The 144,179-nt window shown below is 37.9% G+C and overlaps 9 protein-coding genes across 18 annotated transcripts in view; 2 read left to right on the top strand and 7 right to left on the bottom strand.

Moving 5' to 3' along the window:
• Window positions 1-24,255: 24,255 nt before the first annotated feature.
• Window positions 24,256-26,591, bottom strand: LOC122401005 (cyclin-Y). Its single transcript, XM_043402856.1, has 4 exons — window positions 25,757-26,591; window positions 25,343-25,563; window positions 24,737-25,023; window positions 24,256-24,662 (listed from the first exon to the last, which is right to left on the bottom strand). Exons 1-4 carry the CDS (start codon window positions 25,986-25,988, stop codon window positions 24,374-24,376), a joined length of 1,029 nt encoding a protein of 342 aa, XP_043258791.1. The 5' UTR covers window positions 25,989-26,591; the 3' UTR covers window positions 24,256-24,373.
• Window positions 26,592-27,594: 1,003 nt separating this feature from the next.
• On the bottom strand, window positions 27,595-30,163 carry LOC122401007 (tigger transposable element-derived protein 7-like). The gene is made up of 2 exons (XM_043402858.1): window positions 28,356-30,163; window positions 27,595-28,008 (listed from the first exon to the last, which is right to left on the bottom strand). The coding sequence occupies exon 1, from the start codon at window positions 30,002-30,004 to the stop codon at window positions 28,556-28,558; it is 1,449 nt and encodes a 482-aa protein (XP_043258793.1). The 5' UTR covers window positions 30,005-30,163; the 3' UTR covers window positions 27,595-28,008; window positions 28,356-28,555.
• A 609-nt stretch (window positions 30,164-30,772) lies between these two features.
• LOC122401020 (zinc finger protein 567-like) lies at window positions 30,773-32,738 on the top strand. The gene is made up of 5 exons (XM_043402872.1): window positions 30,773-30,889; window positions 31,037-31,305; window positions 31,373-31,522; window positions 31,601-31,768; window positions 32,028-32,738. The coding sequence occupies exons 2-5, from the start codon at window positions 31,171-31,173 to the stop codon at window positions 32,736-32,738; spliced, it is 1,164 nt and encodes a 387-aa protein (XP_043258807.1). The 5' UTR covers window positions 30,773-30,889; window positions 31,037-31,170.
• Window positions 32,739-33,773: 1,035 nt separating this feature from the next.
• LOC122401089 (jerky protein homolog-like) lies at window positions 33,774-35,300 on the bottom strand. The gene has a single exon (XM_043403027.1). It carries the CDS (start codon window positions 35,298-35,300, stop codon window positions 33,774-33,776), a length of 1,527 nt encoding a protein of 508 aa, XP_043258962.1.
• Window positions 35,301-36,694: 1,394 nt separating this feature from the next.
• Window positions 36,695-43,402, bottom strand: LOC122401023. 3 transcript variants are annotated; one of them, XM_043402879.1, is made up of 16 exons: window positions 43,238-43,402; window positions 42,767-42,836; window positions 42,219-42,421; window positions 42,080-42,138; window positions 41,791-41,974; window positions 41,499-41,671; window positions 41,250-41,366; window positions 40,661-41,184; window positions 40,287-40,575; window positions 39,571-40,146; window positions 38,641-39,474; window positions 37,944-38,533; window positions 37,656-37,721; window positions 37,452-37,574; window positions 37,188-37,392; window positions 36,695-37,052 (listed from the first exon to the last, which is right to left on the bottom strand). In XM_043402879.1, exons 3-16 carry the CDS (start codon window positions 42,384-42,386, stop codon window positions 36,842-36,844), a joined length of 4,119 nt encoding a protein of 1,372 aa, XP_043258814.1. In that variant the 5' UTR covers window positions 42,387-42,421; window positions 42,767-42,836; window positions 43,238-43,402; the 3' UTR covers window positions 36,695-36,841. The 3 variants fall into 3 exon arrangements, with proteins under 3 accessions (XP_043258814.1, XP_043258812.1, XP_043258813.1); XM_043402877.1 differs by having other exon boundaries at window positions 36,695-37,392; window positions 43,193-43,402; XM_043402878.1 differs by having other exon boundaries at window positions 36,695-37,392; window positions 40,287-40,554.
• Window positions 43,403-45,172: 1,770 nt separating this feature from the next.
• Window positions 45,173-45,574, bottom strand: LOC122401088. The gene has a single exon (XM_043403026.1). The coding sequence runs from the start codon at window positions 45,572-45,574 to the stop codon at window positions 45,173-45,175; it is 402 nt and encodes a 133-aa protein (XP_043258961.1).
• A 2,132-nt stretch (window positions 45,575-47,706) lies between these two features.
• LOC122401064 (integrin alpha-PS2) lies at window positions 47,707-127,233 on the top strand. Of its 2 annotated transcripts, XM_043402991.1 has the most exons (13): window positions 47,707-48,234; window positions 71,092-71,213; window positions 75,187-75,305; window positions 89,126-89,297; window positions 99,256-99,317; window positions 114,651-114,699; window positions 116,137-116,217; window positions 118,310-118,485; window positions 120,257-120,495; window positions 121,273-121,888; window positions 122,061-122,963; window positions 123,195-124,949; window positions 125,826-127,233. In XM_043402991.1, the coding sequence occupies exons 1-13, from the start codon at window positions 48,059-48,061 to the stop codon at window positions 125,916-125,918; spliced, it is 4,563 nt and encodes a 1,520-aa protein (XP_043258926.1). In that variant the 5' UTR covers window positions 47,707-48,058; the 3' UTR covers window positions 125,919-127,233. The 2 variants fall into 2 exon arrangements, with proteins under 2 accessions (XP_043258926.1, XP_043258927.1); XM_043402992.1 differs by lacking the exon at window positions 116,137-116,217.
• Window positions 127,234-127,352: 119 nt separating this feature from the next.
• On the bottom strand, window positions 127,353-141,161 carry LOC122401065 (PAN2-PAN3 deadenylation complex catalytic subunit PAN2). 6 transcript variants are annotated; one of them, XM_043402997.1, is made up of 20 exons: window positions 140,756-141,161; window positions 139,512-139,699; window positions 139,127-139,296; window positions 138,820-138,940; window positions 138,545-138,741; window positions 138,233-138,446; window positions 138,016-138,152; window positions 137,556-137,702; window positions 137,228-137,324; window positions 135,180-135,413; window positions 134,861-135,106; window positions 133,856-134,102; window positions 132,739-132,918; window positions 132,485-132,651; window positions 131,153-131,931; window positions 130,191-130,408; window positions 129,979-130,108; window positions 129,314-129,535; window positions 128,969-129,230; window positions 127,353-128,883 (listed from the first exon to the last, which is right to left on the bottom strand). In XM_043402997.1, the coding sequence occupies exons 1-20, from the start codon at window positions 140,835-140,837 to the stop codon at window positions 128,869-128,871; spliced, it is 4,053 nt and encodes a 1,350-aa protein (XP_043258932.1). In that variant the 5' UTR covers window positions 140,838-141,161; the 3' UTR covers window positions 127,353-128,868. The 6 variants fall into 6 exon arrangements, with proteins under 6 accessions (XP_043258932.1, XP_043258931.1, XP_043258929.1 ...); XM_043402996.1 differs by having other exon boundaries at window positions 127,353-129,230; window positions 131,153-131,669; window positions 131,763-131,931; XM_043402994.1 differs by having other exon boundaries at window positions 127,353-129,230.
• Window positions 141,162-142,622: 1,461 nt separating this feature from the next.
• LOC122400994 overlaps window positions 142,623-144,179 on the bottom strand; it is a 4,111-nt gene continuing 2,554 nt past the window's right edge. The window contains exons 4-6 of one of the 2 annotated variants that reach the window (XM_043402824.1): window positions 143,829-143,902; window positions 143,513-143,749; window positions 142,623-142,787 (exon numbers count right to left, since the gene is read on the bottom strand). The gene's annotated coding sequence lies outside the window, so the exon portion shown is untranslated. The remainder of the gene's footprint in view (window positions 142,788-143,512; window positions 143,750-143,828; window positions 143,903-144,179) is intronic. The other variant, XM_043402825.1, reaches the window with a different exon arrangement.

Below are 144,179 nucleotides of genomic sequence, written 5' to 3'. Positions count from 1 at the left end.
TGCTCGGACGGACGCGCCGAGAAACCAATTGGTTACCAATTAAAAAAAAAAAAAATAAATAAATAAACCCTACAAAGCGAAAGACACACAAAAAAAAAGAGAAAAGATAATCGATCGGGGACGATCGTACCGCGAAAAAGTTTAGTCGAAGGCACAGCAATTCTTTTATACCGTGTTTATCTGATGTTGTTAAGCCTTAACGTTTAAATATCGGCCAAAGGAAATGCACACACGGTCAGCTTCGGGCGAGCGAACCTATTTTGTATACACAATGCAAATTCACATAAACACACGAAACACTCATAAACACACACACTAGAACCAGCAAGGAATCGATTAATCGATCGTCGATGATTAATCGTAAGTGAAAAGAGGAAACGATCGAGGAGCACACACACACACACACACACGTACACACAATACCATACATCGATATCTACACGAAACTATGTAAATTATTTACATAATATTTACGGTACCTATATACATATTATAATTATAAGAACACGTATACACGGATTCGTACAAGCACACCACGCATACACGACACACAACATACAACATGCGTATAAATATATATACGTACATATTACATATACATATAATATATATTTATTATTATAAAAACAAAAAAAAAAAATGAGATGCAGAAATAGAGCGTAAGTTGATTGTAAACTACTTCAAGGAATCAAATTTTGCATGTTACGACGATAAACGGGAATGAGATCAAGGATGGGCTTGGGGTTGGTTGTTCTTTTTTTTTAATGTTTTTTTTTTTCGTGGAATCGCGAACGGCAAGAACGGGGTACGTTAAACCGGGAATAATGGAAGGGAACGGAGAGAGACAAGCGAGAGGAACAAGGAGGTTAGGAGTAATAATAGCGAATTACAATACTGTAAAGGATTAAGCGGGCGTCAAGGGGGTGCGGGGTCGGTACGCGTGTAATGGGTACAATTAATCGCGTGTACGCGAACATAGAAGTCCGTGGGATTCGAGAGACGCTGCGACGAAGAACCGTGAATCGTCTAGATGTTCGACTAGAATCGAGACACCGTTGATCGAACGTGAGCCATCCGAAAAAAAAAAAATCTTTTTTTTTTTTTCATCCAACGCGACGTTTGCACAATCAGTACTCGTGCGCCAGCGACAACACAGAAACCCCCTTGATCGCGGATTCACGTTTGTTTGGTTTTTATTGTCAGAAGTTTCTATTTTTCCATAATACAATAAGGGACGATAATATTTACTATTAAATATGTGTGTGCGTATGCGTGTCTAAGAAGGAGAAAATGTATGAAAGGTCGGGAGAGAAAGCGAGAAAGAGGAAAGAGGAAAAACAAAAGGAGCGCGTAGACTCAATAAATGGGAAAACGTTGGAGAGTATTACCGAACCGTGACCGATCCGTTTAATACGTTAAGTGTGTTACGCGACGCCAAGCGATATCATCGATACTTATTAATTAATCGGTAACGTTTGATACAGTATGACAGGAAAACCAAAGGAAACGAAAATGCACATTGTCGCTGATATTACGAGACCGTGAAACAAATTGCAACGGTGCCCGGATACGAGGCAACGTGTTTGCCCGGTTATGTGACCGCGATCAAGTGCTATCACAAAACTCTTTCTTCATCGAACCTTAGCACCGCGCTGGATGAATCTTTTCTGATTAAAATGCAGTCCCTGTTTCAACTCCAATTACCAAAGTAACAATTAAATCGACCTATTGGCTCTAGTCTTTTCGATACAGGGACTAACAGAAGATTTTCAATACCGAAACAGAGGCATTTTATATCCGAAACATTGCAAAAAATGTCCCAAAAGTTCCTAAAAACATAAACACAATCTACGCTAATTAATAGGGTACGAAAAACTGAGTTTAAATTATAAATAATTTCTGATAGTATTCTACACGTTGAACTTTGGTCAAAATGTTGAACCGACTATTCTTACGTATTTTATATTTCAAACGTGTTATACATGTTCCCGCTAATTATACTGTACTTGTATGCATAAGAAATCCAGAAATAAAATGTTATACCTCGTGTAAAATGCTCCATTCCAAGTTCTTCGTACGTTGTTGTTTAGCGTAGAGCATATAGACGGTACCGATCGTCGGTCATATATCCGGGCACTACCGTTGCACACGAACGAAGATTCGTAGTACGAAGAAGAGGGTTAAAAGGATTTGTCCACGTGCATGCACTACGCAGAAAGAAAACGGAATGAGAGACCGGGGAAAAAGTGAAAGAGAGAAAGGGAAACAATTTTCTTCTTGTTATGAACTAAGTGTGCCTAGTCAATAGAATATATCTTGTCAATTTTAATATTATATATATATATTATATATTATATATTATTATACGATTATATTATTTAAACTTGACACCGTAATATAATGTGAAACCTATCGGACATGAAAACAAAAAAAAAAAAAATAATGATACGACAATGATTGTGCTGTGTTGTACTACGAAATGTTGGCCTGTGACTATATTTGTAGCTATTATACATGCGTACACGCATACAAGTAATAAAAACAAAAACAAAAAAAAACAAATCACACATACGTACATATATATACGTGTCTATATATGTAGGTTGTGCAACTATTTTGAACAAGCCGAAGAATCGAATCGTGAATCGACCGTTGACCGTGTACGAGACGCATATTTATTATATTTCGATGGTAAAATGCAGTTCCATGATTATTCGTCCGTGTAAAAATATCGTAGTTTTTCGTCTCGAACAGTTTGCGAAATTATTTCGAGGAAACGATTTCGGGCAACCGTAATTCTAGAAATGTGTATAATTATGCGTCGATGAGGAGAAGAACGTGTCGACGACTCGATCGTGTAGGTTCGCTCATGAAACGACCAATCTTCTTTGTATCGCGTTAAACAACGATCGAGTAGAGGAGCACGTTTACGGGAACGGTGACTTCACGATTCGCGTCTGTCGCGCTTTACCGCGAGTTTGTTTGCCAACGGAGGAGGATTTTCCGGGAGAGAAGCAAAAGAGAGGCCGAAAGGTAGAAATCGGTAACGGAACGAGGCGAGAACGAGATTCGAAAGCGGTCGCTTTTTTTTTTTATTGGTATATCTATCTCTTCGGTAAGCTTGGACTCGTTTCGAAATGATTGGGAAAACGATGGCAGGCGCGTGGGCGTACGCGGGAGAAGCATGTCGAATTTTCCGGAACGACGACAAGACGATTTAATGTCTCGCGGTGTCGCGAATGAGAAAACGTGACGGTGGATCGTTTTGCTCGTCGTTACCTTTTTCGAAAATCCGTTTCGACGACGCTCCTTTCCTAGTTTCGAAAGCGTCCCCGGGAACGTAAGTTAAACGAAGAAAAAAATTCCAGAACGACGGTGTGCTTTAAGAGTGGAAAGGGAAAGAAACAGGAAAGACAGAGCAAGAGCGAAAGAGAGAGAGAAAGAGAGAGAGAGAGAGAGAAAGAAAGAAAGATTCAGAAAAAAAAAAGAGAAAAAGACGCGCCGAGCGAAAATTATTTTTTCTAACGAAAACTCGTCCCATCAAAGCAGAACCACCCTCTTCCCCCTGCCTTGTTACACACAAAATTGATCACTGTTAACAGCTGGTTTTTCGAACAATTTTGAAGGAATAGGGGGACAGAGGGGGGAGAGAGAAAGGGTATTAAAGAGAGTGTGAAAGTGCGTGAGAGAGAAAGAGAAACGACGAAAGAGTGAGAGAGAGTGAGTAGGAATGGAAGGGTGCAAAAGGAAACGAGAGACAGAAAGATTAATTGGTCATATCATGGTTATGGAGTAAGAGGGCTATTTATTTAGGACGTAACTAAATGGTCTGTTTTAATGTGTCACGGGCTACACGTACTGTACTATAATATCTAATAATAAAGTATTTTGTTTGCTTCAAAAATTAAACGATTACTTACTTTTCCCTTTCATAATCTACGTCGAAGAAAACTAGTGCACCTGATCATTCCTTTAAAACGGTATCTTTTTACACAATTTCCATCGTAGAACGTTTTTGTCATTACTGCCTGTTAAAGGTACGAGTTAAATTATACAATTATTTGTTCCTTAATTTAATACGGAAGTAGCTGGCTTGTCCGTTAAACAATGCGCTCGAATTTATTGCAAGAGCCAACAAATATATTTGAAAATTTTTATGAGAAACTTTGAATGTAACTCACCCCTGTCTCTGCTCTCCGCCGGAACGCTGAGATCATTTATATAAGTCCTCGAAAGTGTGTTGGAAATGTTGCAACGAAACTCCTTTCAGTTGCTCAATAATGCCGCATTGGATGTCGTTAATGCCGTTGAAACGCTCTCTTTTCAAATCCAGTTTCACCTTTAAGAAGAGAAAAAAGTCTGCTGATGACAGGTCTAACGAGTGGGTGAAGCAGAGAAATTATTTCGTCGGTATTGTGTAACTTGATTAATAAAATAAAGGGAAATTTAATTGTATGCGTTCCTTGAATTTAATATTATTAATTATTATTTATTCTCCTTGCCTAGTCTCGTATAAAACGCAACTGGCTGCGAAGGGGTGAAAAGTAAGTGGGAAAAAAAATAGTGGAAATACAACTATTCACTATGATCCGCTATAAATGGAAAAAAAAGCTTGTTTCTCGTGTGTAAGTCCATTGTTTCCGTGAGACATTTAAGGGTTTATATTTGAATAAACTAAAAACAAAATATACCAACCATCGTGGCACGTTGAAAACGACTTCTCGTTCGATCGTCGAAGTTATGCAACATTGGGCGCGACCAGACACGAGTTTGGCATTTATTATTGTTATACTGTTTATATCATACCTTTCTATCGATTTTATAACTAAGCATTGCCCGTTAATATTAAAAAAAATACTTCGTAAATAAATATATACATAGACTGTTCGGCCATCCCTGGGAAAAATTTTAATGAAAGATTCTAGAGGCCAAAATAGGACGAAAATGAAGAATACCAATTTGTTGATGGAGGCTTCGTTAAAAAGTTATTAACGTTTAAAGTTCCGCCCGTGCTGAATTTTTTTCTCGAAAGTGGGTAGGATTTCGGAGGTATATCTATTTACCAGAAATGATTGTAATTGACCCCCGCAAACGAAAATAATTTTTCCAGAATGATTTGAAATTTTTTTTTCGTCGAAAAATTTAGGCACCTACTGTCGATTTTTCTTAAAAGTTCGTTTTTGATTTTTAGTAATTTTATTTGACGTCCTATAGAAAAGTTGTCTAATACTTTTTTGTAGGTACCCATGAGCTCTACTTCAGAAAAAAATTTCATTGAAATATATTCACTATTGCAGGAGTTATTGCTGTTTGAAAATTGGACCATTTTTAAGGGGTTTTTCTCATTTTGTGGGGTCAAGGATCAACTTTTCGAATATTTTTGCGATTTCTGCACATTCTTCGCCTAAATACGCGTTGTTTGCCGTTTGAAACATTAAAATCGTCCAAACCTTTCAGGAGTTATGATGTTTTAAAGATACGCATAAAATTTCGGGGAACCTTTCAGACCTCACAATTAGATTTTCAGTAAGGAATTTTTTTTCTCGAAAATGCGTAGGATTTCGGGGGTATGTGTAATGACCAAAAATGATTATAGCCGACCCTTGCAAACTAAAATAATTTTTTTAGAACGAATTGAAAAATTTTTTTTTCGCCGAAAAATTTCAACACCTACCCGAATTTTTTTCTCGAAAGTGGGTAGGAATTCGGGGGCATGTGTAATGACCAAAAATGACTTTAACCGACCCCTGCAATCTAAAACAATTTTTTTAGAACGATTTGAAATTTTTTAATTTAATTTTTAATAACTTCTTAACGAAGCCTCAGTCAAGAAATTGATATTCTTGATTTTCGTTTTATTTTGGCCTCTAGAATCTCCCATTAAAATGTCTCCCTGAAGTGGCCGAACACCCTGTATAACAATGTAATAAACGTTTGGTAAAAATATATGGAAAGAATTCATAAAAAACAAGTTTCTTTTCATTTACAGCGAATCGCCATTGTAATGTACGAATACGAGTGTGAATAACTGGTAATATTAAAATGATTAGGAAGAAGTTTCTTGCTGCAAGTTCGAGATTTGAGCCGTTTATTTTGAAAGTGGCCTAACTCCATTTTTCAATTTTTTCCGGTTACCATGGTTACATGTACAACTTCATGATATTTATCAGTAAAGCATTTCAGGTTGCTTATATTCCGAGCAAATACGATAATTTTTGACACATAAGTTTTCAGAGTTAGTTCAATAATTGAACCGTGTAGTTTGACAGTGGCCTAACTCCATTTATACTTAAATCAAGATGTTTAATGTTTACATGTACGTTTGGGATGAAACTATTGCATCCAGAGGTGCTCAAGAAATTGTTTCATGCATCCTAAAAACATGTTAAAAATTTAAGAAGTGAAAGACACATTATAGCTTACAGTGGCATGTGCGCCGGGCAAAATAGAAACATTAAAGTAGCTTTAATGTGGTTAAAAATTGTCCAAACTTTGGAAAATAATGTGGAAATCATAGATCACAAATTTTTAATATCAGGACATTCGTTTTTACCAAATGATAGAGATTTTGGCGTGGTAGAAGTGTCATTAAAAAAAAATAATTTACTGTTCGTTCCCCGAAATTATTACAAGATTATTAAAAAGTGTCGGAAAGGTAATAATTTTATTGTAAATGAAATGAGACAAGATTTTGTATCAACAAAATTATTCGAAGACGCAATTTTTAAAAGGGTAAAGAATTCTGACGGAGAATCAATAAACTGGTTAAAAATATGTTGGATGCGTTTTGTCAGAAATGAACCGTATAAAATTTTCTATAAGACATCAATGAATGAGAATGAAAATTTTAAAGTCCTGAATTTATTACCACGTCGGGGTAGACCAAGAAAGTTCGAAAATATTGTATTGGCACCACTGTATAAAAATATCAAACAAATTACAACAGCAAAATTCAAGGACATAACTGACCTATTACGATATATACCACCGGAACATCATGATTTCTTCAAATCCCTTTCACACGCACAAAATGTAGATGAGTAGTAAATTGTTTTGTAATAAATTTATGTTTGTAATTTTGTACGTTATGTAGTTAAAAAATGTTTTGAATGGCATAAATTATGTTTCCAAAGTGTTTTAAAGATATGTAAAATAAATTCAGTATTGTTTTTTTCAATTTGAAGCATCTTAAATTATGTTGAATGGACTTGGGCACCTTCAAATTTTATAATGAATCCGGTTGTTAATTTTGAAAGTGGCCTAACTCCATTCTTGATAGGAAAACGCATATTATTCACTTAATAATTGCCACTATTTTAATATTATAAATTTAACACCCTTAGATACACTTAAGCAGTATGACTCATTAGTATCCTATACGTATATTTTTAAATTCATTGAAACGCAAACCTATAGAAGACAAATGGAACTTAGGCCACTTTCAAAATAAACGGCTCATTTAGTTGTTTCGAAATTTGTAGGCGACGAAAAGGACGAGAATTTTCGGGTTATCTAACGTCCCTCGCAAAGTACCGTTGACATCGCTATTGTTACAAGTGTGGCGATATAGCCTCGTAATCGCATGTGGGTATATCTGTAGCTCTTCTCTCGGAGTGTCTGTGCCTATAATTCCAGCCCTCGCAAGCGAGTGGATCGATGGAGCGTCGGCCGCGGTGACTAACCCGTCGACGGGTGCCCTTGCTCGTCAGGTAATTCACAGGCGCATTCAAGTACAGCCAAGCCAAGACGAAAGCATCCCATACGAGAGACCCTACACGACCTGGAATGAACGAAAGAGGAACAAGAATGAAGTTCCACTGGAGGAAATGTGTGAAATATCCGTACAATTTATTCACTTTCTAATAAGTGCTTCGAAACGTTGATTCCCGGAGAAGGAACAAAGCGTGTTCGAGCAGTCGAAGGTGTCACAGAGATGTCTCGAGTATTAGTAATTCGTTGGAGAATAAAAATCGAATTCATTTATAATTCTAGCACTTCGATCAAATAAATTTTAACTGGAATCATATTTATAAGCCCAAACATTTTCCACCTTTTCCCACTGTTTCGATCAGAAGTAGAGATCGTGACGAAAGAAATCGTAATTTATCTCAATTTACTTGAATACACGATAAGCAAATTGTACTAAATTGTTTGTAAATTTGAGCAAACTTTAAAGTCGATTTTCTCGAGAGCCCTTACGTTTGCATGGCAGGATAAACAATATCGAGACAGTGATCAGATCACTATTGTAATCGCCTATGTTTATTGAATACCGATCATTGTATAATATTATTTTATCATATCGCGTTAAAATTCTAAACATTAATTTTCATATCCACTTTCAAGTCAGATCTCTTTGCTCCTCAACAAAACAGTGAGTCGGATTTCAAATAAAATATAACTTGAAATATATCATCCTAAAAATTTTATACGGATACATTTCGAACATCTGTCTTCGTTGTTTTCAGTTGGAAAAACAAGAAAATCCATACCATCATACGTAAAAGATCGCACGACTATAACTAACCCGACACGTATAGTGTTGTATTTTCCGCCTTTTTTCAATAACAATAGAGATCATCGATCAATGCATGAGATTCGAAATTAACGCACCAGATGTCGCGAAAGAAACTGTACAGGTTCTTACTCGTTAAAAAAGATGGCATGGGCGGCGGGACGTACCGACGACAAAGTAGACCATCCGTAAGTAAAGAAGATAATTCTGCACTTTATTGATAAAGCAGAGAACAACGGTTGATTCTGATAATTTCGGATCACGTCTTTAGGTGAGTGGCCTATGTAACATAGACTCCAATCAGGAAGAAAGTTACAAAAAACAAACAAATTCGGCGAAATTAAAAAATTTCATTATATAATAAAATATAATTATTAATTACATAGCAAATAATATGAGCTAATGGCTGCGTTCTTCTTATAGTTTCACATACGTTCTTCGCCCCGGTTTGCGGTTTGGTAACACCAAGTTCAAGTCACAAATACGTTATTGCCGAGTTATTTTTTAAATAAATGATGTATTACCACAGACGAGATATATGAATAGACCTTTCACCTAATGTAATTTTACGGCCCGAGTTTCTGGGGTCCCGGGACCCCATTACCATTTTCGTGTCACTCGCAACGTTACCAACAGATTCAGAAATGAATTTTAATCCCTTTCATAGTCAACTCACATGAATTTACGCAAAACTACAGCTGTTTGCCTATCAATACTAATTCAGTGAATAATTTCTCAACTGACCGCCATCCATGAGAAGAGGACGCTGAAATCACCTCCGAATTTTTCGCTCAGTATGTCAATTGTTCGAACTGACGTACAAAAAGACAACAATTAACGAGATACACTCTTCCAAAGTGGAACAAAATGTTAAAAAGATCATGCATCAAATTGTACGGGAATCCTCGTAAGAAGGCTTTAATCTTCGTAATGGTTTTAATGGGTCGATGATCAACAATGCGTAGCTTATGGTCGCTGGTGGTCAACAGTGAGGTGGACATAAAGGTCAGCGGTCCAGTGAAGATCCAGAAATGGTCAAGAGGTGGGACCAATCGAAATTGTTTCTTTGTAGACGAGACAGTCTTATCTGTTATCTTCAACTTTGGCTCTGACTGGTCTCCCCACCCTTTCATCACCTTAGACATATAAGCAGGATCACTGCGAAGATTTCTTCAGTCGCGTCGCGAATTCGGGAGTGTACAAATAGCCAGAGGAGAACCGGGGACCGCTATTGACCTCTGCTGGCCGCTGCTGACCACAGCTGACCATGGCTGACCAATACTGACCACTACTGACCAGTGCTGATTCGCGTTCCTGCCACTACTGACCACTACTGACCAATGCCGGACGGTGATGACCAACGGTAAGAACTGTTTAAAAATTCTCTCCCTTCTTCTATTCTATCATTTGATGCCAATTCTGCTTCAATGAACTGATTTTGCCTTGTTTATCTAACCGATGTTGCTATAATATGAATATTTTCTTACTTTACAGCTGGTCCTTATGGTAACTACCCTATGTACTGACAACAAGTAGTAAGTCCACTTATTTATATTTTATTATTTTTATTTGTTTGTTTGATGTGAATTCAACTTTATTTATCTATCTGATTTTATTTGGTTATTATGAATGTTCCTTTTCTCTGTTTCTACTTTTACATTGTTTTGCGAATTTACGTGACTGCTTCGATATGTATAATATTGCAGGATATAATAATATAATATTGTTTTCAATCATACACTATATTTGTTTCTATACAAATTCATGAATTCATATTTTTACGTTCTTGCTCGAATTCTCGTAATATTCTACGGAGGTACTTTGTTTGATTCTTCCATTTCGTTTGATTGTTTGGTGTTGATTCAACTTGGTGTCTCGATCCAAGTTTCTTTCATTATTAGGAGTGTTCGTTTTGATATGAATAACATTGTGTCGATGCATATACCGTATTTGTTTCCATGTCTCTGACTCGTTTTTTCGTTCGTGTTCGTTGTTCGACACTGATTAATATAAGATTTTTATTTTTACTTCTCAGCTAAAATTCTTGTAACATTTTGCTAATATACTCTGTTCAATTCCCTTTAGCTAGGTGATAGATCATTTTAAAGTGTTTATTAAATTTCCTACCATATCTCACTAATATACATATGAGTTTTGATTTCAGTTTAAAGGATTAATCGCAAGGACATCGAGGGTGAACGCCACAACCGCCGAGAGACCTTTAATTGCAAGTTGATTAGTCTTAAGCTTCGTCGCGAGTATTAAAATTAACGTCGAAGCCTTCTTTATTATACGTATCTCCGCGTCCTACCAAGCAATTATTGAATAAGTAGCTTGTCTCTCGCTCGTTCCCTCGTTCCTAGCTTCGGTCACCGCTGTTTCATCGATTGAAACATGTGATCGGCCGTGTAGCTGATCCGAAAGATCTAATCGCCTTCCCTTTGGTAGCTCGATCGAGGGAAAATGGTACTTTGCTGGAAGGTGTGGAGTTTCCGTATTCTGCGGAAACGCACACCTTCCAGCGAAAGTCGACACTGTTTCAGGTACTCTCTCTATGTCAGACAACTTGAGTCGGGTCCTTCGGGCTCCCGGCGGGTTGCATTGGAGCAATGGAGACCTTCGATTCGGAGTCGCAGCCGTCCGTTATCCTATACAGATCTAGTTAGCAAGGGCAGTAGGTTCGATCCTCGGATCCGCTGCACGGTTCAGCGTCGCGTCGCGTCGCTTCGCGTGCCCCTCAAATTAACTTCGTCCCTCTTTTTAACCAAATATATTGCTTGGTACAACTAAACCAGAACATCCAAGGAACTTTGTTTCCTTCTATCGTTCGAATTTTAGTTTTAACTTGACCAGACTTGAGCTTCGACGTTAATTTTAAGTTCCTATTGTATGCGTCTCCCAATATTGCCAAGTAATTATTTAACAAGTAGCTTCTCTCGACTCGTTCTCTGGTTCCTAGCTTCGATCACCGCTGTTTCATCGATTGAAACATGTGATCGGCCGTCCAGTTTGTCCGAAAGATCTAGTCGCCTACCCATGATGGATCGATTTCTAGAAATAGAAATCAATCTACCAAGGGCAGTGTTGATTCGATCCGAAGATCTGCCGCACGGTTCAGCATCGCGTCGCGTCGCGTATCCCACAATATAGCTTCACCCCTTTTCAAACGAAATAATTACTTGGTACAACTAAACTAGAAGATCGAAGGAACATTGCTTTCTTCTATCTCTCTAGTTTAGTAATCCAGCTAAGCTTAGCTAAAAGGGAGATCGATGGAACTTTGATTCCATCTATCTCCCTTCGGGTCTCCACTCGCAGCAACCTCCACGTGGTGAGACCTGGGGATTATTATTTAGTATGTAATTAATACAATTATTAATTACATAACAAATAATATGATCTAATGGCTGCGTTCTTCAGAAACCATTCCATTTCTAGTAACAATCGCGAAAGTATTTCATTGTGTATTAATTTCTCACAAAAATTCAGATACACTCGTCAACTACAGATCGATTTAGGATTAGATCACAGACGAGGTATATGAATAGACCTTTCACCTTATGGACTTTCGCGGCCGAATCTGACTGCCATACCGACCTGAAAATTCGGAGGTGATTTTAGCGGCCTCTTCTCATGGATAGCGGTCAGTTGAGAAACTCACTGAATTAGTGTGATAGGCAACAGCTAGTTGCGTGTAAATGCATACGAGTTGAAAAGTACGAATTATTCGCGTTTCCTTGACTAGTTAAAGTTGTAAATAATTTGCTAAAATCAGTCTATCCGCGGTTTCTATTTGAGGCATCCCTCGGGTTCGTAATACAAGCTTCGCGAGACATCGGAGCTTCCCCCACCCCGCCACCTAATTCGCGAGCATTGCCGAGCACAGAGGACGGCCCATCATTCATACTTTGAAAATAAACATAGCAAGACGTGTCGAGACGTATCGGCGTTTCGCGACCGAGGTGCGTATTTCTAACCTGTTTATCCTTCCATTATTACTACTCGCGTATTACTACTTACGATCTCTTGCAATACGGTTTCGATTTAATCATTACTTAATTGTAATAATCGTTTGCATACTTTAATGCATCGTTATTTCGTTTCTGTTACAGTCTCTTATTGGAACTCGAAATTAAGAAATAATAAGACTTGTTGGAACCTGCCAAGACGTGTCGGCGTTTCGCGACCAACGAGGTACATACGTGTTTCTAACCTTTTAATATTTCTTCATTATTATCAATTATTGTTTAATTATGATTTAATTTGTATTTCATTTCTGTTGCAGTCTCGGATTGAAATTCGACGCCATGGAAAGTTTCATTGGCGCGTAAACGACACCATAACAGATGGCAGACGAGTCGACAAATTTTGGAGGGAATATTGGTAACTTGTAAACAATTATAACAAAAATTAATATCCATATCAATATTTATATATTTTTATCTGATTATTACGTTATTCGATGCAAGCATGATCATAATTTTATAATCGGCCATTGTTAAGATAAATTATGAAAATCTTTGACAAACTTTTTATCCACTTCGGTATATCGAAGTATACAGAAATGGCGTCGGTAGATATCGACGATAAATTGGAATAGTTTATATTTAACTGTATTCTGATCGCGATTGAATATTTCCGAGTGTTACTTATTTAATTGATTGTTTATATTTCTTTATGAATTGTTGTAATTGCAATTTGCATATATATTTCGATGCAAGTTTAAGAAAACGTAGAAACCACGTAGTTGGAATATGCTATTGAAGCATAAATAATTAACGAACTTTAATTTTTGCAAATTTCGGAATATTTATAAAAATTATCGGATATTCTCACATTCGCTGAAGTAAACATAATCATGCTTACAACTCTAACTATGAAATTTAGTGATATAATATTTATAAATTGAATAATTACTTGTACGTAATTATTTTCGTAGATAATATTTTATCGTTGAAATTCTCATTGATTGAGAATATTTCGCCTTCGTGGCATTGAACTTTTACGTGGCAAATTATGTATTATGCAGTAGTATTAAGTAAAGCAGTATTTCTGTTGACGAACTCTTATAAGAAGATGAAAAAAGAAAACCAGTAGGCTAAGCACAGGTGTGCTTGTTGTGTTTCTTGTCTCCTGTCCCTTTCTTTTCAGCTCTTTTCTTTCCAGGAAATTTGTTGGCCGCGCGCAATGCGGCCGGTAGATTCAGTGATTGTACGTAGCAACAAGTTTGTTTCTCGGGGCAAAGTGACCCCGAGTACGTTGTCGTTGACGATGTTAGGCAAACGCGAGAATAGAAGCAGTGTTTCTTACGTGGTATTAAATTATTTCCAGAGCATCGTGGGCTCTTTCTGTTTTCTGAATCGCGATAATAGAATCATTTGTTCGCCGATTTCAATCTTCGGTCGCGGTGATCTAATTTAATACTTTTCAATCAAATTAATTATTTTTTCAATTTGAAATTTAAACTCCTCGTTACCGGAATTAGAGTCAGTGCATCACCGAAGAGGACTATTGGGCGATGCTCCACGAGCAAACAATGTAAGTATAAATTTATACTTTGAAATTTTTAATTAAAAATCTCTACAGTTTTGACAATAGATTCTAATTGTTTTCTTACAGTTTTCTTACAGTTTCTGAACATGATCCTGAGAACCAGCAGCAGTACCCGGGGGGTATCGGGCGGTGGACCACGAGCAAACAACGTAAGTATAAATTTATACTTTGAAATTTGTTAATTAAAAATCTCTATAATTTTAACAATAGATTATAATTGCTTTCTTATTTTTTATAGCAGGAGCATGCAAGGGGCTTTGATGACTTCCACCGGGCAGCAGCAGCATCATTATGCAGTCATCCCAGAGGCACAAGTTCATCACTCGTGAGTCGCATGCTATTTGTGTTCCTCTGGTCCCCAACCATGTTGTAGGATGAAAGATCCGAATCAACACGGGTGACCAGTTGTATACTTGGTATTTTTGACGAGTTAAGTGACCGTGGGTATGAAAAATACCCATGAGTTATATTTTTTTAGTGCAGGCTAGGGTCTTCTTGCACTCGCGTTTTTTAATGTTATCAATAAATATTACACAATATGATTATTACACAATTTTGATAAAATATATGAAATATGTTTATTAACTTTATATGAATTATATAATTGAGTAGAATATGAATTAATATAATGTGAATACATTATATTGATCATACGATTCAGTAAAATATCTTACATTATTAATATAATTATCAAATATTCGTGTTATCAATTAATACATCATATGATGTATTTTATGTGCAAGAAGGCGTTTCGCGACTGGTCGATTTTCACATCAAAGGAACATGCATGTTAATTTTATTTTTTTTTAAATTTACTTTGACGACAGAATCGACCATGGTTAATTGAATATTTTGAATAGTAATTTAACAAATTTATTTCAATTTGCAAAGTAAATTATTTTATCATGAAATCTTTATTAAAGTCTTATATTTTGTACAATTAAATTTCAATCACAAATTTTTCTTGAATAATAATATCTTTCGATATTAACGTACTCTGTTGTCGATATATTACATATAACAAGTCGAGTCATTTTAATTGAGAATAGGTACCGTTTAGTTAATTATTAATTACCAGTTGTTCTAGTCAGGATTTTCAGGATACTTTTCCGTGTTCGTTGCCTAAGTTCATGCACATGCCCAAGTGTTATTTGCACGAGCGAAGGCAACGGGGCACGATGACTTAGTTTGTAACATTTACAATAATAATTTATCCGTGCGACTGACAATGCTAGTGTATCGTGCACGATGTACTGTCCACATATGTGTGTTTGTGGTTAGGTTGTGGAAGTGCATCGTATCAAAAGTTCATTACAATTCAGATACAGAATTTTTTACCATTAGATTTATAACAATCGTAATAATAATATTAAACTTATAGTTATTATTTACTTGGCAATTGTTCGTATTGCATATACGTCAATAATATTGTAAAATGCATAATGAATTAGCTTTTCAATCTTATATAATCATATATAGAGTATATTTTAATAAAGACTATATCAGATATATTAAAATGTTTTACATAAATAATAAAAGTACGCAATGGGCACTAGCTTTGTCAGTCCACTGCAAAAACTGGTCCTCTCTAGTTTAGGTCGCGCCCGGACATTCAGAATGAGAACCGTGGAGTGTTTGTTTGAGAGACTGAGTTTTGCAATTTTTTAAATATAGGGTTAGGTAGGTAGGTAACTTATTCTCTGGTGTGTGTGTTTAAACCTAAGTAGGTAGGGTCAGGGCAGGACTGTCCACATTAGTAATTCGGGTAGGCGCGTTTTCGCGTGGCAGTTCTGTTCCTGTAGTTACGATTTCGAGAGTAGAAATCTTGCTGATTTAAACGGTGCACTTGTGCTGTTTGTTTCGGCTTTATTTTCGACTCCTCGAATCGCGCGACTCTTAAAGTCGCTCTCTCGCGATCGCGGTCGTGATTAGGTCCCTTTCGAAACGCTCGTCCCCCTCGAGATGACCACGTTGCTCTTTCAACAATTCGTATATTGTTGGAAGATTACGTATTGCACGAAATCTCGAGCCCAGTCTTAAGTAAGTTTCAGGCATCGGCAGGACCGCCGAAGAAAGAAAAGGCTCTCGATGAGCCGAAGAGGCCCTGACAAACTGTCTCAAGAGCGGGCTACAACAAATGGCTTTTCATCTTCATCCTCGGATGAGAATGGAAAGTCATTCCTATTACTACTTTGTCACTTAACTCGTCTGTAGTTGTAGTTGGTTTATTTTTCTGGCTGGCTCACGTATGCATGTACCTGATGGTACATGATTGCACCATACATGCCAACCATCCCTCCCCATAACTCGCGGTTATGATATACATAGAGTTGCGAATATCCAATAATCGCGTTTGCTTGTAGAGTTGCGAATCACTGTTTTTCGCGTTTCGTTTTCAGGGTAGTGTTACGCCTTGACACGATACGCGATTGATTTTTTTGCAAACTTAGGTACTGTTTGCTTAAAAATAGCGTTGCGAATTATTGATAAACGTGATTGCTTGTAGAGTTGCGAAATACTATTTTTCGCGTTTGCTTTTCAGGGTAGTGTTACGAACAATCACGATTCGCGTTGCTTTTTTACTCTTTTAGATATATAATAATGGACATCAACCGCGTTTGCCATTTTCATACTATAAATTAGCGTTGCGATCTTGATTAATCGTGCGATTTTTTATTTAGCGTTGCGATATTTTCAATGCCCAAATTCTACCCCAATTGTAGTACTAGTAGTAGTTAGTTTATTTTGTGGCCAGTACATGTCTATGTACATGTACCAATAGCCCCTGATTAAAGTTAGAGTTGCGAATAATATACAATGTTCGCGTTTGCTCGTAGAGTTGCGAACAAATATTTATCGCGTTGATATATTAGTGTTGCGAATAAATACGATTCGCGATTGTCTTTATGCAAACCTAGGAACAGGGCGTTTGCTTTAAAAATAGCGTTTCGTATTATTAGTAAACGCGATTGCTGTTAGAGTAGCGAATTACTATTTTTCGCGTTTGCTTTTCAGGGTAGTGTTGCGAATAATTACCATTCGCGGTTGCTTTTATTCTTATAAATCGCGTTTGTAATTTTTCTATTATAAATTAGCGTTGCGATTGTTGATTTCTCGCGTTGTTGCCCCGTAGTGTTGCGATATTTAAAACGTCTAACTTCATCCCCATATGTGCCACTCTATTGTAGTTTGAAGTAGCTTGATGTAGTTAGATTATTTTGTGCATGTATGTTTCTAGCTACAACCGAAGACGCCAGCACCTGATCCAGCGTTTTTGGGCAACGCGATTTGCATTAGCGTTGCGAAACATAAATGTATTTCCATTAAAGATAGAGTCGCGAATATACAATAATCGCGTTTTACTTGTAAAGTTGCGAATTCCTATTTTTCGCGTTTCTTTTTCAGGGTAGCGTGGCGAATTCCATACGCGATTGCTTTTATTGTTATTTAAGAATAACGTTGCGAACATACTGATCGGTTTGTTCTTAGCGTTGCGAATTACTATTTTTCGCGTTTACTTTTCAGAGTAGCGTTGCGAATAATCATAATTCGCGGTTGCTTTTATTGTTAGAAATCGCGTTTGGAATTTTTCTATTATAAATTAGCGTTGCGATCTTGACTTGTCGCCTTTTTTATTAATTAGAGTTGCGATTCAATGCCCAAAAGCTGGTCAAAACGCTGCTCACTGCACCAGGATCATCGAGAAGCAACCTGGGATTCTGCAAAGCCTCGAATGGCTCAACATCATTATTAAAATTAGTGTTGCGCATGATTGAATATGGGTGCACGCGATTTAATTAATAAAGGAACCCTGTATGGTTCATTTTACGAATAACAAGCACCATTCGCGTATAGTTTTTTATTTTATAAATTAGAGTTGCGAAAGAAAGAATGGTCCACTCACGGGTTGTTTGAATTTAAGACGAGTGGACGTTTATTCCAATTATGAGTTTATTCTCAAAAGAAATACTGCTTGAAAGTACTGTTGTGAATAGACCAATTGTTTTATTCTTCATAACGTGTTAAAATCTGTAATATATGGGAATGTATTTTAATCACAGATTTCTGATGCATTTAAAAATTCTATATTATGATTAATTTTATTGTAGATTGAATTTATGATTGCTATATAGATATCTATATCACTAATTATTTATTCTTAGAGTTGGTCATTTTTACGGGATATAATAACGTTTGCAATCCAATTGTTATTTATAAATAGCGAAATTTTTATAAATATTCTGTATTCTTTGCATAAATCAAAGTTTGTTCGCGATCATTGTTTTAATTGATGGAAAATAGAATGCTTGCATCAAAAGGGTATGCATATTTCAATTCGATATTTCATATTGAGAGTTAATTGCCGCGTAGAATCGACATTTTCGTTAGCTATTGCTTTTTCTGTACGAACCTAATTTAGTTTTGAATACAGTAAAATATAATTATTGCAATGTATACGTCTTGAAAAATTGTTTATTTCATAAAGGAAACGAAAAATAAAATCTACGGGTAACAAATGAATAAAATTTTCAATCTATTTCGTATTTATCTTAACACCGAGACGAATTTTCATTCAATTTCACGTAATATTTATGTTTTTAAACTTTCTAATATCAATTTTTACTCGTAGAAGCTCAAATATTAATTTCATAATATCACTTTTTCTATGATCGATTACCATTAGTCTATCTTGACGGTATATAATTATTTTTTTCTGTGTTCATTAATACACTTTCGTTTCAGCTTTTAATCCTTTGAACAAGTTCTTGTTACAGAATATATAATCATCGAAGAATGGAATTGGAAATGGTACACGGATTCCATCTTGATCACTCTTAGAGAAATATTTCATACAATTTTATTTATTGTCTGATTTATGTTTCAGGGAAACATCGTGGGATTAATCAAGACACCAAGAAGAAATATTTTTTCATATTTATTTGTTTTATATGAATTATATTTATTGTATATGAGTGTATGTTTTAGAAAAACATCGTGATATTGATGAAGACACCAAGAAGAAAATATTTCCTCATATTTCTTCATGTTTCTACAGATTGCGTTAGAATATAAGTACAAATGTATATAGATTATAAGATAAAAAAGCGTTCTCCTGCCGTTTATTAAATATTACCGAAACGTGTGCGTAAATTTAAGTGGGAATGATTAATATTAAGATACATATTAGTATTCTAATATGCAAGGTCCATACGTGCAGTAGCACATTTCTGGTTGGATCTTCAGGATCCTTTCTTCGTTTTGTACGAGTGTCTTGTTAGGCACTGTCGTAATGCAAGTATTTATTTAAGAAGGAACAATTAATAATAAAGTACATATTGATAATTTAGTAATCAGGATTCATACGTGCAGTTGCACATTCCAATTTCGTTTCTAGAAAACACGTGATGGATTATTTCACATGTATCAACATTTTGTTAGGTTTTTGTTCTCTTCATCAGTCAGAGTTCGTGCGTGCAGTTGCACATTTCAATTTCGTTTTTAGAAAACATGTGTATCATCTCACATGTATTGACATTTTGTTAGGTTCTTCATCTCTTGATTGGGCAGTTCTTTTAAGAACTCTCCTTTTCTAGCTCGTTTCTAACTTTTCGATAGCTTCTCCCTTGGATAGGTATTCGAATTCCTCGCCAAAGGAAGGGTGGTTGGGGCGAGGATAGGGTGGGTCTCCAGTCGCAGCAACCTCCACGCGGTGAGACCCGGGTTATATTATTTACTATGTAATTAATATAATTATTAATTACATAGGAAATAATATGAGCTAATGGCTGCGTTCTTCTTATAGTTCCACATACCTTGTTCGTCCTGGTGTGCGGTCTAATAACACTGATTTCGAGTCGCAAATACGTTTTTGCCGAGTTAGTTTTTAAATAAATAATATATTACAATTTAAAATAAAAAATAGAGCATTTGCGGTGTATTTATCAATGAGATCCTTACGTATTTTAATAATTTTAAAATCTTTAAATAATCTCAATCAATTGGTTATTCCAATGAAATTAATCGATTAATGTCCAATGATGGACCGTACAGCTTTCATTCCGTTAAAAAATAATAAAATTTATGTAATTTTATATTCTGTCTCACTTCCACTTGTGTTAAATTCTGAATCTGTTGATAACGTTGCGAGTGACACAAAAATGGTAATGGGGCTCTAGAGCCCCATAAAAATGGGCCGAAAAAATACATTGGGTGAAAGGTCCACTCGTATAGTACCTCGTCTGTGGTGGTACCAATCCAGGAAGAAATAAGATCGGTATATAAATTCATCACGTTGGTATATCAATATTTCAGCTTTTTTGAGATCAAGAAGGAAAGATTCACATTCGCTAGCAATGCTAGATTAGCATCATTAATTACAACGTTATTCACGAATAACGAATAAAATTTTTAAATTCATTCGTAAACTAGTTATTGCTCGCAGCATCCCTCTCCTGGAAATCGATTTACAAAATCTGTTAACGGATTATAATTTACGAATAAATTTACAAATGAATCTAAAAATTTTATTTGTTAGTCGTGAATAGCCCAACTCTGCATGAGGTCAATATGTTGAATACTGTACCTTTGGCTATTCGATCACAGAAGCATTTACTATATTATCCGTTCAGGCGCGAAACGATTTAGTTCGAACAAAAACATTTAATATTTACACTATCAGTTTATGTTCGTTAGTTGAAAAATTAAATAATATCTGGTTCATCTTTATTATACGAGAAGTACATTTGCATAAAAACCAACATACTACAAGGAACGATTGAAACGATATTTTTTTGCATAGAAAATTTATATTATTAAATTAATTTTTTTACGTAAATTAAAAAAATCTTAAATTATATACAATTTAATAATAACATTATTGGAACTTATTACAGAACTGTAATCAACCAGTTATTAATAAAAAACTTTATTTATAATACAACCTTACGAGACACATAAACAGGGTGTAGTAATTTAAGTATAAGATGCAACCAGATTTCAAGATTATCGTTACAATGCAATTCTACTTATAAAAGTGGTATGCATAAAAAACTATAATACCTAATTCTTTGGAAAATCAGAATAGTAAAATGAAAATAACTTATATTGCATACTTTTTGGCAACTTTTAATAATCTTTTGGCATTTCTTCGTGCATTCATTATTTACATTTTATAGTTTTTATCTTCTTTTCTGTCACCTTACATAATTGTCTTGGAGTACATAAAACTGATCCACTCTATAGTACAAACTGTATCCTCATGATCTAGATCAAGGAACTAAAAAGTCTTATTTGGGTAAAAATCATTGATATGTTAATACTATATCTATATTTTGCTACACTATGGATTCTATTTAAAATTATTTATACGCGATATTACATTCTGATATTATTTAATTTTACATTATGATCTAATTATTACATTTAAAGTTTCCCTATTACATTATTCATAGTTGTTTTTTTGTAGTAAAGTATAAAAATAAGAATGAATTGTAATTACTCTGTAATAGTATTCAAAAGGTTCGATAGAAATTTAGATTATATTAATTTTTAAGGAAACAGTCAGTTATAATGTAAGTGTTAGCTTATTTCTATATTTCAATGTTTATGTGTAAGGTCATAACCTGTGAGTACAAAATGTTAAATAATTATTGTAAATAAGTTCATTAACTCTTATTATACATCTTAATCGCATACATTAAGTTACTAATAAACGTGTGTGCAAAATGGTTGTAATTTTACAAATCTCCTTCATACGAGCATGTTGCATAATGATAAGCAGAATAGTTTTTTAAAAAATTTGTATCCTTACGCGATATATATTTATAACTATCCGATTTGATCAATCTTATTGCAACGTTAATGATACACAACATACGTACGTTTAATGTACAATAAGTCTTTTATATCTTGAATGACCGATTCAAGAAGCTTTCGTTATAGTACACTACGTTCGTTTTATAAAATAGTAGCTGTCGTTAAAATAGTATTTCTGTTTATTTTAAATGCTTCAATATCATTTTTACAGATCTATTGAATCATAAAAAATCGTGTATAATGAAAAGTCTTAAAACGTTGATAAACTGAATTTAATTTAGTTATTATTTAAAACAATTAAAATATATTAAAAATGCAAATAGTATTGCTCTACTACATTGCACTTAAATACGAATAACTTTCCATTTAAAGAATCGCATTATATCGCCGCAGACGGGGTTGTAGGAGAGGGAAAATTCTCCGAAATGGCAATATAATACTAAACGTCGCTGCCTCATCGAGCTCACACTAATGTGGTAGGGAAGCGGCATTTGTGTAAAAATGCACGTGACGAAGAAGTCGACCAGGCAGCGATACACCAAGAAACGATATAACGCGACTCTACTATATAATAAACAGCATCATTTACTAACATTTTATTAGAATACAGTAACTATTATAAATTGACGTTTTTTCTAAGCGCAAATTAATACAAGAATATTAATATGTATGAATATTTAATTAGCAAAGTTCGTATGCTGAATGATCAAAATCCCACATATAGTATACATATATGTATATACCTATGTATTACTATGCTTGACATTAATTTACATTCACTAAACGGAAAAAAATGATAAAAATAATAATAATAATGATTTTTTTTGATTCATAAAGAATATCTTGATGTATTTTAGAAATTGTTATTTTTTTATTTTCATAGCTACATTCTGTAATTAACATATCAAGAAATAACTACATAGGAATAGAATGAATGTTTTAATTTTGTATTTCTACTTGTTTTCTTCAAATAAACCAATACAAATTTACGAGCAAAATTATGACGAGAAAGAGGAATTTTAATATTTTGCAAGATACATGTAAGCTCATTTGTTAGTTCTAATTATATTCCATAAGCGACATTCTAATGAACTCGAAAATATGATACATTAAATACATAAAATATTACAAATAGTACAAAATTTAGTATACAATTTCTTTACAATTAAGATTGACGATAGTTCTGTTTAATTATTTTTAATAATTCTGGAAGTATTTAAGACTTTGATCATACAGAATAATTAGTTATACTTACAAGTAATACTTTTAAACTTATTTCAGGCGCATATACAGTTTGTCACGAAAGCGGACACTAGTACGATTTTAACGTTATGTTCTGTTTTTTAAATAAATGTGCAATAAACCAAAAAAAATATATTCAGTTATATCACGATATATTTTCTAGTTAATAAAAATTTACAAACTTTTAATCCATTATATATCGGCGTTTAAATAATAAAAGAGAAATGCAAAAATAGAAAAAAGAAAAATTAAATCCAAAATTACATATTTTTTCGTTTACTGTATATTCATTTAAGATACAAAGCATAATGTTGAAATTAAACTGGTGTCCAAATATTTTCGTGACAAACGGCACGTATAAAAATGACAACTGGATGCATGCTAAGGGAAATTATGTCAGTGGCATATGACAAAATTATAATTGTAATATCTACTTTAAAAATGTCAAACGATATACAATAACAATAATTTTCTAAAGGATACACTGTTTCATGTATTCATTATACTTAGTTTAAATTAAATATGAACACAATTTTGAAAAAATATTTAGATACAAAAAGGTATTCCAAATACCTTAACACGATTAATTAGACTTTGACTAAGTGCTTTAGATGTATTTATTTAAATTATATATAATAAATTCTATGCAGATGCACCAAATTTGTAAAAACTGTTGATTTGTAACTAAACTTGTTAATATAACATATTTTTATATTTTCAAAATCAATTAATAAATAAACTACTTTGAAGAGAAGACAACTGACATGTATCACAACTGAAGCACTGATAATGTTAAGAGTAAAAATAGTTATCATTTGCTTCATTCATATATGTTTTAATATTTTCTTTTAACATATTAAAAGATTCTTAGTTAGCAAAAGCAATCTCTGAGGAATAGTAGAATGCTCATTAATAAATTATTGAAATAAATGAAAATTTGAGGAAATTTAAATAATTTTGTTTAAAAAAAAATAGTAACAATTTATTCTAAAAAAACAAAATTATGTGAGTCAAATCATATGGAATTAGTTAATTTGAAATTGAATTTTCTTTATCAAATATATGCACTACAATAAAATATTTTTAAATAGGATACATAAAATAATTGAATAATAAAAATGATATGCTTGCAAAACATTTGAAATTGATTGATACTATACTATTATAGGTCTGCAAAACTTTTCTTGTTCACATACCTTAATTGTGAAGGTATGCAGTACAAATAACGTATCCGCTAATATCCGATGTTTAAGATAGAATAGCAATACTACGTCTAGGTCCACCTATGCATATATTATCTAAACTTGACCATTTTTTATTACCAGTACGCAAAGCTTCAGCAGTGACTTTGTCTTCGTAAACTCTGGACATTGCTTCCAATTTCTGAGCTTTTTCTTTGCTGAGTGGTTCACTAGGGAATGTTAATTCATTTGCTTCTGCAAGTGTGCGAAGGTCAAAATAATATTTAGCGTATACGCTCGAAGGAACATTTATATTAAACTGTAGCATTTCCAAAAATTGTTTTTCTAATTCATTCCTAAAAAAAATATTTTATAATTAATATTTATTTTATATACACTTATTTTTTCCAAGACTTGTATATAAACTCACATATCTTCTACTGTAATATCTTTGAGGATTTGACAATAATCTATATTCCATACTGCTTGATCGTCCCAAACTTTTGACGCTAATAAAATAGCTCCAAGTACTATTCGTTTCCAATTGGCTGGTGTTATATCTATTTCTGCATATGTAAGTAAACGTTCCAAATAAACTAATGTTATAATGGCACATTCAGCTGTAAGTTGAGCAGCATTAAATAACGTCCTCACAAATTTATAAATTTGTTTGTGTTCTGGATTATATTTATCATAATCTTCTGTAACACCTTCCCTCTATAAATAAGTAATCATTACACTTCCATATTTGATAAGAAATCTATATTTAATATAAGTTTAAAGTGACCGGTATTTTGTGATTTTTATTTTCAAAAATACAGATAAATTTTGTTTTTTATTTAAAAGTGGCATAGGATATACGGTTAGTAAAATAAAAAAAACTACTATGCTATTATTTAACATATCTATCTTTCTATCATCAGAAGTTTTTATATTTTCAAGCAAAGTATGCACATTATAAATACCAGCTTTAAGCGATTTGCCCTGTATATTCTTTCATTTTAAAATCCAGTAAATGTACATATAATTCAATTACCGTTAATGGATGAAGCTTTTCATCAAATATATCAATTTGTCGTTGTGAAGTTCTGTTTTTAATGTGATAATAAACAGCTAAGGCAACACATTTCACAGTATTTTTAAGATTAGGTTGCGAAACAGTACTGTCATCTAAATATATTGTACTGCAACTACTACTTTTTTTTAAAGGCCTTATATCTGCAATTTGATGCTGACTCTTTTTTCTTACCATACCATCTATAAAAGAAATTCAGTTCATAAATATGTTAATGCGATATACTTTTTGTATCACTAAAAACACTAACTACTAATAATTACCAATGATATAATTATTACAACCTTAAGGATTTCATTTTTATACTATAATGTGATCAAAATATAATCCTCTAATGATAATCACATTTAAAAAATTGAAAGTAAAGATACATACTTTCAATAGCTTGTTTAGATCGTTCCATAAAAATAGTACCAGCACATGGATGTAATGACGGATCTGAATCCCAGTCTTCTGGTTCACGTTCACTAATATGTTGTAAATTATTAACACTAATTCCACCTTCCGGCAGATGTTCCTCAAGACCACGGGTAACACCTTCAGATCCCAGATCCTTACGTCCGACTTGCGGACTAGAATAGACACAGCAACTACTTTTATTTCCCATTCTTTTACAAGATTCTCTGATATCTCTGTTTTTCTTCCCCAACAAAATTTTATAAAATATAAATCAAACTGTAATACTCAGTACCACAGTGATTATATAAATGATTTAATTTGGAGTTTATCACAGTGTACCCTTTACATGTTGTTGATGGATGACGATCAGCTGACAGAACTAAAGGTGATATTGTTATACATTCCTTTTTCAATTTTATCCACATTGATGGTCAAATGTACCACATATAGTCAGAAATCATTTGTATAGATCTGAACGCAGAAATTATAGTTAAAGATTGTAAGAACCACTTTATAAATGTATCGTAATTAATAATGTAATAAATGTCTATTATATTGACGTCTTTAAGCACAATCTGTGCCGGCTGATTGTTTAAATGATCATTCAATCAAATTTCATTTCTGCTCGTGTGCACGAGCTCTAATACGCTGTCTTCATTGCACGCCATTCTCATCGTTACTGCACATTTTAACGCAATTATTCTAATATTTTTATATGTTTCTGCGAACGCCGCCCTTAGAGTGCTGTTTTGATATTGCATATTCATGCATAAACTATAATGTATATCTATAACAGAAAAAGATCTTCGAGTTTTACGTTCTGTGCAAAGAACATATATTGCTGTTTTCTTTGGCTTAATAATAAAATAGTTTTTTTCTCTCTTAAGACTGAGCTTTCTTGTTCTAGACTATCATTGGTTAGCAACTAGGGAGTTTGACATTTTTTTTATTATTGTGTTGCATATCGTACATGCTACAGTACAAGTTCGTTGGGAATACTTTTCGACTATACGTTAAGTGTGCGTTTCTCTTTTTACCACTCTTTTTTACTCCTGTATTCCAGAGGAGAAAAACGATCTTACGAAATCGTGTTAGGTCAGACCTGCACGTTCCTAACGAACTATTATTATGTATTAGATGTAGAATTAACCACGATCCACAGAATAGAAAGGTTGCCCTGTAATTTTCGACCAATCAGACGCCAGCATGAAAACGCGGATATGACGTCACTCAGCGTGTCTATTTATATCGATAGAAATTGTATGAAATATGAAACACGAAGCGAAGAAAATTTGGTAAGACAATTCTTAAATATTTATTATATATACATGTATATATATATATACACACACACTCACGCGCGCACACATACACACACACACATAACAAAAATAATTAAAGCACAATTTTTTTTATTTTTGTAACTATGTTACTGTTTCTATTAAAAAGTTTTCGTTTTCCTAATTTTAACAAAAAATAGTTATAATCGTTTTTGTCTGCCTTTTATCACATTTATTTTAAAAGTACTTACAACGGGATCAGTTCAGGAACGTATTCTATAAAACATAAAAAGTTTCATCGAAATTGGCGTATCCGTAAAAAACTTATGCGCGAATATACATACATGTGTGAAATCAATTAAAAATGCTACTACCATTTACATCACGCTATTTTGGTGACGATAGTTCAATTTATACGATCAACACTGAGGAAATAAATTTTTAAGAAGTTATTTCTCGTCAACGGAACGGAGACGGTCTTTACTACTAAAACAAAAAACAATAAAAAAAGAAACTCTGACTACAATTCGCGGCTTTCCCTTATTAGTACCAGAGTTAAAAAATTCTTACTCGATAATCTAAGAAACATATCGATTCTGGCGAAATTACCAACATATTCATTTGTTTTACTAACCCTAGGAGTTTCTGAAATGGAAATTTACCACACTTCGTAAGTCTTCCATTAAAAAGTCCATCAATTTTATTATCTTCTTGAAAATATATTTTGCATATTTGATGCTTGCATCTTTCTTTCAAATACACCATTTTATTTTAAGCTGAAACAAGATTTTTTGTTAATTCATTATAACTAAAATTATTAGCCATTATTATCGGATACGATCTTACTTCCCTATGTTTTGGTAAAACAAGAAATTTATGTTTTAGACGAATTTTTGCATTTCGATATATAACAGCATGGGTATTTTTTCGTAGATCTCTGTAGAATACCTAAATAAAATTAAAAGAACATTAAACATTCCGTGTGAGATACTGAAGACGCTCGTCACATACCCGCCAAAGCAATTACTAAACAATTAAATTACAAATTATACATTTTGTTGTATTATTACCAATAATACAGCAACAACGTTGGCGTAGAGCGCAAATTTATACTATGATAACAGAGTAACATTGAAAATTAAAAAATATACTTATTGTTAAAATATCACAAATTTTCAAACGACACGCGCATAATCTCGGTAGTGTTGAAGCACATATATGTATAGAAAAATCTCTGTATAATTAGAACTGACATGAAAACGTATTTATACAGTATTACAATGAAAAATAATTACATTAAATCACAGTCTTGTACAATGGGCCAACTAAATTTTTGCCCTTTAAGGAGAATATTACAGACTCTTGCCTGTTTAAAAACAGACAGAGTTTTAATAAGTAACAGAGCTTGCTACCTCCTACAAATGACACAAATCTATTTGACCTATTGTACTAATATAAATGTATATTTACATTCTTAATCATATACATAAATATATTATTTTTGGTTGTAATAATCTATTAAAATATTTGCATGTAATTTTATGAACTCGGGTTGAGTTTTTGTCCATGTTGTCAAGCCATTAAAAATATAATCAATTTCCTGTTCTATTTCATTATCTTGCGAATCTGTATTTTCTTCTTTCACGATTATGGACTCTTCTTTTTCACATTTGGTAATCCATTCAATTATATCATCAACATGAATTATTTCTTCAAATTGCTGCCATTCTTTTAGCATATAGGCATTTGAATCGTGTCTTTTGAAAGTATTGTCTGCAGATGGTTGATACAGAATTTTTCTCCATGAATTTTGAATGGTAACTGGTGTTATTGCATCCCATGCTTCGGCGATCAAGTCAATACAATCTTTTATGTCATAATCAACATAAAACTGTTTCACTTTACTATCATGTTGTAGAACTAAACTAAGTAGTTTATGCCGAAATAATTTTTTACATTTGGAGATTACTCCTTGATTCATTGGTTGAATTATTGTGGTCGTATTGGATGGAAAAAACATTAGTTTGAATTGAGGTTCTTCCTGTGCTTCTTTGGAAAATACTTGTCCTATGTAATTGTCCATCAATAATAACACCTTTCCCACATGCTGATGCTGTAGCTGGTATTGCTTTACACTAGGCTTAAAGTGATTGATGTACCAATCATTAAAAAGGTCTTTGTTGATCCAAGCATTTTGTTCATTTTTATATATCACTGGTAAAATATGTTTACAGTGTTTTAAAGCTCTTGGATTTGCATACTTGTGAATAAAAAGGGGTGGCAGCTTGTGTGTTCCAGTGGCATTTGCACAAAATGCCACAGTAACACGATCTTTTCTTATTTTTGTGCTTTTTACCCATTGTTCTTCAGTGTGAACCAATGTTCTTTGCGGAAGGGCTTTCCACATTAAGCTTGTCTCATACATATTGTACACGTTTCTTTCATCAATATTTTCTTGGATCAATATGTGCCTCAATTCATCTGAAAATTTTTCCGAAGGCATTGTATTCATGTCAGATTTTTCTCTGTAGACGCTTGTGAAACGTATGTTGTGCCTTTTTTTGAAACATTCTAGCCAACCGTTGCTTGCCACAAATTTCGTCGAACTACCAAATTCTGCATGCAATTTCATCGCTTTTTCCTGCAAAAGATTGTCCGTTAGGTTCTCTCCTAACGCTCGTCTTTCCAAAACCCATCTGTATAGCCGAGCATCGACAACCCCGTGCAATGGTGGCCGTATTCTTTTTGAATGTAAACAGCTAGAACTCTCCGAAAACTGTCGAATCGATGTCGCATTTTTTCGATATTTTTGTATGGTCCTTTTATGGAGATTATATTCAGCAGCGAGCTGATCCGCAGTAGCACCTTCTTCTAATTTCTGGAGGATTTCTAGACGTTTTTCGTAAGTAATCTGATGTATTCTCCCTGCAGGGGTGGATGCCATCTTGACGATTACCAATGATTACTTCTGCACATATCACATACACGCTAATAAAACAAACGGGTGTTACCATAGCCACCTTTATTGTTAAAGGTGCTGAAGGTAAATTTGGCAACAACGCGAAAGTCCGGTATTAACGTAAACATAACCAATATAGCTCATTGTCAGTTAACTTGAGCCACAGTGTAAGAAGGACAGGTGAACGGTTCACCGACTCCATCCTTACTTCTGTGATTTTAACTGAGAACTTCTGATTCAGTCCACTAGGTGCTCTAGTGAGGTGCAGATCCATGGGTGAGAGTTTCTAATCTGTATTTTTGTAATAGGGATAAGCTAGACGAATCATTTCTCTTCTTACATCGTGGCTTAGGCCAAGTATTCACTTGTCCCTCCGTCACACGCCATTTACTGTGAATGCACGTTGCGGATAAAGTCAGAGGGAGCGAGAAACAGTGAGTACGAGTGAGATACAGTTAACATAGCTAAACAATACAATGTAAACAGGAGACTTACTTGTAAAATTCTACGTGTACTAGAAATCTCACTGTTATTGTGCAAGAGAAATTATTAGTACTCGCAATTTATTACTTGTAAAATTTCCCTAACAATATTATACGTAAAGTAAAAGTGGGGTCAGGGCCGTAGCATAAGTGTAATGTAGAGGAGACACGACTCTATGCAATCGTTTCTTCCTTGTTTCTCTTTTCTGGCATGCAGGAATGAGAAAGAGTAGTGGGGATAGAAACGCATACCTAACGTGTAGTCGAAAATGCGTTTCTAACGAATTTATACTGTATTGTGCAAAAGGGTCATCATAGGGTGAGAATATCCCAGTTCTTGAGAACCACTGTCAAAACAATCTAGTAACATAACTAACAAACAAATAGAGTATGTTAAATTTGTAAAAAATCTATTCTTTATAGATATTTGCAGTTGATTAACTCATAGGCATTTGTTCAAAGAACACTAATTTAAACGATATCTAAAAAAGAAATGTATGAAAATAAAAATGTTTTATTGCTTTTGTTGTTTCAGTAATTAAAAGAACGTGTCATAATGTATATGTGTAACACGTGTTCTTATTTGTACAGTTAAATATAATACTTTGGTCGAAGAATCGTATCGAGATTATCATTTTTTTTCATTGATTTTGTAAAGAACTTGAAATAATGATGTTGCATAAAATGAATTTGAAGTTATGTCGTCTGTGCGGTAAGGAGAAACAACACGGCACAGATTTATTTACGGATAAAGTCAAAGGAAGCGTACTAATATCAATTATAAACAAATATTTCTCTAAGGAGGTATATTTTATGGTATTTTGAGAATTATTTCCTTCTGTGGATAAGTTTAATAGTTCTCTTGTTATAGGTGATAAGTATATCAAATTCTGATTCATATTCTAAATATGTTTGTATCGATTGTGAACAAAAAATTTGTATATTTGATGAGTTTTATTTAATGGTTGCAAATGTACAAAAACAACTTGCAAGTCCTTCTTTGGAAATTGATTTTGCAGAAGTATAGAATAATTTTTAAAAACAACTGTTATTTGTTATTCGATGCATTGATCAAATCTAAGAAATATGTTATTTTCAGAGTATGTTATGCGAATTGAAAGAAAATGATACAATTCCAAAAAATTCCTTAGGAAAACAAGGAATAAAAAAAAGCATATGTCCAATATGTTCTAAGAGCTTTCGGTGTCAGGCACATTTAAATAGACATAAGCGTATTCATACTGGACAACGGCCATTTGTTTGTAATGTTCGTAAGATAATAGAATTATTTGATATGCTTTAGCAGAAGTTATAATTCTATTGTTAATAGTTTGGGAGAGAAGGAATTGTTATGATATGTATATCATAATTGGTCAAAATAGTTGCCTGGCAACCAAAAAATTTAGGTTCAAATGCTAGAAAAATTCTTTCTCTCCTATAATTTCATCAAAATTGTTTTAAAACAATTGAATTAACGCTACATTTGGCATTCTTTATTCCTAATGTTCATTTCACAATACTTTCAGATTTGTCAAATGTCATTCAATCAACAAGAAATATTAGTAAAACATTTAGAAAGACATGAAGGGAAAAAGAAATTTCAGTGTGCTAATTGTCACCAATCATTTCGTTATAAAGTATCGCTAAAATCACATTTGATAAATTTCCATTTGGATATGGAGAAATCTGTCTGTAACCAAAATTTGCAAACGGAAAATAGTTCGTTTACTTGTACAGACTGTGGAAAACAATTTGTAACAAAGTACAAATTACAAAGACATTCAAGATGTCATACTGGAGAAAAACCTTATCATTGTACTTACTGTTTGAAAACGTTTTCACAGACTAGTAACTTAAAAGTGCACCAGGTAAAGTATCATCAAATACCTACTTCTTTGACAGAATTGAGAGGGCAGATTCAATACAATAATCAAATAATTGACTGTGTTGTACCTGTACCATTAAATAATTTCAGTACAGTTAACATGTTAGAAACTGAGTTACAAAATACAATAAATGAAACTATAAATTCCACAGAGCAAAGTTGTTCATATGTCACAAAGATTTATGAAAATCCTCTATACATTGATGATGAAATTGAAACAATTTTAGACCGTGATCTTGATCAATTAGAACGAAATAAATATTCTACAAATTTACAAAATAAAGAGTCTCTTTGTTTGAAACAACCAGAAATTCCAGAATTATTACATAGTTTGTTATATGATGATGGATAGCTTTAACTGTTTTCTTAAATTTCGTTAATTATTCTAGCAATGTTCATGTCATTTACTCAAAATTTATAAATCAGAAGTCAATAGTAACATATTAATAGTTACAGTAGTAATTACATTAGAAAATAATTGTACAAGATTTAATTAATACTTATAAATAATTAAACATGATAAATAAATCATATAAATTAATTGCTCTTCATTCAATAAATGTATTACATACGGAAAAGGTAATCACTTTTTCGTTGTTGATATTTAAAGCTTCAAGAATTATAATGTTAAATAGTAATTAGTACAAAGTTTCAACTCTTTGTAGAGCTCTTTTTGGGTACAATAGAGGATTCTTTTATGAAGAAATAAAAATTTGTTCCAAATAGGATTTTCATCAATTTTATCAGTCTATGAATATATTACTTTGTTAGGTGTCATTTTCGTTAATAAAACATTTATATTACAATGTTTTATATATTTAAAAGTACTATATGATACAAACTCTAAAGTTTTGCATATCGTTTTCAAATTTTTGTAAATAATTATATATTTTATATTTTTGTTTATTGTAAATAAATAATTATATGTATAAATTACATCGACTTTTAGCAACACATACATCGTCGCTTTGCTTTCCTTCACTTTAATATATTAAAGTTTATTTATTAATATATTAGTTGAAAACGATAAGGCACACGCCATAATAAATGAAGCTATCATATATTTTTCATTATTTATCTGTATATATTCTAAATACGACGCTCTTCGGACGATTTTGAATTTTTGTTTGTTTAATGATTCTGGATTAAAAAAATCGTGCCATTTTATATAGCAATTAAATTGTTTTTTAGTTACAACTATATTTTTTTACAAATCGATAAGAATTTTCCTAAGAACAAATGCAACTTATTTTGAGTCGGGAAGAACAGTATACAAAATGCAAGTTACTGTTATAATTAGTATAAAATGTTCATAATTTATTTTAAAATTAAATTCTAATTTTTCTGTATGACTTTATTTTTATATTGCTTAAATATATTATTTACATCATTTTTGTTCGTAATAATCTTTCAGATATTTTACGTGCAATTTAATAAAATCTGGTTCTCCTTCGGACCACGTGATTAGATTCTCAAATATCCTTTTCATTTCATCATCCTCTATCAGTGTATCCGACGATAGGGATGACACTCCATTACCAGCATTAGAGGCATTTTCGTCTTCGTCTTCGTCTTCTTCCAGTCCCTCGTCCTCGGAGAAATTATTCTCCGCTTCTGTACATTTTATTAAGAAATCATTTACGCTTTCTTCCGACGCTTGTTCTCCCGTGATCACGCCAATAATGTCCTGTAAATTAGGTTCCAACGGATCTCCCGGTTCTTCTTTTATTAGAACCTCTTCAGGGATTTGTTTGATGATACTTTTCCATGTGTTTTGAATATTCGTGGCGCTAATTTCTGTCCAGGCCTCGTGCAACAAATCAATACAATCCTTGAGATCGTAATCGGAATAAAATTGTTGCACGCCGCCGGGAAAGTTCATTATTCGATGCAACATTTTACGGCGGTAGGATCGTTTCGTTTCTTCGATCACCCCTTGGTTCATAGGCTGGAGGAGGGGGGCAATATTTGCAGGCAAGAATATAATTTCAAAATCATCGTCTTGCAGAAACTCTTTAGGCAAATTGTATTCTCGATAGTTGTCTAGGAGAAGGATGATTTTACCATAGGAGCCGGTCATCGTCTGATGTTCCCTTACTGCCGGTTTAAAATGGTTTTGGTACCAGTCACCGAATATTTCTTGATCCATCCATACGCGTGGTTGTGATTTGAAGATCACAGGCAGACGATCTTTGCAATGTTTAAACGCCCTTGGATTCTTGAATTTATGAATAAACAAAGGTGCGAGCTTGTGGCTTCCTGTCGCGTTGACGCAAAAGCCCACGGTTACGCGATCTTTCGTTAATTTTGTTCCTTCCACTTCCTTCTCGCCTTGTATCGCAGTCCTCGTAGGAAGAGCCTTCCATACAAGTCCGGTCTCCTCCATGTTGTAAATATTTTTATACTCTATTCTTTCTTGTACCAGTCGTCGGGTGAATTCCTCAACAAACGATTGTTGTGCGACTGTTGTGCTCGCTTCTCCTCTTTCGCTGGAGAAGTTCGATAAGCGAATGCCATGTCTGTTCTTGAAATTCCACAACCAGCCTCTACTTGCTTTGAAAGTTGACGGTCCTCCGAATTCCTTGTTAAGCTCTATTGCCTTTTCCAATAATATTAGATCCGTGATCGGGTCGCCGAGCGCTCTTTGCTCTAAAAACCACGCATACAAACGGATATCCAATTCTTCGTTCGCCGGTTTTCGTAGGTTCTTCCGTTTTCTCATTTCAGCCCCTTGTTCCACAAGCTGACATACTGTCGCTGCGTTCCGTCGTATTCGGCGAACGGTGGCGGGGTGAACGTCGTATTTAGCAGCTACTCTGGTGATAGGTGCTCCGCCATCCAGTTGTTGTACAATTTCGAATCTTTGTTCTACCGAGAGAGCAGACTTTCTATAATTTTCATTGCTATTTGCCATTTTCGTAGGGAAACTCTTCGTACGGACTGCATAGATTGCACTTGATATGCCTAAACCTTGTTGACGACTGCTTTATTTCCTTTTTTGTAAGTTTTCTAATACGGCGGTGCATCGGAAGATGTCGCCTTCGAAACCTTAAAACTGGTACAGCAGTATCCCCACCATTTGGCAGTATTGTTGAAAATGACCTGCGCTCGGTAGCCGATTCCTGAAAGTGATAAAGCACTCGCTACGATGAATCATTTGATAATGAAAAATAACGTTTTCATATCGTTTCCTTGTATTTTTATAAAAACATTTATAATGTATTGGAGATATTGAAAAAGAATCCAAATATGTACAACGTTGTTGGGATGATTTCGTATCGATTGTATATCGAACATACACATAACGATTCTAGTATCGAAGCGAATCGTATCTTATCCTAATGTAGTGTTCAATTAAAACTTTTTTGTAAATTTGTTACAAATTTACATATTAATTCTTATCATAAGCTTACAAACGTTATAAATTTGTTATAACTTTATAAAAATACGATCTTGTATGAGAAATTTTAACGCGTGTGGGCCTTATTAAACACCATCAATCGCATCTCTGAGATAATGCTGAGACTCATTTCGAGCTAGAAGTTTTAAGAAATGGTAAGGTTAACTTTTGCTTCTTTTTGTATTTCTAAGCTTTGACAGTTGAAAGGATCGCAACGTTTTCTAAGGATGACCTTCCGCCGAGGATTTTTTTTATTCACGCGTGGTTCCATTTTCTTCATCCCTGACGATTAGAGTTCTTTGTAATAGCGTGTTATCCGACTATCTGAGTTCCATTTGGATACTGTGCGGAGAAAAGTTAGGCATGTTGTTAACATTAGGTGGTTCGAAAAAAAAAATATTACAAGTTCACCCGTTATGTACGTTGGGTTGCCGATCGTCTTTGGAGTATTTGCATAGTAGATAAGTAGCGGGCAGGGGCTCATGTTTATATAATAGCATCAGTTTTTTGCAAATATATAAACATATTCAAAAGTCATCGAAATCGGCAAAAAGTAGCACTTTGCTCAACATGTTAAGATTAATGGTAACATTAGTGTAACAGATTTATCTTACCTGAAAGAGCATTGTCCCCCTTCCCAAATTTAGGAGAAAATTGACGATTATCACGTAGACATACGAATGTTCAAAATTTGAAGTAAATCTATGGGAGGAGGAGATTGGGTATTAAATTTAATACTGATAATGATTTCTATTTTAAATACTGCCATAAGAAAAGAAATTGATGATGTAAATGATTAGAATCAATATCACTTTGGTTGTGTAAGTACAGTGTGCTGTAACTCCAACACAAAGTTTTATTATACAAATGAATAATTGTTTTCTAATAGAAGTTTCATGGAATTAATCTTTTCTTATGATGTTTGTATTATTAAAAATTGTTCTGGAAATTATACTCTAACAAAGATTTGCTTTCACGTGTAATTTATATTAATTAGACAAGTACATTGAAACTGTATTGAATTTATATTTTTATGTTACAATTCTACGAGTACATTAATGAAGAATATTTAGCTGTCCAGTGTTAGTGGCATAAACCAATCCCTGTCCGGGTTGTGGCGCCCATCTAATGCAATTTAAACTCACGTATCCAGTAGATTCTCGATTATTTTGTAGTAATTCTCGTATAAGTATCATATTGTTTTTCTTATTTTTAACATTTAAACCATTTTCCATATTATAAATATCCCAGTCTTGTACGTAGGATCTATCATTGCCAGCATCATATTGTTTCAGATTACATGAATTACTGTTATTTTTATTACTAACAAATTTTGCAGTCTTGCGATGAAGATCTTTCGTTTTGTATAAATTATATTTTGTACTATATTCGTCCTGTGACATTTTTTTGTCGTTTTGAAGCTCCTTGTCTATTAGTTGATAAATCGAAGCCATAAAGAAAGGTTTTGCTGGCACATGAACTTTCCTTCCAAGACCTACTAAAAGATGTTGTTGCGTTGGTGATATCGATACAGAAACTACGGACTGATCTATTTTAGTCGAATAAATTTTCTCTCCTAACGTTTCCCATTGTAAACTGTAAACACCTAAAAAAAATCGACGTTATATTGAACTTCGTATATGGAGTAATGTAATGATTACTTACCTAATGTAGTTGTTACATTAAATGGACCTGGGAGAAGTGCTGCTAGCAGCTTTCCATCCGAAGAAATGTCTATACTGGCATCGTTATGTATCTTGCACTCGTGAACGACGATATTTTTCTCAGCTACGATGCATAAGTACTTAGAATAAAGAATAAGAGTAGTATGAATATAACAGAAATTAAAAAAAAATTTAAGATACTTACAATTGGCAATATCTGGTATTTCTCCATTGGAAAAGTCCCATGCTTGTACACGATAACTTTGAATTTCTAAAGAATGATATTAAAAGATATATTTACTCATATACGATCTAAAAAATATTTTACTACAGATAAAATATATTGATAGTATTGATACTTATGTAACATGACCTATAATGGTGTATTAATATACTCTGATAAAAACATGTGATACAAAATATTACTTACTATTTAAACGTCACAGATATCAATAAAAATATTTTTTCGAATAGAACATTTTATTATATTTACCACTAAAATTTAAATCACTACTCTCGTTTCTGGGGTCTTGTCCACTATTTCCTCCTCTTGTTCGTGGCCCCGAGTTTCCGGTGTATACGGAGTAACGGGAGTTATTCGATATATAATATCGATCATGTATACGTCTTCTTTGAGAGTTTTCTGGCAAGTTCATTTGTACGACAGGTACATTTAACTGTTGTCTGCGAGATAATATATCGTTATAAAAAATTCGTCTGTTATTATTTGTTTCGTAATTTGAAATAGAATGAGGCGAAATAAATCTCTGAAAATTCGTCGAGGAGTTCAAATTTTCCTCATTCCGGAGAAAATGTTCCGTAGTTGAATTAAATGTTTGATTTCTAAATTCAGTACTCTCATTATTTGGTCTATTAACGTTTCTATTCAGAGACAATGCACTTCTCCAACTTCTTTGAAAGTTTCTTCTTCCCCTATTAATATTATGCTGAAAGTACGTTTCTTGAGAGACGTATTCGACACTTTCGGATCGACTATTGTTTCGTTCATCGTTACTTGTTGAGTTTCTGTTTTGAGTCCTGGAATCTCGTTTCAGAAGATGCAAGTGGAATGACTTTAAACGTCTAAAATAGAAAATAAAAATTAAAACTTTACTTACAAACAAGTATTAAACAAGAAATGGAAATTGAAATGTTGTATTTTAGAAATAAATGTAAAAATTTCAATGTACCCGAAAAAAATTTTTCGACCATATTTTTTACATAGTCTTTGGTGTAAATGCTCTCTATTTTGAACGGGAAAAGTATTTGTTATCGATGCAGATGTGATTTCGGAACTTGGATTTGTGGAAAGATAGGTTGAACTTGTTGAACTGGTGTCATTTCTGCAACCATCGTTATTGATATTACTGTTTACTTCTTCGTTAAACGAACATGTCATATTTGCAACTGATATTTGAAATGTATTTGATACAGAATGACTAGATATGCTGTTGGTGAAATTTGGGATATCAGTTAATTGTGATTCAACAGCGATTTCTTCGGAAGCAGAAGTTGAACTTATACCAGAAACCAAATTAGTATATACACTTGGTAGCAGGAAATTATTTTCGGCTGGTAAAATAGAATTAGTACAGCTGTTTGTGGAATTTATAGTGTACTGTAGCCTATTCATCGAATTCTGAGATTGTATGCATAAATCATCGGATACTGGAGACATATTGTATGCTTGCATTCGTTGTAATTGAGATTCATTATCATTAATCGATTCCATAAGATTCGTATCATAATTATTTTCAAAACTTGTAATTCCTTTCGACGTTGATGGCTGACTCTGGTTATAAGGTCTTGTATTATCAATTCCATTGCTTATTTTTCTATAAGTTTCATGTTGCGAATTTAAAGGAATATTTTGAACGAATGTCAGACGTCTATCATCAAAATTAATATTCAGTTTTGTATTTTTTTCATTTTCTTTTTCTACACAATCAAATACTCTAATTTGGAGTTGTAAATTTTCCCACATTTTACGTATTTGTCGCAATTCTGCTATTTTCAATCTAGTTCTGAAACATAAATTGTAGTTAATCACATAAAAAAAGAATTTAAAAATATACTTGTTACCGTTTTATTTTATTATCAAAATTTTAGTTATAACTTACCGACATAATTTTTTTATGTTATTGATATATCGATTAAGTAATTTAATACTCTGATGAACTTTTAAAACATCTACAAATTCTGAACTCGGTACAAACAATACTCGCGAGTCTGTACGTTCATTTCCACTTCTTCCTTCTAAATGATTTACAACACTACTAGGTGGAACAGGTATTTCAGGATTATAAATTTTTTCCCGAACTTGTTTATCATCCAGTATTCTACTACTTATTCTTATATTGTTAATGGTATTTTCTTGCTTTTCTGGGTTTAAGTTACCACTTGATATTTGAGAGTATGAATTATCGTTAAAATCAATTTCTATCAAAGATGATTCGCGATAATTCTGTGATAAATTCCTGTAATCGTTTCTATCTAAAGACAATGTTTGTGTTTGTTCGGATGCATGTGAGTTAAAATTATGATTTCCTTCAAGTAACCAATATTCATATTTTAGCTGTTTGTCAATATTTTTACTATTTAATAACATCTTCTGCATCGTTGTCATATTTGCCGTAAGAATTGTATACAAGTTCTTTTGAAACCGATCTAATACTCTCCATAATAAGGGCGAGTTTCTAAAGGACAAGTTCCAGAACATTACAAAGTTTTAATTGAAATATGCTTAACATGCAATGAATAATTGAAAAATGTAATGAAAAGTTATGCTGTGTAAAAATTGTTAGATTATTATTATTTTTAAATAATAAATACACACCTATTTTTATTTTTTGAGGCTTCTTTCAACCCGTATGAATTATTGATCCTCAATAATCTGTTACTTCTAATAATACTGTTTGGTTCATTGCACAAATTATTAGGGAAATTATTATTTTCAACTTCTATTGCTTTTGGAGTTCTCGAAGGTCTTTCTCGATTTTGTGCATTTATCTCAGATGCTGTATCAAATGACGCAGTTGCAGCACTATGCAATGCTGATTCTATTTCGTGCAAACATACTTTGTCGGTCGAAGATGGGTTGTTTTCTAAAAAATTATGGAAATAAACTTTTCAAGTGTGTTATCTTATGCCTCATTTTCCAGTCATAAAAATTAAAATATGTTTAACAAACTTAATTACTTGAATATTTACCAGTACAAGATGCGCAATAGGAACGCTTGAACAGTTTCTGTCTGATAAATTCATCTTCATTTTTCACTTTAAATCGTTTTCCTATGGTTCCTGTAATACTTCGAGTCACGCTGTTCTCTACATTAAAACACTGACGGTTATATGGACACTCTGTTGTATTAGATCTCGACGACTGAATCGTTTCGTGGTCACCCGGCGAACATAACATCATACGTTCAGAAGTATTTTTACACTGTTGAACTTCCTTTATTCGTAATTTAAATCTACAATCTTGATTACTTCTGCCGTGCGAACAGGACGCTTCATGATCTCGGTGCGTAAAATAACAAGCACTATAAATTGTGTGATTCGATTTGAACCAATTTTCTAATGCTATAATACGTCTGTGTTGCACCCAATTATCCGAATTTTGAGTAGTTCTCTCTGCATAATTATTTGGTATTTGGCTCCCGTACGTCGCTCCATGATTCCATAAATGATACCTAGGCAACGTATTAAACACCTGTGCCCCGTCGCGTGAATATCTAAAATATAATCATCAATACCACATGATATAACTTCTTTATGGTAAGCATATTAATTTACATACCTCAATATATTTCTATACTGTTGCTCTATAGGAGGACAATCCCATTGCGTTTGCATTTGCAGCGCATTCGCAATACCTGTAATTAGCTTTCTTCCCAAATTGTCAAAAGTCACATACCTAAAATGCATAATCTAACATAAAGTAACTACATTTAATTCTAACAAGCATAAGATACAAATAAATTCATTTCAACGTTTACTAATCCAGATTAACTACAGAACATTAATATAAACGTTTTTCAAGACTCACCTTACTTTTTCTTTATTTGTTCTAGTAGTTGCTACTGCAAAGGGTTCGGATTGACTCCAATCCCAAAAATGTATTTCATTGTATGTTGCTATAACGAGTAACCTTTCAGATGGATGAAAAGCAAGAGAAGCTATGACTGTCTGACTTTCTGCATTCCAAACCTCACTACCATCCTATATCAATATCATACTTTTTAAATTATTTAAACAAATTTTACTTAACAAAAAAGTGGCAAATATGTATACTGTTTCATATCAATGCCTAAGACAATTGCTATAAAACGACTACTAACGTTTAAATCCCAAACGCGAACTTGACCACCCAAGCAACCAGAAGCCAAAATCTGACTAGAGGAAGGATGAAATGCAATGCACCATGGAGTACGTGGATGACCTGAAAGGGTTCTAATGTTTTTCCCGGTTGTAACTTCAGTAATATAAACGTTGTGATTCCCATGTGTTGATGCCATTTTAGTTCTGAAAATAAATTTTGTAAGCCGGTTTCAAATATAACTATAATTTTTTATCTCCAATAATACTTGACTTTAAATTGTTGAATTTTAAATTTATTAGGCAACTCACCCATCAGGACTAAAAACCATTAAAAATGTTGCTCTAGGGATTCCAGGTAGATCACATTTCTGAAAGAAATTAGATTAAAAACAAGGAAATAATTTTTTTCTCTCATATACTTAATAATACTATATTGTGTTTTTTTTACCAATTCCACATGATTTTTCAAAACAAGGTTTTTCTCAGCTATGGATTCCAATTGTGTACTAGGTTTATGTATTGTATGGAAACCAAAGTCTCTGAGCATTAAATTCTGCAATATGTTTTGAGATTGACTGCCATGAAGACGTTCTGGTATTTTTTTAATCTTCCCCATTTATCAAAATCAATTTTATCCTAAAATATTGTGTCCTAGAATATTTTTAAAAACTGTTACAATTAAAATAAATTACTATATATTAGAAATTCAATATTTAACATTGTGATATGTATATGGAACGTACCATTTTAAGTCAGAAAAATTCTATTTAGAGTATAAAATTAAGTATAAATTATTTGTTTCAAGGTTGTTTTGATCTATTCTAATGCTTAACAAGATGAATTTCACTACATATTATATGTTGAACAATTTATTTGAAATTTCAGATATTAAACATCTTTAATGTTGCATTTGAAATTAATAAGTTCTAAGAATATATTGTAATAGAATTACACAGATTTTTAATTTTTCTTTAGTAATAATTGAGTCTATCTTACCTAAATTTATGAAAGCTTAGTTTCAATGCTTGGCTGATGATAATTAAATTGACAATATTGACATTTGTGTCTGAAAGAAATATAAATATTAGAAACATAATCAATAACATTAGGAATGAGACTAAAAAATATAAAATTAATATAACAACAGTAAAAAATAGTCATTAATGAATTTAAAGTAGTATTTGTGGTATATTGAGAAAAAATAATAATTGTTTGCTTATGTTTCATAAATCTATTTTCTTCTCCGTTTTTATTAGTATATTACATTCGTATCAGAACTGATTTTTTATTAGTATTTCATATATTGTGTACTAGTGTAATTATACAAGAAAGTAATACAACAATTAAAAAATTGAAAAAGCACAACATCGATCGCTACAACCTTATTTTTAAATGTATATAAAAGAAAATATAGATCAGTACGGGCTCGGGTGTTGTCGCCTTCAATGGTTAATAAATGATTACTACCTAAGGATATTTTCCAATTGATCCTTAGTAGATAAAAGCCTAAATTCTTAATACATAAGGATTCGAGTTCTGTACAATTTTATCGATGCAATTTTATTTCGAAATTTCCTTTCTATCGAACAGTATAAAACATTTTACTGCTTTAACACTAAACACACACACATAATCGACGCTATAATAAGTTTTCCGTCGCGACAAGAAGACGCTTGTTGTTGTAAATATTCTATATGTATATTGTATAAATGTTTAGTATATATATATATATATATATATATATAATATATATATGTATTATATGTATATGTATATATATATGCCTTCGATCCTTGTAGCACGCCCGCAATAAATAAAAAACAATTCGTATATAAATGTTTTTGTGATCACATATTTTCGCTAAAATATCAATGAGGACAAGAGATTTCTTATGGCTTTAGGTGTAAAGTTACGAGAAGTCGTAAACAATTGGCTATGTACTGTGATTTTGGTTTATCAGTGTTTTGATTTTTAAGTAGTACGGTAATTGCACTTATGGAAATTTTCTATTTTCAGCGTTGTGATATACAGAAATGTGTACGTATGCATAACTAGTAACATGAATTCACGACGTTTAAGGGAAATACGGTATGTCAAACGCATACCCTTCTTCTTCGCGGTAAACGTTTGCTCGTCGAGTAGCTGAAACCACCGATTTGCACTGATCTCTATGCACTGAATGCGGCATTCTCTTGAAGGATCTGTGCCAATTCGGGGGCTTCCATGTTTGAGAAAATACCACATTCGACGCCTATATAGAGTCCGTAGTACTACGTTTCTGGATTCACATGTGTACTTATTTCTCATTGATCTCTATGAGATCGAATCTCTGTTCGAAACTGTATTATGTTCTTCCTGATAGTACTACTATGGATTAGGAATAATATAAGCCTGTCATTTAATGTATTTTTGTGTTGCATAAGGCGGTGGGCTTCGTAGCCACCATATTATTTTCGTGTCAGTAACAACGTTATCGATTCAGATTAGAATACGACTTCTGCGCCCTTAATGTTTGGAATTAAGATTAAATATCGAGAGAAATAATAATTATTTCCGAAGCAATTAAAATGAAATCACAATTTCATCTTTTGATCTTAATATGTAGTATACAATATACAGTTTTCCAAAATTTGCTAGCAATGTAATTCCGATTGAAATGTTTATGAAAAGTGTCCTTGAATATTGCCAAGGGTCTAGATTTTAGTATTAAACTCTAAAAGTTCATAATTTAATCACGGGAAAAAAGTAATTAGTTAATAATCAAACTGTAGTTCGATTAATTAAAATGGCGGGAATATGCGCTCTTTGACTTTACTGCACAATATTCCCCTCTTTTTCTAGTCTCGTTTGTCTATGCTCTTTTTATTTTGTAATTTTGTTAACATTTTAGTAATTAGAATCCAGTTTGTAAATAATGCCATATATTATCGAATTATTTAATATACCAATTAAGAGAAATATTGCTTTCAGTAATTGTTTGTATCTAATTAATTTCATAAAGAATCTGTAGAAAATTGGTTATGGCATATTATTAAGAATTTGACAAAGAAGCTAGTGATATTTACATAATTTAAATTGGTCCAGAGGATGCTAAACAAGTTTGAAATTGTATAAGCTTCTTTGTTCACATTTCTTTTGCCAATAATAAGACTTATTGCATATTATAAATCACAAATGTATTCATAATAGTTAAGAATGCAGTCATTATAAAACTATCTTTTCTTTATATAAGGATGTTAGGTCTAATTACAATTAATTATAAGATTTTACAAAAGGCATTTATGGATACATTAGATTTTGTTTACAAATAGCTGAAATATAAAATATGTGATTGATTCAAGTTAGATTTATTATAAGAAACATTAATTATCATATAAAATTACATTCTATTAATAAATATTGTTATAAAATATCAGGGTGTGCATCAAATTCTTCTTTCAGTCTTTTCTCAATTGCAGGTAGAGACATATTATCAATTGGAACATTAAAACTGACATAAACAGGTTTAGAAAATTTCTTTGAGAGTCTCTTAGCAAGATTACTTGAAACTTCAGTAGCAATTGGTCCAATAATTTTTGTTGTAAATGGTTCTTTTGCTAACTGTGATTCAATAGCAAATGATAAATCATTCATTGCTTTTTCACGTGAATCACCCACCCACAAGTAAAGACTATTATCCATTTTAATTGTATGACAAGCAAGTGTCATGTTACCAACTTCTGTCACAAAGTCATAGAATTTGAAAGAACATTCGCTTTCTGTTTTCTCTGTTAGATTTTCCGTATTTTCTTTAGCTTTTGACATTTTTCAACCGTTTTATAACTATTTTTAATTTGGAAAAATGTTGCTGATGGTAGTTAACATTCTACGAGATTATAACCTCAAAATTGTTAATTTTACTATTCATTGGCAGTAGTTTGTAGAGTAACGACCATAAAATATAAACGTACGTGAGATTATACTCATTCGCTTATTCTTGACCATTATTTGACCCTATATAGTATAAAATAAATCCCTAGTTAGTTAGTGAAAAAATGGCGTCATTTTGGGATCGCCTATACAATTGCGTTACAGATTCCATAGGTATTTTTAATACTACTCGTACTGAAATTACATTTGGTAACAGTGTATAAGTCCAGGTTTGACGTAAACATAACCTAAGCTAGCATAGGTTAGAACATTTAGAATGGATTTCTACGAAGAATTAAGTATTTGTTTGTGCAATTATGATACTGTGTGCGATATAGCGCAGGTTTGTTCCTTATAGTGTTAATTATGTTAATTATTTTTATGCGTAGCATAATTCCTTAGTAGAATTTAAATTCTAACCTATCGGTACTGCCGATCAGTTAATTTCTTACTTCTTATTTTATTTCTTTACAGCAAGATTTTATAACTTAACAATGCTTTAGTGTAGCTTTGAAAAGCATCATGATAGCATTTTAAAATTTAATAATTATAGATATTATTTACAAACATTGGACACAAACAAACTTTGTTATTATTGTATATTGAGGTTCTTCATATGAATATAATGACATGTTTTTCAGTGATCCAAAATAGGTAATGCACGAAATTGTCTAGGTGGTTCCAACATCAAAATATACTGATACAATATAAATTTGGGTTCCATGTACCTATTAGTGCCAATGTAAGTTTTGTTTGAAAACATCTTGACCAGTCTCTGGAAGAACTCAATAAGGTATATACTATTGTAGACTCTATTGAATTTTTTATTAGAAATCTTGAAATAATTATAAATCAAACAAACTAAAAATAAAGAAAGTATATACTGATCAGGAATTATTATTTTGTTTTTTGTGTTATCAGCTACATATAACATATTACAAAATTTAATATTCTATAAAACCGTTAATTTCAGAGATTACTTAAATTTTCAGATTATATAATTGTTAGATTTTGTGTTACTTCTTTTTTTAATTTTATTGTATGTAGTGGGATAATAGGACTATTAGCAAATAGTTCAACATTAAAAAACGTTAATGTATCATGGTAATACCCATGGGATGGTGAGGATATTTTTTAATAAATCTTTTTCTGTTTTAAATATATGACGTAAATAATAGCTTATGTTATATAGATTCGAAATCGTTTCAGAATCTAGATAGAACCTAACGAATAGCGGTTATAGAACTTGGTTATAGTTCCATCTTTAGATTCTTCTATTCAGAACAGAAGTTCCTCGTAATAGTTTCGATCAGAATTTTGAAATAACGGTTCGAAACAATTATTTTCGGATTCTTTTCAACTCCAACTCGCTACCCTTTTCTATGTTAAACCGCTATCGAAACTCTCAACCGTCCCAAATCTATAAAAATCTCAGACACACGAGAGTTCCTCGAGAGTTCTAAGCTGCGAATGATATTCGAATCGATTGGAATTTTTCGTCATTATACAGCCCGTTCGGCCACTCCTGGGAAAAATTTTAATGGGAGATTCTAGAGGCCAAATTAGGACGAAAGTCAAGAATACCAATTTGTTGATGGAGGCTTCGTTAAAAAGTTATTAACGTTTAAAGTTCCGCCTGTAGAACGGCAATCTGCATACAGCTGCGTACATGCGTTAGCGGTTCTCACTCAGCATGAGAAACTCTACTTACCGACATATCGACAGCCTTACAGTTTTCTGAGTGAGAACCACTACCGCGCGTACGCAGCTGTTTGCAGATTGCCGTTCTACAGGCGGAACTTTAAACGTTAATAACTTTTTAACGAAGCCTCAATCAACAAATTGTTATTCTTGACGATCGTCTTATTTTGGACTCTAGAATCTCTAATTAAAATTTTTCCCAGGGGTGGCCGAACACCCTGTATATAAATTCAAAATGCTTGAAATCCCATTACGAACTAGACTCGCGGTACGCATGCACGGCCGAGCGGAGCGCAACTACGGAACCGCGTGCAGTGGGTGGGAGTCCACTCGCAGCCCCCGCGAGTCCAAGAGAACGAAGAGTAAACCGAAAGAACGGTCTTCTACTCAGTCTGTCCGCGACCGTCCGTCAAGCAGACGTCTGCCGACTCGTTTACCCCCACTTCCTTTCGGCGGTCTGTCGTTCACTGATTGTGAGTGTCTCTTTCGCAGTGTCTCTCGAGGGCCTCGTAGAAGCCACATGTCGTCTGTTGCGCGGCCGCTACCGGCACCCTGACCCATTATTGTCAGTTGTGACGATCGATCGCGAGCAGTGCGTCACGCATCGATTCCTCGATCGCCGGTCGCTTATGACAGTTAGATCGTATCACAGTGATAAAAGGTGACTGACGAGAAATTATGTGGTTCGCGAACGTCCTCGCAGGCCTCATTGGCCTGGTCATCGTCGGTTCGCCACCCTGGTGTTCCGACGCGTTCAACGTGGAGACGAAACATTACGCGGTTTATCAAAACGAGAACAAATCCATGTTCGGATTCGCGGTGTCGATGTACCGAGACAGAAACGGTCGAGGCTGGTGAGTCTTCCTTTCTACACTTTATTATTAACACATTCATCGTAAAAATTTTTATTTCAATGCACTTGATTCACTCGTAACTACTTCGAGATCACTGGATGATCCATGCCCCTTTGGCCTGTTAATCATGTATTTCAGAAGCTAATTTGATTAACTGCTTTATCTCATGTATTTTATATGTCGTTAGATGAAATCTAAACTTGTAATAATAAGTTATACAATGTTTATTTGATATATTGTAAAGGAAATTTTAAGAAGCTGATGACACTGCCTTGAATTTTTAACAATAATTTTTTAAATATCGTGTTACCAGAGCTGGGCAAATTTTGCACACGAATAACGTATAACATTTTTAGACTTTTTCCACGAAAAGTGAAACGTACACTTAGATGCAACTTGGTACATTTTCAAAATCGATTTAAAATATTTTTTAAAGGATCTTTTGAATTCGGGAATATCGATTCACATAATTCCAGGAATGCACGTATCATTGAATAATTCGCGGGTCTGAGTCATCGTTATTCAAAGTCGTTTGCTTATTTGACTCATACATATCCTCCGTTCTCAAAGAAACGCATGCATTTTTACTGACGGAATGAACACCGAATAAATACGTTAGCGCTATTTCCGTTGGTGTAATTCACCGGTATTCTCTGTGAAAGAAATCGATGATTAGGCTGCATTATAATTAGGTGATCGTTTCTATACACGTCGGAATTTTTTTACACGAAGCATTTTCTGCCTGAATGTATTGGAGAAATATACATATACGCTCGAACAAACAAATTTTCAATTATTTTTTAGACGCTTAATCGTGGAACAACTGGTAAACAATATTTCAATTTCTTCCTTCAGTTTCGTTTGTTCAGAAACAATTATGTAATTATTGAATCGAACTAGTTCTTATCAGCTGTGCCAAGCACATAAACGTCAAACCTCCCACGAGATTCGTACGACGGAAGTGCCTATCTTCCTCTCTTAACCACCAGTTCTCGCTAAGTTCTTAATTGCAGGTGTTTGTATAAATCCGAAAGTAAAAAGTTTTCTTATAACTTGAACCAATTTCGAAAAACAAGTTAGTGTCGATTCTAGTCTCTGTTTTATTGGAATCATTTTTAAGAAATCTTCAACCACGTACAATTAAAAACGCGATTACAAAGGTCACGAAAAATTAATGTACTCCGAAGGAAGATATAGTAACAAACGTAAACATTTTAATTTTTTTTAAAGATTGAAATTCGATCCCGTATCTGTGTCTTATCACTTTCGTGTAAGCTGAATAAACATAAGCAGTACCAAGGGGGAGGGAGGGGGTTGTTCCTTCGTTCGAATTTGGCGTAAAACAATGTCGTTTGAAAATGGGAATTACTGTATTACATCGAGCAAGTCATCGACGCTTTCAATTTATATATTTCACTAATTAAACTTGATAAACTTGTATTTGTTTCTGTTACTTATATGATCGATCATGGGAAAATTCGTTTATAGGAGAATGTTTTATCTCCGTATGATTTTCTATGTGTATCCAGTTCTCATCAATTTTCCCGAGACAATAGTTTACTTGGATCGAGATAGCAGGTGCTTCGATGATCCTAGAACCGCTCTCCTTTTATGTCCTCGTTCGGGACCAAGGCGAGTGGGGCATGTGTCTCCCGTTTCATCGCGATCCTCGTAACCGCTCGATGACGATCAACTTTCATCTGTCCGCGATAAGTATGATGGAGCACCGTTTCTCTTCTCCGATACTCGCCACCCTTCTGGCGGGTGCCAGATAGTCCACGGTCTTAAACATTTGTCTATATTTTAGTGCACATTACACTTCGTATAACAGATTTATAAAAATAATCCGACACTCGGTGATCATTTAAAGATGTCTCGTCGTACTATTGCGTTCTTCGTTAACCATCAATCGTACATTTTTATGTTTACAAATCAAATTTTATCGCCTAAAGAAAGTGATAGTCGTATCTATCAATTTTTTAAACGTCTCTCCCGTGACGTAACTTCTCGAAAAATTGAAATTTAAATGACAAGGCTTATCGTATCGCTCGAGATTGAAAGTTGCGTCGTGCCCGAGGGATCAAACGACCAAATCTCGGGTCTTCCTCGTGAGATCACAGGAAACGCATACATATGTAGAAGGTACGCGTTCACAAGAACAGAAACCACAAGCTCCGGGATCCGAATGCCCCGACCCGACGCAACAATGATCTTATTACACGTACGCGAACGACCAGCACACGGGAGGCTCGTAAGAATACACGAGACTGGTCCAGATATAAGGAAGATTACGGTCGCTGAATGTCGCGTACCGATACGAGTGACCGATTAGATCGCATCTTCGTGAAGCCCTCGGTCGTATGCATAAGATCGCGACGGGAGGTCCGGTCTCAATTTCGTATTCCACGAAGGGTCGTCCAATTGGCGGAGAACGAAAAGGCAAGGTGGTTTATTGAGGAGGACCCGAACGACGCGGCAGTGAAATAATAGATCGAACGCGGAGATTACCCCAGCGGTATTAATCAGAGCAAAGCGAGAGCGACGAGCCGCCCACGTAACGGAGCAACGATGACCTAACATCCTGTATCACAGCCAACCTCGTGCTCTGAATCCAACGTGTTTGCACCAACGGTTTGTACGTTACAGTTGAAGTGTGAACTGCCAGCGAACGTATACGTTACAATCAGAGTGTGAACTCTTTCGATGCAGTACAGCGCGTCGCAAAATCGTTGGCACAGGTGTACGCGGCGAGGATCACGTGGAATTTAAACGTAAATAATGGTTTATTCAATGTTTGGGTATGGCTCTGACGTCGTTAGATTTGTTTATTTTTTAAATTCGATTTAGAATTCTTTGCACCGCCGAACCATAGGCGTTCAATAACACTAAAATTAAATTGATCGTTGATTTTCTTACGCTGCTAAATGAAAGAAAAACGGCTCGATGCCAATGTAAACACACGCAAGCGACGCCGGCTTGGAACCAGCATGCGAATGTTCAGTCGCCGCGGGCAAACGAGTCGGTTTTGAACGCTAAACGGTGCAAGATCAAGAAAGTCTGTCACGAGGGACGGCCTGACACCCGTTCCGCGGTCAGGCATAAATCGCGAAAATTCAAACGTAGTCACGATTTTCGATTATATATATCACCGTTGGACGCTATTTCGGGAATTAACGCGTGAGCAGAACGGTAACAGCGGGTATGGCGATCGGGTACGTTCGCCTCTGCGTTAGATTAACGAGGACGAACGCTCGTAAAGCTTCTACAGGCTGGCCTAAATATACGCGCCTACGAAGTTTCTCATAACGAACGATGTAATCCGGATTTCCTGCGGCTTTGGATATTCCGAACGCGAGTATATCTGGAGTTTTATTTGCCTCCGGACCGTGGACGTCTATTGTCTTTGGAAAAACAATGTACAAAGACGCGACGCGAGGAAAGAACCAAGACCGCCTTTCCATTCAAGAAACATCGCAATCTAGATCATTACGCAAATACAAAGTGTCGGAGTATTCAGGATCCTTCGTTGCATTATTTAGCCTAAGCATAGAAAGTAATTGATAAAGATGGACGTTCGTTTGCTTATTTCAGAGGTTGACTTCATCATATTTTTTTTTATTGCTCTTTCATATATTTTGTATTTATGCATATAATTTTGTGTAGATCGATTTTATAAGATTTGGTTTAGTTACACAGTAGGGTTTCGATTACCCAGCATTGGATTATGGCATATTTACCTCGACTATTCTTTGGTAAACGTTACAGATTATATTTCACTCAACTACTACAATATTCATGGTTGTGTTTACTGAAAATCGAAAACAAATTTTTCGGCAAAAAAAAAAATATGAAATCGTTCTAAAAAAATTATTTTTGGTTGCGGGGGTCAATTACAATCATTTTTGGTCAATAGACATATCCCCGAAATCCTAACCATTTTCGAGGAAAAAATTCCTTACCGAAAATATAACTTCGGGCCAGAAATGTCAATCGAAAATTTCTTGCGTATCTCTAAAACGTCATAACTTCTGAACGGATTGGAGGATTTTAATGTTTCAAACGGCAAACTACGCGTATTTTGGTCAAGAATATGTAGAAATTCTAACAGTATTGAAAAAGTTGTTTCTTGACCCCATAAAGTTAGAAGAACCCCATAAAAATGGTCCAATTTTCAAACAACCATAACTCCTGCAATAGTGAATATACTTCAATGCAACTTTTTTCTGAAGCAGAGCTCATGGGTACCTACAAAAAAGGATTAGACAACTTTTCTATAGGGCGTCAAACAAAATTACTAACAATGAAAAACGAATTTTTAAGAAACATCGACAAAGGAGGTGCCTAAATTTTTCGGCAAAAAAACAAATGTTTAAATCGTACTACAAAAATATTTTTAGCTAGCAGGATCAATTACAACCATTTTTGGTCAATACACATACCCTCGAAATCTTACGCGTTTTCGAGAAAAAGTTATGGAATGTAGACAAATTTTTGAAAAATTTCAAATCGTTTTAAGAAAATTATTTTTGGGTGCGGGAGTCAATTACGATCATTTTTGGTAAATACTTAAATTTTTAAATTTAATTTTTTAATAACTTTTTAAGAAGCCTCAGTCAAGAAATTGATATTCTTGATTTTCGTCTCATTTTGGCCTCTAGAATCTCTCATTAAAATTTTTCCCAGGGATGGTTGAACACCCTGCATAATGTATGGCCAGAAATGTTTCTGTAATTTAATTTTCTGTTTCGTTTCTTCTTGTGTTCATTTCTGTTGTTGATAATGTTGCGAGTGACACGGAAATGGTAATGGGGCTCCAGAACCCCAGAGAAATGGGTCGAAAAAACACATTAGTGATTATATTCCTCCTTTTTATCACTTCATATGTAAGTATAATCCAATTATCCGGCATATTTACTGTACGCGATTACATTCGTGTTTTCGTTGGCTTTTTACGGAAGGACGTCGTCATATTATAAAACGAAAAAGAGATTATAGAACTGTTAAAGTCTGGTACTACTATGAACGTGAAATTTTGTTGCAATAAATCGTCCTATTGCCAGTTCGGGCAAACGAACAAAATGGCGACTGCAATTCTTTTTTCCGGGGCAGAAACGTCCCAATAACAACGACGATCAGTTTTCTATCAGATGTTTGAAATTATTCCCTGTTCGAGGACGGAACAGAACGCGATCGAGCGTAACCAAGATAGATCATCGCGCGGCGTGTACAAAATCTAGCATAGATCGATCTTCGTGTCGGAAGAGCTAAGGAACAGAAAATCGCGTCTCCGTCGCGGCGGCTTCAAACTCCGTTAGGGTTGGAATAAATTACGTGGCCGGACCCCTTTGACCTTTGGCGCCAATTTTTCCGTGGACTGGTCTACGTAACCGATGCCATTACTCGCGTTTCCTCGTTCTGTCGGCATTATTTATATCCGTCGTCGCCGGAGGAGCTGAAGCAGAGCAGTTTATTCGTGGTCCGCGTGACTCACGAAGAAAACGAAACACCTTCGGCTCGCGATGATCCACATCGCTTGGGCTCCTCAGGTGCCACACCACTTTCGATTTCGAGCGATAAGATGAAGCTGGTTGTTAAAATTTTTGATGATTTTTGGATTACGCGACTGGAGAGACGAGACGAAGTGAATCAGAGAACGAACAGAGAGAACGTGTGTCACGCGGTTATATTGGATGATTGCATAAGTACGTGCCCGATTTTTATACTTGTTGTGTCAGATATCATTCTGATAAGTTCATTTGCGCGTAAGAGAAATTTTTTAAGATGGAGAACGAAAAGGTACATTTGCGGCATGTAATGCTATACGAATTTCGGAAGGGTGAGACTGTTGGTACTGCATAAAAAAACATTCAGAGCGTTTATTCAGACCGTGCTCCTGCTCTCCGGACAATTAAAAAGTGGTTTGGCAGATTTAGAAAACGTGATTTCAACTTGGAGGATCAACCCCGATCTGGACGGCCTTCTGAAATTGATGACGACATTGCGTGTGCCTTGGTGGAGCAAAATCCAAGGATTACTACCGAGGAGATTGCTGAAAGAATGAACATAGATAATTCGACCGCGTATCGCCATTTGAAAAAGCTTGGATTCATTTCCAAACTCGATACGCGGGTGCCGCATTCCTTGACTGAAAGGAATAAGTTCAACCGCATGACTGTGGCCGCTTCTCTCCTTGCACGTAACGAAAATGAGCCTTTTTTGGATCGAATGATAACAGGCGACTAAAAGTGGATACTATACAACAACGTACAGTGAAAAAGGACCTGGAAGAAAGCAAATGAAGCTGCAGAACCAGTTGCAAAAGCTGGACTGCATCCAATGAAGGTGTTGCCGTGTGTTTGGTGGGATTGTAGAATTGTTATTCACTTCGAGCTACTCCAACGCGGTGAAACAATCACGACAGACAAATACTGTGAACAACTCACTAGACACAGTGCGGCTATTCGAGAAAAACGTCCGATTTTAGCTAATCGAAAGGGCATAATCTTCTATCATGATAATGCTAGGCCACACGTCGCGCGACAGACGCTGCAAAAATTACAGGAGTTACAATGGGAACTTCTACAGCACCCACCATATTCTCCAGACATGGCCCCATCAGATCTTCATCTTTTCCGGTCATTACAGAATAGTTTGAATGAAAAAAATCTCAATTCCAAGGAAGATATTAAGAAGCACCTCATGAACTTTTTTCAAGAAAAACCAAATTCTTTTTTCAAAATTGGAATCGACAAACTTGCAGATCGTTGGAAAACAATTGTAGAAAAGAATGGAGACTATATGAGCCGTTTATTTTGAAAGTGACCTAACTCCATTTTTCAATTTTTTTCCGGTTACCATGATTACATGTACAACTTCATGATATTTATCAGTAAAGCATTTCAGGTTGCTTATATTCCGAGCAAATACGATAATTCTTGACACATAAGTTTTCAGAGTTAGTTCAATAATTGGACCGTGTAGTTTGACAGTGGCCTAACTCCATTTATACTTAAATCAAGATATTTAATGTTTACATGTACATTTGGGATGAAACTATTGCATCCAGAGGTGCTCAAGAAATTGTTCCATGCGTCCTAAAACATGTTAAAAATTTAAGAAGTGAAAGACACATTATAGCTTACAGTGACATGTACGCCGGGCAAAATAGAAACATTAAAGTAGCTTTAGTGTGGTTAAAAATTGTCCAAACTTTGGAAAATAATGTGGAAATCATAGATCACAAATTTTTAATATCAGGACATTCGTTTTTACCAAATGATAGAGATTTTGGCGTGGTAGAAATGTCATTAAAAATAAATAATTTACTGTTCGTTCCCCGAGATTATTACAAGATTATTAAAAAGTGTCGGAAAGGTAATAATTTTATTGTAAATGAAATGAGACAAGAAGATTTTGTATCAACAAAATTATTCGAAGACGCAATTTTTAAAAGGGTAAAGAATTCTGATGGAGAATCTATAAACTGGTTAAAAATATGTTGGATGCGTTTTGTCAGAAATGAACCGTATAAAATTTTCTATAAGACATCAATGAATGAGAATGAACATTTTAAAGTCCTGAATTTATTACCACGTCGGGGTAGACCAAGAAAGTTCGAAAATATTGTATTGACACCACTGTATAAAAATGTCAAACAAATTACAACAGCAAAATTCAAGGATATAACTGACCTATTACGATATATGTATACCACCGGAACATCATGATTTCTTCAAATCCCTTTCACACGCACAAAATGTAGATGAGTAGTAAATTGTTTTGTAATAAATTTATGTTTGTAATTTTGTACGTTATGTAGTTAAAAAATGTTTTAAATGGCATAAATTATGTTTCCAAAGTGTTTTAAAGATATGTAAAATATATTCAGTATTGTTTTTTTCAATTTGAAGCATCTTAAATTATGTTGAATGGACTTGGGCACCTTCAAATTTTATAATGAATCCGGTTGTTAATTTTGAAAGTGGCCTAACTCCATTCTTGATAGGAAAACGCATATTATTCACTTAATAATTGCCACTATTTTAATAGGAACTATAAATTTAACACCCTTAGATACACTTAAGCAGTATGACTCATTAGTATCCTATACGTATATTTTTAAATTCATTGAAACGCAAACCTTTAAATATCTCGATTTGAAGATAAATGGACTTAGGTCACTTTCAAAATAAACGGCTCATATAATTGATTAATAAAACTGTATTCTATAAAATTTAACCGATTGAACTTCATTTCTAAATCGAGCACGAACTTATGCAATCATTCAATACATACGACCGCGAAGAAGCAAAGAATAACGTCTGACAACTACTAATCGCAGAGGTGACGCGTTCATTGTGGCTTACCGATGGTGACTCGTTCTTTTCCCGGATTCGATTACTCGCGCCGAAATCGGTGACTCGAGCACCGCGCGCTAAATATAAAAATTATTCCACGCCTCGAAGACGACGTTTCGCGGTCGACACGCGACGATAATGCTGCATCGCGAAGAGAAGATAAGCGCGTTTCTCGTTTCCCCCGTACGCCGCTCGAATTAATTATCGAAGATAGAGAACGCATCGACGCATGCCCGTTTCCATGAAGCGAAACTAGTTTCCCTTTGTTTGCTTAAATTTCTATTATACGAGCCGTGGCTTTTCGCCGAGAATTCCGGGAAATGTGCGCCCCTTATCGCAGCCCGCCTCCACGTGATAAGACCTTGTCAGGACTTGCGAATTGATTGCCTCCTCGTGGTCTTGGAGCAAATTTGCGACGGTTGATGAATCGTACTTATCGTACCTCGGATATTTTACGGTTTTACATGTTAATTTTTGGTGATTTCATCGTGACCATAGACGGATTTTCAATCGTGTATGGGCAAGTCGATCTATGTAATTAAATTAAATATAAATGTATACGGTTGTCGTGTGACGATTTAGCAGTTTCGTTAAAATAATTTCTGATGATTATTTTGCAATAGCGTTAAATTGTTATTGATTTTCTCACGGATGCGTTCTTCGTGAAATCTTGCGAGCCGATAAGCGCGTAGATTTGGTTGTTTCACGTGCGCTCGAAACTGGTGCTTACAAGAGCGTGTCGCTGGAAGAGGAAGCGAGGTTTCAATTTCCTCGTTTCCGGCCGACGAAACAAAGCAAAGGTTAGGGTGGGTCGCTGCCTATCGGTGCACTTTCCGCTTTTAAGTAATTTGCGCACGAAACACACAAATCGTTTTATCTTTCTTCTCGTTCGTGAAACGAGGCAACGATCGAGGGAACGAGCCGCTATATTTTCAAGTCAACGCGTTCACTATATTTCGAGATATCTTTCGACAAGTTTTAAGTATCGTACTGCTTCCGGTTCAGAAGCTACCAGTTTATTCTTACCTCGGTAATCTCTATACGTTAAAAGATCTCGCCGATTCCCGGGTCAAATCTACATTTTCCAGCTCAGAGTAATCCCCGTTAAAATTTACACAGCGATTTCATCGTTAAAAATCAGCGGTGGTTAAATATGAAGGCGCACCGGACTTGTCTTAATTTTTCGAAACCATCCCAGCGCCATGAAAGTCCACGATCGTAGCGCAGTAAAACCGTGATATACGACGGATCGTGCGAGGAACGATCCATGGGAGCAGTGTAAACGAAGATTTAAACGGTAGCCGCGAACGATCGTGAGCACCGTGATCTTTCAGTCGAGTTAAGTACGAGAATCCTTCTAAGACAGCGCGTTATTCATCGGTTTTTATTCGCCCGTCGGTCTTTTCTCTTACCTGCCGCCCACCGCGGCGTATACCTGGCACACCTTTCGATCGATTATCGACTCGCGACCAAGGTGGCGTTGATACTGATGGATCCTGACGATGCAGATTGCTAATATCTTTTCCCTCGTCGGACGTCGCTGTCAACGATCCTCCTGCAGATCCGGCTGTCCCGTCGACGCCACCTTAATCAGGTTAAAAGTCTGCGAATGAGATTGCTGTTTTCCTTTCCCGATTCAAACGATCAACGAGACTTGTTTCTAAAAAAAATAAATATTATGATACGGAATCGGTGTAAGAATATTTTACTAAAAACAATATGTTTTCAGTTTCATTTTTCGAAAGATTACAAAAATAAGTATCACAGAAATTAACCAAAGAACGATAGATAGAGAACTAAATTTTCAAAAATCTAGTCGAATATTAATTTTACTATTTTTATTAGAAATCATGGAATGGATCATTTTTACCATTTCGTTAGTTCTAGGTGTTAAGGATATTTCTGTTTGCTGTAAACGGATGATCTCGAGGAACGATTCGATTTTCGTAAGTGGACGTGTCGAAAATCGACGAAACGAAAGGTGTGCTCAAACTTCCTCCGTAAAGGGGAAGAAGAGGAGGAAAGAAGACCGAAGGATCGAGATAATGGGGATCGCGTGAGGCACGTGCCCGAAGCTCTGCCTGTGTCATTATCCAGAGGAGAGCCGACAGCCTCGGGGGCCTATTACCTTTACCTGGCCGCATGCAAACACGTGTGCAAATGCTCTTACACACGTGCGCAACACGCTTGCACGGGGCCAGGTGGTAAAGGTCCGGCGATGAAATAAAGAGAAACAGAACTTTGGTAAATGAGTTACTGCTTTGCTACTGCGCCCAATTTCTCTGGCTGTTTCGCAGCTTTCGATGTCCCCAGGTATTCGTAAATTAATAGTCTTTCTAACCAGGAACTCTATGTCGATATTACTCCAGCGAAGTATAATGCTTGCAGATGCAAGCTCACAAATGCTGTTTTCCCAATTGCTTTGTCAAGTCTCAGTTTTTGTAATTGATCGATAATTATTCTTCGAGACACACTGGACATTAAACGTGACTTAACAGACGGTGTGTGTTCACGAGATTTTTGTGTCACGTGCGTGGCACGGCTCGTTTCCTAGCGACGTGAGTGACGTAATGACACGTACGTGAAAGTCATTAAGCATCGACCACGCAAGAGTGCAATTGAACCGACTAGTTAAGTGATTTAGAAGCGCATTTCCTCCGACCACTCTGCCATTATACATATTTGCGACATTGGCTCTCGTAACTTTTGCTAAACGACGCGTGTAACAGTCGTGCAAAGCTATTCTAGCTACCCGACCCAAGCTACAGAGTCTACTCGAAGATTTTGCATTTTTTAATTCTTTAAATTGGGGGCTGTACAAATTCCATTTCTCGTGATGTCATTTCGAACGTGTACACGTACGAGTGATGCTTCGTCGTCATTTTTATATCGTTTCGTGGATCACCCACACGCGGGCCAACACGATCTTTGGATCTCTTGGTAGTAACGTGAATTGACAGCGAGTATCGCGTGTCGGTATCACGTTGCGCTACCGAATGATTCACGATACACTTGAAATCACAATTACGGGTACGTGTGTCGGGACGGTAATATCCCGGGCATACGTGCCATGTGCAATAAACATCCTTAATACGCTCATCGTGTAGGTATACCCACGACTATTTCTATTACGATGCCAGCCGCACGAGCTTTATTTTAGTTTCGAACAACGAATGAGAATGCTCAGATTTCGATTTTTTTTAAATTTCAATTTTACATAGATCGTACGATTATTTAAGGGGTAGTTCTTTAATAATCAAAAGAGGAATAGGTGATTGATTCCATTTATCTGATAGAGAGAGTAGCAGAGGATGGGTCAAAGGTTTTAGAATTTGCTGCTTTCGTAAATTTCTAAAAATCTGTTCGCCTTTGGGCGTGTCGTTAGGAGTCTCCAGCATGTCGACCTCTTGTCCTCCGTCCATCCAACCGTTCCTCGAATTTTCCCAAAGTCAGTCGTGTTCTGTTGGCCATATGGCCAAGGTTCACCTATGGTGCCGTTTCGACAAAATTGCATTGTTGCCCCGACGACTTCGTTCGACACATGTTTCCTTCTAGCGCAGCTCGAGTGCCACAAATGAGAATAACGTGACTCGAAAGGTCGGGGAAAAGCGTTTTATGGCCGTACTGCGGAAGATTTATAGTTCCTCTCGAACTCTCTTTCCGCCTATATTGATTAGACAGGGTGGTAGAGTAAGTTATTTTCGTACGTGCACAGCTAAGTTAGTATGCGATGTACTTTTTCTTTGCAATTTCGATACAATGGTTTCGAGAATGAGACATGAGGCACGTAATATTTGAAATATTTTTATTTGTTTTTCCTTTCGAGAAAGTTATTCGACGATATTCTATTTTGAGGATAGTTTTGCAGCTACTCGTTTCGTTTACCCCCAGATTAAATGTGCTTGGCCTACGACAAGATACGCTCGTAATCGTTTCTCCGAAATCAATAATAAAACCATATTTGTTTAATTGGTCGGATGGCTGATAAGCTGGATAAATGGGATCATAAAAGATGTCGTGCGCATGCAACTGCAATTGCATTGTCCGTACCGCGGATGGAAATGGGTCGTTGCATTCGTGACCTCAGATGAAACGATGCTGATTAATTTGTTCTTTCATTAATGCGATTAAGATCGGCCAATTAAGTTGCTTGTCGAGACCCAGTTCCTTCCGTGATTGATCTAAGCTTGCATGCGCTACTCGAGTCTGATTTTAGACCCTCTGGCGCGTATCGCGGTCATTTATTTATCGAACGATAATGTACGTCGCAATTCCAACGAATGGATCAAGTCGTGACCACTCCAATCGAAATAGGACATGCAAAACTCACGTACGAACGCCTACTCGTGGATACCGTAGCGTTCCTACAGTCTTAAACTTAAACAAACGTTAACAATGGCACGCGTGATCTTCACCTGCAGAAACACGGAAGCGCTTCGCCCACGATCCATTCGATATCCAACAGTTTGAATGGAGCATTCCGGTAGAAAAGACAAGGCTAACATGAATTCCTTTTAATGTTTTACCCATTTTAATTACAGATAATTTCTTTAAATTTAATTGAGGATTTTTTAATCGTTCTGATTTCATTACTTTTTCATAATAGAATATTTAGATACTCTGTTTGGAAAAGTATTGACAATGGCTCGAATCATAGCTAATTACTGCTTATGTAAAAGATATTTTACAAGAGATAAGATACGTGCTTTCCACAATTTCGACGAGCAAATATCTTGCCCTATCGAGGAACCAGTCTTAAACGAGCAAAGCTAATAACGACAATAGGAGAAGAACGAACGAATTTGTGCTGGGTTTTAAACGCGACCAACGCAAGGATCGGTTCGTTTCGCAAGTTTTACCAAGTCTGGCGCCCACATGGACGTCTTCTGACCATTCTTGACTGTTCAGGTCGGTTCCTATCTAGAAAAGTCGTAGTCACACGCGCAGGTTGGGAGCGAAAGTCGATTTCACGCCCACTCGTTTTTCCTTGAATTTTAACGCGAGACCCCGTAACGCGGAATAAAATTCACGAGCTTTCGACGATACCGCGAAGCAAACGAAATGTGAAAGACCAATATAAATTACTCTCCAACGCGAAGATAAAAATGTAGAAATTTGTTTGCCGATGGCGCAAGTTGACGAAGAGAAACGTTAGACGACGGAGTCGTTGTTATCTCGTGCAAGGAGCACGTTGTTGAATTGTAAATTTGTACAAGAACAAACGACACAGTTAATCTCTATCTTTAATCGAATCCACCGAATGGCCTTGAATTCATTCAAAGACAACTCATACGCCTCGCCTCGCATGCTTGCGCTGCCGCCAGATGCAAATTACGCTCGAGGAATATTCAATTGGGTCTGTAATTGCTCGTGACCGAGATAGAGTCGAAGACTTTACGATCCTGGAAAGCAGAACCGTGTCCTTTTCACGGATATTAAATTCGATACAGTGTAAATTTCGAGCAGACTTCACTCCTGGAACAGGATGAGGGTCGTTCGCGTTTGGCATAATTTTTCGTGTACTTGGAGTAGGTGAAAAATTCTGTAAAAATTCACTGAAACGTTCTCGAGTACGATCGAAACGTTGAAAACAGTTCAGTGGAAAGTAAATTGTAAATATGTTTAAGAGAATGAAATTAAAAAGTAGTTTCGATTCACGGGCAACGTGATCGGTAAAAGTATTCTCTGATCTTACGTCGAAGGGAAGATTGAAATTCTCCGACTGGTTCGAGGATACTTCCTGTCGATACGATCGAAAAATTACCACGCACCCGGAAATCGTTTCTTTGTCGGCTGTTGGTTAAAATACAATCGCGTATCGATGCCTCGCGATAATTTCATTATTACTTACACGCGTCTAGCATCGTGAGTTCATGATTCTTTTCTTTTTTAATTGTTATACAGAGCGAATCGTTCTACTCTTTCGTTCAAAATTGTATAAGACAATGTTTCGAAGGAAAATTGTGTGGTACAAAGGGATGCAATAATTAGTTTCTTGCTAGTGTAATGTGTAGACTGTGGATCTTTGTGTAAATTCGTATTTTGATTAATAGAATTGATGAACTGGGAGCTTTGTAGAGGATTGTCTGAACCCCTGAATATAATAATTCGTATCTTACTTTAAGTATTTCTTATATTTTTTTTAGAATTAAAATCTCCCATAAATGTCTAAACATCCGTGGTCTAGTAACGTGTTATCCTGATGACTGAAGGGGTCTAACGAGTCGAGTTTACACGGTGTCGTGGCTACCGGGTAGATAACGGAAAGCCAACCCTTGGTCGAAGCGACACTTTCGCAGGAGGATCGTAAATCGAGTTACCTGCGTGTCACGCACTCGTGTACCCACGATTTTGCTCCGAGTGATCGAAGCTTTGCTCACAGCGAAAGTCGATTGGTGTTGGTGAGGAGGTGCTCCTTATAAAGTAGCGGAGCCTCGACGTCGATACGCCTCCGTTCGCCTTGCGTCATCGACTGATCGTGCGTTGAGACGCCTGCAATGCGTGTCCTTTAAATTTCTGTCCCACGATGAAACTTTGGAGGAAAGATGGCCAAAACCATTCGTTGGAATGCAAACGATTGCTCCACAGATTTATATAAATAATATTTTATTAAAATCTACGATATTCAAACTTCTTTTCTTCGTAACGATCGAGGGATGCAAAGGAGGATGTTAAAAAAATGCCAAATTTGTACCCACCAGGCACCTAAAATAACTGGAAGGCATCATTCTACAGATTCTGCACTTCGAATTGTCCACAATTGTTTATAGCAAACGAAAGACGAATCATAACTTTCTGACTTCAAATAACTATAACTTCGAAGTGAATGCATGAAACGTATCAATTCCGATGCTATTTTGTAAAGAAAAGTCAATATTTATATAATATGCAAGGAAATGTTGCCCAAATTGTTATTGCATGAATATTTGCATCCTAATACATCATCTTAATCTCTTGCGTTTTATTGTTACCAACCAACAATCTGGGCAACATTTCCTTGCATATTATATAAATATTGACTTTTCTTTACAAAATAGCGTCGGAATTGTTACGTTTCATGCATTCACTTCGAAGTTATAGTTATTTGAAGTCAGAAAGTTATGATTCGTCTTTTGTAGCATCGTCAACTTCAACTACATTTTTCACGACTTCACAGTTGCTATAAACAATTGTGCACAATTCGAAGTGCAGAATCTGTAGAATGATGTCTTATAATTATATTAGGTGCCTGGCGGGGTACAAATTTGGCACTTTTTTAACATCCTCCTTTACTAGTATTTGGAATCAGTAAATTTACGTTAGCAACGCATGGTCGCTTCGTTAACTTCCGCTGGAACTGTTATAATATAATCGAGCAGAAACACGTGTTCGTGCATGAAGAATCACGATTGTAATGCAGCCTCGGTGTTTCAAGCCGGAAATCACGCAACACTTTAAGACCTTACAAAGGGAAGTACCTTCCATACGTTCGTGGAAAGTATTACGTATAAACCCGACGAGTCACGTAAAATCTCATGCAGAGTTCGCGATGAATTTCAAAACCACGATCGTACGCTCCGTCTCGGGTTAAAAGCCAAACGGACTATCACGATTGTTATACGAATGAAAAATATACGAGATCTGTGAAACGGTGAAATTGATTCGCGAAGAGTTGAATCGGGGGTGCAAAAGCTATGGGTGCTCAACCGTTGTTTTAAACAGTTTGTAGTCCCCGGATGCTTCGATATTTATCGATAGAGAGATCGAACGTTGCTGGAAACGCACGGCCAAGAGATTTTCGGAGTGAAATCCCCGATTAAGGCAGAGTTCAGCGAACCCGAGATCTTCTCCGGGAACGCGCATATGGTAATGAGCCTGTGCGTGCTAGGAAATTTAAAACCAGGTAGAATACGCCTTCCACACGATATGCGCATGAAACTCGGATACATTATCGCCGAGCATAACGAAATTCCGCTAAACCAGCAACGCCGAATTATTGCGAATTAATTCGTTATCACGGATTACGAGCCTCTTTTATTTCCTTCGATCGAAACTCGCTTCCGCCCTTGCGGTTATTAACGACCATTCAAGATGATTCACATGAAGTGACTAATTCGGTCGTTCCGGAACCTCGGAGTGATACAAGACTTCGTGGCGCGTACAATCAACAAGGATGCCCGTGGATTAATTTTCGTACGTTAATAAATTGCACGTTGGCAAACATTAATACCGTTTTGCTTCGGATACTTAGCGATCGATCGCCTTTTTTATTGCTGATTTATCACCGGCTCGAAATATCACAGGAATGCATTAAGATACCGTTTTATCTCTTGTTTATACCGTACAGCACGGTAATAAACGTGCTTCGAGATAAATCTCGTTTAATGCTATGCTCCAAGGAGGAAAGAAATTGTCATCGTAGACGCGTACTTTCTAAATCGACAAGGAGGGACTAACCTACTTGAAGGCGAAATGAAAAACGGAGGACGAAGAAAAATCGTTTACTTTGTCACGTACGATTATTGTCGAACGCACAGAATTCCTATAAAACGCTGTTACGAAACACGGCGCGTATCGATAGTTCCTAGCGCAGCTTAATTTTTTTCCTACTGGAGACTCGACAAAAAACTTCATGAATTGCACAGCGGGGTCGAATGTTAAACCACGTAACGCTTTTGTTTAACTTTTATTCAAGACCTTAGAAAGACTGATACGAGCAAAATTTTCAACGAATGATAAATAACGTTGCAACTTGTTCGATCGAACGGTAAAATGTCTAATATTTAAAACTGTTAAAATTCTCGAAAATACTGGAGGCGCTGTGGTTCCGGTTGGTAGCGCGGAGTTTGCACGCAACATTAAGCTTTTTTTCACGGTCGACGCGCCAGCAGCGTGGATCGTACGCAACGGACGAACGAATAAAATCCCCCCATCGGGCTAGGAATCGAAACCGGGAATCGTCTGAAAAGCGCCGTCGTCGCGAGGTACACGGGAACTCTCTGCCCTTTTGCGTGGATCCTGTAGCCCGTTGTGTACCAAGATGGCGCGTAAAAATGTTCGGCGCGTATCGCGCGGAAAAATCGCGCCGTTAAATCCGTCCCGCATGAATTAGAGAGCGCGCCTCGTCGCGCGTAATTCAAGCTACGTCGCCGTCGGCGAAGAGAATATCGGCGTCCCTTTATTCGCGGCACGCGAGGCCATCGTATTGACTTATATCGCGACGCGACGCCGGACAGACGCGCATTTGTAATCCCGTATTTGGCAAAATCGGACGGCTCCATTCGCGGCGCCGTTGCTCAATACAACGGGGCCCCGTCCGTCCCGTTTTCACCAGGAATCCCGAGGCTTTGATCGCTGAAAACGCGACGCATCCGCGCATGTTGCCTACCTTCGCGACAAATTTATATATACAGGGTGTTTCTCCATGCGTGGGAAGCGGCCATTAAAAGGATCAAGGGGGGATTCTCGTGTAACCGCATTAAAATTTTAAGTTCCTTTCTTAATTTTTTTTTTCGTAAGAAATTAAAAGTTCTATTCTACTAAACTTTTAGGGATACGAAGAGAGAGCTTTAAACTGTACGAAAATATTTTTTTAATCCATTTCTCCATGCATGGGAAGCGGCCATTAGAAAGCTCAAGGGGGGATTCTCGTGTAACTGCGTTAAAGTTTTAAGTTTCCTTTTTTATTTTTTTTTTTCGTAAGGAATTAAAAGTTCTATTCTACTAGACTTTTAGGGACACGAAAGGAGATCTTTAAACTGTACGAAAATATTTTTTTAGTTCATTTTTTATTATCTTCTATTAAATAGTAGTTAAATCTTTTAACCCTGTCTGACGATGTAATTATAGTTGATGTTCAGCCATCGTAGAGATCAGAACGCAATGAACGAAACATTTTCTTAAAGCTAGTTTGTTTCCCCTGATACTGAAAACTTTTTTAAACTATAGTATTACGAAGAAAAAATTTCTATACCAAAACGAGATTTAAATAATAATATCTTTCTAGAAGCCTATGAAGGAGGATAATCTAGTACATGGCAATTTTTAAATATATCGAATATGAAAGCTAGTTTTCATATTGCTATTTTCTTCGGGGCGGCTGAGCAGGAAGAACGAATGCTGTATTTATTAGCGTCGAAGATACGAATATTTAAACGCAGACAACGTAGAAGGAAAATTGTATAATGTGCAGGATATAATTTTCTGATCAATCCTTGTCCGGACGGAAAGGTTGACTGACTTATTTATTGATCCATTGATGTATCCTTACACGTTGATTGCCGCAGGGAAGCGAATGCCTGCGTTTTCGCGCGATACGTGTCCGCTGTTGATTTATTCACCTACTTGTTCCACGAAGAAAGTATCCTTGCGCGCTCATTGATTTAAGAATACTCTTTCTCCGATAGATCATAATCAAAATTCCGAGTGAAGTGCTCCTCGACGCGATGATGTTGTATGAAGTCGTTTGCAACTTGACGCCTGTTAGAAGCGTCAGGTAGTGTGTTATTTCAACGTTGTACGAGTGTTTATCGTGGCCCCTTTAACGTTTACGAAGCTGTTCTTTTCACAGAATTTATTTAGCCAAGCTGTGACGACTGTTATTCAACAGTTTTCGTAACAATGCGATCGAAGAACCTTCTTAATCTTGCTTCAATATTTTTAATTACTTGGGCGAAACAAACAACGTTTCGATAAAAGTTTCGTGATTCATTGTGATATTATAACAGTTTTCCCAATCCCTGGTTCTAGGATCAACCAGTCAGGAAGGAAGTGAATTTTATATAAGGGCGCGAGTTACGGTAGAATTCGAAGGAATCGAGACGGTTTCCATTAAAATTCGCGAACAAGGTGTGTACGCGAACTAATTTAGAAGACGCTAAATCACCGCACCTGCACGTCGGTCGATGCAGCTGCAGGCGTTCATTAGCACGTAGCAAGGTCGTGGCATCCAATAAATCTAAACTAGTCGAACATGACTGACGCACTACCGTGTACGGTCCGTGAATACCGAGAAAAAATTGTATTTTCATTTTCCTCGTAATTTCGCTGTAAAACGCTGCTGTGTTGCGCCCCGGCGTGCAGGTAATGCTGCATTCGTGGCCACATAGTGTTCTTTACGAACGACACGCAGCTATGTTGTAACTGATATCGCGCTCCGCGAATTTCAAGCATATTTGCATTGTTCGTAGAATGCAACTATGCAGTTTATTCCTGGGATACGTTTGTACAGTTCGTAATACCGTGATCAAAATTTAATCCGAGCTGCAACACTTTTTATTTTAACGTTTTTTTTTTTACAATTTTTAGCCGGTAAACTTTTTTATTCGAAGTGAAGGAAAGAATTCGAAAAATGTTGATCGTTCGGAGCACGATTTTGTTTCGAGTCGTTCGAGAGAGATAGGGTTTCGTAATGCTCCGCACGAAATACCCAAAGAGAGAGAAAAAGCTTCTGTTGAGTTTCGGAGTGTATTGTCTCGAGTTACTAATAAGGCAACGACGATTACCTTAACAGGGAATTGTTTCCAAACCCGACACTCCCATCGAGTTACTTAAATGGCAGCTGGCTTCAAACCCGTCATTTTTATCGTCAGCCGGTCGGTGCCAATCAAATAAAAAAGGCATCTAAATTGTTCTTTAAACTGGACCTGGCATTGTAAATCAATGCAACTCGGCTCAACTTTCCCTCGATGTCAGGTTGCTTGTCCTCGGTTAACCTGACTCTGGTGGCGGTCCATCTTTGCCGCCTACTGTAACAACCGAGAGATTGGCTCACCCGAATACCGTTTACGAGAGGTGATAACGTGGCTGTGAACGAGGATAAAGATCGGTCGGTTGTATTAAAATTGTGATTTGTAAAATACACGTAATACAAGGGCGTCACCGAAGACGGATGGAAAGGAAATATCGAGTCTCGCGAGCAGGGGGGAAAAAAGTATAATGATAGCGAGAGAAAAGAAAGAGACCCCTAGGCGTTTGTATTCGCGGTATCCTGTGGGACCGGTTCGCCCCTGCATTCCCGTTCTGGTGTATGCGTCACATATCGGCGACTGTAGTTCCTCACGGATTGCAAATAAAAAAAAAAAAAAAATTACACACAGGAAAAAAAAATGCAAATAAAAGAAAAATGGTGTGGGCGAGCTTAAGTCCTCGTCAGGTCCGACCCACGGTTTGCTATTAACGCGGCACGTCCGCGAATCAGTCGGACATCGAGGTCGTAAATGTATCGAATTTCGTCGGCCAATGGCTTCGTGTAATGTCAGGACGGCGAAAATGAATCCCGGTTTCTCGATTCGATGCTTCATTGTTAGGCCTTGAAGCTCTCCGAAATAACTATACGCCGCTATTCGCGATTTTAACAGTCGCGTCCTGTTCGAGATACGTAAACTACGACTGATTTAAGACCGAGATCTGCTTTTGTTTCGAAAACCAACGAACCAACGTTGGATCGCGATGGATCATGATTGAAGTAATCGGTCGCGTCGCGCTATCGCGAGTCTCGATCACTTTTTTCGGTTTAAAGATGTGCGTGCAAAAAAAAAAATTGAATTATTTATAAGCGTCAGGAAAGGTTGACTGCTTCCCTGTAATTAATTATGGCGCGATCGACCGCGCGATGCCAATTATACGTCTTCCATCCGCTCGGAACGAAACCTGTGGAAATCTCGATTAAAGTCTCGGTCACGTTAATTGATTCATCCGTGTAATTTGCCGCTCCTTGTCGTTTATTGTCATCGAGGCGACTGTTCGCGATTCCGGCGGCGCGTTGCGCAGACTTACGAATCGCTTACATAACTCGCATAATCGTTGCTCCTCTCCTTCCAGGCGTTTAACGCGCGGCGCGTTGCACGCGTGTGGGACTTTTACCTACACGCAGCCTGTCGCGTTGCAGCCTAGAAGCTAGAGTATGCCAAGGTTGCTCCGTAAACGATGATGTTTTTTTTTCTTTTTACATCTCAAACGACGACGGAGGAGTTTCCTACAAAAGATCCTCAGTCGCATTCAAGTTCATCTTATGTCGAGCGTAACGAGACGAACGATCACGCATCGATGTCTCGCGACCAGAAGCGGACACGATTTTATTCGAATAAAAGTAAACGTATAGCAATTCGATGTATTACAATAGCATTTAGTTTCTCTTTTCAGTGAAACTTTATAAACTAAAATCAAAGAGTCGGCGCGTATAAATTAATGTTATTTTTATTGGTACGGAGGGACTCGCTTAATCGCGTCAATTTTATTTTGAAACAAATAATCGATAGCTTTTATTCGAAGCAAAGAACGGTCTTTTGTCCCCGACGAGATTCGACGGACGTATTCTTCATGGAGCATGCCCGACGATAAAACGTTTTGCATCATTTATCAACCTCCGCGAAGGCAGCGGTATCTTATATTATCTTATCTGTACTGTTAGACGGACCATCGTTTAATTATGAGCCTAAAAGTAGCATCGTCTTAACGAATGCCGCAACGCGTTCAATTATTTTAACGATCGCCTCGTCTGCTAATTGTCTATTGTGTTTATTGACTTACGATTTAACGTCTGGCCCACTTCTCTAACGAAGCGCTACGTGCCTCCAATACTAAGCTATCATTAGAATTACTAGAAGGAAATCGAAGATCAAATCCAGTATAAGTTCGCTGGATTTAATTTGTTCGATAAAAATTTCTGAAGCAAGCATTTCTTGTTGAATTTCTTAATGAGTCGAAACGACTGGGCAATAGGTACGTAAACGAGCAACTCGGAGAACCATAAGATTTCCAAACCGTCGACCTTGCTATGTATTACATCCTTGATTACCTTGAACTTTCCCGACGAAAGATTTTTTCTGAGCGAATATTTGCACGGACAACTGTATTTCGCTGTAACAAACTTATTCTTGTCGTTTAAGAGTTTTTTTTATTTGTTAGAAATAGCAGCATATTTTCCTATTTCGAGAAAAGATTACATCCTTGTATCACATCCAAGTATTACATCCTTGATTACCTTGAACTTTCCCGACGAAAGTTTTCTTCTGAGCGAATATTTGCACGGACAACTGTATTTCGCTGTAACAAACTTATTTTTGTCGTTTAAGAGCTTTCTTATTTGTTAGAAATAGCAGTATGTTTTACACTTTTAATTAATCGAAATAGAAATTACACGCGTTTCCTCGATTTAGAGTTTCGTTAGAGCGGAACGATCGCGGCGTGGTCGCGTTCCGTATTTCATCGAGCAAATAAAAATTTGCGGTAACAAGTGTGTTACCTGGTTTAATAACTCGTTGGTTGGTCGGATCAGTTACTGAATCTTGCGCCACTGTTCAAAATAGCTCGTGACCACTGACCTCGATCTCGGAAATACGTTCGCATCATCGTCTTTCTTTAACGATGCGATAATGAACGCGAAACGATGACCCGTTAATATTACGAGCGGATCAGAATTATGCAACTCCCTCGTACAAATTTTATTTGCCCTTTTAAAGGCCTCGCGCGACTTTATTATCCAGTGGCATTCACGTGACATCGACGTTTCCTTTCGCAGGGCGATCGTAGGTGCACCGGAGGCCAAAACTCAGCAACCTGGCGTCTACAGAGGCGGTGCTGTTTACAAATGCGACATCGCGGCCGACGATCGATGCTCGGTGATCCAGTTCGATACCAAAGGTGAGGATTTACCATCGTTTTCGAAAAAGAACGTCTCTGTTTCAGGTACGAGCCATTGCATAGTTGCTTCAAAAATTCCATCCACCGTTAAAATTTTCCAAACAAAAAGTTCATCGAGGTGAAATTGCAATTTACGTTGGAGATTTTCGAACGTCTCCTCTGGGTCGGATTTCGAGATTCTCGTACGTTCTGGGATCTCGAGCAGCACATAGTCTCATATTGTACGATGGGAATACGAACGGATTAACTCTTCTCAGTCTCCACGGTCTCAATCCGATATCAGTTTTCCGGTTCTTTCTTTCGGTTGTGCACTTGCCGTGGGCTTTGAAAGGTGCCTGAACACAGTGTTGCTAACGAGGGCTCGTATCTCGTGTTCCACGGGCTGTTCGCAGTCGCTGACCCACATTCTCGCTTTCCACCCGCTGTCAGAGCCCCCGAGGAGCTTCGTAATCTCAGGAACTGCGAAGTAACCGGCCGACTGGTTATAGAACGTTCTATTCCTGTCGACTTTCCACCCACCCTGTCGTTGACCCTTCCATCTTTCAAGGCTTTGTATTCCGCAGTTGTGGATATCGATTGCTCGTTCTATTTACGATTTTTAAGCTACCCAAAGGTATCCTTCTAACCCTTCAGTAGATTATTGAGACCGTTGCAGCCCTCTGCAAATTTAAACTGATGTAATTATTTGAAAATTTATGTAATCCTTCATTAGTTCATTATGTTTTAAATGCTTTAAAGGAAAATTAAAAAATAATTCAGTCGAGACCGAGAGTCCACTTCCACTTAAGAGTTAAGGTCGATTATATCGAAAGGAACAAGATGTTCGGTAACGAGAGATCTAGAAAAGTTGCGCTCGTCTCGATCCGCGCTTTATCTCGATCCGATACCTCGCGGTTTCGGTTCAACGCGCTCCGTTCGCGATAACGCGAAATCGGCGCCGGTGATCGTCGACCGATCGCTTTCGAGCAGTCAATTACTTTCGCGCCGACAAATTACGGGCCCAGAATCGTGCACGATCGTCGCGATACGAGCGGCGCGGAGGTGCGCGAGCACGTCTAATTCGCGCCGTGCATGATTCCACTAATTTGCATCGGCGCATTAGCGTCGGTTCGCGCGAACCACGGCCGGCAGATCGTATCGCGCGCATGATTATTAATTTGAACGGTTGTCTGCGCGGAAATTCATGCTCGATCGTGACTTCGCGGGGCTGCCTTTCCGCTTTGCCTGCTTGTTTGCTTTGAAAATTGATTCATTACCGCCTCTCGTACTCTCCGAGATGCGTTCCTTTCGCCTCGGATACTCCACGACGAAGGACTGTGATCACTTCGTTAGTTTGCACAGCAATAATTTTACGTCCGAACGTGACGAGTATAAACATCAATGTTAGAATTAAGGAAATTTCAATCGTAAAGAGAATAGTCAAGTTACTTTTTTTTTTTTAGGCGAGATGCTTTTTTATTTGTTTTTATTCGGCCGAGACAATGGTCTTCTGAAAGTCGCGACCACGCTCTTCCCTCGTTCTTATTAACGCAGAAGGGCCCTCGCGACGATAGAGAAACGTTTTCACCGACAATATACACAAGATCATGCTTCACGGTACGTCCAATTAGTCGGCTCTCTTCCTTAGTCAACGTTGCTCGCCCGGACACTTCGCTTTGATCGATAATTAGCTCGGTCGAATGCTCGATCTTGTCTCGATCTTATCCAATTACAGTCGTACTCGATAGTCTCGGCCATTCATTACTGTTTTGCTGCCCTCGTACGCGCTGATGGCCGACCATTTCGCATCGAATTCGGTGTACCTTTTAAGCGCGGAATTATCTCGAACATATCGCCTCGCTTGTTTCTAATGGGACGATAATTTGCATTAAGCGTCGCGCGGTAATCGTTGCGTTTTATTTGCATCTAATCGATTTATTTGGAACATTTGTGATACATCTGTTCGACGCTCATGAAAGATACGTCGAATGGAAACGATTTAATAAATATAGAAAGCAACATTTTAATGGTAATATTTCCTATTTGGACTGTTTGATATAAATCAGGATTTTTTAAACCTTCTAACTACGGATTTAAATCTACTGTAAACACAACTGGACGGAATTTAAACATTATGTGCACAGTCAAATAAAAAAAATTATAACTATTATTATTATTGAAACAATACATTTTAACGGGCGATGCCTTTTTTACGAATTTATACAGTAAACTAGTACAAACTTTGGAATTATAGTACAGACATGTAAATATAAATACCAACATACATACTTATGAGAAAAATAGATTGTTCTGTCGTTTTGAGGAATACATGCCATGACTATAGTCATCTCAAGGGCTTGAAAAGTTAATAGAGATATAATCAGCTTTTGTTAGCATTTTTCTTCCCTCAACTTCCCCGTTTCACATCGTTTAATGTAGAAAATGCAAAGTATAGATATTCGTTACACGTATGAGAGGTATCGTATTATTTTGTTAGCGTAAATCATGGTAAGGACCGATGCCGTGTCCGTTCCGTGGCCGGGATCGATAGATCTCGCAACGCGTTCAGCTGCCAACCGCGCTCCTCTGTCCGTTCCGTATCTTTGATTCCGTTTGCGTACGAGGAAGCGACTCTGAGATCTCGTGCGCGGGTCTCGGAGGTCACTCACTTCTTCGGGTACTCGACCGAAGACATCTCGAGGAACTCCTTCAGGTACACCCCACAGAGTGTCGGAGTGGCGCGGTGGGCCGTCTCGAGAATACCGGGAACCCGGCGCGCGGCGCGGCGTCCATGCAAGAAGCAGGCTCTACCTAATACAGAAAACCGTAAGGTCGTTCTACCTACGGCCCTGCCCCGTCGAAGGTTCGGCATTTCTTGCGGGATGCCACCTGAGGAACGTTCGGGGAAGGTCGGACGCGTCGATGAGATCTCTGGAACCTGCGCCGTTAATTGACATCCCCTTAATGAGAGCGGTAATCGATGAAAATAATTGGGCCGCGATGAACGCGGACGAGTTTCGCTCGTGCGGCGACGATTATTCATAATTGGATACCCATTAGGGATCGCACGGGGTTCTCGGTTTATCATCGATTTTAATTAGCAAGGCCGTTTCACTCCTGCCCGTGGATCGCGTGTATATCGATGAAGTCGATTTGAACACGCCGATACGGTCGATTAGGGAGATTCGTCCGGTCGATCCCGGAGATATCGATATTTTTCTTCTCCGGACCTGGTATCGCGAACAACTATTTTGTCCATTTTTTATTAACGTTATAACTATAGATTTATGCGAATTTGATTGAAACTCGTAGAATTTTTAATTAGATGAATCGAAATCTGTCCCCGTAAGTTATCGGTTTTATGATGTTCGCTGCAATATCGTCGTGAATGGGAGGCTTGTTGGAGCGTTGCCTTTAACAGTGTTCGCGCATTAAGGGATGGGAAGCGAAGGACAACTTCCCTTTAAGGGCCAGGCTTGACCGATACGGCTAACGGGTTCATTCCGTTCGCAAAATCGAGGAAGAAAAGTCCAGGGTGTACTTGCCGAGAATTCTCCACGGTGACACCTGCTCGAAGCTGGTTTTTTAGAGGAATACTTGGATGACGCATTGCAACTGTAGTTCATTGGAAGTCGTTTCGTTTCGCTGCACGCTTGTACGACGATTGAAAGAATACGTTTCGAATATACATCTTGGACTAAATTGGAAGAACGCGTATCCTCGGGGTGGTTTTAATTAAAATCTCGATCTTGTAACAGAGCGATTGTTCGAAATAATTGATTCGTTCAATTTATGATTCGTTGCTGTTTTTAAATTACCAACGCAACTTTGTTCAGTTTCGTAATTTGTTGAGGGATTGTACGGATGTATTCGAACAAAAATATCTGTGAAAACTAGAAGAAAGATATCTCTGACAATGAGAGACATCTCTAAATTAAAAGTAAACGACCTGGTTATCGTAATGACTGACAACAAATTGTCTCTTTGGTTGCAGGGAACAATCGTGCTCGAAATCCAAATGTGGCGGGCGGTTTAAGTCAGATCGACAATAAAACGCTTCAGTGGTTCGGTGCCACGGTTTCAGCCTCCCTGAAGGATGGAGGGCCTATCATGGTGAGTAAATCAAAGTAAAACGTTTTTCTAAATATTTTTTGAACGCAGAAGCATAGTTATATTTACGTAGAGTGGAAAAAGAAGATACGCAGTAGCGCGTAACGATTCCACGAATGCTTGCTTTTTACGCCACAGTGATATTTACGAAGGTAACACCAGTTACGAATAGATGAAGGGGTTTTGTGAGAAATTACAAGCGCGTGTTCCCAGTGGACTTCTATTTCAGGAATGGAAAACAAACGAATTCCCGTTTCGTTCTGTTTCCGTTACAACGTCTACGCGTCCTGCTGTTATATTGCGCCATTTTTGCTACTTTGTTGGTTGCGGTGAATTTTAACGTTCCCTTAATTAAACATTACCAGAAAGTTTTTATTAAGCAATATTAGTACTAAATCTGCCGACACTTCATGTACACCCATTCGTATACCATTTGTATACCTGTATACAAATTCAAATCCATTATCAATTAAATAAACAATTTATGATCTAATTTTGTCGCACACTAGTTGTATAATCAATAGGAATTGCTGAAATTTCTTTAGGTATGTAGCGTCAAAGTAAATGACAAAATAAATATAGAAGACAGCATAAATAATAATTGTTGTTATGTTCATTGGATAGAGGATGAAATGCCCTTCAAAATGAACGTTCGTACGAGTCGATAGCGTAATTAATTCGGGAGATATGAGGATTTTAGTTTCAAGTCGATGCGGTGGCTAGTTTCGGAGATATAAGGGGTCGAAGCGTTTGTTTACGGCGCGAGGTCAATGAACGTTCACTACGGCCTTGCCAAGGTCGTTGACCGCACGTGCTGGTAGTAAATAGTAAACGCTACGTCACGACTCACGAGCGTCGAATTAAAAAAATTGCCATTTACATAAATTACGATATCACCAAAACGAAAAGTCGGATCGGCAAAAACCAAAAACCATTTCAAAGAGAAAGCTTTACCGCTTCTAACAATGTTTACTGTTCTAAGATTGTGGAAACTTCACTTTATCTTTGAATGATAGGATTTTAATTTGCCCCGTCACGAATTAACCAGTCTATGGTCTAAAATTTATAGTCCATGGACACTGGAGTCTAATAAAAATTTCATGGATTTTCTAAGGGGATCAGTTTGCGTTTTTGGGGGGTCCGAGTCGTATTGTGTGTCGCTACAGCCGCGTAGATGCGTTTCGTAGTGGTGCAACGCGAGTGTGGTCCGGATATCAATCTAGTGCGAAGATCTCTGCCCTTTCTGGTGGGCCCGGGCCCTTTTTTCCCTCCGAGATGCGGGCCGGTCTCTATGATGTACTGCCGCCCTCTTATCTTCACGTGCGTTGCACTCGGCCGCGTGCGGTCAGTTCTATTTCGCACGCATGTGTGCATGCGGATCACGCACGATTGCGGTGCGTCGAACGGGATGATTGAACGTACGAAAAGAAAGGAAAGGGAAGAACCGCGGTGCACCGACTGCCATTTTTCAGCCACCGTTCTTCCCCGACGGGTTTTGCGGAGTTTGTTTAGAGGTTCATAATTGGATCCAGAATGGCGGTCATTTCATTTGCGGCTACTTCGTTAGGCTCTGAAGATTACAGTTTTGTTATCGTAATTATAATTCGGTGTATTTGTACAACGATGTTTGATTGCCGCTAAAAATAAGAGATTAGAAGATTTCGATGCGAGTCAATTGCTCGGTTTCAATTTAAAGAAATTATGTTTAGAAGCAAAAAATCGTGCAGCCATGTCTTTTCTTTTTCCACTAAATAAACTGTGCTTCCATTTCCATCCAGCATTGGGACTGTCGTTGGTTCGTTTTTTCGCGTCCATCCAATCCAGCGATGTTTCTTCGACTTCTTCTTCTTCTTCTTCTTCTTCTTCTTCTTCGTACTTCTGTTCTCTTTCGCGATTCGCCGACGTTTCGAAGATACAGCTCCTTGATTGCTGCCAGATGTTTCGCGCTTCCGACCTTTCTCTCTTTTCTCCTTTCTCCAAATAAGAGAAACGAGCCTTTTTTGCGGCGTTTCGGACGAATCTTTGCCCCGATCGGGACGAACAATGACAAAGTATCAACATTTGAGCTGTTCGCCAGATTTACGACGGCAGCCGAGTGCAAAGGGTTAATATTAATATTAATACGCGTTTACGATTCCAGGTTGCTGTTTCCACACCACCTTTCTGGTCGTTTCTCACAGTTTTCAGGATTTGCTAACCGTTAATTACGAACGACCTCTCAATTTCAATTTTTCTAATTTCCTTTATATTTTTTGTTGCCATTATATATTTCGTAGCGACGTTATAACCCTAAATTCAATACACCCGCGCGTAGAAGTCTATTCTTCGCATTCCTCAGGAAACGGTTTATGCAAATTGGAAACTGGTCGGTGGATATTCAAAGGCGTATTGCATAATTCTCTCCTTGCACGATCGACGATAATATCGCCAGTTATTCCTGTCAAACAGAAGCGTGTATTCACGCGTGCATTAATAAAGGCTCGACGCCGAGGTTCTTGCATGCTACCCGATGCATCCGCGTGAATTACTTCTATCCAGAAAACGGACGTCCTGCAGCGATCCTCAGTGGTAGAGTTCTACGTTTGACGTTCCGTACGGTGTCCTTCTCTGACGCTATTCCATCGATTATCCCTGCTTTCAACGACGCATATTAAAAAGACAATTCGTCAACAATATTCCTTAAGAAGCAGGCACTGCAATTTGTCTTTCTCTTTTACGCTTAAAAAGGTTCCGAAAATAATTGTTTCGAACAGTTCTGATCGAAACTGGTACTTCTATTCAGAATAAAAGCTCGTTTATTCTGATTTTATTATTGGTTCAACGAGCAACGCGTCAACCCTTAAGTGGATTATTGTCAATGCAATTGTATGAAAATTTATATACTTCTTCATTAATTCATTATTTTTTAAATGCTTCAAAGCTGATTTCCATTTACCAATTTGGTAAAAATCAACATTAAGTAAAATAATTCAGTGGAGATTGAGAGTCCACTTAAGGGTTAAGGAAAATTTCCCGACACATTGAATTTGAAAATACGAAGTTAAGAGGAATCGAGAATTTTCTGAGACTCGGCGTAAAGTCGCCAGTATTGGAATTTAAGGAACGGTATTTATATAGTGATTCAAGTTTTTGTTAATTAATAGTGTGACTGAGTAGAAGCTCCGTCCTGTCTCCTTTTACGACCGGAGATGGATACGTGAGGTTCATATGTAATCTTGCCAAATGCTTCGACGCGTCGTCTACGGTGCTAAAACGACAGAGCGGAAAGAAGTTATTCCCGTCACGTATAAGTGACGTCTACCTGCAAGTTTGATGCACGCCGAAAAGCGGAGATCGACCCCCGGATCCACGGAGACAGCCACGTTAATTAACTTGAATTATATGATTTTCTCTTCATCGTTCCAACTTTTTCAACGATCCATTTTATTTACGCTAAATTCCATTTCGATATCACAGTCGATTCCCTATTTCGTATTCCATAAATGTCCAAGCAAATATCTCGGTAAAATTGTATTATTTTTTATTCGCGAGTTTCCCGAGATACGAAGATTGAATTTTTGGTTGAATAATTGCATCGTTCGCTCCCAGCGATTTCGACGCTCGGCGTCGTGTGTCCTCGAAGGGAAACGCGATTGGCCCAGCCACGGCGAACGAATCGCAGAGCGTGAAATCGTTCGCGGCGAAGTTCGAGAACGTCCAACGCTCGTTGGCCACGGAAGAAATAACTTCCCTTACTTGCGCCACCGGTAATTACTTATCTTTAATTCCCGTGTCGCGGCTGCTCGTTGGCGACTAGAGAAAGCGAGAAAGAGCCAGCGCGGAAAAAGCCGCGCGGCATTTACCGTGGAACGTGCACTCGCATTCTGGAGTAAGTAGATAATTCCCGCATAATGCCCGCGACCCGGAGGATGAGAATGTTGCGGCGACGTTTCGTTATGTGAAACTTACGCGATGATGGGAACGATAATCGTCGTTAATACCTCACAGAGGAGACGCGCCTCTTATTTAAAGCTCTTCGAAAATACTCAGACGTCAAAGGAAAAAATAGTCGTCAGATTTTTTTTTAAATTACCGAACGTCCCTGGTCTACGGTTTAGCGTTCCCTGTACACGATGCCCTGAGAAAGCATGTTAAAATCGAAGGGTAGGGGGACAGAGTTGGGCCCTTCCCATGTAAGAGGCGGTCAGAAGAAACCCAGCGAAGAAAGAAGTATCCCCGACGAGACAAAAACTACCGGCATCGGACGCGGGACGCTCGGACGGAGGGAACAATCGGCGACGATAAAATACGATGGAGTCACCGCGATAAAGCCGCGAGCGTCGTGAATCCTCGTCGGGGAATCCTACCCCGGCGGGGACGCATCGATTAAAAGTTAAAAGCGCGCGTTATCGGGACCCCAGACGAGCGTCATCCCCGACCCCGGCGACCCAACCTGAGAGCAGAGTCTTGTACGAAATTCGCGTTCGAAGTTCGCTTTCCGTTCGATCGCGACCTTTCCTGTCGACTCGTTTCTCCCCTCCTGGCGGAGGGCTAGCCCTTTTTGGGGATGCGATTCCCTCCGCGAGGCCCCCGGGATCGATGGGGCCGAGGTAGATCGAACGTTTGTCGGCCGCCGGAATGGAAATACCATTGTCAGAGGGAATCGACGGGACAATGTTTGAGAAATTCCCGTGGCTGTGCGAGAGATATTGCGAGAAGCGGTTGATCATTCTGTCTCCCGACCAGGGGGTGTGGATTTCTTTTTTTTTTTTCTATATTTCGTTGCGTGTCCCCTTTTAACGCTGGAATTTCTTTAGGCAAGGTTTGGGTCAGAATCGTACACGGGTGAATCGAGGGGGTATTCTAGTCTAGAATTTCTCGCGTTCTTTGGAATTCAAAAATTGACTCTCAAACAAGGTCCTCTTACGGTCATTTATTTTTACTGGAATCGGTCGAGTCGATTCGCGCGAAAATAAATGCTCGGAGGGTCTCATCCAGTGACTCTTCCGTCTTGCTCCTGGCAAGATCCTGCCCGGGAGGAGGAGCCCAAGCAGGGAGGATAATCCAACGGGCAGACAATACGCATTCCAGTCGCGTGTTTTGTCGACGGGACAAATTGCAACGTCCGTTAAACGATCGCTTTTTGCCCGCGGCGGCCTTTCGTGCCCTTAAGACCGTTCGCATGGAGCAGCTACTTTGACCGATTCTAATTACGATCGGTCGTACCGTGACGGAATCAGAACCGCCGGACAGAGAGACGCTATCGTGTCGCTCACAATTTGCCGGTGGCACCAATCAAGGGATCGCGATTTAATTCTGTGCCGAAAATACGAACGCGTTCTTCTTCTTCCTCGACCATTTGTACAGCCGTTACTTTTTCAGTTTCGAATCGAATTTAACCCTTCAGTGAATTATTAGGACCGCTGCGTCCCTCCACAAATTTAAACTAATACATATATAACTGTATTATACGTAACATATTAAACTGTATAATACATGTATGTCAATGTAATTATTTGAAAATTTAAGTATCCCTCCATTAGTTCATTATTTTTTAAATGCTTTAAAGGAAAATTATTATCCATTTACCAGTTTGGTAAAAATCAACATTAAGTAAAATAATTCACTCGAGATTGAGAGTCCACTTAAGGGTTGAATGATCGATGATAATTTTTCTGATTGGAAAAAATTTGGTTTCGGTTTTAAAAATAACGATTCACTACACGAAGGATAAAGTTCGAGTTCGAGAGGTGTTTCAAACGTGCCGCGCGAGAAAGTTCGAGTTACCAGTGTAAAAGCAAAACGGCCACCCTTGGCGGGAGTCAGTTTGTCGCCAACGGCGTTTACATCGGTCCCCGTAATGTAACTCAGTCTTTAGCCATCAAACCTTACACGAGAACAGAAGGGGGCGCGATAACTCACACCTTTCTCTTCGGAAATCTGAAATATTGCCGCCGTATCCGCGACCAGGCGGCCAACATCGCGGGGAACGCATTCAACGAAACGGCCCCGGAGTCTTTGTTCCTCTGACAAATCCTCGGTTTCGTTCGTCCCGAGATTTCCCACCAATGTGATTTCGCGTACGTGTAACCCGCGTACGTAGCCACTAGACCGTCGCGCGATGTATAAATAAGGCAGTGACTCAGAAGGTGCGCAGGAGGTGAGTCAACCACGAAACTGAAGCGAAACGTGTCTTCCGTGCGACCACCTCCTATTCTCGTGACGTAAATATCCGTCCGTGGCGTCGATCCGTTATCCTGTCGCGGCCGAGAAAGACGAAGGGGGTGAAGCCAGGTGAAAAATATGACCAGGGGGAGGGAGGGGGCGCGCGAGGTACAAATTTAGGCGGAATATTTCATTCGCGTAAAACGGCTGCCCCTTTCTATCTTCCGTCGGACCACCGTTTAACGAAACGCGAGTATCTTTTTTACGCTCGAAACGGGGAATCGCCGGTGGACGGTGAGTCGGTTAGTGGGTGGTAGTTCATTCGAAGCTTGTAACGTCGACGATTATTTATTCCTCGGCCCTCTCGTCTGCTTTTTCTCTGGCCCAGTCTGCCTTCGGTCGTGGGGACCTTTTTACGAGGTAGAAACGACGGCGTTGTTCGTTTCGAACGATACGAGATTTTTTTCGAATTTTAGAGACAGTGATTTAGTAAACGGTAGTGAGGGTTCTTTCACTTTCATAAATATGTTTGTGTTTAAATTTCTTGTATTTCTACCGATTTTCATCCCTTAACTTTTCTTCGAGCATCTACCCACAACTCAAGCACACTTTCTTACGAAATAGATAGTAATTACTCCAAGCATACATATCTTTTCTTTTAATTTTCTGCCTACGTATTTTGTTCTATAGTGTAATCATTTTGATACAATATCGTTGTGTTCCCTTTCAGGGTACAGCCGAGTGCAAAGGGTTAAACAGGAATGTCTGTACCAAGTTTCGTACAAATTGACACACAAATGTGGGTTATTCGAGTTTCACGAAAGCCATCGGCAATTTCACGGGAGCATATCGGCTCCCTTAACTTGAAATACTGTGACGATCTATCCTCGTTGGTTAGGTCTGGTTGCAGCCGACCCAAGATGACCTCATTCACGCTTAAGAATAACTTATGCCCGGCTGGTCCGTTCGTTCGTGAACGAAGGCGTACTCTACGCTTTTTCCTCAAAAATTTATCGAACATCGTCGAACGGGACGACATTGCCCACACTTCGTTCTTCACCGATCTTCAACTAGTTTTTTTTATTCGCATCGATCTCTCAACGACCGTGAAAAAGACGGTGGCAGAGCAACCTGCTGATTAGGGTTGGAGTTTAGGGTTAGAGTCTTATTCACCAGGCAACGGATATCTTAGACTTAGAATTTTTTAAATTTAATTTAATATTTTTACATACATATTTTTCCCCCCTAAGGGTTCTTCATCCTCTTTCGTCCCAGTTTCTTTTAACACTAAAACTACCAACAATTATGGAGTATTTATTTGCATCAAAGAAATTAGAACAATACTTGAAATAGAAATAAATGTTTATTCATTTTCTTATAGAAAACCACAGTAAATTGCAAAAATCCAGTCGATCAAATTTGTAACAATTTATTAAGAAATTATCATCGTAGCCTTAAAATTCATTAAATTTGTTTTAGTATTTTTACATATTTTTCCCCCTAAAGTTTCTTGATCCTCGTTCCAGTTTCTCTTAACACTAGAAATACCAACAATTATAGAGTATTTATTTGTATCAAAGAAATTAAAAAGATAGATACTTGAAGCAATGGAAATAAATGTTTATTCATTCCCATAGAAAACCACAGTAAATTGCAAAAATCCAGTTGATCAAATTTGTAACAATTTTTATTAGAAATTATGAACGAGTCATTTTGTCCAGTTCGGTAGTTCTATTGATGCGGATTGTCGGGGCAGTAAATAACAGGAAAAACAATGGAAACGAAAGACACCGAAACGCAATCTCCCCCGTAAAGGAAACCGTATTTCCCGGTGTGCAGGGACTTTTACCGCGAGCCAGAGTTCCCAGCCGCTTACAATGGAAACGCATTAAGTATTGCGGGGGAATATTCCGAGCGATAAAATAGTGGTATATTGTTTTAATCTACGGTGCCGTTTCGCCGTGAAAGATACGGTCCTACCATTATAGCGCCGCTTGTCAGCGCACTCTTTGAACCTCGGGGAATTTCCCGCGCGCACACGTGCGTTACACGTTTCGAACAATAAAGGTCAAACGCGGAAAGAGTTTACGGGTAGGCAGTGAGACAGTTTCGTTTGCCTGCTACCGATCGTTCGCTCGTAAATTTCGGCAACATCATAAAGGCACTCGGGACACGCAAGGACCTCCCATTTTCCCTCGGAAAGTCTGTGATTTATTTTCCAACCCATTTCCATGGTCACGTAGATCCATAAGAGCGCTGGTATTTGTAAATAAATCCTTTTTTTGCTAACAGATTCAAAAAAAAATTAAATCGCTTGTAATTAAATCGTACGTCAAGATCGAGGAGCAATTCTGGTTTGAGAAATTTCTTGCAAAATAAATTTGGGTAATAGAAGGTTGAGGAAAAATATAACATGTAATATGCAGGTATTCGGAGAGTGGTCTCTCGCTTATGATAGGTCGTGCATATGTGGTTGACGATAGAGAATGAAATAATAAAGTTTCATCGTGGCAGGTTGCTATTTAGATAAGCTTCTTCCGCTTTATGGTTGGAGAGATAATCTTTATCGCGTCGAAGGAGAAATACGATTGCAATATTTTGTAAAAGGATACGGTGGAAAGTTTGTGAGTGAAAGGGTAACTCTGAAAAGAATCATTGATTAGGTTGTTCCGAAATCGTAGATTTTCAATGAGGGGAGAACGGTCGCTTTCGATCATCTTTTCGGTAACAGAAATTTAGGTATTTCCACGTGGTCGCCCTTTTTTCAAGGGTGTTTTATCGCAGTGTTTCCCAGCTTTAAATGTCTTGGGTACCTATTTCCGTATTACATAGAATATCGATGGCATACACGATCGTGTCTGGTCTGGGTTTTCCCTACCCCGAATCGTACGATTTATGGTATAATTCTTTCCTTGACGCTTCAAACTTCGTTGAAAACTTCAAACACAGCTGATTTTATTTGTTACTTATTTCTTCGGGGTAAATTTAATCGAAAAGAAATCGATCGAAGCGTGTTCGATAGGGATCGAAAAAGCTCGAAACGTTCTCGCGCGCGTTGAAAGGCCCGTCGAAGGCGGTTCGGCTGAAGACATTAAAAGAACCGTGCCATTAGCCCGGGCTTAAGTTCTTTCGAGTGGTCCTTTTAATGAAGAGTGAACGCAGATACGGTTAGCGCAATCACGCCCAAAGAATACTGCCCGTCGTTCGAATTGTTATTATTGCCCTTTCTTTCGAAACCTTTCGCTCCTCTTTTCTCCACGCAATTAAAGGCACCTTACTTTTCGTTCCCCGAACGATTTGCCTCCTTACGATCGAAGTAAACGCGTTTGAAACGTGTCATTACCCATCCTCAACGTCTTCCGGGCTTTTTGGCGACGAGCAAATTGCGTTTCGAGTGGCCCGACACGCACGTATGTATGTATTTCTCTCATTAACCCTCGAGCATCGTCGAACTTCTGGTTGTTCCCAAAGTCCAACTGTCGAAAGGTTATTTTCTATTTATAGAAATATAATTCAGAATTTGTTTAACGCATTTTTCGTTCGAACCGGTATCGAAATTGTTCGCAACAGCGTCCCTGGATCGTTCCGTATCGCGATCGTTACACTTCGTTTCTCGGTAACGGAAAAAGAACATCGAACCTTCGTCTACCCTTTTTGCTTTTTCAGCGTTCTGGTGCTGCACGATCATCATCCACGCGTCGATCAGCTGTCGATTCTTTAATACGTATCACGATCAAGATGCATCTGGGCCTGGTGTCGAGGTACAAGATCGATTTACTTAAAGCGGCTCGGTCACGATCGATCCGCGAGCAGCTGTAACCCGTGATAATCCTGACTTCCCTCTTCATTTACTCTTCCTTGGTGGTACGCCTTCCTCCTCGAGCGATCCGGCTCAACGAGACGCATTCAAAAGGGGTTCGCTAAAGGAGTGCTTTATTTGGAACGTCCGATGACCAAACTCATTCTTATATTTCTTTGCGGGCTGTCCTGTGCTATTATGCGTTTCGATTCGAGAATACTTTTATCCCCCCCTCGTTCGTTCTACCAGCTGTTTCGACCCTCGAAGTCGGTCTCTCGTTTGTCTTTGATACGTAAAAAATGACTGCAGTTTCTCTGTTAACGCTTTAACGCATTGCTGACCGATCGGGGAGATCTCTATCTTTGCGCCCATACGTTTTACCCTCGCAAATATCTATATAGAAACACTGTACGTAGTCCAAAGTTAAGAGGATCTAGATAAAAGTGAATTTTCCAGAAATAAACTTTTTTTTTAAGTATAAGGAAATCGCTACTCCAGATTAAACTGTAAAGTTTCCGTAATAGATACTAAGTTTTATTTATCGGGCACGGTATCTGTTAGTCACGCATCAGCAAATATTAACAGAAATGCACAAATATGCGCCTCGACTTTCCACGAAACGCACAAATATGTGCACACGGACTGTAGTGTGTTAATTTGGTGTTCTCGAGAAGTATTAATCCTTTCACGTCTGACTTTCTCATTTTCTTTGAGCGTTTTATATTTTTTAAAGTATCAGAAAATGACTGTTCCAAGTCGATAAGTTTCTATTAATGAGATAATAATTTCTTTACTCATCAGTTTGAAGTTCTTGTGGCATCTGTTAATCATATTCAGCAAATATTAGCAAAAGTGCACAAATATCCGCCTTGACTTCACCTCGACTTTCGATGAAACGCACAAATATGTGCACACGGGCTGCAATGTGTTTATTTGGCGTTCTCGAGAAGTATTAACCCTTCGATGCCCGATTTTCGCGTGTTCGGTCATCATTTGTTTGCTTCGAAGTGTCAGGAAGTCGGACAATTTTAACTTGAAGAAATTAAAACGATTTTACGTGAATTTCTCCAATATCGAAGATGTGGCCATTTCTAACGTTTTGTTCGTCGTTTTTATTTGAAGAAAAAGTATTCGAACGATTCGTTTCTGAACAGCAAAACGAACTCGTTACTCGAGTCGATACTTATTTCGGCGCCCTTCCGTTTCGAGAGTCCCGTACGCACGATTCAAGGCGACGATCCTTGTTGCGATTGAGTTAAACTGGCGCAATGGATAAATTGCGGTTACACACCGACGCACAGGCTCTTCTCTTTTCGTGGTCCTCGTTCCTGACTTTCCTCTACTCGACGATCAACGACGAATTGGAAGCCAGAACAGACAGACGGTCGTTACGTCTAATTAACACTAGAACTACCAAAGCAGTCAAAATTACCCGTTCGTAATTTCTAATGAAACTTGTAAGAAATTCACTCGACTGAATTTTTGTAAATTTTCTTAGAGGATAAACACTTATTTCCATTTCATTATATATTTCTTCACGTATCTGTCGTTTTAATTTCTTCGATACAAATAAATACACTATAATTGTTAGTAGTTCTAGGGTTAAAGAGAATTCACACAACAATTTTGCTATATTTCGAAGTATGAAAGTCGAACTAACAGTAAAGAAAAGCAAATAATGAAATAAAAATCACCACATCCGAAGATCGTGAACATCTTGAAAAATCGTGCTCCAAAATGGTCGTAGCGTTCGACGAAACGAAAGTGATCCTCCGAAGCTCATCGCGCGCAACAAGTTCGCACGTAATGGTCGTTTTAACGCTGAAAGACAGAGAACACTTACGGTCTCGATACGGAATCAAGTTTTCACTCGGGACGCGTTAATCAACGACAACAGGGGCGATGCTTCTCTCGTTCGGTTTTCGATTAACGCTCGCGCAGCATCCGATTCGCGTGGTAAAACGATGTAACGTTTGTAACGCGCCTTAATTGGCTCGCAATTAATAATGCAATGTTGCGTGCACCGTCGGGGCGCACGATTCCTGTGCATGCGGAATCAGCGTCCTGCTCGTTAGGGCTCGTTTACACGGGGCTAGCCTTGGAAACCGATTAAAATGTTGCCGGGCCCGCGTACGCGACGATACCACGCGTTTGTTCTGCCCTGAATCTGCATATAGACGCAATCTGCATTAACGTTGCGTTGTCCCTTTCGCGTTTGATTTATCGCAACGTTCGAATTAAATGCTCCCGTACCGCTGACTGCGTGCACGGGGCCCCATAAACCAGCGTTCTCCAAACTGTACACCGCGACGCGAACAGTTCCTAATTAAATATGCGCGCGAAAATATTCGTATAATCAATCGAAGCATAAACAAATATATGTACAATGTTTGAAATCGTCGTGTAGAATGGTTTCTCGAAAAGAAAAATCTAAAATATCGCTCGAGTGGTAATGGGTACCAAGTTTAGTATCGCTATGTTTCTCACGTTTCGTTTCGAGGCTAAAGTGCAGCTCGATGGGTACGTCATCTCTTTTTCGCGACACGATGGGTATTTTTGGCGATAGGATCGTTTCAACCGTTTGTTTTCGCGCTCCGATCCTGGGACAAGGTTCGCTCACACGCGCAATAATCTCCGTATTACGTCAATCATCCGTACTTGACTAGGGAGCCACGCTAGCAGCTGATGACCTTAATAATACGACGGGTAAATATACGTATGCAACGACGCACTGTGCGTCTCATCGACCAGAACGGCGACTAAGAAATTTCTTTGAAACTCGTTAACGCGCAATCTCGTCGCGGGGCGTGGAACGAGAGCGCTAAAACCCGGTCTCGCGATAAATTCAATTAATTATAGAATTCGTGGAAATTCGAGACCGTCGGTTCGTTGTCAGGTTCGCCGTGATTCCGTGACTCATAACGTGTCAATCTCATTAAGATTGATCGCGGTGTTTAATACCGGTTGCACTGTGGCGAACCGTAATCACTGCTATTCATTAAATTCTGGCTCCTCGCGTGCGAAATTAATTAACTCTCTCCGTGACTTGTTGTTTATTTTGTTAGAATTTTTACGTTCGTTTTAGCTTCTTAAACATTATCTGTTTGACCTGTACTTATGAATGATATTGTTTTATCAACACGTTGTACGCTTGTTATTTCGGAGTATTGTTAGAAATAAAAAGTGTTATTATGATTCATTTGATCCTATTTGAATGATTCGTCTTGGAATAGTCGTATGACCTAGTAGTATTGAAATTTTATTCGACTAACATTCGAGACCGTCTAAGCGTTGGTAATCATCTAAATGTGGCAGTGATACGAGAACTCGGTTGCATAACGCGATCGAACGCATCTCACGCTGCGATTGTCTCGAACTTGATGTCACGTCGTCACGTAAAGGCGTGACCGGCTGCACAGCACGTGCAATTTCAATCGACGTGGAAGTCTTTACTTCCCAGAGATCGGAACAAAGCGCGCTTAACGAGTCCACTGGCCCATTACGTCTAATTGCGATGGAACGATCGTGAACGATACAAACACATCGTTTCACTCTCTAACAGTCTAAGAAATTTACGAAATATAGAAAATAGTATCTAAAGTGTCTAAATTAATTTTATATGTCATGTAAAATGTAAGGAATACAATTTTTCTAATTCTCCATATTACTGCTGGTACCAAATTCGAGAAATATCGTCGTGGGTGGAGGAAGGTTCGAAAATCGCGTTTCCTCGGTAAATGGTGTCCACTTTATTATGGTTGGGTTGATCGTTGACAAGTCGATCGGTCGGTCGTTACGTCTAATTGCTTCGGAACGGTCATGAGCGATAGAAACACGTATCGACGGCGACGTTTAAACGTTTTCTGTTGTCTGTTCACAGGCGTGTGCCCCCAGGTATATCTGGTTCTCCTTGTCCCAGCAGAAGTACGATTCCGAGGACAATCGGTGGAGCAAGGAATCGACGGCCGGAAATCGAAGGGAGCCCGTCGGCACCTGTTGGGTCGTTAACAGCCAGTTCAACGAATCGCAAGAATTTTCACCCTGCCGGACCAGTGAGTATCTTTCTCGTTTTGTATCGCGATTATGCTGTTGCGTTATAATTGGGATGGAATGGTAGGTGAAGGACCCAGCTACCGTCGTCCTAAACTGGTTTACTTACGATACCGAGTGAGCCTTACAAAGTTACAACAAGATTTAACACGCTATTACAAGCGTACGCGAGTAACGGTTTCGAAATCTTGAGTGCTTTTATAATGAAAATTTTTTAAATTTGAATAATGATAAAATATGAGAAATATTTTTAATCGTTCCACAAAGCCTACAGCGTACGCCTTTAATTGTCACCACTGTTCCCGGTCCGTTGGCACTCAAAGCGAAACCGGGTTCTCAGAATTTATAGAGTACACCTCGTTCTCGTTCCCAAATTAGCTCGGTTTACGAAAAAAACGAGCAAGAAATCGGGAAAACACTTTTATCCGTTGAAAACACTCGCCTCGAATGCTATAAACAGTAAACAACGCTTCGAAACCGGGGAGCTTGGTCGTTTCCTTCCAGCCTGTTTCTTGAGAGCTAAACCCTTCGTCCTTTGAGGGATCTGTTTAGTTAGAAGCTCTAACAATTGTGGAATATTTAAGACTTTTTTTCAGAGTATATGTAAATAAAAATTTACTCTTTCGTCGAGTTAATTTGTTTCTATTTTAATGCTTTTATGATTTGGGTTAAAAAAAATATATAAATAAGCAGATGGGTTTCTTTAGCTCTAAACCAAATAGATTCGTTCTAGAATCCCACAGGATGGAAATTTTCTCCGTGGTTGACAAGGATCAGCCGCGACATGTGACCGTGCCCTTGGAACTATGGCAACCATAACTACGTTCGGTAACAGGATATTTCCTGCCGTGGCGTTTTTAACGACAAAAAGCGTATCGATTTTCGTCGCTCCGGTTGATTTACGATGATTTTAGAAAGCAGAAGCAACATCGAGTGGAAAAATGAATCATATTTTTTCTTCTGTAATTATAAATTTGTCAACTAAAATCGAATAAATGTAATGTCTTCTAAACTGATAGTTCTGCAATAATATCGACAGCTTCTTCTGAATTTTGTTCGAGTTTCTTTCGAGCAGTCTTATCGAATGTCTGAGCATTAAAGGAACAGTGTACACTCGTCGCCAACAAATGCACTTTCTTTTTTCCTCGCGATAATGTTTATCGCTGGTCTCAGATACGGTGCTTGGGAATGTGCAGCATTTTCCTATTAGTTGTCGTTTATCACTGGCAGGACAGACTTTCAGCGCAGATTTCAGAAGTTATTTTTGTGTGACACAGTATCGCTTGTCATCCACGTTCCTCGGATGTTTCGGAAGTCTTTCCGGTCAATCGTCTTTTCCAAGCCCAAAGACTGTCTTCTTTCGATGACAGAACTATATTGATACAGAAACATTTAGTCTTTCGATATAAAGATAAGATTATTACAACTAAGTGCACTGCCTAGAATATTATTGACACTAGAACTTGGTGAATTTATTTATACCAAAGAAATGAAAACGATATATACTCGAAGAAATGTATAATGCAATGAAAATAAATGTTTATTCATTCTCTTATAGAAAACTACGATGAATTTTCAAAAATCTAGTCGAGTAAATTTTTTAGAATTTTCATTAGAAATTACCAATCATTTTGACCACTTCCGGTAGTTCTAGTGTTAAATTAAACAGTTTCAGAATTTCGTCGTGAACCAACAATTCGCAATGTCTTCTAATTCTCTCACTCGTCCAAAGACGAAAATTAATCAATCTCTTCCACTAAATCGTGAATAATTCATGGCATCGACAGATGGTATAATCACCATTCGACTGTATTTCCTTCGATGTGATTGAAAAGGATCGAAATAAGAGACAACGTGCGACGCTTAATATGTAGTCCTTTGTCGCAGAATGCACCGATCGATGCAGTCGTTGCATCCGGTGCGCACTTATGCACCGCAGAAAAACATCCTTTTCCTGCGAACGACTAAACATTTGCTATAAGACGAAACATGCTTTCTGTCATTCGTAGATTTCAAATTTTTCGAACTTATAATTCCAATTTTGTCTTAAAAAGCTACTAATTCCATTTAAAAACTCTTGTTGCACTGCTTGTTGATTACGTCTCCTTCGTAATAAAGATTCCTTCGAAGCTTTTTGTCCATCGTCAAAGGTAAACAAGTTGTGTTCAGGTAGTCTATCTTAAATGCCTTTTTCTGTGTAATTTTGCACATCTGTAGTTGTTCTTGGAGATCAAAGGAGGCAAGAAAAAGCTCTAAAGATACAGTCATTGTACTGTAATCGTTCCCTCGTTGTTCACGTTTTTTTTACCAAAGGCCAACAGGTTCGCGTTTCTTCTTGAGCGTTCGTTGGATGGATATCGTCGCGATCCATCAAAAAAGCGTGACATCCTCGCGGAAACGATCACGAGACGGCGACGTGTGAGCTCATCGTCCAGAAATTCCGCGGGCGAGAGCGAGCAATTAAACAATTTGTGGAAGCGAACGTTTGCTGCCGCTTTTCCCGAGAATCGCAGCCCGCTTTTAGCATCGGATCGTTTACGAGAAGATTCAGAGCAAATTTTATTCACGAATAACGAATAAAAATTTCAAATCCGTCTGTACATTGGTTTTTAAAAAATTCGTTGACGTATCTTCGTTTATAAATTAATTCGCCGAATGAAACGTACGTAGAAGTTAATTTACAAACGAAGCTAAAATTTCTGTTGAAATAAAAATATTTCACCCGTATTTGGGTGTAATCTACCCTCAAAGTAGAGGTAGAAAACTTTACTCGAATATCTCACAGGTCATTAGAAATATGTGTAAATGAATTTCATAAAAATCGTGAGTTTGAATATTACTTAAATTTTGCTAATTTTCGAACTTCAGTCCAGTTGATTTTTCGCCGACTATGTAGTCTCGCTTCATTGCTCTTTAGTATCGTGTTGCTCATTGTTGCCTTTTATGGAGCGAATTGCCGTGTACGTTTCACAGTCTGCTTATCTGTCATCGTGTAACTGGCAACCATTTGTCGGCGTTTACGATGTCATAGGTATAATTTCCTTCGGAAAGCAAATACTCCGTTTCGCAGCTACGTACTCGCAGGCTCGCCATACACCGCGGCCTTCGACGTCGTAAATTGTACAGCAGATTGTTGTTATTTTTAATCGACTCGAACGTTTAATTGATCGATTCCACGTACACTTTGAATTATTTACGAGACGACGATTTACACAATCTGGTGATCATAAAACCGTGGAAACGATAAGTGGAATTGAGCAGCTATTTTCGTCCAATGGGATTCGTACGATTCTTTTTTTTTTTAAATTAATTTATTCGATCTGTAACTAAAAAAGTGATATGTTTAACGTATTCGACAGCCGTTCTTCGCGGAAGATGGGTGTTCGGAAACATCTGCTACTACGTAATTTTTATTTCTGTTCATTTGCTCACGTGTACGCTTCCGCTATTCGCAGAGAATAGTAAGCAACACTTATGTCAGCATAAATGAGCAATTAGGTGCCGTTTTTATCGACAGTGACACGTTTAAACGTTTACACTTCTTAACTATTTTATCTAATCGTTATGCATGTTTATAGTATCAGTAACAGGATTTACATTCGAAAGATTATGAACTCTACGAATAAACTAGATTTTATTATTATTTTTTATGTTTTAAAATAAAAGACAGTTTATGTCGAATTAGAAAAAACTATATGTCTTTTTAATATTTTATTTATATTCTTACACTTGAATTTGTTTGACTTTTCAATTAAATAAATTGGGTCTACGTTATGTATAGAGTTTTTGTTTTACACGTAGCATACAGAGACGATTATTCGTTTTCTAGTTACTGCTGTTAGCAAAAAGTCGGGCTGTAAAGTGTTAAGTGCGTTGCAAGGAGAGAAAAAAAAGAAACGATACGGTGTTGGGCACAACTAAATAGAGCTTTTAGAACGACGACGGAGGTCTCGGACTAGTATGGACGACATTTATGATTCACGCTCTGTCCATTACCTTCGCTGCGCTAAGACAGTGATTACGCGAACGAAAGCAGAACAAGTCTCATCCAGCCTTCTTGAAACTGCGATTCCGCAGAAATCAGGCTGTTATTACGGTGTGCAGTTTCCAGTACTTCCTTATAAACTCTCAACGTATTTGTCTAAATTTGGTATCAAACATGGAACATTTCTTCTTACGCCGACCAGGAAATAAAACATTTTCCATTGCAGTTTGCCTCGACGAAAATTGATTTTGAAAACCTTGGGATTGTATCCTTAATAGCACAATACCATTTTATTGATCGTTTCGTCGCGTTATAAATATTAACGATCCCCCATTATATTTTAATAGCTGCAATAATTCGATATTCGCGTAGAATTTCATTACATTCGACTTTTTCCATTCGAAACAGTTTTTATAGAAATTTCGTCCATTGTTCGAGCAGTTTGCTACCATTTTGACGCAGCACATTGCGAAATTGACTCAGTAAGCAAAAAGCAAGCGTTCAACCCAGACATTCGATACACGATACGTAACTGTTTAATCCGCAAAAATGACCAAAAGTATTTAGCGGTGTCTTTTCGTCGCGTAGTCGTATCGCAACAATAAACGTGGCATCCGACGAGGAATGCGAACGCACGATGGAACAACGACGTCGGGTGAAAGTGGCAATGAATTGCAGTAACTGCATTCCTTGATGAAAGCCCGCCCACCCGTCAAAGCGACCGGTGGGTCTTCGAAACGAACAAAAAAAAGAAAAAAATCGTAATTAGAAGGCGCCATCGCCTCGTGCCACTAACTCGGCACCGTTCTAACGAGGCCAATTAGCACTTGATCCTACTTGAATTACGATCGCGCTACCGATCTGCCGCCTTCGCGCTGCTGCGCTATCTCTTCTTGCCGCGGATTCATTAAAACCGACGGCTCCGTTGCCTCGTAGACGGCGATTATTCGCGGTAGGCCGCGAAAAATCGCGAACACTTTGTCCCCTGAACGGAGTATTAGGAACGGGAATGCAGGGGGACAAGATCTCGAATTCCACGCGAGCAATAAGAACCATCCGTTTTTATTGCGATTTTATTGCGACAAGCGGCGTTCGCCGAGCGCTCGGAATTGCTCGTGAAAAATGTACTTTGCGGCGTTTAATTTGTCTCGCGCGGACGTCATTCTTACGCCGATTCATCCGAATCGGGGCTTCGTCTTCCCTTTCCTTCGATAAATACAAATTACAGAGTCGATCTTACGAATTAAAAAGTTTTACATAGTTTTCCGTGAATATCGTTGGGAAATCGGATCGAGGATCTTCGAAGTTCCGGCTGGAAAAAAGGAAATAGGTTCGATAGGGGATACTTAATCGCTCGTCGACACTCCCACACGTTTACGGGGAATCAGAATCACAGTAGCTCCATTCATACCGCGTAACTCGATTAAGGGTCGTATGTACAACGCGACCGCTTTCACCGTGCCGGTCTAATTTTTATCAAATTATCTATTCGAAACGATCGATTTACACAATAATAGTGTCCCTCGAACACTGGTCGATTTACTTCGCGAGAACAGGATTGGAACAACAGATACGAATTTAAAATTTATTGGTAAAATAGCTTCTGTTCCTGGCTTCGATCGTCCAGATCGATTTAAATAACGCTTTGAAAAATTTTGAGACAACTGAATTCGAGAAACGCTTCCATAGATTAAACATAACCCCTAGAAAGATCTCGCGCGTAACGATACAGGTCGAAAGAAGGATATGGTTGGTTTTAAACATCGGTGCATGGGAACCTTTTCTTGGCAAGTTGTCGCGGGACCAAGTTCGAGTGCAGAGCACTCTCTTACTGACGAGAATAGCACCCTTGCAAAGCATCGAGACACGAAGGATTATAAATAGATCGACCGGAGACGATATCGCCCAATCGAACCTGTCCTTTGTCGCTTCGCACATCAGACCTTACGCGTCAGCTTTCACGCAAACACCAACGAACCTTGGAACTGCAGTTTAACCCCGTTCGACGTTTTGTTCGCGGTCGGTTCGCAGAATATTCAAACGGGACCTCGTCGAAGTTAAAAACTAATTTTTTACGGATCGTAGGAGATAGAAAGTCAAGGGGAAACTACTTTCTAGAGCAGTGCGCCTTAACCTTTTCGTAATCGCGACCCACATTGCGTGGCGGGCGTTCTTCGCGACCCTCGTTGAATTATTTTAAATGTCACATTTGCGTCCATACACCGGACATAGAAATTTAATTTAAATTGCTTGAACGGCCTATCCGAAAGAGTTCGGAATATAATTCATCAACGAATCGAGGAAATAGTAAATATAAGTTTCGATGGTTGTTTATCAATTGCCAACGACTCCTCTCTTGTATTCGTTGTTGGTTACAGAAGCACGGAATTAGTTACGATGGTACAAAGATAGATATTTCGCAATTATTATTTAATCTGTAGAAATAAAAGAGACCGTATAATTTAGATCGTGCTATCGCGACACTACGAGATAAAACATAGTACATCTCCGACCACGAGTCCAACTCGACGATACGCACTTTAGCACAAGTTATGCGCCTGGTGTCTAAATTTTAACGTCGAATAACGATATTATTGTTGCCACGGCGGTATAAAATTATGAATTTCGGTGAAAAATATGTGTGTAATTTTTGTATCATTTCAAACGATTCTATAGGCGATAGATAATAAGTACCAAAGAATCTTTTGAACAAGGTTTACAAATTTTATTTAAAGTAGCACGTTGCTATCATCCCCTAAAATAGGAGTTAGAAGCTCTTGTACGAATCTTGCCTTTTCAGACGACGCTAAAATCAATCATTTTGTAAGATCCACCTTTGATACGTGCCGAAAGTATAACCAGGAGAGTTCTGTAACAAGATAGCTAGGTTTTTGCGTGAAAAGTAGAGGACTGACGTGAAATTCGATGGACAAAGTGAAGCGTCGTTCCAGGCCGGGTGACTCGTAGACGCGACGCGTAACTGCGTACACGCCAGTAAGAAAACGATGCGTGTATGGGAGAATATCCGGTGGGACCCCCGTACCAGGACCGTTGGCCATGCCTTCTCCTACATGGCCACGTACGTACATACGTTATGAGCGCCGACGAAGGGGCCCTGACGGCCGATCGGTCACTTTAGACGAGCTGCCAGTCACGCAATTACATCAATCGGTCGTCGACGACGATCCAACCGTGTCGAGCAAGGAAAAAAGGAGGCATAAAGCGCGCCATCGATCGGCGCCGCCGTTTCTTCGCATGCATGCGAATGCGATCGTTGGATCGCTAAAGGTGGCCTTTAATTTCGCGACGCGACGGGACTTTGATCGAAACCTCGAGCTTTCAGCCACGGAGATCCGCGAGAAATAAACATACACAAGGTGTTTCGCAACACAAAATCAATATAAATAAAATTAATTTGTATGAACGTGTGTGTACTTTTGAAAAATTGTAATTAAATCAAGGTGTTGAATTCTATAGTAACTTCCGATGAATATCATCGAGAATATTATGCACGGTTCTCTCGAATGTAGCAACGATTTTGGAGTACCCAACATCATCAGCATTCAACTATTCCGCGTATGGTTGCCTACCATTATACAGAAGCCACTTCGAGAACTCCAAGTATCGCAGTTTCTGGGCACTCGTCCAATTTTGTTTACCTATTCTATCGCAACCAGGTATCGCGAAATGTTGAGACAGATGTTTGTAAATCTTTCGCGAGAACCTTTCCTTCCTGAATTAGCTTTTGCTACTTAAATCTGATTCGAGGCTTCAAACAGCAGCAGAGCACCCCGACATAGTCGCAGCCTCTCTCCGATAATTCATAATTAGCGGTTAACGACGGGCAAATAATTATATCTCGACCTGAACGCAACCTTGGTGATTTAAATCCGCCAACGGCGCGAAGGGTTTTGTTGCTTCTGTGAATTGATAATGCCCAGTTGTCGGTTAATGGCAGCAACTCGTGACAATTACGCAGCTTATTGACGCTAACGCCGAGTGTCAGACCCGAGATTAATCTTTCCGGCGGCGCACAGTGTGCCGCGCGTGTGGGAATTCTGGAACAAAAATCGAAAACAATCACTTTTCGACATTTTTTCCTTTATTAGTGTTTCGAGATAGATACACTCCAGTTTATTCTACTTTACGAATATTCCACGGGAGATTTGGTGAAAGATCCATAGAAAATGGTCCCGTGCGTGTATCTCGCGAGCGCAGATTTGTGCATTCCCGTCGTGCGCGTCGATGTACAGTGATGGGCGTAAAAGAACTTCCGTACGGTTCGAGACTACACGATAACGTCGCTGGCACGTGAAACGAAACTAAAACCTCTTTCTCCCGGCGATGTCTTTTACTTCCTGCGTCGCGATGCGTCGTCTCGGCCAGGAACACCCCTTTGAGACGTTTCCCGCGATAATTGCGTTCGACGTTTCTGGAAATAGACCATCCCGCGTAATTGGCCCGACGTTTCTCGTCTTAATTGGCTAATAAACATTAGACGCCTCCGATCGTGATTTTCTTGCTCGTCCGTAAATACATACGGACACTCGCGTACGTCGATTTCGTCCACGAGGTTGTCGCGTCTAAAAAAAATATCTTCGATCCGATTGATCGAAGTTGTAGCCGTTGAAACGGAATAATCGAAAACGAGGATCGAACTGGATCGACTCGGAAAAATGGATTTCCCGCGGTGCGTGTCGGACGCGTCTTCGGTGTCGTTTGTCTCTTTTTACGCGCGGGCAGAGGCAGCTGCTATTCCGCGGTGAAATAATCATCGCGAGGCCCGAGGCGGCGAAGAAACGCGGATATTTCTACGATTGCAAAAGGGCATTCTTGCTGGCGTAGCCTCGAGACGGAAAGAGCGAATTACTAGAAGAACGGGGCTATAATAACCCCTGCCTTTTTCTGGATGACACGTAATTGCCGCCGCAGCACGTGAAATAGAATCAGTCGCGGATAAAATGGTCTGTCAAACTCGTAGACGATCGCGCGCGCGACGCGGACGCGTCGTTTAAACTGGTTTAACGGGTAGAAAAACTGAAAATTATAGGAAAGCCGCGAGGCAACGATAAAAATCGCGGTCGTAGAACGCGGAATGGAAACGATAATCGTGGAATTGTTCATCGAAAGAGCGACGAATATTGCTGTTACCGTTTTGTAAATTATGGTAGGTCGGTTGAGTTGTTATAACGATAATCGAATGATTACTGACTTCGGTCTGACAGTTTAATCGCTCCAAATCGAGTCCCGTAATCGCGTGATCGAGTTTAATTCCGTTTCGAGTTGCGAACTTTGGAACGAAGTTTCTCAGAAACGGCACGAGAGGTTCGAACGAGGAACTGATGGATCGATCTCTGGATCCCGCGGGAAGAGAGAAAATGAATCGCGAAGGCGTCACGGCGGAAGATCGATCTGGGATTAATGATGCGTGTATTCCACGGACTTGCGCGAGAGCGTGTGGTGTAATAGACCTTCTAGGCGATGCCTATTCGACTTTTTTGTCGACGATTTGATACACGACCTCCGATGTCACGGTGCAAAAAGGTTCACGCGAACGTACACGCAAAATGTTTCAGCTTATCGCGCGGGAACGCGTCTTTCCTAATGGAAATTCAAATTCTTCTGACGCTCGATGGGAAAGTAAAGGATTTTTTAGCTTAAGATTTTCCTTTCCAATGAATCTCTAAATGGAAGAGTTCATTAATGATTCTACGTAGTGTCGACCGGAATTGAGATGATTATATTAGAGATTCGAGGGTCAAAGTTTGACCGCTATTGCGTCCAATCAGTTTTTATTCGCGCAATGAAATTACTGGTCGAAATGTTACGATTAGAGTCCGTTTGGAAAACGTTCTCAATTATCGGGGGTACCCGGTAAGTGGGCAAGGGTCCGTTCAAACGAAACGACCGACATATGACGTCTCTGTTTGGAACAGCGAAGGACAACGCTGTATAATTGCGTGTTTCCGTTTCAGGGTACTGGGGATACCACAGGCAGGGTTCGTGTCAAGCTGGATTGGGCGCCGCCATGTCCAAGGTAAGTCCACTGGGAAAGTGCAACAGAAACATATACACTATGGGTTTCGTAATTGGTCTTGTACGTTAATATTACAAAAAAGAAACCAAGGAACAGTACTAGAAATAACATAGTGTGTAATAAATAACATTTGGTAAAAATATGAATCACCATATTATAATGTACGAATACAAATTGTACGAATCCCTTTAAAAAAAGGCATTGCTAACAAGTTTAATTTATAATTAATTCAAACATATTACATGACAAAATGGACATATACCAGTTTCAAAAACAAAGGCTTAATACAGTAAATCACCACTATAGTGTGTATGAATACTAGTGGGAGTAACTGTATACAGTACCCTTTTAAAAGAAGGCACCGTTGACAAGTTTAATTTATAATTAATTCAAACACATTATATGACAAAATGGACATATACCAGTTTCAAAAACAAAGGCTTAATACAGTAAATCACCACTATAGTGTGTATGAATACTAGTGGAAGTAACTGTATACAGTACTCTTTTAAAAGAAGGCACCGTTGACAAGTTTAATTTATAATTAATTCAAACACATTATATGACAAAATAGACAATATACCAGTGTCAGAAACAACGGTACAATACAATGAATCACCATATTATGTTTATATAATATTCACGAATATTAGTGGGAGTAACTGTATACAGTACCCCTTAGAAAAAGGCACGGTTCGAAAGCTGGGTAGTTTCTCTGACCACGAAATAAACTCATCCCCGGCGAAACGGGAATCGCGTCGACCAAGGTCCCCCAGGTCCAGAGGCATTCTTCATACGTTTCACGTACGACGTGCCCCTTCTCCCCCCTCCGGGGGTAGGCGGTTGGGAAATAAAACACTAACATACCAATTTCGAATTTGTACCTATTGGCCCTGATACTTATCGCGACGCCGAGGGAACCCGGTCGAAGAAGGTATCACGGGGAATCGTGCAGGTGCAACAAACGTCCAGCGGCCTTCGGTTGGCCGCGGGTCGAGATGCATCTCGAAGAGAACCGAGTAAAAAGTGTGGCCGACGCCTACGGGGTCCGTGGGCCCATCGGGCCCCGGGATCTGCCGACGCGACGGCCAGAAAATCGAGCTTTCGACAAGACAATCGTATACGAGAGGCCGCCGATTGCCTTCCTATACCTCTGCCATGCACCACGAATACGAATGCCCCCGGTCCGGGGAAGGTGCGTAAGGTAGAAATTCACATTCCTGGCCATATTCGGTTCTCGCCGACCCCTCGTGTCGCCCCTTAACTCTTTCGGAACGCGGCAAACCGCCGGGAACACGTGGGGTTACCGTATTTATATCCCTCCGTGCATAAACACAGTTAGACTGCGCGAACGGAAAGCTCGTATTTGGCTTCCACTCGTTGACTTCAATAGTTTCGAGACTGAATTTTAATCTTGTAACCCCCTCGTTCCTCGCCACGACGACGCGTCCACGGGCGCCCTTTGTTGCAGCGGTGATCTGTGTAGTCGGCGTGTGCCATTCCCCCGACACCCGTGGACTTACAGCATCTGGCTTCGTGCTAGGGAAACTTGGGGATAGTTCCGTGATGGGTAAAAAATTTGTTAGGGTTTGCAAGACGAAGTAAACTTAACGCACGCGTGCATACACAAGTGTACACAAAAGTTTTCGAACGCTTGCGTTCATAACGTTCGACTAATGAAATAGAAGTGGCACACTTGCACTGAAAACTGAACTGTATTACAATATTTTTTTTATATTTGACATATGTCATTTATATATTTTGACATAATTTATTGACATAAACATCTGCAGTCTACATATAACAAAGAATGGGGGATGTAGTTCTAAGGTTACATAATTTTTTTACAACACAATAACGCCGTGCAACGACGCGTTTAACCCTTTGCACTCCAAGAGTCTTTATTAATACGAACAACAAGCATTACCAATTGCAATTTTATGTGAGTAAAAATAAAAAAATAATTCTTTCTCCCCACAAAAATTTTCTAAATTCAATTTGTGTTCTCGTAAATGAAACTTGAATCTAACTACGGTACGTATTACGTTTGTCGCCATATCGATGCCTGCGAAGTGCAAAGTGTTAAACCAAAATCGAAGGCTCCGCTCGACGGTTCACGCGCGTTATCCTGGTGCGTCTGTGAACCGCGCGTGACCTACAGACTTGGATTTAATCTTGTCGCGAGCAAGAAACCTAGAGAGCCTCCACACGAAGCTCAATCCGCGCGGGGAGTAGCGTTATCGCGCAGCGGGACAGCTTCGATTGCCAGCAAAGAAATAGTGGGACAATTCCGCGGCCACTCAGCCGACTATCTTGCCACGGATGTATAATTCAGAATTGTCCGGCTATATGGCAGATGTTTAATGCATGCTACGTGGTCCGTGGCCGGTTCTAACTTCGCCATTCAATGTTAATACCCCACCCCCGCAGCCGAAACGCTCAATCGTGGCTTTTACCCACGGTCCTCGACGCTGCCGTGGATGATTTTAGGCAAATTCGATTCTTGCTCGCGCCCCCCTTCTCGCTTGTCTTTATCCGACGTTTTCGGAGCCGGTTGTTGCCGTTGGCGAATTTTAATCGACCGTTTAACTCCGAATGAAGACGTTTCTTTCCTGGCAGGATCGCTAAACGACGAGAAAATGATCTTTTTCTGGTTATTTTGTCGACGCAGCGCCGAATTCAAAATTGCTGATTTTAATTCCATAGAACCGTACGTCGTCGATATTCATTATTAGGGAAATATTGTTTCTATTTGGTTCAAAACGCAGTTTGTTTTCAATGATTTTTCTTCCCCCCCCGACCGTCGGGCTGTGTCTTCGGAACGATTGAATTACTAGAGGAATCCCCGCGTGCACTAAATCTCGAGGTCAGTGATTTAGGAGCCTCCTCGACGCCATTGAGTATGCAATCGACCATCGATCTTCGCGTTAAACCGCCGCTCGAGGTATCTACCTCTGTTGTACCTGGTTCCGCGCGTTATCCTTCGATCTACAGAGTATCTAGTCAAGATCGATTGATATCCGGCCGATATCGATCTATACGACTCGGCCGCGCATCGATCCTCGTTCACTGGACGCCGTATACCCGCGTTTATCGGACCGAAAATAACTCCGTGGAGGTCTTTTCGTGAAATCTTAATGCTCGAACGGAATTCCAGATTCGCGGCGTCGCTCGCGATCGGGATCGATAGAGATTTATCTGTCAGGCTACATCATGCTGGAAAATTACGCTCGATAGTTCTGTTACCAAGAATGTGTATCTTGTTCGAAGCGATCGTCGAGTTCGAGTAATTTGTGAACGGTTGCTTCCTGTTTGAAAGAAAAAAAAATAATTATCCGAAGTGCTCGACCAGAAGAAGCGTCTGGCGGAGACGAACTCGTAAATTGTAAGCTCTCGACTCGCTTCCCATAATATTATCGAAAACGGAGCCAAGACCACCCTCTTGCGTATATCTCTAGTCGTCCCCGGGCCACTTGTCCAACAATACAAGCTAAAATACAGCAGCGTCCACTTCACTTTCACGTTATCGCGCTCGAAAGGGACTCTTAACTTTCGCGATTCAGAAAAACGATTTCCGCCCGAACCGTGCGCTTTCGTTTTCCTCTTACAACAGCCGGCCGCTTTGTCCGTCATCGGGGCCCCGTTTCTTGTCGGGAATTCGTGCAATCTCTTTCTGTATGCTTTCGCTCGCACGATACGGATGCATTTGAGCGTGCAAGGTGGTCGAGAATTTTATTCGAATCGAACAACTTATGCATACGTCTTGCGAGCCTCGTGCTGTTTGACGCTACAAAAGCGTTGTTGCACAAATGTTTATAACCATGTTTTGGCATACAATGTCATTCAAATGATCGCCTCGGCTTTTTTTCACGAGTCCGACTCGTTTTACCCAACTTTTTATTACACTATTACATAATTGGGGTTCTATTTCATGAATGGCGGCTATAATATTGTTTTTTAGCTCATTAAAACTTAAAAATTAAACTTTACTTTTTAAAAAACCCCCATAGGAAAAATTTTCAAATTTTCATTTGTTCATTTTTTCATAATGGTCGTTTGCACGCCAAATAAATACATAAATAAATAAATAAAAACTATTGCTTTAACCCTTTTAGTGACGAGCGAAAAACGGGTGCCTATGCGAAGAATACCGAGTCAATTTGACGAGTTTGTTATGGTTAGAGAAAAAGCTCATAAAAACCAAACTAAGAATGATATTTACAAAATTCAAAAAGCAGCATATTACGAAATAAAGAAAGAATAAAGTAATGGCAATTGCATTTCAATATTTATTGCAAATCATATAAATAACATAATTATAAAATATGATAAAAAGCATAGAAACAAGTTTCTCTTCTACAAACAATATTTACACATAAGAATAATCATTGTTTGATCACAGTTTTATGTAGGTCACGTAGCATAAAGTATAAGTATTTGATTTTCAATGATTTTTTAATAAATACTCAATTCAAAATTTGATGAGGCTTTGTTAAAAAGTTATTAACGTTTAAAGTGGAGCCTGTACTGAATTTTTTTCTCAAAAACGCGCAGGATTTCGAGGGTATGTCTATTCACCAAAAATGATTGCGATTGACTCCCACGACTGAAAATAATTTTTACAGAACAATTTAAAATTTTTTTTTCCCGTTGAAAAATTTCACACCTTCTCGAATTTTTTTCTAGAAAGTGAGTAGGAATTCAGGCGTATGTGTATTCGCGAAAAATGATTGTAATTGACCCTCGAAACCGAAAATAATTTTTTCAGAACGATTTGAAATTTTTTTTTTTCGTCGAAAAATTTAGGCACCTTGGTCTGAGTTAGGTTTGGGTCAGGTCTGGGTTAGGTCTGGGTTAGGTCTGGATTAGGTGTGGGTCAGGTCTGAGTTAGGTCTGGAAGAAAAATTAGATTTTCGGTAAGAAATTTTTTCTCGAAAATGTGTAGGATTTCGGGGGTATGTGTAATGATAAAAAATGATTGTAATTGACCCCTGTAACTAAATATGACTTTTTAAATGTGATTTTAAATATTTTAATTTCATCTAAAAAGTTCAGGACCTACTCGAATTTTTTTCTCGAAAGTGGGTAGGATTTCGGAGGTATGTGTATTTACCAAAAATGATTTTAATTGGCCCCTACAATCGAAGATAATTTTTCCAGAACGGTTTGAAATTTTTTAATTTAATTGTTAATAACTTTTTAACGAGGCCTTAGTCAAAAAACTGATATTCTTCATTTACGTCTTATTTTGGCCTCTAGAATCTCCTATTAAAATTTTTCCCAGGGTTGGCCGAACACCCTGTATAATATGACGACTCCAGAATACATACGTTTCCGCCACAAAGTAGTGTCGAGTTGCTGGTTCGCCCGAGCGAAAAGGGCTTCTAGGGGAAAGGGTTAAACCCAAAAATAATTTTTTAAATACTTTTGCAATAAAATTAGACCCTTTATAATGTTTTACAAATTTTTTTTGAGACAGATCTTTCTCCTAATGCGAAAAATAAGGCACCATCGCATACGCAACGATATATCGTCGTTCGGCACTAAAAGGGTTAAGTTGTAGTAATATAATACAAGTATTCTTTACTTAGAGAAACAAAATTAAAAGAAATAATTAAATATACTGAAAGATGGTGGGCGTACGCGGAGTCGTTCGGAAGCCGGGGACGCAAGTCGTCGGAGAACTTATTGGCCATCCGAAATGCGTGCATACACGCGGAGCCGATGGCATAAATTTCGCCGTGCTCCCATACATATTTGAGCAACCGGTTATATTTTAATCTCGCATGGCCGTTTCCTTCCCCTCGCGATCGGCGCCGGAATACAACTCGTGCCGGTCGTGTTTCGTGTAGACGGACCGGAGCCCCGGCCCGCCATTGTCTCGGTTGCAAATTTTTCGCGTGTAGAAGCATCGCGGGCAGCGCTACTCCGTAGGGGGTACATCGTGTCGGTTTCTCCTGTTGCGCGTGTTCCAGACCCGCTTCTGTGTCCCGACCGTGTCGTACGAGTACGCCGGACAAATGCACGTATTTGCTTGGCTACCGGTTCGCTAATGTCTTCGGTGTAGAACCTGTCGGTGCGGGGGTTGCAAAATTTACCGGGGACGTGGACTCCTTTTCCTCCTCACCAATCGTTTAACAAACTCAACCGTCGATACTTTGCTCATCGGTACGACGTATTTTGTAAAAATAAATATTTTTTATTTTTTTATTAAAGGATTAAGCATGTGGAAAACGTGTCTGTAGCCTCTGAAATTCGTCTGCATCGCGTGGTAGGTTGTGGCGCTACGCTCTTCTCTCTCTCGCAAGCGCTTGACTGACCCCTCCGTTTCTATACAGGGTGTTCGGCCACCCCTGGGAACAATTTTAACGAGGGATTCTAGAATCGAAAATAAGACGAAAATCAAGAATACCAATTTGTTGATCGATGTTTCGTTAAAAAGTTATTAACGTTTAAAGTTCTGTAGGAACCTGTTAGGATCGTTAGTATAGTTTCTTTCGGCCCTTTTCTACACTGATTTTACGTAGTAGATTAAGTTTGTTTTACTTTATCGTATTTCTTTCGTTCCGCAATAAGTGCAATTTTGTGTTCAAACAAAAGTGTAGACTACTTGTACTCAAATAGAGTCTTTCAATCTGTAAGATGTAGTTCCAAGTCATCGGCTCCTATTTCGTACGTTTTTTTTTGTTGATTTTGTTGTATATACCATCAGAGGCTTCAATAAATATTCCAAAAACAAAAGAGCCTGCTAGGTGGGAAGCTTTCTTGCTACCTCGTTTACAATTTCTACACCTAGCACAGCGCGCCACTTTGGGTCTTTGTTGGATCGGAAGCGCAATCAGTCGCGGTTGTACGAAGCAAAGCGGACTCGTCGACGATCGTTCCAACGATTTAGAAAAGAGGGCCGTGGATGGCGCCGGAACACGGTAGTCACGGTTATTGCACCCGCAGTGAGTGCATCGGGACCCATTGGGCGTGCACGTGACTCGGTCGCACGTTTGACATTGTTTGGCCGACCGAGGAGGATCCATTGTTCCCGGCACCGTGCGAATCGCCGCGCGGACCGGCATGCCGGCCCACAAATAATAACATTTCTTCGCGACGATAAATAAAACCGCCCTCCCCCCTCTCCAGCCCCTAAAATGCACCGAGCTGGCGCCACTCCGGTACGCGGCGACCGCGGTGCATACGGAGCTGCATTCTCCCGTTCGATGCGCTGACGTAACCGAGATGTTCCGCCGATAGGGTCCCCGGGAGTACTTTATGTCATAGCACCGAAGCCTCTGCTCGAGCAGGAAATTAATGGAGTACTCTCGAATGTACGTGTTTACACGGGGATCGTCGCGTGCGATGAATTAGTCCTCCGTCTACCGAATAATTGTAAAATTAGAAAGATAAGATTTAAAAATGATCGCATCGGGTGACTTAACGATTTGGAATATTAATGGTCGATTCTAGCTCGTGTCACGCACGTGCTCGCGAACGGATCCAATTATAGGAATCTACATCCGTAATAGTCATAGACCGCGGGAAGGAAGCACCTAATGCAAATGCAGTGACTCAACGGCATAAAGTCTGAGGTCCAAGCAGAATTACACCGGGGACCGTGCTGTTTGCAACGCGACAACGCTCGCGAGTATCGTACGCGCTGGATCCTAATGGAGCAAAGATTACTTATCGGAGGGCAGTGAAAACGCATTCCTATTATTCTTCCTAGACTCTATGTTACGTTCTCTAACGCTTCTAGAGATTCTTGCTCCCTATGCACCGAGGGGGAGACTTTATCTTCTGGACTGCAAAATCCACTAAAATTAACACGTCTTTCTGTTTGGGGATATTCTCGATATTCTTTTAAATTATAGCATAACAAATATTCAATAGTCCAATGGGGTACTTGCTATTTTGTAATATTCTTAATGATATTATCAAAAAATATATAAGTATTAAGATTCAGTTTTTGTAAGTGTTTTAAAAACACGTTGTAGGATTAGAGTGCCGGTCGCCAGTGTCCACCATGGAAGTCAACATTTTAAGAAAGGACGATATAGAAATATTCAATACTTCGAATGGGGTACTTGTTATTTTATAGTGATTCTAATGGCAATGATAATATTAAAAAAATATATTAAATTTCATTTATTGTAAGCGTTTTAGGTGCTGGTCACCAGTGACCACCGTAGCAGTCAACGTGTTAAGAAACCACTGAGCTTTTAATAATATTAGGTCGTCCCATATGTATGTATTGTACTACAACTTAAAGCAACTTTCAAACATATAATTGAATTTTATGAGAAACAGTAAACCTCTTCTCATTCGACAACTCCCTTTCCTTCAAAGTTCCACCATTTTATAACAAATAATTATTTTAAAAAATCCATGATTTCTTGTTTCACAACTTGCAGTGAAAAATTACACGTCCGTCCGTTTCCAACAAATTTTTGGAGGCGTCTCCCCCTGTTCGATTGTTGTGCATAAAAATTGGAAGAATCGTCGTATCGGTTTCAGCAGCGGTTGAATAAGCAAAGGATGGCTCGCGAGGCGAAAAGTCGAGGTCCCGGAGCGCCTCGAGGAGGACGCTTTGTCGCGTCGACGTAGCACGCGTGTTCGAAGCGCGTATGTACGCGCGTAATCCTGCCGCGGAAAGAGATAGCCCATAGGGAGGGAAAAAGGGTACTCGCGACACGGCAGCGGCGAGCAAGCCAACAGCAACGGCAGGAGAGTCTCAAGTGGCCATTTAAGGCACGAACATTTCGTTCTGTCACCGTGTTCCGTGTTCAGCGTCGGGCAGCGTTGCGAGGAGGCCACCTACGCGCCGGTGGTCCTCCTTCCTTAGCGGCTGCATTGTTTTATAAACGGCCGCCATTTCTCATGATAAGGAGAGTAAAACGAAACTAGACACGGCCCTTTCGCCGGAACGGAACCGGGGAATCCGGTCGGTGCCGTCACATTTTCGCGTTTTAGTTCTTCCCGCGGTCCGCTGTATCCTCGTCCCATCTCGACGAAACGATTTCTCGTACCCGGTCCCTTTTTCTCCTATCGGCGAACCAACTTCTTCAAATACTCTCTCCGCGAGCCTTCGGTTTCTCCCGACTTCGTTTTGGAAAAAAAATAAAACTCTTACACGCCAGGTTGCAACATTTAGCAGTCGTTCCTTTTATAGAGATTCTTTTGATCCGATGAACCTTCTCTTCGGTCGTTGAAATCACCACGCGTGACTTGAAAAGAATTTTTCGAGGAAGCGGATAAAATAAGGAAACTCGCGAACGAGCCTGTAGAAATGATTATCGTTAAATAATTGAATACGTTTGGTCGTTCTTACAGTAACTCCCGAGGCTTGCCGCGTTTCCGTACTTCTCGTTCCTCGTTCGATCCGTGGAATCCGTGTCTTTTATTGTGCACGCGCGTGGGCGTTGGACTGCACCGGCGCGTAGGTGCATCGCGAGAGAGCACGCCGACATTGTCCCGCGATTAACACTTTGATCCCGGTGATATTTAAGCGAGACCTTGGCTGGCTCTGACCTCTCGCTGGGGTCAATGCAGCGGGTGGTATCGCGAAAGGTCGCGGACGCCTGATTCCAGAACAAGTACCTGCGACGAACATTCATCCAGAGCAACTTTTCTAATAAAATTCTTCTCACTCTTTAAAACGTACTATTTCTAATATTTCTACATACCTATACACACGGAGTATTTTTAAACCTTTCAAATTTAGTAAAATATTTTACAAAAATACAGCAAACGAATTTTCGAAAAATTCAAATTAACGTGAAAATATTGATTCAGCCTTATCTGCACCGAAACTTCGTGTTTTCGTGTTTAGAGAACAATGTGTACGCAGAAGATATCGATATTTATAGAGAATATGTCCGCGATAACGAGGCACGCGTTAATCTGGGTACACAGGGTACAGCGAAAAAGCTCGAACCAAAGACGCGGATCGTTTCGCACGAGGTGGCATCCAATTAATTGTGCAAATGCTGTGCGTAAAGTTACCCTCGTGTTTGCTTTATTCGCGCTGGGCCTCGGTTAAGTTTATTTCACGCGTGTGCGGCGTTTGCGATTTAAATTGCGGGGGGAGGAATCGGCGATCGCAGGGAACCCGTGCGATTAAATTCTCGTTTCAGGTGAGAGCGCGACGCTTGATTTGCAGAGGCTGACAACCCGTAATTAAACTAACGATTAACGACCATGATCATGGAGTAATCAATAATCATTATTGTAAAATATGGCTGACAAACGACACGAGCAATCGGAGCGAATGCAATCGTTGGACGATAACTCGTTAATCTCATTAATGAACTCATTATCCTGTCTTGCGAACGTTTATGTAATTCAGTAAAATACCAAATGTCTATCAGATAAAATATATAAGTTGACAGTGGTTTCGATAGTGAAAAATAAATCTGATGGTTGTAAATATATGTCACGTATGAAACACGTCCGGGTGTATTTTTCTGCTTTCGAAAAAGTCGTTTTTCTGCCTGTATGGCCGGCTCAGTCTCATTCATATTACATGAATTTATCGTGAATCGCGGCCGCGCATTCAGCTTCTTGCGATCATTCATGTAGACCGTTGATTAATATGTATGCGAGACATAATCTTTACTACTGTTGCATCGCCGTTAGATAAGGCTGTAGGAGGCTTACCGTTACGCCGTGTAAAACGTAAACGCATCGCGTGCAAGGAACTCGACTCTGCGTCGACCATGGTAAATACACTGTTAACGAGACCCACGCTCGTACCGAGACGTTCGAGAGAATATTAAGTTTCAATAACAAGAGTGGTACTTTGAGTAAACACGCGAGATAACTTTGAACAATCGTTACCTTGGTTTCTATTTTTAAACCCGCGATTAATAAGACTAGATATGCAGCAGAGTTTACGAACTACAGGACAAATACATAGACTCGTACACATCGTTATAACTAAATATATTTATGCATTTATGGGACATTTTAACTCTCAACAAATTACACAATGCACTTGATATGCAAAACTATAAGAAATACGTAAAATACGAGTTATTGTATTTAGGGGTTGAGACAACCCTCTACGAAGCTCCCATTTCATTAATTCTGTTAACCCCTTGTCGTACAATGACGAGTCTGAAGTTCTTCATGTCAAGTTTCACAATCATGTAAGACTAAACAGTCTTATATGTACAGGGTGTTCGGTCACCACTGGGAAATATTTTAATGAGAGATTCTAGAGGCCAAAATGAGATGAAAATCAAGTATACTAATTTGTTGACTGAGGCTCCGTTTAAAAGTTATAGAAACATTTCCGGCCACACAGTATATTTTCGGTAAAGAATTTTTTTCTCGAAAGTACGTAGGATTTCGGGGAAATGTCTATTCACCAAAGATGATTGTAATTACCCCCCCCCCCCGAAAATAATTTTTCCAGAAAAATTTTAAACTTTTCAATTTCATCGAAAAATTTAGGCACCTTCGATTTTTCTTAGAAATTCGTTTTTGATTTTTAGTAATTTTGTTTGACGCTCTATAGAAAAGTGATCTAATACTTGTTTGCAGGTACCCATGAGCTCTGTTTCAGAAAAAAGTTGCATTGAAATATATTCACTATTGCAGGAGTTATGGCTGTTTGAAAATTGGACCATTTTTATGTGGTTTTTCTCACTTTACGGGGTCAAGGAACAACTTTTTCATTATTGTTAAAATTTTTACATATTCTTCACTAAAATATGCGTTATTTGTCTTTTTAATCATTCAAATTCTTCTATCCGTTCGGAAGTTATGACGTTTTAAAGATACGCACGAAATTTTGGAGTGACATTTCTGGCCCGAAATTATCTTATCGGTAAGGAATTTTTTTCTCGCAAATGGTTAGGAATTCGAGGGTATGACAAAAAATGATTGTAATTGACCCTTGCAACTGAAAATAATTTTTCCAGAACGATTTGAAAGTTGTTTTTTTTGTCGAAAAATTTCACACCTTCCCGAATTTATTTCTCGAAAGTGGGTAGGCATTCGGGGGTATGTCTATTCACCAAAAATGATCGCAACTGACCCCTGCAACCGAAAATAATTTTTCCGTGAATGATTTGGAATTTTTTAATTTCATTTCTTAATAACTTTTTAACGAAGCCTCGATCAAGAAATTGATATTCTTGATTTTCGTATTATTTTAGCCTTCTAGAATCTCTCATTAAAATTTTTCCCAGGGGTGGCCGAACACCCTTTATGTTAAAATCAACACATTTTTATATTCACGAGGTATTCGTAAAAAATAGTATACGATTGAAAAATTATTTGGAATTGTATCGTACGTCAAGGGATTAATAAAAATATGAATTTGCATAAAGATCCATAGTCTAATTATAACACATAAATGATAGAGCTGTTAATATTAATTTTCAACAAAGTCGTCGACTCGATGCAGCTACTGTCGATTGTAAACAACAGCTGACGTTCGTTGCCAAACGCGTAAAGAATTTTAATAGATTGCCTATTGTTTGAAACGAAACGGTATCGATGCAAACGTCTATGGAGAGACTAACGAAACTTGTGCACGCACCTGATACGAAGTATCGTAATTCGAGCTTATTAAGCGCACGGTTATAATTTTTCTCACGCGTCGCACGATCGTAAGTAGTATAGGTCTGCACGCGTCAGACGCGTAAAACCTGCGTGAAAGTATCAACGCGCCATGCATGGGAACAACCGATACGTAGGTTCAACCGCGATAGGTATGTCGATGATTTCGAGTGGCACTCGAGTGGTTCATGCACCGATTAAGTGCAGTCGAGCATCGGAGACCCGTTGGTGTGCGAACGTGGGGCTGAAGTGTGTTGTTTTATCGCGGGGCGCCGAACGTTACGACACCGTAACGCATTCAAGCCGGTCCAGCGTTACGCTGGATCTATTGCTCTTCGATCGCAACCACTTGTCTTTGCATTAACTTTTCACGAAGTTTAAAATAACATCTGCCGATCACCGTGAACTTTTGCACGGAAAACAGCCACGGTTCTATTTTGCATCGACGACAACTCAACGAAACTTTGTTTTTAGACAAATTACTCACAGTTTGTCATAGAACTTATTTATTTACAGTCCCGTTCAAATTGAAGACTTCTATTTAGATTTATTTTCTTTAACACTAGAACTACAATTATAGTGTATTTTGTTGTACCAAAGAAATTAAAACGATAGATACGCGAAGAAATGTATAATGCAATGGACATAAGTGTTCATTCATTTTCTTATAGAAAACCACAGTAAAAATCCTATAGAATAAATTTGTAACAATTTTGATTGGGAATTACGAATAGGCCATTTTGACTGCTTTGGTAGTTCTAGAGTTGGCGATCTAATATTCAGAATTAATTTTTGTTAGCTCCTTATCGATGTAGTAGTTAATCTTGCAACATTTTAACGTCGCTAGGATACATTTGTCTTTGCAATGGATTAACAAAATAACTTCGATCGATTTGTTTACCCATTTTGAATCCAAAATAAAATCATGGTTTTGAGAGTTAACGAAAATAGCAAGTGCTTTCATAAGAACCTCGAAATGTAACATTTCGTACGTTGAATTCTGAGTTCCCGGTTGCGAAGTCGCAACCGCGTGCCAGCGATTCTTTCCAGAACGGTCAAAGTGGTTCTCTGTACACGTTCGAAGGGATCCCAGCAGCCGATCGGGCGATTTTTCCGCGAGCACGCGGAGATCGTCGCGTACCAAGAAGCCTCTATCGCGAAGGCCACAAGCAAGACACATTTAACATGCGTGACGCGATTCTGTGTACGCGCGAACCACCGTATATGTGTACGAGCGACTGATTTATCGCGTATCGGGCTCTCGTATCGCCATTATCTCGCGAATTAAATAAAAAATTTGATCCTTCGTGGGTGCGTCCGTTTCCTAGTTGCATTGCCAGCGGCTACGAAAAATGGCGGTTCGATAATCGTGCTTGTTGTTCTATTACTTTGCACTGTGCTTCTACTCGAGAATTCCTACAAACGATGTAGGAAGTTTCGATCGTTTGTTTCCTTCGAGCGTCTACGAACAGTGGACGTTAGTTTAACACTAAACCTACCGACATTTCATGTATACATAATCCTACCATGAGCGCTCAAATGACCGCTTCAAAAAATTTCCTTGAAAATATTATAAATCGGTGCTCTTCCGCGATTAGACCCTTCTTTTATTTTTTGCCAAACAGTTCCGTCCATAGCAGTTTCAATTCCTTCCTCATTTTCACTTTCGGAACTAACTATAAATCTCTTTCTTTTTTGTCCTCTTTGTATATTCAAAATATTCTCTTCGTCCGTATCGCTGTCAAATAAGTCACAATTATTTTCTGCTGTATCATCATCAAAATCGGAAACTTCTTGGTCATCTTAAGAACAATCCTCGTCGATATTATTTATTTTGTCTAATAAATTGATATTCCTCGAATGTCTTGACATTTTTGGGTATGAATATACAAATGATAAAGTAAAAAGTAAAAACTAAAATATAAAAATATAAATCAAACGGGGCAAAAACATTGAGACCAGAAATAAAAAAAAATTGTAAATCATACCACAAAATATTGTTAGCTCTGTTGACTTTGTCGAAACTATCACTTATACCACGTAATAATTTCTATAATACACTTTGAAATTTTGATGCTCTCTGTTCGGATCGCAAGACCGTATTGTCGTATGAAGAACGCTGTGCATTTGTTCCAATCGCGCGTTTGTCTACACTATAGATCCACAATTACCTAGTAGACTCGTAAAACAATTTCAGGAGTGCGCTTTCCGAAGAATATAGTCGTAAATAACATGAATTTTTCAAATGGTCAAATGACCGTTCGTGGTAGACTAGACATGCTATAAATTTTTTTCGGAAAATAAACAATAAAGAAAGTTGTGAATATTGAAAAATGGGTTGTATGTATATTATAGGAAAAGTCAATAAGCTACATGGTGATACAGTAACGTTGTATACGAGAAATTCTAAACGAAATTTCAAAAACGGTCATTTGACCGTGCATGGTAGGTTTAGTGTTAAGAAACGAAATGCAGAGTGGTTCGTTCTATCGAAACGTAAATTAATTATTTACCGATTGTCGAGCTGATCTGGTACTGATTCCTATGTAACTTATCGTGGTATGTGTCGTCGATTAATGAAGCGTTTGTAGCTTCCACGGTTGAAGTTTCAGATATGCTAACGATCGGGGGAATTTGAAGAACCATTGCGTTCGATTCAGAGAAATTGAATGAATTTCGTTGATAAAAAGGACTAAATCAGCTAAAGTGCTTCCTACCGTTAGTTACTTGACATCGACAAATTCCCTTAACGGCACACCTCTTTATTTGTTACAGAACGGTGAGAGGCTCTTCATCGGGGCACCAGGAAGTTGGTACTGGCAAGGTAAAATTCTTTATCGATTCACTTGGCTACGAAGTTCGATCTAGGTCACAGTTTTACAATCAGAGCTACCTTAAAACTCGATACCTTGTGTGTATATCAGTCGCGTGTCGACGTTTGGTCGATCGAGTGCCAAATTTTCCAGTCGAAACTTTTACAAATATTCTCTTCGAATATCGAATATTAATATTACAGAGACACGTTGTTGCATTGATTTAAATTTTATTCGTGTTCAACGTGTATATGAGAGAATACAGGGTGTTCGGCCACCCCTGGGAAAAATTTTAATGGGAGATTCTAGAGGTCAAAATAGGACGAAAGTCAAGAATACCAATTTGTTGATCGAGGCTTCGTTAAAAAGTTATTAACGTTTAAAGTTCCGCCCGTACTGAATTTTTCTCTCGAAAATGCGCGGGTTTTCGGGGGTATGTCTGTTCACTAAAAATGAATGCGATTGACCCCCGCAACCGAAAATAATTTTTTCAGAATGATTTGAAATTTTTTAATTTAATTTTTTAATAACTTACTAACTTATTAGCAAAGCCTCAGTCAAGAAATTGAAATTCTTGATTTTCGTCTTATTTTGGTCTCCAGAATCTCCCATTACAATTTTTTCCAGGAGTGGTCGAACACTCTGTATAATACCTGGAAATAATATATAATCACAGTGTTACGACAAATGTTACTTAAATTCGTTATACGATGAAAAGTGTACTCGTTGGTTACGAGTGAATTACTATTACACTTGTCGTTTGTTATTCAAATAAATTTTTGCCCATAATTTATACACAGTGATTCTAGAAACTATAGTTTTTTTCTAAACATAGATTCACCAAACATAGCCATTTTTCTATTATCATTTATTTAAAAGCTGTAGTTCGTTCAAATCTCTAGAATCACACTGTAAGGCACACCCAGCGAGAAAAGTGGTCAAATTTGAAAGGAAAGCAGTAAATTGTAACGCACAAAGACAAAAGAAAATTGCGAAATTATTTCAGCGTAAGATATCAATATCAAGTCCGACGATCGTCCCATTTTCACAATTGCAACACTTTTCTCTCGGGAGCGCTAATTTTAGTTAAAACGAACGAATATCTAGAATCACTATTATTACTATAGTAATAAGGGGTTAATACTAATTACTGTGGTAGATCCACATAATAGTCAAAATTAAGATTCCAACGATCTCTAACTTCTCTCTGAAATAATTGGGCTTACCTAAATTTTCAATCGAATTAGAATTGCATTTAAATCTACCCCCTCTTCCCCCTTTTGCTGTACTGGTCGGCGAGAAGCCACTTTTCCACTAATAAAAAAGGCGAAAGTTCGAGCTTTTGATAATGCCTGGGCGATGGAGCGACGACCGGGTTTCACCGCGACTACCTCGAGTTCTGTGAATGTTAGAATGACTCAGAGGAGACTCTCGTTAAACAATTACAGGTCAGATATACTCGATCAGCACCGATATCAGGTTGCAGTTCGTAGCGACGACGTTGTTCACCCCCGAAGCAGATGGATCAGGTACCGCGTATTTGCAGGCGACCTTAATCAAACGAACCAATCAACGTCGTCGACCGAAACCAGCCCCTTTAAAACCTCTAATCAGCTGCTATTCTCTTAACGACGATTCCCATTAACAAGTGTTGCTTGAACGTTCGCTGGAGAAAAAAAAACGATCTCGGCGTCCATCAGAGTCGACAAAGATTCGCAGCCTTCGTCGTTGCAAAGTTGGACGAATTTTATTTTTGATCGTGAATACGGAACAACAATTATTCGAATAAAAATTTATCTGAACGTCTATAATCGTGCTTCGTTTGGGGTGGTACGATGTACCAAATTAATTATTTATTATCCCGGACGAAGTGGCGAGTGTAAAGTTTGTTTTGACGATGGTTGCGTGGACGTGAGTGTTCGAAATTTGTCGAAAAGCAACGAGACACCAGTAATCACGATCTCCGCGCGTTCACACTTGCTTGCCAGTGGCCCCAATTAATTTCCATTAATTACTCGTAACGCCAATCGGTCATCCGGCTTTTCCACTCATAAGATTTCACCGCGACATTAACAAGACGCCTGTGATTAATAATTTCGATCGAAACTGCGCAGAACTGTCACGCTGAAGAGCGGTCGCGAAAACGAGCGGATACGTAAAGGCGAACACTTTTGTTCGGTGCATCGGGTCAGATTCGCAATTACCGCGAAGTAATCTTGTATGCTTGACAGTTTGAGGTCTCGTAACGCCGTCGTGCCACTCCCATCGAGTGATTAATATCCGATTTACGATTAATGTACCGTGTGCTATTATTATTTATTAATTACCGTCAGGTGAGCCGAGGGTGGCAATATCTAACGGTTGAGGGCCTGCTTTTTACAGCTTCGTCTCTCTAATCGACTTCACAGGCCATTTCAACGCTGCTATTTAGTCTACTGCTATTTAGCGAACGGAGTAATATCGCCGCCCTTGCGAATAGAATTGCTTAGAAGCTAGATTAATAATAATGTTAAACGGCTTACGATTTACACTTGTGTTCTTTTCCCGAGCGTTTCTCCTGACTGCGATTTCGATTTTTATTTTCTACCCATCGATGGTACCGTAGCAGGTTGTAGCCGTATGAAATGTCCGATTTTTAAGTAAATTTTAATTAAATCGTACATCTTGCGTTAACCGATCGCAAGCTTTTTTCACCGTCTTCGTAAAAGGTCTTGGCTAGCTGAAACTCGCCAGGAGGATGACACGATTCATCGCGAGAAGGAATCGTGAATCGCATCGGGATTGGACCACCAGACACCGTGACAAACTTGGTTTCACCATAGGTCTCGAAGATTCATCAATGTCCACGTATTGATGCATTGGCCATCGGTTTGTCATGCAGGATACATTTATCGTTACTGTGTCGCTAGCCAATTAAAGAATCCCGCTAGGATGTGAACGATAAAAACCATACGCCTTCGATTCAACGTTTTCTGACTCACCTCTATTAATCTTTTTTTTTTTTTCAACGAGACAAAATTATTACCTGCATTGTACGTGAACGATTCCGTTCGATAGGATATTTTGTACGCTACAACCTACTTGTTAGACATTTTGTACACTAGCATGAATTTGTTGCGCATGGTATCCCAAAAATATCTAGGCAAACTTTGGGAGCTTATTTTACAAGCATCGAGGATTTTACTATCGTATCTAGAACGTTTCTCGTCCGATTATAAACACTTTTCGAGCAGTATAGTTTTGTAAGTAGGTCTGACAAGATTTCTGTACGAAAACTCTTTGTAATAATCTTTATAAGATAAATATTGTTTTTATTCGATCTTCTATCGTTTATATACCTATTCTAAATTTGCATGTGACGTTTTAAAAACTCGAATTTCCAAGACATTACTCGATGCTCGAAACTAGTTTAATAAGCTCGCAAATCTTTTGTATACTTGTTCTTGGGACGATCCTGTGCACCTACAATGTTTGTTTGTGTTTGGCATTGCAATTCCATGAGTTGTGTTTAGGAGTTTTTTTCGGTCGTAGTCAAGAACGAGAACGTTTTTGGGAAAGTATGTGTTCTTTTGAAGAAGTTGCTTACGAGTTGGTCGATTTCATCGATGGCTGCTTTTACAGGCCAAGCGTTTTCACAGTCGTTGAAGAATCGTGCGAAAATATTGTTCACGAAGGAAGGGCCGGCCACGGAGGACGATAGCTACATGGGTTATTCCGTCACGACCGGGGATTTTATTGGAAATGGCGACAGCGGCACTGCTGTTGGTGTACCACGCGGCGGCGACCTTCTTGGCAAAGTATGCTCATGAAATATTAACACGTAATTGCGACGGAAAGAAGGAACGCGCGATTGAAATTAATTCCTGCTGGTGAAAGTAACCCGTCCGGTGAAAATTTATCGCTTTATCGGGAAAAAGATTGTAGCTCGACGATCGGGTCGGTCCATTTGTAGTAACTTGAAAAAGTAAGACGAATGATAGACGCGTCGGGCGCAACACGTTATCGAGGAATAACTTGACTAACGATTTCTTTAGAATTTAATCGTCTAAATCGCCCGTCGAAGGGGTCTTTAAAAGTCATCGACCCTTTCGATCGCCATAAATTTTTTATGGACCTATTAAAAAATATATTTGCATCGATTAAAAGTCATTGACCCTTTCGATCGGTAGAAATTTTGTATGAACCAATAAATGAGCCGTTTATTTTGAAAGTGGCCTAAGTCCATTTATCTTCAAATCGAGATACTTAAGGGTTTGCGTTTCAATGAATTTAAAAATATACGTATAGGATACTAATGAGTCATACTGCTTAAGTGTATCTAAGGGTGTTAAATTTATAGTTCCTATTAAAATAGTGGCAATTATTAAGTGAATAATATGCGTTTTCTTATCAAGAATGGAGTTAGGCCACTTTCAAAATTAACAACCAGATTCATTATAAAATTTGAAGGTGCCCAAGTCCATTCAACATAATTTAAGATGCTTCAAATCGAACAAAAACAATACTGAATTTATTTTACATATCTTTAAAACACTTCGGAAACATAATTTATGCGATTGAAAACATTTTTTAACTACATAACGTACAAAATTACAAACATAAATTTATTACAAAACAATTTACTACTCATCTACATTTTGTGCGTGTGAAAGGGATTTGAAGAAATCATGATGTTCCGGTGGTATACATATATCGTAATAGGTCAGTTATGTCCTTGAATTTTGCTGTTGTAATTTGTCTGATATTTTTATACAATATTTTCGAACTTTCTTGGTCTATCCCGACGTGGTAATAAATTCAGGACTTTAAAATTTTCATTCTCATTCATTGATGTCTTATAGAAAATTTTATACGGTTCATTTCTGACAAAACGCATCCAACATATTTTTAACTAGTTTTTTGTTCTGTCTGCAGTTAGTTAGTTAGTTTGCAGATAATTAGTTAGTTTGTCAGTTAGTTAGTTAGTTTCCCAGTTAGTTAGATAGTATGCAGTTAGGTTTTTGTTCTATAATTCTGTTTCTTTTTCGATTTTTTTTTAAATCATTAGTTACTATTTCTTCTTCACTATCTGAACTAAATAGTCTTGTTCTGTTCTTCCCCATGGGTGAAATAATTTCTAAAATTTAATATTAAATTTTAAGTTTTTTATTAATTAAACGTACTGGTTATTCAACTAACGCAATAGTCCAAAAACTGAGGTTAACTTGTAAATACTAATTAATTAAAATTACCTTCATCACTACTTTCCGACATTATCAATAGTAAATATCTTGATTTAAGTATAAATGGAGTTCGGCCACTTTGAAACTACACGGTTCAATTATTGAACTAACTCTGAAAACTTATGTGTCAAGAATTATCGTATTTGCTCGGAATATAAGCAACCTGAAATGCTTTACTGATAAATAACATGAAGTTGTACATGTAACCATGGTAACCGGAAAAAATTGAAAAATGAAGTTAGGCCACTTTCAAAATAAACGGCTTAAATATATCGAATACAAGTATTAAACGAAGATCTATTAAAAAATGTTTGTGCACCGATTTATAGAAGAAATCTAATTGCAGGTTATCCTATTTACATCGAACATGACGAATCCACGTAACATTACTGGGGAACAAATGGGAGCTTACTTCGGTTATGCTGTTGCTTCCGGTGATATTGATGGCGACGGTTTAGATGATCTCATAGTCGGCGCGCCAATGTATACAGTGCCAGATAACCCGGAAATGACCATCGAGACCGGAAGGGTGTACGTGATCTATCAGGGCGCTGGACCTGAAAAATACCGGAAAATCGACTTTAGGTATATTTCATGACTATTTAAAGAAATTCCAAACGCCAAGTTTATCATTACGAGTCTATCAGCGAGGTTTAATTAATTAGCGATTATTTTTATCACGGTTCCTTCGTTAAGGGCTAGGTTTTACAACAGCTACGAACCTCATCCAGTCACCATTACATAGATTGCTTCCTTCGTGACAGTTTTTATTTGTTCTTTATTTTATTTAACGTCTTCATCACTTGACAAAAACGCACGTTCGTTACGAAAAAAATTACTCTTTAAACAGCTGGTATATTCATTTGTCGACGATCGCCAAAAGCAAACAAGCTTTATCAATATTTTTCGATTAAAGTTCAAGACTTTTTATATTCCGAATAAAGATAATCTTACGCCACTTATTATTGCGCAACACGCAAGGTGCAGCTACTAGGCTGTTATTAAAACCCAGCTTGTTATTACGGAAAGCGTATAATTAGCACGGTATAATAAAGTCGATATTATTATTAACAGCGCGATATCTCGTAACAGGCTAAATAAATAACAAATGTTGTTTATTTTAACGTACGTACACTTTAATCTACTTTTAGCTTAATAAAGATAGCTTAATCGTGAAGAGTATAAACTGTCGTTTACAATTTGTTGACCAGTGTTATTGCCCAACGCTGCTTATGTCAACGAAGGTGTCTTCGCCTATTAACTGTCGAGCCTAAAAGCCCATTGAAAGCGGCTGCAAGGGTCGCACAGCATCCGAACGCACGGATCGTTGAACTCTCGCGATAATTGCTTATCGTTATCCAGAGACGGGGAGAGCAACCGCGGACGATTCGGTTTGTCGCTGGCAGCACTAGGGGACATCGACCGTGACGGTTATGGCGATTTCGCCGTGGGTGCTCCTTACGGTGGTCTACGTGGACACGGTGCCGTCTACATCTACCACGGTTCCTCCAACGGAGTCCTCGAAAAGTACTCTCAGGTGATCTACGCCGAGAACCTCGGCGTCCCGTTGGATACGTTCGGGTTCTCCGTGGCCGGTGGCCTCGACCTCGACGGGAACCACTATCCAGATTTGGTGGTGGGCGCCTACGAGTCCGGCACAGCGATCCTATTCAGGTCCCGGCCGGTCATCAAGATGGACTCTTACGTGAGTTTCGATCAGGAATCGAAATTGATCTCGTTGGACGATAGGAATTGCACGCTATCGGACGGAAGCCGGGTGACCTGCTTCCCGTTGAGGGCGTGTTTCAAGTACACCGGCGAGGGTGTATTCGCCAAGCACAACTTCAACATCCAGTACGTCCTGGACGTGAAGAAAACCAAGAATCCAAGGTTGTTCTTCTTGGAACTCGAGGGCAGGAATACGCTGAATCGCACAATCATGGTGGATCGGGATCGACAGTTCTGTCGCACGGTTCAGGTCAGTGAAAACAATCAAGGTTTCTTAAATGCTAAATACCTTGGTTTCAACCAAACTTAATTTATTGACACTTGAATTTAGAAGAATTGTTGACTATCATGTTCTACAACTATTCTATACTAATGAGACTTCCCGTTTATTGAATAAATAAATAAAAATTCATCGTCCACAGGTGTACGTGACGTCCAACATCCGTGACAAACTAACATCCCTGGACGCCGAAATGCGAATGAGCCTCGACGAGGAACGCTACGAGGACAACAGACCCAGGGACCCCAGGTTGCCTCTGCGGCCAGTTTTAGGCTCGACGACGTCCAAGAAGGATTCTCTGTCCATCAGGAAGAATTGTGGCCCCGACAACGTGTGCATACCAGACCTGCAGATGAACGTGTCGTCGAACGTGCTAAGGTACCTGCTGGGTTCTGGAAAGCGACTAGAGCTGGACGTGATGGTGCAGAACATGGGGGAGGACGCGTTCGAAGCTACGTACAACTTGAAGCTACCGACTGGCATCGATTACATAAAAGTCGAGAAGATCGAGACCATGGGTGTGCCCGTTCAATGCTCCGCGCCCAAGCAAACGAACAACAACACGCTTCGCTGCGACATCGGCAACCCTTTGCAGCAGCACGGGTTGGTTAAGTTTAAGGTGCTGTTGCAGCCGGTCACCTCTCACGGGATGAAGCCTGTCTATTCCTTCGAAATGGACGTGAACACCACCAATCCCGAGAATCCGTACACGACCGACGATAATAAGTACACTCTGAGGCTACCGATCTGGATCGAGACCGAGCTACGCGTGGACGGCGAGAGCAAACCCAAGGATCTCTATTACTATCCGGACAATTACACCAGCGACGCGAACGCGTCGACGGAGATCGATTTTGGACCTGCTGTAACGCACAATTACACCATTCGCAACCTGGGTCCCTCTGACGTGATCGAGGCGGAGGTCTTCCTCATTTGGCCGGCACAGACACTGGGGGGAAACGAACTGCTCTACCTTCTGGAGCAACCGGAAACGTCTGGACCTATCGCATGTGAAACTGCCAACGCGAACTATCTTAGCCTTAAGGTACGCCGTCATAGAGACCTAAAACGCGTCTGACTTTTGGGTCTCTAAAGTTTCTGTTACCTTGTAAATATAATTTTGTAACAAGTAATTCTCCTTTACTGTTTGCTGTGTTAGTAATCTACAATATGCGACTAAAAAATAGCCTTGTAATTTAAGCAAAAATTGTATATGTATTATACGTATTAGTTAGAATCATCTACGCAATAACAGAACCGTTCAACCGTTTTGCAGCTGGAACAACGAAGAAGATCCTATTCTCATCATTCGGACCCCTCGGGAGTAACATTGGACGAATCACAATCAGGTAAAACGATCAATGTGCAGAGCGGATTCGACGTGGAGAAGAACAAGCAAGTCCAACACGAAGAAAGCGAAATCAATAGCGGGGATAGTTCGAGCATCCAGAAATCGCGTCACTGGCCACCCTCCTCGTCGTCCGTCGTCACCAGCAACACCAAGAAGATACAATTATCAACAACGGGGGAAAAACCAAATGTGTTGGTCACAACGTACACGCAAAACAATTCTGGAACAGGTTCGATCGGTACAGATGACTCTACGGTTGGCAACAGGGGTGTGCTGATCCACACGGAATCTGGCGGTTATGGGGACACTTTGGGAGCTGGTTTCCGATCCAGCGACGGCGCCACCTTCGGTTCGAGGATCTCGAGCATCGACGAGCAGCACACGGTTCGCGCGAATCACTCGGAAACCAGGTTGCAAGAGGAGGAACGTCGTGTTCTGCAACGACAACGAGAAGAACAGGAGCGACTCTCCTATCAAAGAAGACTAGAGGAGGAAATAAAGCGTCAGCGGGAGGAATGGGTACGACTGGAAGAGGAGGCACGAAGGAGGGTAGCGGAGAAAGAGACGCGTTATGGCGTTGATCGTGGATTCGTCACGGGCGATCGGGAGGAAACGGTCAGAGAAGGTGAATTTGGATTTAATCTGCGTAATGTAAGCTCTACGCAAGAGTTGGAACGATTGTTTGGATCTCTGTCGAAGTCGGCGACCGGCTACGAGCTGTACAACAGACAGGGCAAGAACTACGTCCAGTTCATGGGCAGATTCAGAACCTCCGCCGACAGAAAGGAGTACATAGAGTTCCAGGATAGCTCCATGTTCCCTCTTCAGGATCGATACGGGGGCCAGAGTTACGTCTCCGAGTCCACCGAGCCTCGGGACAGTCGGTTCTTGAGGATAGAGGGTGAGCTACAGATAGATTCGAACGGGAGAGGGTTCATCGTCTTGAAAGATGGTCGCAGATTCCCGCTGCAAGGATCGTTTAGTTACACCGAGTCTCGTCAGACCAACTTCGGTGACTCATGGAACGAAGAGTCTGGTCAGACCGGTGGCCTGGAACGAGAATACGAATCGTCGTACACCAGCACTCACGAAGAGAGACGAACGGAGGACAAAAGGGTTACCAGCAGTATCCACGGAAGAGAGAATCGCGAAACGTTCGGTGATGTTACGACGACCGATAGATCGAGTTCGGATACAGGCGACAAGAAACTGTTTAAAAAGTTCGAAAGACTGCAGAGACGCGCCAGAGACCTGGATGAAGATTTTACGACGGACGAGGGCGTGTTCGATGATAAAGATAACGAAAACGACCCAAGGACGCAGGGACCAGTCGGTCCTTGCGATTCAGCGAAATGCGTGATGCTCAGGTGCGTCGTTGGTCCTTTGAAAAAGGATCAGGAAGTCTGGTTGGGTGCTAGGTACAGGGTGGACGCGAGAACCCTGAAGAAGGTGGCCGTTCAGGAGAAGGTCAGAGTTTCTACCAAGTTGGTAGCACGAGTTACCAAGCAACCTTTCATCGGTACACCTGCCGAACAGGTGATCAAGAGTCACGAAATTAAAACGAACGTTGAGCCGAACGTGACACCATCTGCGCCGGATGTTATTCCATTTTGGGTGGTGGTTCTCTCGGCCTGCGCCGGAACGATCATTTTGTTGCTGCTTATCTTCCTGCTTTACAAGGTTTGTTTATGCAAATTACATACAAGCTATACAGGAAAAAATTTTATGGGAGATTCTAGAGGGCAAAATAAGACGAAAATCAAGAATATTGATTTGATAATTGAGGCTTTGTTAGAAAGTTATTAACGTTTAAAAAAGTTCCGCCTGTAAGACGGCAACCTGCGAACAGCTCCGTAATCATTTCAAATCATTCTAGAAAAATTATTTTTGATTGCGAGGGTCAATTGCAATCGTTTTTGGTGAATACACATACCTCCGAAATCCTACGCATTTTCGAGAAAAAAATTCAGGAAGGTGGACAAATTTTTTGACGAAATTAAAAAATTTCAATTCATTCTGGAAAAATTATTTTCGGTTGCGGGGGATAATGACAATCATTTTTCGTGGATAGACATATCCCCGAATTCCTACGCACTTTCGAAAAAAGAATTCCTAACCGAAAATATAATGTGAGGTTAGAAATGTTTCCCTGACCTGCCTCAACCTGTTGCGCGCACACAGCTGATCGCAGCTATTTGCAGCTGTTCGCAGCCGTTCTACAGACAGATCTTGAAACGTTAATAACTTCTTAACGATTCCTGATTGCTGTCTTATCTTGGCCCTTAGAATCTCCCATTCAATTTTTTTCGTCTAGATGCCGAACATCCTATGCAGGATTTCCGGTAATCGGTAATACATACAATACATACACCAACATGGTGATTTTATATAAAAAAATTAATCAAAACTATAAAATGAAAATTGTACATTCGAGACTTTGTTTTCAAGAAAATTTTTTTTAAAACGACGACGCGTGTTTGACATTCCCACGTAAGAAATAAATGTCGTCCATTTTGGAACTTAAATATTAACGATACGTATTGTTTCTGTCGTTAGTGCGGATTCTTTAAGAGGAACAGACCGTCGGACGCTCCGGAGAGGGAACCTCTAAATAGGAACGGTCACTTCCAGCACGGGGATGATCATTGAAACGTAAATCGAGGATCGATCAGTGGAATTCAATCGAAACGAAAATCGTCGAACGAGTCACTAAGTGCCTTAACTTCACGAATATTTTGAAGGAGCGGGAATATGCATTCGCTGGAACGCGTGGAACAGTTCAATTTACGATTCTGCCGTGTGCAAAATAATTTTAATTAACATTCGCGAGTGCCTTTATCTCCGAACCGAACGTGAAACTGCTAGAGTGAATTTTATAAAGGTTCTGGAGCGATACTGCGATTTCTACTGCCACTGAATACTCCTTCCAGCTCCTGCAGCTCGACCATGCAAGTTTCTAGTCAGGAGACGTCTTCTTTTTATTTTATTTTTTTTTTTAACTCGTAATTTACTTAAGCCTCCCGTTCGTCGACAAATACGAGCGTAATCGACGATCGATTAAACAGCCGAACAAATTTTATTCGAGGACGAAAAATAATAAGCGTTCGTCAAATTATTGTTTTATTTGCGTAAAATAGATGCCGAGTTATCTATTATTTTATTACGAAAAGTTCGGTGACCCAAATATTTCGGTAAGTGAGAAAATCAGAAAAGAAATTTAATTTTTAACCTCATTCGACGACAATTAACCTCAAATGATGATTAAGTTTTGAACGTTTTCAAAAACGAAACGAAGGACAGTTGCAATCGTCGTCGAATAGTATCGTAACGATTTGAATTGTTGTTCCGACGTAAGCGTACAGGAGCAATATCTAATTATATATTGTAAATACACAATAGAATATACCACGAATATCACTATGACCACAAAATCCCAAGTATTTCCGTTGGATTTACAAAATATAGTGAAATCTTTGTTTCGAATAGCTTTTTTTCTGCGAACACAAAAAAGTATTTTGAAATTTCGTGACGACTGATACTTATACGATTTCTATCGTAAAGGAATTTAATTGGCCCAACGTTTTCGACAATTTAACGATTTAATATCGATAGATCTCATTCGTTGCCGATGCCGGCAGTCGGTTTGTATTTTCTTTTTATTTTTTAACGCGAAAGTGGTCTCGAGAACGGGAATCTTTGATTATTTATTAAATTTTTACATTATATATGTACAATGTAACGTATGATAGAGCGTCGTAACATGGACGGGGACTTGCCCCGTATGTATGTGTGTACAATCTTGTAAATTATTAATTTTATTACTAAAACAATTCAGAAAAAAATAGCTAGCTAACGCAATAATAATTATGTAGAAAGTAAAAAATTTCTGAGAAATGCGGAAAGGTAGAACTGACTTGTATATACAGACTTAAGATGTAATATTAAAAGAAAAATATTATTGATACTAAGTTGGACATTTATTTCGGACGAAATAGAAAATCATTATTTACAAACTCCGTACATTTTAAACATTGGGGAATATTTAAACGAAGAAAACATCGCGCAACATAACCACACAAATATTGCTACGAAGCTGTAGTTAAAAATATTATGAAGCAATAAGCATAAAAGCACAATGCAGTATTGGTATTCATTTCTCTATTCGCCATAATTTAAACCCTATTGTTGAAAGAGGTCAAGAAGATAATTGCATACCTTTGGAAGCAATACAAATATTTCTGGAATGTTTTAGAATCAGGAAGTTTTTTATAAACCAGGAATTAATTTTCCATATGATCATTTATTGAAAAATCACAATGACGTAATGTACACAAAAACAAATGTATGATTACTATTTACCATCGAGTACCACTGATTTCTTTACAACTACATGGATCGCGTTTCCATCAAAATCAATGCGTAAGTTTTGTTGTGCACAAATTATAAGGAAATCTTTCCAGATATAAAAAAATAGATGCTCAATAATCTTGTTTCGTTTCATACATTTTGACAGCATTATTTTGCTTCTCTCTCTCTCTTTTTTTTTGACATTGGTAAAATGTATATAAAAATAATCTATGAGTACAATCGTTTGTAAAATATACTACTATCTTGTTAATATTTTTTTTTGCGTTTCGAGAGCTTCGTAGAAAAGGACCGTTTAGAAAACATTTCGGTTTACTTTAACGCTTAGAATCAATTGAAAACGGCCTGTGGTAATTGGCCGAAAACTGAAATCTGTTAGGACGAAGTTAAATCTTATAAAAATTTGTTTTTTCCCCCGCATTGCGAGCTACCGTTAGATAAAATGGTACAAAAGTTAATACATTAGAAAAGATACGTATAAAAGGAAAGTGTGAAACATTACCTTCGTACAGATTTCCCATTCAGAATTATTGCTAAATACCAACTATCAATTATATATACGTATCGTAGTACTGTTACCGAGCAGGATGGATTTGTGTTATCTTCCGGTTTGGAATATATAGAGAAATTAAAATAAATATCAATAAATGGTCGGGCAGTGAGGGATCGATACTGCTCTTCAAAACGCTAATGTGCTATCGGACAATATGTACAAATCGCCATTGCGTGGCTTACACGATTACTCTTCCTAAACTCACGATCAACAAGAATTTCTTACCTTCGGTTGCATTAATAATTTACAATGATCGATTATATGGAAACTAATTAAAATTTGATTCACATACGACGATTCGATTACGATTATACTCCACGCGACGGATGTAACGAACGGTCTAACGAATAAATATCGTAGAAGAAAAAAAATACTAAATGATTGACAATGTAATTGTACCCGTAATCTTAACCTTTACGACATCATCGCCACACTCGATGCTCAGACACGGCCTCTTCTCTCCCACCTAAGCATAATTAGACGTATCTTAAAAAAAAAGTGCATAATTCGATCGTAAATTGAAAACTCCAGGTATCGACGAATTATCGATACGTCAGGTGATGTCTTTCGAAACACTATCGTCAAAGTATTTACACTATACTTCGAAACCATCGCTTAAGCTTCACCCTCGTTGCCCGATGTAACTAAATCGTGTACTTCTTCGTGAGAATCGTCCTCGTATCAGCTGTCCGGAACCTAGAGGTAGATAGAAAGTTATTGGAAATAGAAACCGACGAAGGTACCTCGCATTTCTTAGAATAGGATTACTTGTCGCCCTTACTTTCCACTGTAATTGACTGCCAACATGGTAAAGCTCTTTCAAAGACTCGGCCAACTTCCCAGAACCTTCTAATTCCTTGTATTTGCGATACAATTCGAGCGCAGCGCGAGCATCCTCCGTCGAATCGTGTGTTTCGGATTGAATCTTTTTACCCAAAAAGTGCCACGTTAAAAAACGTAACGATACCATGCGATGATGGGGCAAATGAAAGAGCAATACTGTATCTACAATCTGTTCCGGTGGCACAACTAAATTTATTACCCTGCAACAATTGACGATACGATTAACTACCAGTCTCGCACGTTTCCCACGAAATTTGATCGATTTTGTAAAATAGTTCGTCACCTAAAGTCATTCTTTAGGCCATGACCCACGAATATTATTCCATTGTCAACCAAGAACCGTAACTTTTGATAAGTTGACTTGAGCGTAGTCAAATGTTTACTGCTAAAATTAGCATCCAGATCACCAGGTTGAATTCCACTGAACTTTGTCAGGTAATCGACCACTTGCTCTTGAGTGCTTATGTAATCGTCTATGAAAGGAGTACCTTCCAAAGGACCTTGCCTATTTAACACAATGAAACTATTAACGACATGAAACACAAAGTATTACATTTTTAGAAATATCCCTTTGGCGATTATATGAAATTGAAAGAAAGGATAGAAACCATGGAAGGATGGGAAGATGCTTACACGTAGTGTTGCTTATGACCGATAAACAGCTACAACCACAAAAATACAGATTTATTCTCAATTATCTCCGTCAGTTAAAAATTTAGTCGAGTATCGAACAAGACCAGATTAAATAAACCCAGTTTCTCAGCCTACTCCAAGAAAAGACTAATAGTTTTCCCACGATGTAAGAAATTAGGCGATAGTGGAAGGTGTTGGTGTAGAATATAAGATCCAAATGAAGGAAACGAAGGCTAGGTGAAATTTTATATTAACAGGGATTGATAAATACGAGATATCGCTGCGCTCCAATTACTGAACAATAATTGTACACACCCGCGTATGCAAGTGATGCGTGCAACAGACATATGACTCGGTTTTATAGTGGACATTTTCCCATCGCTTCGAAGCTCAGACTCTTCTTGATTCAAAGTAACGAATTCTGCATCGATTCCTACCAATTCCCCTGTAATTTTGTTCGCAATTATCATTATTTCATCGTACCGGAAGAAATCTTTCTTCTTCAGAATTCATTCTTTTCGTTCGACCTTTTTTCGGCATTTCGTCGGATGTTAGGGGGGTAAACGTGATCCCTCTAGTTCCTCCACTGCGAGCTATGCATTTGTCTTCTCCGAAAACGTCGTACGTAAGGGGACTGACAAAAGGTGCTGGTTCGGGTGCTGGCACAGCCGTATAGTGAAGAACACACGGAACTTTCCAATCGAGATTGAACCAAACTGCCTCGTGTGGTGTTACCGCTGATATGCTGTACCAAAACATACCAATTTTAGACCTATTTCGAAGTCTAAATGTTTACATATCATTTACATAATCCCAAAAAATCATCGCATTAAAGACAAAAGGGAAGATTCTTCGAACGCACGTCATCCATTATTGTCTTCCAAAACAAGTGTTTTACGAGTAATGTTAGTTTCGTATATTGGGAAAGAAATAGTATTCATGCGGGTCTAGTCAGGCGGCTATATCTGCCATTGTTATGTATAAGGAATATGGCCGGTGCAAGGTCTTAGATAAGAATCAACAGTGATCCTTCGTAATAAAAATTCCTTATAATACGATCAATAGATATCGAGAACCCGCTTCTTGTCAATGACATTAATCATTGGGGATATTTTCCTGTCACTTTTATTTATTGATTCGCCAAACGATTCAGCTTTATCAAAGTGCTGTTTGTGGTGTTCTGTAGCTTATTAGTTTCTGTTCATCAGTGTTGTGATTATAACCGACACGTATGCACGTATTTGTTTCTACTGAAGCGTGAAATGATGCGAACGAAGCGCGACAATCCTTTTGTGATACCTAACAGCAAGTGTAACAAAGTCGTTAGAGTATTATGGGAACATTGCAAAAGAAGTGTCCAAAATCTCGACGGGAGTAAGTACTCAAAGTGATATTACTTTGACCTACAGTCGTTATTTAAATTATAGAATTCATTATCTTCATAATATTTATGAATCTTTCGAAAGATAAAGCAAATCTTATCACTTACCAAAAGTCGTTCAAAATATACCACTGCGAAACCGCGCTGCCAGTCGATCTTTCATGATAATGTGGTCCGACCCGTAGCAACGCAACAATGTTCCTCCTGTCTTCGTTGCTTTTGTCATTGATGTAACAAACAACGGCACTAAGGCTATATTGCATTTTACTTATTTTATTTGGACCTTCGTCGGTTGCATTCGCGTTTTCTCCATCCCCATTATCCGGTCCGGTGACGTGATTCTCTGGCTCTTTTCCTTCGGAATCTGTTCCAGGACTTTCCGAATCTCCTTGCGCCTTGCCATCGCCCTGACCATTTTCTACTATGATCTCTTCGCTAGGCTTACTACTTTCGGTAGAAATACTCTTTGAACTATTAATTTTTTCCACGAACAGTTCACCGTTACTGTTCAGAGAAATTTCAATATTGTGTGGAATCCACGAATGTGAATAGTACAAATGACTAGGCGGCGTTGCAACAGACGTAGTCGTCATAGGAGGTGTAACGGGCGATGTTGATACATTTTCTATAAAAAAAAACACACACAAAAATAAAATATGGAAATGTATGCTATATCGTCTGATTATAGCATAACAATTTGTAAGGTCTATCGAATTACCTGAATCTCTACCAATGTGTCTGAATCTACAACCAACTCGAGTGCAATTGTTACCGTATCGACAAGGTTTTACGGTGATTGGAACGGGGCTCGAAGATGGACTACTTTCTTTCCCACTTAATACTTTTTGAACGACTATGTCCATCTGGGCTTGCCAGAATGCTTTGTCCTAAAATTGATGCTCGATTAAAAAACCTCGAAGTTATTAAATTTTATATTGCTGCAGTCTACAGGGTGCAGTCATAAATTAATGCCTGTGATTAAAATGTACGAGAATAAATTATGCGAGTCATTAGTTTCCCAGAGTCTGAAACCTAAATCTTCCATATCGGTTATGATAAGAGATAAAATAGCGTGCCCGCAACTGTTGTCACCCATTTAATTTAACAGTGTGATCTCTCGACGTAATGTATTAAAAAAAAATCGTATATAGTATCATTTATTGTTGATGTTTCCAAACGAGAACAGAACGATAATATGTAAACTTGCACCAAGTACAATAAAATATTATTATTATATATATTCGTTACTACGATAAAGCTGCCATTTCGTGACAATGCACAAGATGTGCTGCCTTCGGGTAATCTAAATTCTGAATTAGAAATGTATGGATTAATTAATAAATTCTTTAGAAAGAATTTTATACATTTTTATGACTGCTCCTGGTAAAACCACTAGACTTTGTACTATAGGATGTATGTATAAGTTCGTGCTTAATGTACCTGCTGTGTATCTAAACCACAGTTCAGAGCCAATATTTGAGGTAATTTAGTCAATTGTCGAGATTGGAGAGTGGGTGTAAATTTTTGACAATTGTCACACCATGCAGGTGTAATTTTCTCGGGTCTTAAACTGCGGGCAAGAACACTTGTAAACGGAACCTCCTCAGCTAGAAAAGGTAAAATTCGTTCGTTTAAGATCCGAGGAAGATATACGATGCACATGGAATACGGTGTTAGCTTGAAGAGTAGCTTACAAGGGTGCAATAACTCTGGATAAACTAAGTTACACAGCAACATGATGGAATGTTTTGTAGCTTCTTGCCCACATTTGAGACAGCGATGTATATGCATTTGTTCGGACCCAAACAGACGACTGATCTCTGTCTCTTCGTCTCGCACCTCATTTTCTTCAATAGACTTTTTGTTGTTCTTATCTACCCATAATAAATACTTATTTAAAATCTGAATAAATTAATTTTAATAATACTCAACTACATGCCAATGATAAAAATGTGTAAAAAATAATATTCTTTATCGAGGATCTATTCAGCATTATCTTGATAAGTAAGTTATATTTATGGGGAATGTTATTTGTATCAGCAATCCACTAGTAAATGTTTTAAAAAAATAATGTAATTTTCATCACCTACGATAAATGTTAATTGTGTTCAAAACAACTCAATTGTATAGGGTAATCCACACAACACAATCACCTCAAATATTCCCTGTTTTTTATGATAGAAAAAGCTATCAGAGAAGTCGTTTAATTTAAGAAAATAAATTTTTTTTAAAGATGTAATGAAGCACGCGAATGACTTTAGAATTGGAAATTTTAAAAACAATAATAACACCGAAACTATAGATCCTCTTTAAAACAAATCGATCGTTTCTTCGAGAACTTTTTCCTAACATTAAAAACGGTGAGCATATTTGTACTGATTATACTATACATACTACCCTGTTCAAAGAGACATAAAATTATTTTGTATAAATAAGACATGCACTCGCGGAAAGTAATGTCTTCTTTCTTGTAAAAGAAAAAAAAAGATGGAATTATATGTAATGCATAAAAATACGGTCCAGCAAGCAACGGGGAAGCTTTATTTACAAATGTAGCAAAATCAAAAACAAAAAAAGAGTGATAGCTGCAGTATCCTAAGAATACGGGAACGAAAGCACGTTTCTTTTCAGATAAAATAATATTCATGTTTGAAAAAAATGCTAGACTAGAAGAAATGAAGAAATTGGATTTAATATTCTTTGGATATATCGCCGCAATCACCGAGTAAGTGCAAATATACGATCGGATACAAAATGAAAAATAAACACAAAGAGTGCCCAATGTGAAGGTTACACATAAATTGTGTTTACCTTTCGATGTGATCCACATATATTTACCATCCTCATCTTGCTTCCTCCTCTTTTTCCTCTCTTCGTCGTGACTTCTATATCTAGAACCAATGTCCTGCAAAATACTAGGAAAGTCTTGTTCATTATAAACGAATGGCGGACATTTGGGACCTGACTTAAGGCGAGCAGCTTCTTCTTCCTCTTGCTGTCGTTTTCTCGTTTCCAATATTTCGTAATGAATTTGATGCAGAATAAATCTGTTCCAACTCTGAAAGGAAATTTAAAGAGATCTATACATATTAACATATCCTTATTAATATACTTCTATATAAAGCGTCGCTTTAGCAAAACTAAATTAAACATATATTCTTTTTAAATAAAAAACTAGGCCTCTGTATTTTCGATTAACTTAAAAGAATGAGCGAAATATTAAGGGCATGTAGCATATTAGAACATTTAACACGTTGATTGCTATGATAAATTCGTGCATAAGTTCCACCAGACTTTCTGGGCGTATGTATTTTTAAACAAAACAATTGATTACATTTAGTCATGGTACCTCATGTGTATTCAATGCTTGGTAATCTAATCTTAATCTCTTCAAATCCAAGCTACGACCTCGCGTTCAAAAGCATCTATTACAAAAGTAAACATAACGCGCAACGATTACACGCCCGTTCTATATTACAACGAAAAATAATGTATGCTCTGAACCTGCAAACGTAAAGTAAATTTATATAGAATAATTTTGTTTTCCAATAAGTCTGGTCTATTGTTTTCGTAATATTTTATTGAATTTATTCTATATTTTTATAAATACTTATTCAATTTATTTCTATTTATAAAAGTAGCATGGCAGTCAATGTGTTGAGATGTTTACAATAAACCGTATTTATTATTTTCATAATTATAAGGTGTTGAGGTATCAAGTAACTCAATCGAAAGACACAATCAGGCGATGCTCCATTATTTTAAGCAATGTATTTTAATTTTTTAATCAATACTTATGATAGCAATCGATCGTACTTGTATCAGTCTAATCAAATTGGTTTTTCTTTTAGCTTCCGGATGTAGATCGCTCAGTATGAGTCCCAAGGCTGCCGCTTCCGGCACCGTTCTAAAAGCTCGAAGGAAATTAGCAGCCTGGCAAGGCAATCCCCGCGATGTGTCCAACATGTGAAACAAGAATCCTAGTTCACAAGAAAGGCAGAATTCTCTTTGGCACGAGTGAGAGAGCAATGCTATCCTTACAGGTTCGCAATAGTAAAGTAACTGGAAAACATGGAATTTTGACAAAGAAATAGAGGATCCCTCTACGATTCGTTATTCTAATTACTGCACTTACCTGCAACATAGCATTACAATAACTGTTGGGAAGTGTGGCTTCCAAGCCGCAGAAGCTGGTACGATTATATTGATCAAAATCGAACTCGTCATAACCGAGACGTGAATATTTCACCTCGATTTTACGATAACGTTTTGGTATGGCCACAAAGGTACCGTCATCTGTTTTAGACCGTGAGTCCCCCGCGAAAAGCTTTGCGACTACACCACGTCGTTTTTCCAAATTGTAAGGTATCTGCAAAAGAGGTATTATTTATTTTTTTTTTCTCAATCAGTCGGATATTTTTCGTTTTTCTTTCTGGGATGGTCTGTACGTGAATTATACTATGCACGGGTAATCTTTTTGTAGTAAATATTATACAATGCGGTGTACCATTGCATCATTACATCTTAGATGTAATTTGGACCGTGAAAAAATAAATAATACCTATTAAACACGCGTGGGACCGAGCCAATAAGTTAGGCTTACACGTATGTCTTATAATCTTTATTTCACTCAAATACAATTTCTATTATACATTCTTTGAGAAACATATTCTTTAAACATTAAGCATACGAAGATTATTGAGTATAAATTATTAAATTGGAACTAATAAAATGCATCAATTACAAACACATTGTGCTTGAGGCAAGTGTAAAGGCAGTAGTACTTTTTACGCTGATTCGTAAAATACAGAACCATACTTTTAAAACATTGATATTTTCTTTTGGAACTTTAGTAAATACCATTGTTTCTCATTTTTCACAGTTCTTAATAGTTTAAAATCGTAATACTCGATTTTTACTTCAACCTTTTACCAGCCATACGAAAATTGTTTAACTGTGTATTTTCAAGGGAATAATTACATATATTTATTTCTTTTTAGTTTTCAACATTTGAGATATTCAACATACAGGAATTAAAAATTTCAAAATATGGTACGTATTTTCTTTTCTTTTTCAAGTAGTATAACTATAGTATAAACTATACAATGTATCTATATGAACAACATTTTTGAAGCACACATATTTTTTCTCTCTAAATTGGCACATTGTTGATATTTATATAGATATAGTGTTAATTAACGAATTCTCTTCTGGAAGAAATTAAAACAATACCAATCACTGCTCCTCAATAACATATTCAAAATCACGCATGCAAAAGTACTTCAGGAAAGATTGTATGACCCACAAAAATAAGGGGTAACTAAAAATACATTTTATAATAAGAACTTACAAATTTATGTTTTTTATCATTTTAGTGATAGAATTGAGATCAGGTAAACATGCTTATATAGACTTCTAATAATATTTTTCTTTTTTTAACAACGATAACATTATGGCCAAGTATTTTAACGAAAGAATATATTAACTAAAATTGGGAAAGAACATTTCAACATTGTATGAGTATGTTTTCAGTGTCCCACTTAGGTCTTTTTCTCTTGTACATTATTGCACAGAAAATTATTAGAATACTGTGATCTAGCTTATGAAAATATATCACGTTTTTTAAACTTTGTTCACGGACTACAATATTTATCACGAGACGTTATCAGTCTTAATCACGTATTATTTTGGTTTTCCTACAAAATTAAAAGCTTTAATCATATTGAGCTTGACTGTTTGTCACATTGCTCTTGAGTATATTTTTTAGGTATTCAATATAATTAATATTGTCTTGTATAACTGATTCAATTAATGATATACATACCTTGTGCGACAATATATACGGAATGTATAAAAACAACCAAATATAACTATACATTCCATATTAAAAAAAAAAAAAGAAAAAAAAAAAATTTCTTCAGAAACAACTTAGACTATTAAAATTTAAAGATAAAAGGGGAAATTCCCAACTTTTAACAGTGATAATTCATTGTGTTTTGTCACTTCCTTTGTGACGTAATTAAAACAACAGGGGGGTTTAAACATTAAAAAATAACATAATTAATTTTTCATAGTTGTAATTGGAAATCATGGGAAATATTTGTAGGATGGAAGGATAGGAAGTTTGGTTTTTAGAATTGGAGAAGAATACTGTAGAGGAGTGGGAGAATATTGTTTCCTCACTTGATTTCTGCGAAACGCCTGAGGATTTGGTGCATAGCCTATTGTTCCTTGCATTTTCATTGTGCGCAGAATCTCGGGATCAATCAATGGTGTTTTCCTGTGAACATAATTTATTTGTTTCCAATTTCTTGGACGTACAGGGTGTAATTTAATTTATAAAAAAATTTCAACAATTGATTTAACATTTAAAAACAATGATACATTAAATTACACTCTGTGTATATTTGTATATAATTGTACATTAAATGTGTAAATTTATGTTTATATGACCTTTTATTCTATCTATGCATCAATAAATGTTTATTACTTATTGATAAGAATTACTTACCTATAGACTTTTTTTAAATATTCTTCCGGCCAATCACTTAATAATGGATGTCCTGTATAAACAATAGGTATTGTACTTAGAGGTGTAATATCATCATCGAATGATACAGATTGAACTGATTCAACAGGGTCAGCGAATTCTGTTGGCCTAAATAAATGAGAGCAATACATTCTTTTTATTATCCTTCTAGCTACAGGTATCCCTCGAGTTACGCGGTTTTGGAGCAATTTTGTTTAAAGAGAATATATATATATATATATGTAATTATAGATGAATGTTTTAAATAAAAAAGATAATAGGTATTTCGCAATATGTATTTCACAATAGTTTGTATATATTTCAGAATATTTCAGAGACTAATTTTGAGTCTCGACTTACGCGGAACCAATTAACCACGTAACTCGAGGGATACCTGTATAAGTAATGGATAATTTCTAATTTTATCAATATGTCTACGAACCGAGAGAATGTATTAAACTGAGGTTCCGGTGTATTCGTAGACATAAGATGTATAGAACCTGCTGAATCTCCAAAGCAAAGGCATTGAGATGTAGAGGATACTTCAAATGATAATATCATAGCACCACCAGTAGCAACCTACCGATATAAAAAAATTGGTGTGCACACAATGTAATACAAGATTGTTTCTAAGAATGCAGCATACATGCAACATTTACCTGATACAAGCATGTCATAGGTGGTTGTACATTAGCATAGATAGTATCAAGAAGTTGCATTTGGCCCAGTGGTGATACGACCGCTAAACGGCTTGAATAACTAGGTAGGAACTTCAATAAAAGGGGGTATACTAGAGTTGTGACAGGACTTAGTGCTCTCATTTGCCTTAAGTCGTATGCCATTAAGAATCGATCGACCGAAAGACCTTGACGACTAAATCCACAGGTAGATTTAGGAAGAAATATAACTTTAAAGACAACTTTAATGAATTTTAATAAATTATTAATACATCTGATTATTTTGAATCTCACCTGTTACTAAAACCACAGGTAACAAGGTAATTTCCTTGAACATCAAAATCACTGAGAGAACCACTATGGGTATCAAAAGTATGTTCTATCGATAGTGTATTCGGATCTCTGAGATCAATTCTCCCTGCAGGATTACCAGCACATATAAGTCTATTATGCTGTCTTAAAATTGCACAACCACTTTCTCCTACATTTACCTATAAGCGCAAGAGAGTACTAATACATGCTCATAACGTAATTATTATATTGTCCTACCAACATGTATAGAAACTCACTAATCCAGTCTCTTTTCCTCTGGTCAGATTAAAATCAATTATTTTTTCCTGATGCCCTCCCATAAGTAACCTTGTTGGTGAAATTTGAAGCATGCATTGCATATCCATCATATTTGGTGACCTATAATATTTATTTTTACATGGAACCCATAATAATATACAGTAGTGCCCACATAAGTGACCACGCTCGGGACCGGCCGGGGTCACTTAAGTGGGCAAAAATACGGTCACTTACGTGGGCACTACTGTGTATGTATACGCACACATATATATATATATATATATGTATATTATAAGATAAACGTACATATGTGTAAATATTGGTATGCCCCTCCGTAATTGACATCTTAATAAACTTTGCGTTAGGATTAAAATACCCTCATCTAATGGATGAATATGTCGTACTTCTTGCGTAGCATGCACTTGAAAGGAAGTATATTTTTGTAACCCAGGTCCATAATAAGATGTTACGTGACCCTATAAGACATTGTTTCCGATCAATGCGTTGCCTTGTCTCTAACTATTTAAATAGTAAACTTATTAAACTCCATTTCTAGCCTTATAGATTCTGATAAATACATATCACTGTACGAACATAAAGGAAGCAACAATTTAAATCACAGAAAGTAAACGACAAAGATAACAAAACAGGTATCTAGTTGTACCTATAATAACAAAAACTACTATTATACCCCTTGATTCCCCATCCACATAAGTTCTTCGACAGTATCGAAAGTGGCAGTGGAAACTCCAAATCTATCCCCCCCATCAACAAGTAAAGTGCGAGTTTCATGAAACTCAGCCCCGGCAAAATCTTCTCCAAATTGCTCAGCTGCAGGTACATATTCCTCATTGGATAAGACATAACTTGAATCTTCCCCTGTAATGAAATATGTTAACATTGACGGTGGAAATTCTCGATTTACTTAGCATTGATCATATAATTTAACACAACTTGTGATAACATTAGCTAATATTAAATATAGGTTAGTATCATTGTTAATAATTTTTCTTATCATTGCCTACAAGAGCTGTTATATCTTTAATGGAAGTACGGCACTAAATTTAGCATTTAAAGTAGTAAAGTACCACCAGATTTATCATCCATATCAAATTAAGAATATTTTTTAGGTTTATTTAAAGTTGAACAGTCGATTGAAACTATACATTAATGTTTGAAAACAATGGAAAGTGATGGAATAATACTACTGAGTAATAAGACTATAACTTATTAAAATGTCAGATAGAAGAATAATAGAATTGTCAAAGTAAATATTTGAGAAATAGAAATGTTATTTGAATGAGAAGTATTTTATTAAGAATCTTGGGATATTTTAAATATTTTAGATCTATTATAGTGGAAAATAAAGAGAAAGTATAAGGAAGAATAATATATTAGAGATTACAGCGGGACTAAATTTGTGTTCACATTTTATTGTACAATTCTTGCATACGTTCATGCAGTTTGCAAAGTTTAGCTTTACACTTTGTCAAAAATATTCTATAAATCCTTTATTTCAAAGTATAAGGTGAATTTGGTGTAGGCCTTTTACAGACCATTAAAAAAAATAATATTTTGTATGGTATCTGGAAAATATCATACAGCTTTCTAAACTGTATTTTTTAACCTATTATAATTATATTACTCATCAAGTTTTCTTGTTGTATTTGAATTACTATTTTATATGCGTTTGCTTTAACGTTCTCTAAGTAAAATAATATTTGAGAACCTTGTTTCAAATTTTATTCACCTCTGGCAGTAGGACGCCAGATCGCGCACCATGATTCGAGCAACGAGTGTCACGGAGCAGAGAGGTTTCGCGCCTTTCTTAGTCTTCGAATCTTCGTTCGAATAGATTGCTCTTTGACACAATGGGGAGCTTTTCGCGCGTTTAGGAGAAAGAAAGAATATTAGGGAATATAAGAAAGGACTCACAGAGGAGTTCTTGTTCGTCACCACCGCTCTCAACCGTGGCCTCTACGGTCAGGTCGTAGTGGCCCAAAACCGGATAGTCCATAATAGTCCCGTCTTCAGGCTGTTCGTTTTTGAAGCATCGAGTTGCCGTCAGTACATAGGTAGCCGTAGAATTGCCGTTCTGACGATCGTTCTCTTTTCATAGCACACTTTCCGACACGCACACGCACGCACGTACTTTAGTCGCCTTGGCAACTGTGCAACAAGCGAAACACTTCGTCACAGATATACACCTTTTTCACGCCACTGCACGATCCGAACGTTTAAAAATACGAACGATACAACACCTCTAACAATATTTTATCACGATACGCGAGCTGGCCCGTTCATTAAGATACCTTTAATTCATGATTCCACTTTTCTGCGCGTTTCACCCGTGTAAGGTTGTATGACGGCCTTGAAGGTGGCGACATCTGCTACTTCGCGCGTCGAGCAGTAATGCCAATGGCAAGGACACGAAAATCACTAGTGTACACCGTTTAACTTAGGGGTGGTATCCCTTCTTGTGATCAGATATAAAAAATTAATAAAAAGAAATGTGCTGTGGGCGTGAAAAATGTTGACTAGTAAAATTAATACTACAAAGAAATTCTATATTATGCCAAATACTCTGATCACCGCATTTATATAATTGTGTTTCTTTAAATTTTCTTAGAAAGTAATGAATATCTTCCTTTCATAATATTTTCTTAATTTGATTTATTAAAATAGTGTGAAAACAATTGCATGATACAGAAGGTATGTAATTGGCGGTTTTCAATGTTACTAGATTTTGTAATTCGAAGAAACATATCGCACATCGACGTATGTGCATTATTATTTAATGCTTGATCACGCATATTATTCGTTTGGGAGACTTATGCATTTATTGATAAATAGTTTTAATTTATATTGATTTAAAATTGATACGCTATTTTAAATTTGGCACGACAAATGAATTTCACTTTGAATTTTGTCGCGTGCCAATCAAATCGTTTCGCGGCCATCCTGGCCACGTGACCCATAATTCATTACCCCTGTCTTAAACGGTCATTCCATTATGCAGACGGAGGCATGAGGATATGTTGCGAATTTAAAAGAAAGAAATTGCATTTAAAAGAATTGTGAAACAGTCTTTAGATACGCGAAATGATTTAATGAGATGGAATTTTATATTAGAACCATAAGACGAATGAAATTTGAAACATGTTCGTTCCTTCTCCTAATGTACTTTCTACTCAAATTGAACGAGTAAACGATAATGTTATATCATGATATTCTTTGAAATATAGTATCATGTGACACTTCTTAAAGTTATTCTTTGTAAGTATTATTGTGGTATACAATCAGATCGAAAGTAACAAAATTAAACGTACTATTTTAACACCTTACGTATTATTCATAAAATAATATTATGATTTTCAATAGTTGATTGTATAAAACTATTTCTTATTATGTCTGGGTGTGAATATCAGTTTTTATATTACGTTTAATTTTATATCGTCGAAGTATATAAGCTCTCGAGCAGTGCATTGCGTGCGGTAAACGCCTATGGGCGTTAGACAAACATACTTATTAAATACGACTGCATGATTTCCGCACACGATGTGGTCAAATCTTAGTATAAAAAAGTTTGAATAATTATATGTATAATGATAATGATAATATATTTTCATATATTATTGTCACATATATAAACATTTAATTTAAATATGTAATAATAGGTAATAGAGAATAATAGAATGTATTTACTCAACACCAATATATGTACATATGTATATATTTCACAAGTTATAATTAACATTTTACATATCACGTGAGAAACGATGAAAATTACAGAAGTGCCGAAGAGAGATAGGAGTATTTTTAAGAAAATACGCTTTAAATAATTTATAACACTTTCAAAAATACATTCATCTTTGAGTACTTTCAATCATTTGTATGTTGTATGTTGTATCATTTTTGAATACAGTTTATCGTCTATTAACATAAACATGTTCTACAGTCGCATCACCTGAAAAAAAGGAATAGGACAATGATGTAAATTAGTCACGCGAGCAGAAAGATATACTGGATGGTCTAAAAACAGGATCGCATAATGTAAGCACATAATATCGTTTTTATCAGTCATTTTCCATAAGATTAATATGACGCTATTATAAATAAAATATTCTGTTTGATTATTGCTTTTCGTATTTAAAAAATGTAAAATTTCATTAATCTAACATTAATCAATATAAGAGTAAAAACCTTCAATATTAAAAATTTCTCAGTACTAATAATATTTGTTGTATTGATACAGAATTTTGAAGAATAAAGGCCAAGTCATTAGTAATATTGGAACAGGAAATCTCCCACTACTTCAATAGAGCTGATTGGCTGATTCTTTCATCAATTTTTGTGAGTATTATTATAACATACTATTATATCTCCTAATTCTTTATTTTTAATTTCACTGTAATGCAAAACGAGTCACGCAACGCGTGGTTCGATCCCTAGTCTGATCAAAAGTAGAAACAGACGCTGCACGTTGAAGTTGTCTGAATATGGGAAGGCGTATTTTCCTCTGACCTAATTTTTTTCGTAAAACGAACGATACAAATACAAAGATTAACTGCAAAGCGCATTTAAACACTGTTATCTATTTTCGATCAAACAGAAGATACGACTCGTCCTCAATTACGTGACACACCCTGCATAGAATAAAAATAACGGTAAAAACGGTACGTAAGAAATTACCTCTTGGGAAATAAAAATGAGTAAAACTGTGATGAACAGTGAGCAAATTTGTTGCGTAGCTTAGCAGCGGGAAGGTTCATTATTGATGCAAAGTTGCTAGTAAGTTGAGGAGTTGTAAAATACGAACTGGAAGAAACAGCTTTTGTTCATAGAAGTCCTTTTGGATGGTGGGTTCACAAAGTAATAAGAGTTGTTTAAAAATTGTCGTGAACATGACCGTTGTGCGATGCGTAAGACCTAATAAATATTATCAAGCATGTATTATTGTTCGAGAAACGTTTGTCGTGAGAGTACATAATATATTTTATTAACCTACCATGCAGTTTGAGACACGTACCCTGTTAGTGTTAACGCGAATGAAGTTTCAAAAAATTCAGTTGATTGGCCTTACTGGAACGAATGTAAAAAGTTTAGTTAGTACTGTTTTCCATCAATCTATAAGGGCAACGTAGGTAAATATTATAATTAGCAAACGTAAAGAGATATATTTTTCTTTCCAGATTGAACACGATTATTCGAATAGTTTTAGTTACTCGAGACGATTTTTCAGAATTTTTGGAGTTTTATGAAATGTTCACATGTGGTAGTGCAGGAAACTTTTGAATATAAGTAATGTCCTTTTAGAAAATTACTGAAACGTTTACCTGCGTTCGACCTTCAGCAGGGG

Source organism: Colletes gigas, unplaced genomic scaffold, assembly GCF_013123115.1.
Source record: "Colletes gigas isolate AHSC1104 unplaced genomic scaffold, ASM1312311v1 Colletes_gigas_Sc00021, whole genome shotgun sequence".
Lineage (NCBI taxonomy): Eukaryota > Metazoa > Arthropoda > Insecta > Hymenoptera > Colletidae > Colletes > Colletes gigas.
The sequence above is the reverse complement of the archived record's forward strand: the minus strand, read 5'-3'. Positions and strand labels throughout refer to the sequence as shown.

Bases quoted from the DNA above. Each gene is read 5' to 3' on its own strand.
- LOC122401089 (XM_043403027.1), bottom strand. From the start codon at position 35,300: ATGGCAAATAGCAATGAAAATTATAGAAAGTCTGCTCTCTCGGTAGAA.
- LOC122401023 (XM_043402877.1), bottom strand. From the start codon at position 42,386: ATGGGGAAGATTAAAAAAATACCAGAACGTCTTCATGGCAGTCAATCT. The intron at 42,139-42,218 runs GTAAAAAAAACA...AATTTCTTTCAG, and splicing joins TGAAAAATCATGTGGAATTG to AAATGTGATCTACCTGGAAT. The intron at 39,475-39,570 runs GTAAGTTATAAC...TTTATGTTTCAG, and splicing joins AACATAAAAAAATTATGTCG to AACTAGATTGAAAATAGCAG.
- LOC122401065 (XM_043402994.1), bottom strand. From the start codon at position 140,837: ATGGACTATCCGGTTTTGGGCCACTACGACCTGACCGTAGAGGCCACG. The intron at 139,700-140,755 runs GTGAGTCCTTTC...ATTTCATTACAG, and splicing joins TGACGAACAAGAACTCCTCT to GGGAAGATTCAAGTTATGTC. The intron at 129,536-129,978 runs GTGTGTACAATT...TGTGTTAAATAG, and splicing joins CGCATCACTTGCATACGCGG to GCAAGGTCCTTTGGAAGGTA.
- LOC122401005 (XM_043402856.1), bottom strand. From the start codon at position 25,988: ATGGGAAATAAAAGTAGTTGCTGTGTCTATTCTAGTCCGCAAGTCGGA. The intron at 25,564-25,756 runs GTATGTATCTTT...TTTCTTTTATAG, and splicing joins ATCTAAACAAGCTATTGAAA to ATGGTATGGTAAGAAAAAAG. The intron at 24,663-24,736 runs GTGAGTTTATAT...TATTTTTTTTAG, and splicing joins GATATTACAGTAGAAGATAT to GAATGAATTAGAAAAACAAT.
- LOC122401020 (XM_043402872.1), top strand. From the start codon at position 31,171: ATGATGTTGCATAAAATGAATTTGAAGTTATGTCGTCTGTGCGGTAAG. The intron at 31,523-31,600 runs GTATAGAATAAT...TGTTATTTTCAG, and splicing joins TGGAAATTGATTTTGCAGAA to AGTATGTTATGCGAATTGAA. The intron at 31,769-32,027 runs GTTCGTAAGATA...CAATACTTTCAG, and splicing joins AACGGCCATTTGTTTGTAAT to ATTTGTCAAATGTCATTCAA.
- LOC122401007 (XM_043402858.1), bottom strand. From the start codon at position 30,004: ATGGCATCCACCCCTGCAGGGAGAATACATCAGATTACTTACGAAAAA.
- LOC122401064 (XM_043402991.1), top strand. From the start codon at position 48,059: ATGTGGTTCGCGAACGTCCTCGCAGGCCTCATTGGCCTGGTCATCGTC. The intron at 71,214-75,186 runs GTGAGGATTTAC...CTTTGGTTGCAG, and splicing joins GATCCAGTTCGATACCAAAG to GGAACAATCGTGCTCGAAAT. The intron at 89,298-99,255 runs GTGAGTATCTTT...TTTCCGTTTCAG, and splicing joins ATTTTCACCCTGCCGGACCA to GGTACTGGGGATACCACAGG.
- LOC122401088 (XM_043403026.1), bottom strand. From the start codon at position 45,574: ATGTCAAAAGCTAAAGAAAATACGGAAAATCTAACAGAGAAAACAGAA.